The sequence below is a fragment of the Talpa europaea genome (genome assembly GCF_964194135.1).
Source record: "Talpa europaea genome assembly, chromosome: 7".
Taxonomy (NCBI): domain Eukaryota; kingdom Metazoa; phylum Chordata; class Mammalia; order Eulipotyphla; family Talpidae; genus Talpa; species Talpa europaea.
In genome coordinates this window covers 50711844-50856022 of record NC_140074.1, presented here as the reverse complement: position 1 = coordinate 50856022, position 144179 = coordinate 50711844, and the positions used below count along the sequence as shown (strand labels likewise).

The 144179-nt window shown below is 37.2% G+C and overlaps 1 protein-coding gene across 4 annotated transcripts; it reads left to right on the top strand.

Annotated features, from left to right (window-relative positions):
- Positions 1-23542: 23542 nt before the first annotated feature.
- AGTPBP1 (ATP/GTP binding carboxypeptidase 1) lies at positions 23543-118670 on the top strand (the record flags this gene model as incomplete). 4 transcript variants are annotated; one of them, XM_084237325.1, is made up of 25 exons in its annotated part: positions 23543-23574; positions 33752-33876; positions 37865-37932; positions 40802-40865; positions 41280-41426; positions 42985-43116; positions 43709-43802; positions 51667-51704; positions 54928-55136; positions 56693-56750; positions 59901-59998; positions 65214-65330; positions 66443-67149; positions 70890-70973; positions 72465-72551; positions 72636-72784; positions 79579-79666; positions 82631-82775; positions 86326-86479; positions 87566-87746; positions 88991-89120; positions 90089-90220; positions 92356-92532; positions 106535-106695; positions 118493-118670. In XM_084237325.1, 25 exons carry the CDS (start codon positions 23543-23545, stop codon positions 118668-118670), a joined length of 3555 nt encoding a protein of 1184 aa, XP_084093451.1. The 4 variants fall into 4 exon arrangements, with proteins under 4 accessions (XP_084093451.1, XP_084093450.1, XP_084093449.1 ...); XM_084237324.1 differs by having other exon boundaries at positions 56573-56750; XM_084237323.1 differs by having other exon boundaries at positions 33752-33883; positions 37821-37932; positions 56573-56750.
- Positions 118671-144179: the final 25509 nt, after the last annotated feature.

The window sequence follows — 144179 nt, the reverse complement described above, 5'->3', positions numbered from 1 at the left end:
TTCATGATGGGGGGGCTGTGGTGGGGGAAACTGGCATTTATAAAAAGTCAATTTCTTTTTTATTTCAGTAAAGACAACTGTCAAGGGCAATCTGCAAGAAGCCTGTGTGATCACTTTGCATTAGTTTTTGAACTGTCTTTATCTCTGCTTAATTTCCTTTAAACATAACAAAACAAAAATCTCAGAGCTCTCAATCCAGTTCCCTTGTCTGGTTGTAATAATTTTATGTTCCTTTTTAACTAGTATAAGCAGGACCGAACATGAGCCTCCCTCTTGGAAAAAAGTAAATGCCAGTGTTTATTAAGAATATATAATATGGCCTCCCCTGGTGGCGTGGACGGTTGGGCACCGTGCTGTGAAACTGTCCACAGCCTCTGCAGCCCCGGTTCGATCCTGGCCGGCCAGTGAGGGTCCCACATGGCACGAAGACCTCTCCTGTCGCTCCTGCTGCTCCCCTCAGCAATGTATTTCATCAGTCTGCCTGTTCTGTTCCCCACTCTGTCTCTGGTGAGCCCTCGCACCCTCCCGTGCATCTGGCCTGTACCCCGATTCTTGTTAAAAAAAAAAGTTAGGGCCTCCCCTGGTGGCGCAGTGGTTGAGCGCTGGGCAGCCCGCAGCTCTGCAGCGCTGGTTCAATCCTCCGGCAGCAGGTGAGGGTCCCACATGGCCCGACAGACCTCTCCTGCCGCACCTGCTGCTCCCTTCAGCAGTGTAGTTCAGTCAGTCTGCCTGTTCTGTTCCCCGCTCTGTCTCTGGTGAATCCTCTCACCCTTCCTCCCTCGCCCCTCCACCTCCATCTCTGCCCTGTAACCCAGTTCTGTATGCATAAATAAATCTTTTTTTTTAAAAAGAAATCACCCCCTTTTTTTTTTTAAAGAATATATAACAGCATGTTGATGGGCAGTCAAAACAGAAAGATGTACATCAGTAGTCACTTTCCCTGACACATCACTTTGACTCAAAAAAAAAATTCTACCATAACCTTCAGCGCCCAATGTAGCACCTCCATTTTCGTGATTCTATGGGGTCACATTCCAAAAAAAGAAAAAAAAATCAGCCTACTATTTCATTCGCTGCAGCACAAGGCGCCTGATTTTTTGAGATTTGGCCACGAAGTGCAATTCTGTTGTGTTCTGGGATCCAGCTGTGGTTACTGTGCATGCCTTCCAGCTTCTTCTAATGACTTTCCCAAAGGTCAGGAAAGATCTAAGCTTTAAGACAATCGCTCCGATGCCGCCAAAAGCCTAAGAGAGAGGGCGGCAGATGGCAGCGGCTTAATTCCCGGACTAGGAGGCTTCTATCAGCGAGCGTCCCCGCAGGTGGCGTGCGCAACGTGGGTATCCCCGCACCTCTCCACCTCCCCACCTGCTCCCGGCCCCGCGGGCTGGTTCGGTTCGGTTCGGTTGGGCGGCGGCTGCAGGTGAGCCGGCCCCGCGGCGCGCTCAGGTCTCCCTCCCGCCCCCGGGCGCGCGCCCCTCCCGGCCCTCCGCGCCCGAGCGTGCGCCCCGCAGCCAGGGCGCGTCCCCGCAGGCGCGCACGTGCGCCCCACCCTCCCCGCAGCCGGCGCGCTCCAGCGGCCGAGCCGGGCGTGCGGTGGGCGGGGCGCCGCGCTGACGTTGCCCGGGAGGCGGGCCGGTTCCGCCGCCGCCGCCTCCGCCTCGCCGGCCACCGGGGTTTGTATGAAAACACCGGGCGGCGGGCGGCGAAGCATCCGCCGCGCGCGCAGAGAGCAGCCTCCGGCGCCCCGCGGGTGCCAGCCCCCGCCAGCGCGCCGCCCTGAGCCGGTGAGCGCGCCGCCGCCGTCAGCGCGTCCAGGTGGGCCGAGCCCCCGGCCGCCGCCCCTCCGCTCGCTCCGGGCCGCGGGTCCTGGACCGGGGATCCGGGGGAGCGGGGACCGCGGGGCCGCGGCGATCTGCGCCCTGGGGCTCCTGCGCGCCCCACTTGACAGCTGGGGTCACGCGTGTCTTTCGGCGGGTGGGACCGAATCTGGAGGGAAGCCCCCCTGTAGGGCGGGTTTCTGGAAAACGCCCTGCCCCGCCCCCACCCACCGCCCTCGGGCACTGGGGGACCCCCGCCCTGGCACCGGTGGAGGCCCCCTGCCCGGCCCGGTCTTGGAGCAGAGGCCGCCCTGGTACCCGGCCCTTTCTCTCCGACCCTGAACGCCCGGGTTAGCGGTGCCTGCGCGTAGCCTAGCCGAGGAGGGGCGGCGGGCGGGCGGGGGGTCGTTGGTGGGGGGTGTTGAATGCGCCGGATCTCTTTCCCCACCTCCCTGCACCCAACTTCTAGGTGCGCGGTACTGCCTGGTGCGGGGTGGCGTGAACGTGGTTTGCTTCCTTGCAGTGGGTGGTTTGGCCTGAAGTGTGTTCTCTGTTTACAACTTGTCACCTTGTGGCTCTGGGTAGAGCCTGAATAAGATCGCCCTAGATGACAGCACAGTGTTTCCCTGCTGCCCGCCTTCCCCAGTTGCAGATTCTTCATTGCAGGTGGACTCCTGAGAGCCTCACACGAAGGCTTGCTTGCCTTTATGATTGTTTACCCTCCTTGTGCCTTTTAAACTGCTTTTTAGTACCAGTGCACTTTTGAATCGCCTGGATTTCTTTTCCTGGGCATATCCATTATAGAATGGAGTTTTCTTACATCTTCGTGTCATCGATGTGAGTATTGATAATTTAAAGCCTGTTTCTCGTTTTAATACACTTTGCTCAAGTGTCTGAAGGTCTAGCACAGCTGATGACCTGATACCTTGTAACACTTAGGGGAGATTTTCATTGGCTGTATTAATTCTGTGTGGGTATTTTTCTTTTTTCTTTTTAAGGTGTTCACCATTGTAGCACTGTTTGATTATAAAGAATAACAATTCTTCTATAACAAAGGACTGTAACAGTCTTCTCTGTCACTCCTTTTCACTTACCTTTTTGGTCCTTGTTGTAATCTTTGTGTCAATCCAGGCATCACTTTGTTAACCTTGAAATTCTTACAAAGTCCTTTTTTCCTGGGAAAATCAGAGTTATTTTTGTAACTGTGGAACGTTTTCAGTTCAGTAGGCCAAAAAAGTAGAAGTTTATTTTAGGCACTTTAAAATGGTGCACATATTTTAAAACGTGCCAAATGTTACAATCAAACAAAACCTTGAAAAATCTGTAAGCATTTCCTGTGCAATTACCGTGAGATAGTTACCTGTTCCTTGCTCTTTCTCATCTTTAATGCAGAGTTGTACTATGACTTGTTCAGTTTCCCTTTCCACTTTTTTTTAAGTTAAATTCTATATTGAAGTTATAGCTTCATTTTTAATGATTCCAAAACTCTGCCTTGAATTACTGCAACACTTATTTAGGACTGCAGTCTTCCTCTGAACTCCAAAGTAAAGGGGATAGACTTAGCACTCCCCTTTGTACTTAACCAATACTGTAGAACACTAAGATGTATTGACTTAAATTTGAACTTTCATAGAAGCAGATCTTATAAAGTTTTCCGGGGGACTTGAATTGAGTTATTATACTCTTCAGAATAGTCTAGTTGGACTTCTACTTAGTAATGGTTTTGTCTCCCTTAGCAGAATGAAGAGATCCAAATCATATGAAATGATGTTATTTGTATTATATTTTACATTTTTGGGTTGAAAAAAATCTCATTCACAGAAGTCCTTTCCAAAATTTACTCTCCTTGCTTGAAGTCCCCTAGTATCTGGAAGTTGAATAGTGGGTCAACAGTAATGGATGGAACCTATCAGAGGAAACTTTGCAAATGGGAGCATCCTTTTGGCATTGGGGTCTTAGTGTAACAATAGAAGTTGTTTACATTTATTTAAAACTTTACACTGAATTTTATTTTATTTTTTTAAAGATTTATTTATTTATTTATGCATACAAGAACTGGGGTTTCAGGCCAGACGTGTGGGGGGGTGAGAGGATTCACCGGAGACAGAGTGGGGAACAGAACAGGCAGATGGATGGAAATACACTGCTAGGGGAGCAGCGGGTGAGTCAGGAGAGGTCTGCTGCGCCTTGTGGGTATCTCCCTGGCTGGGGATCGAATTCATGCTGCAGTGGCTGCAGAGAGCTTCATAGGTTGCGTCTTAACCCCTTGTGCCACCAGGGAGGCCCCTACACTGAATTTTAAACTTTATGTATTATTGTTGGTTACTGTGTGTTTGTCCTGTAGTGTAGGGTTTGGGTTTTGGCTTCAAAGCCAGACTGGCTGGTTGGGTTTGAATCCTGGCTTTGCTTTAGTGAAGTTCTTTATCCTCTTGGTGCTTCAATTTTCTCAACTCCCAAAGTGGGGATAATAATGGGGCATATCCTTAAGATAATCTTGAATATTAAATGAACTAATATATGTAAAGTGCTTGACATATAGTAAATGCTCTGTAAATGTTATTACTACTACTGTTTTCCTCAGTCTTCTGAGGCATCTAGTAAACTGAAAAAGGCTTTAGGTTGATTGAGCATTATTAATGCAGATTAATTCCATTATAACCCGTTAGCTCCTTTGGGTCAAAGTGAGAGCTTAGTCTCACTATCTGCTTGGAAGCATGTAATTTAGTTTTAAATAGAACAGTAAATCAGTCCCTGAGCTGGGTTTCCTGAGATGCTGCTGGAGAGCTGCTGAACTATCCCTGTTTGTCCTTTCCGACAGAGCTTTGGATTGTCTCCCTCTGGGTGCTGGTGACTACTATTTTAATCATCTGTTTTTGAGTTTGTGTCTTTGATCGTTATGTGCTGCTATCAAAAATATTACCTATCAGACTAATAATGGGTTTAAATGTGTGTTTATCTGATCAAAATATCGCAAAATCACTTTCATCAAAACAGTCTTTGTTTTGTTTTGTTCTTCACTGATATTACATTGAGTGATACTAGCTTTCACTTGATATGTGTTCCTTTTTGGCTTTCATGTAATTTTCCTAGAAAGACTTATTTAAAGGATGATTTTTTGTTCTTTCTGGTTTGTATTAATTGGATATTAATACTCTGTCCTTTAAATCAAATGTTTTCAAGTTTTTGGTCTCAGTATTAGAATACTCTTAAAATACTATTGAGCACCCTAAAGAGCTGTTGTGTATTTATCCTATCATCAACCTATACTATATTATAAATTAAAACAGGTACAAATTTCACATTAATTTACTTAAAATGATAGTTATAAACCAATTGATGTTAATACAAAACATTAAAAAATTTTTTTGAAAATTTATTTATTTATACAAGCACTGGGTACAGTCAGAAGCACGGTAGGGTGAGAGAATTCACCAGAACCAGAGTGGGGAACAGAACAGGCAGACCGATGAAACACACTGCTGAGGGGAGCAGCAGGCGTGGCAGGAGAGGTCTACACTCCATGTGGGACCCTTGCCGGCAGCCGGGGATCGAACCGGTGCTGCAGAGGCTGCGGGCAGCCTTGTAGCCCAGCGCTCAACCGCTGTGCCACCAGGGGAGGCCCTTAATACAAAACATTTTTAATGAAAAATTACTATCAGAAACAAAGGAAGTAATGATAAGAGTAACATTATTTTACATTTTCGTAAATTTGTAATAGAAATAACTGGTTTCTGTTTCTGCAGTGTCTATTGCAGTGTCTGTTGTTTTTAATTTTATATATGTATATATATCCTGTCTCACATGGTTTATGGCTGGTAAAAGGAGGGGTATTTTAATAGCCTCTCCAGAGAGTTATGGATATTGTTTGATACTATATCAAAACTCAACAAATGGTAGTTTTTAATTCATTGCAGTATGGAATCTGAAATCATGTTTGTGGACATTTTCATAGTATTATATTAAAATCCATTGATATGAAGTGTGAATGGATCTTATATATTCTTGCCTGAATTTTTGATATCATTCCTTAGTTATTTGTAAATATTGTTTCAGTTAGGCAGATCTTCCAATGCTGACACATTTCTCTATACAATATTAAAGGATCATATTTGTTGATAATCACCACCCATTCCATCAGAAATTATTGGGAAGCCATCCAGGTCATGACATGATAGTGGATATGAACTTTTTGCAAATCTGATTTTTTGCTTGAAAGCTCAGATTTTATCTTTGGTAGCAATATGATTGCTAGTTGTTTCCTAAAAGTGACAGGCAGACTTCATACATATCTGAGAAAACTCATGCCAAAATACTTATGTCTGAATACTGTAGACATTTTTATTCAAGTAGAAATGATTTTTCATGAAAAAAGAGGCTAGTTAAAATTCTCAGTCCAGTCATACAAGCCCTTTTTCTTGAGACTGCCATCAACCATTGTAATTCAATATGCAAAGTAACCAGAAATGCTTCATGCATACCACATTGTCAGAGAATAGTGAAAGGACATGTATTAAAAGGCTGATATTCAATAAAAAATTATTGTTTTTCCTACTTCAGTGGTTTTCTTAAGTGAAACGGATTGATCTTCTTTCCTTTCCTTTTCTCCCCTTTTGTTTTTTTCCCTTTCTCCTTCCCTTTCCTTTTACCTACTGGTGCTTGATGGTGAAAAACAGAATGATTAAAAATGTACTTTGGTGCCACTACAACAATTTGTTTCAAGATGCCAGAAGTTTTTACACATCATTTGTTCACATGATTAGTGTAAGCATTAATTCAATTGAAAAGACTGGTAATATTTTAGTATTATTATGAAAATAGTTTTGACTTTGTGGATCCCTTTGAGGACTTTTGGTATAAATCTTAGAAGATTCCTATCAAACTTTGGTTAGGAAGGGAAGTGGTATTGACAATTTCTGGTCTGTTTTTTGCTTCAAACTTCTGTACCTTGATAAGGGCCTTCTTTAGAAATCTTTTAAATCACAATAAAGAATATTCACGGAAAGTTGAAAGATTTTTAAGGGTTTTAGCTAGCTTCTGATGTGAGAAGACTATAGTATTAGTAATCTAAAATTACACTATTTAAAAACAAAAATCAGATTTGGTATTACACGTCTACATAAATGTTCAAATCTAATTTTTTTTGGATGATACATATTAGACAAATAAATGTGAAAAGTTCAACTAATATCATTTATAAATTAACAAAACAAAACAAAACAAACAAATCTCACTTAGATTCCCTTCCTAACCTCTGTTCATGTCTCATGTAATTCATGCTGATGGTGAGCTGTGCTTAGGAGAGGTCCCCCGCCCTTCATAACTTTACCTCACATCTTTCCATGAAAAAGATGAAATGAAATCAAATCTCCTAATTATGAAGTGAGAAATTTGTCTGCCAGGGGTTTTTGAAACTATCTGCAACTCTAGAATTCTGGGATTGTTTTCTTTGTGTGTTGAAAATGTCTTTTACTTGTTAATTTCATCTAATCAGTATCAATTTATATTTGCATTTGAAACTTGTTTTTCTCATTTTTAATTTATTGATTCATGTTCATATATTTTGGTCATACTTGATTTCTTTTTTTTTTTTTTTTAAAGAGGCATGTATTTTATTTATTTATTTATTTGTTTGTACATGCACTGGGTACAGTCAGAAGCGCGGGAGGGTGAGAGAATTCACCAGAGCCAGAGCGGGGAGCAGAGCAGGCAGAAGGACCAAAGTACACTGCTGAGGGGAGCAGCAGCCGGCAGGAGGGGTCTGCGCGCCATGCGGGACCCTCCTCCTGTGGCCGGGGAGCAGCCGGGGATCGAACCGGCGCTGCAGAGGCCGCGGGCAGCTTCGCAAGCCAGCGCTCAACCGCTGCGCCACCGGGGAGGCCCCATACTTGATTTCTTAAAAAAATTTTTTTAGCTATAAAATACATAAAATTTATCAGTGTAACATTTTAAAATATATAGTTCAGCCTTATTAAGTACATTCATTAATGTTGTTATGCAGCTATCACCACCATCTACTGCTAGAACTTTTTTTCAAATTTGCAAAACTGTAACTTTGTATCTATTAAACAACAACTCCCTATTTCCTCCTTCCTCCAGCTCCGAGTGGGATATTTTTTATTCTTTTTTTTTTTGACCAGTTTATTTCATTTATTAGTGTGTCTTCAGGGTTCATGAATATTGTAGATTGTGTCAGAATTTCCTTTTTAAGGCTGGATAATATATGTATATATCATGTTTTGTTTTTTTCATTTGTCAGTGGACCCTTAAGTTGCTCTTTTTATTTTTTGGCAATTATAAATAATGCTGCTTGTGCAGCAAAAATATTTCTTTGATACTTGCTTTTGGTTCTTTTGGACACATACTCAGAAGTGGAATTGCTGGGTCATGTGATAATTCTATTTTTAATTTTTTTGAGGAACTGCCATACTATTTCCATAATGACAGTATCAGTTTATATTCACAACTGTGTATAAAGGTTCCACTTTCTCTATATCTCTTGTGCACATGCATGCCTCTGTGTGTGTGTGTGTGTTTGGATAGTTACTATCTTAATGGGTGTGAGGTGATATCACAATGTGGCTCTAATTTGCATTTATGCTGCTGAATGAGGATTTTAGGATTTTAGACCATAAGGCATATTGATCTGTAATAGCTTTGGCTTTGGTATCAGGCAATGCTGGTCTCATATAATGAATTAATAAGAGTTGCCCCGTTGATACTAGTACTTTAAATGCTTGGTGTAATTCACCAGTGAAGCCATCAACACTGGAACTTCTCTTTTTGGGGGGGAGGTTTCTCATTACAGATTTCAGTCTCCTTAATAATTATGGATTTATTTAGATTTCCTGTTTTTTTCCCTTGTGATTTAGTTATCTTAAGTTTTATATTTCTAGAAAATTGTTAATTTCATCTATATTATCCAGTTTGGCAGTGCACAGTTATTCATAGTATTGTATTAAAGTCTTTTTTTTTATTTCAGTGGTAATGACTCTACTTTCATTTCTGATTTTAGTAATTTGAATCTTGTCTTTTTTTTATACTTGCTAAAGATATTTCAAATTTTTTTATCTTTTTGAAGAAACAGCTTTTGGTTTCATTGTTTTTTTTCTACTCTCTATTTCATTTATCTATTTCATTATTTCCTGTTTTTGCTAACTTTGGCTTGAGTTCTTTTTTTTTAGTTCCTTACTTTGTAAAGTTTGTTATTTTGAAATCTTTCTATTTTTACAATGTAAGTATTTACAGCTATGAATTTCCCCTTAGCACTCTTTTTGCTGTGTTCCATAAATTTTGGTATGTTATGATTTTGTTTTTGTCTCATGTATTTCTTTTTTTTTTTTTTTAAGATTTATTCTTTTCTTTTTTCTTTCTTTTTTTTTTTTTTAAGATTTATTTACTTATTTATACAAGCACTGGGTACAGTCAGAAGCGCTGGAGGGTGAGAGGATTCACCAGAGACAGAGCGGGGAGCAGAGCAGGCAGAAGGACCGAAGTACACTGCTGAGGGGAGCAGCGGGCGGCAGGAGAGGTCTGCGTGTCATGTGGGACCCTCGCTGGTGGCCGGGGATCGAACTGGTGCTGCAGAGGCTGCAGGCAGCTTTGCAGCCTAGCGCTCAACCGCTGCGCCACCAGGGGAGGCCCTTTGTCTCATGTATTTCTAATTTCCTTTGTGATTTCTACTTTGACATATTGGTTGTTTAAGAGAGTGTTGTTTAATTTTCATAGATTTGTGAATTTTCCAGTTTTCCTTCTCATTGATTTTTGACTTCATCTTATGGTTGGAGAAGATATTTTGTATGATTTCCGACTTTATATCTATTGTGACTTAATTTGTGGCTAACATACGGTCTATTCTAGAGAATATTCCATGTGCATTTAAGAATAAGGTATATTCTAATATTGGGCAGAGTGCTCTGTTTATGTCTGTTCTTTCTAATCACTTACTGTGTTATTTAAGTACTCCTTTTCCTTATTTATTTTCTATGTGGTTGTTCTGTCCGTTATTTTACAAGTGGAGTGTTGGAACTTCTTTTAGAGTAGACCTGTGATTTATACTTTTATTTTGTCAAGTTTTGCCTTATGTTTTTTAGGGCCTGTTATTGGTTATGTGAATGTGTGTAATTTTTATGTCTTCTTGCTATTTTGAATATTTTATTAATACAGTGTGTCTTTTTAAAAAAAATTAAAAATTCATTTTATTTATGTATACAAGAGCTGGGGTATAGGCCAGAGGTGCAGGGGAGGGGGAAAGAGGATTCACCAGAGACAGACTGGGGAACAGAACAGGTATACTAACTGAAATATACTGCTGAGGGTTGCAGCTGGTCAAACAGGAGAGGTCTGCTGCGCCATATGGCTTAGCTCCCTGGCCAGGGATCGAACTAGTGCTGCAGTGGCTGCCCATGAATGTACTTAATAAGTACATCTTCATAGTGCTGAGACTTAACCCCTTGCGCCACCAGGGAGGCCCATTGTGTTCTTTTTTTGGTCTGTTGTAACCTTTTCTGATTTAAAGTCAATTTTGCTTGATGTTTGTATAGTAACTAGGATTCTCTTTTGGTGACTATTTGTATTGGATATCTTAATCCATCCTTTCACTTTCAGCCTGTTTGTGCCTTTGAATCTAAAGTGAGTTTCTTGTAAACAGCGTATACAAACATGCGATTAATGATGGGGTATATTCTGAGAAATGCATCATTAGGTGATTTCATCTTTGTGTGAATATCATAGAGTGTACTTAAACAAACCTAGATGGTATAGTTATTACACATTGAGGCTATGTGGATAGCCCATTGGGGCCACCATTGTGTATGTGGTCCATTTTTGACTGAAACCTTAAGCAATATATAACTTACTTAAGCAATGTGTAATTGTAGTTGAGCATGTCTTTTTTAATCCATTCTGCCAGCCTCTACCCTTTGACTAAAGAGTTTAACTATTTGCATTTAAAGTTATTACTGATAAGGAGGGCATTTTTTTTTTAAAGATTTATTTATTTATTTATTTATACAAACACTGGGTACAGTCAGAAGCGTGGGAGGGTGAGAGAATTCACCAGAGCCAGAGCGGGGAGCAGAGCAGGCAGAAGGACCGAAGCACACTGCTGAGGGGAGCAGCGGACGGCAGGAGAGGTCTGCGCGCCATGTGGGACCCTTCTCTGGTGGCCGGGGAGCAGCCGGGGAGCAGCCGGGGATCAAACTGGCGCTGCAGAGGTGCGGGCAGCTTCGCAACCCAGCGCTCAACTGCTGTGCCACTGGGGAGGCCCTAAGGAGGGCATTTTTGTTTTTTAATATGTTTTATAACTTCTAGTCTCTGTATATTTGATTTTTATTGGGATATCAGTGGGAGCTGACTTTGGGCTGTAGTTTTTTCCTTCAAAACAAAATATACTATCCTAATGGTTCATAGTTATAGATTAGAAGTAAGAAACTTGTGTATTTCAAGGTGAGAATTTCAATTTCATTTATCATCTATATAGACTTTGGAATTTTGACTTTAAGTCTAAAAATAGATAGAACTTGAGTTTGGGGAAGAGTTACTTTAAATAAATTGAAATTCAATGGGCTTCTGTTCCTCAAACAATAAAACCCTCTTACTTGTAGTATAGTTAAAACATCACATAGCAAAACAAATTAAACATTTTGTAAGTGCCAGAACACCTTTTGTGAAGTTGTATGTGGACCATCCAAAGTTAACCTTGAGGCTTACACTTAATCATGTTTCTTGATAAAATTAATGACAATAACATAGGTGAAATATATTTGCTTAATATATTTGCAAGCATATTAATAAGCTGATCATTGTAATATGAGAAAATTACTAGGTGAAAGTAAAATAGGATAGAATAGACAAGAATAGATAGTCCTCTAAGATAGAGTTGTTACAATTAAAGTTTTTATTATTTTAAAAAGATTTTATGTATTTTTGTGTAGAAGAACTAGTGTATAGGCCAGAGGTGTGGGGGGGTGGCTGAGAGGATTCACCAAAGACAGACTGGGGGAGCAGAACAGGTGTTATCTACTGAAATACACTGCTGAGGGGAGCAATGGGTGAGGCAGTAGAGGTCTGCTGTGCCATATGTGGGTTATCTCCCTGGCCAGGGATCCAAGTCAGGCCTTTGCAGTGATAGCGCTGAGACTTAACCCCTAGGCCACCAGGGAGGCCCACAATTAAAGTTTTTAATAGGCTGACCTAGGAATACAATCATCAGTTTTTGTTCTTAACTTGGGCTGTACATAATTAGTGTCAATTCCTAATTAAAGAAAATCATAAATTTACCTTGTCTGTGATGACAGTTTTCCTCCACAGAATTCTTTATTGAAAAATAAAATACTTTTATTTATTTATTTATTTTTTAAAAAAGATTTATTTATTTATTTATACAAGAACCAGGGTACCGGCCAGATGCATGGGAGGGTGAGAGGATTCACCAGAGACAGAGCGGGGAACAGAACAGGCAGACTGACTAAATACACTGCCGAGGGGAGCAGCGGGTGGGACAGGAGAGGTCTGCCACACCATGTGGGACCCTCTCCTGCCAGCCAGGATCAAACCGGCGCTGCAGAGGCTGCCTACAGCTTCACAGCGCGGCGCTCAATTGCCTGGGCCACCAGGGGAGGCCCAAAAGAAAATACTTTTAGAGAACAGAATCCACTCCAGATGCTTTAAACAGAGTGGGCTTATTTACCATAGGGTATTAAATTGTTTAAAGAATTATTGGATGCACTGAGTCCATCAGCATATTGAAACCACACAATAATTTAACAGGGAAAGATTGATATAAAGTGACTATAATGGTATTGGACCATTAAGGGTTTTACTAGTAACTAGATAACTCAAAAGAATATAGGAATAGCTGATATAAAGAGCAATTATTACCTTCAGGAGTGAGAAGAGTAGCACCCTGCCTCCCCTGCTGAGTTCAAGGCCTTGTTGGGTAGGACTAGGTCAAGGCTAGTAGCTAAGATGTAGCACTAGTGGAATTTCTGGGAGAGCTATTCATGAAGTGATGTCTCATTGGAGGTTGTACAATTGGCGAGCCTTCTGGATAAACTGTATGAGCACTAGAAATCTGCTCCTAGGGTGGGACCTGGAGAAGCCTTGTCTGCCTTAGCCAAGTAAGCACACAGGAACCAGTAACATCTTTTCCCCTGCAATGTCTTCCCAAAGCTAGTATCATGCCAGCTGGCAAAGAAATAAGTGATATAAGGGCACAAATCCATTTTCACAGGGCAGGCAACAGGGTGTATTTGTTGATGAGGGGCATCTCATTAATGTCTATATTGATTTATTAATCAATATCTGACACAGGTATTAAGTGGTTCACAGAATTATTTGAAGATCTAAATATCTAAGTTGAGCTTTAAAGAACAAATCCCCAAATCTCTGCACAGAACTGAGAAACTAAGATGAAGGGGACCTCTAATTGTAAAGGTATTTGTAGAAGTAGATCTTCGATGCTGGAACCACTCTGCTGTTTTAAAATCAAAAACTATTGTGGTCGGAGGCTGTAGTGGTCAGCAATCTCCTGCTATACTTACTAGCTATAGAACCACACTGAACCTGTTTTGGTCTGCACCAGCCTTGCCAATGAGGAACTAGTCTAACCTTTCTCAATCTCTATACTCTGGAGAATCCATGACATACTTTCAGATTTCAGGGAGCTCCTGTATAAAAAATATAACATCTACAGCTGTAATACTAGCTTGAAAAGGTTTGTTTATAATAATTGTTCTGAATTCCCGCCCCCACTGGCCTCAGGGTAAGCTGTGCTACCAGCTGTTCCCTGGCCCAGCTCCAACCCCTGCCCAGCCCCAGACTCTGGGGCACCAGATTCCAGTCCTGACCAGCCTCAGAACAAACTCCTACTACAACACCAAATCATGACAGCCCTAGCTGCCATGTTCACCATTCAGTTATTTCCCAGAACAGTGGGAGAGGAGGACCCTCACACAACAAAAGCCCCGAGGATAGCAGAACAAACAGAAAGAAACCAGGGGGAGAAAGAGAAATACAAATGACCAAGCAAATCCCTGGGAGACCAGTATACCACAGCGACAACATCTCCAGAAACAAGTCACAAAGACTTGGAAGAGCTTTTCTTCCTGTCAGATACATAACTCCTATCAGAGACAGCCGTCATTAAGAAAATCGAAGAGTTGGAACAATATAAAGAAAACTCAGAAAAACAGTTTAGAGATGTGTAAGGAAATTCAGTGCTCCAGCAGTAATATGCATAAATATAATCTTGGTGTAGACCATTTTTTTATTTCATGAAACACTCAAAATGTAGGTCAGTAGGAAATAATTTTAATCAATGAATTGTGTATTTTCCACCCAGATAACTTGCTTTGCATTAGATATTACGTATGATATATTTCACTATGATATTATAAAGTAGTTACATATTAAAAATATGTAGAGGGCCTCCCCTGGGGGCGCAGGCGGTTGAGCACCGTGCTGTGAAGCTTTCTGCAGCCTCTGCAGCGTGGGTTCGATTGTGCCCAGCCAGGGAGATACCCACATGACACAGCAGACCTCCCCTGTCTCGCCTGCTGCTCTCCTCAGCAGTGTATTTCAGTCATCTGCCTGTTCTGCTCCCAACTCTGTCTCTGGTGAATCCTCTCACCCTCCCGCACTTCTGGCCTGTACCCTGGTTCTTGTATGATGAATAAATAAATCTTTAAAAAAGTATATAGATATTAAAAATAACTCGAACACAAAAGGCAAGCTGGGGTGAAATAAACTTTTTTTCAGAAATCTTTTCTCCAGTGCCTGTGGAACATGAGAACCAAAACAACTAACAAAGATCCCCAGATCACAAGTTTCCAAAGAACTGGAAAGGGGAAATAAACAAGATGAAAATGGTGTTATGAAAAGAAAGAGATGTTAGCATTACAGTTTCAATAGCCATTCTATTGTAAATGAAATAGCCTTACTTATATATAGGAAATTCTGAATAATGCTAAACTTTAGGATATTCCTTGAACTGAAATTAGAAAATACCTTCACAATGAAAATAGCTCTTCCTCTCACTTTCTTTTGGGAGTAGGTAGACCTTTTATTCTCCCAACACTTTCTCAGTGTGGTGGGCATGGATTGAATAATCTATACTTGTGGCACAGATGGTTTCTATGGCTTTCTTCTCAAAATGGTGGCTCTGCTTTTATCATCCATGTTGGGTGGATGGAACACTTATAACCCCTGGGTTCAGCGAGGGAGCTTGTGGAAAAAGCTCAGCGGGGCAAGTCCAGGTGGACGTGTATGCATCTTGCTATGACAAGGTAGGGGGCACCTGAAGGTACAGGGGAGGTAGTCTTGGATGGGGCTCCCTAAGAAGGAGAGCCAGGAGGCAGATCTGGAGGTGGATCTGGGGGAGGGCCAAGAATCAGTCTGGTGGTGGTCCTGTAAGTAAAAGTTGGGATTAAAAAAAAAACCCTTGGAATCCTGGCATTCCAGGTGTCTTGGGAATAAAAGAGGGAAAGACCTGTAGGTGGTTCAGATGGAGTAGATAGTGGTCCAAGAGGAGGTGGGAGGTGCTTGTATCAAAGAAGGAGGAACAGACTGTGTGGGTAGCTTGTTGTGAAGAAGCAGTAGATATGCCAGCAGAAAGAGAGTCATCTTTATGCTGTTTTTGAAATTGCTTTTCTGCTTCAGAATCATCAGTATCCTCTGAAAATTCCTTTCTTATATTCCTCCTTGGGAATCTCCTGACTTATGTTTTGAAGCTTCATGATTTAAAGAGGAGTCAGCTCCTTCAAGTTTTTCTTTATCTGTCTTGACTTTCCAGGCCCATCTGCAAATCATACGTTCATGTCTGATGTTTTTTCTTCATTGGTGTCTCTCATTATCACCATGGTGCACCACTTTCTTTATCTGATCTGTCAGTGTTGCTGTCTTCAGTACAATCCTCATACTTATCTTGATCCATGTCCTCAGGATAGCCATTATCTTCATTGATGATGGAAATATCATCATGACTCTGTTGAGTAAGTTCTGGATGATATTACCTGTTTTCATCTTGCTTGCCTGCAAAGGAGGAAAATCTAGAGCAAAGCATACTTTTTGATCATCCACTTACAAGACTTGAGGAGGTGGTGGATCAGGAGGAGAGCCAAGGGTTTTCTTCCAGGAGGCTAACATGGAACACCACATTCAGGAAGAGGAAGTTTAGAAACTTCCTGAGGAGGCCAAGGTCTTCTTAAGGATAGCGGGTGGCTGAGCACCAGGAAGTGCAATGTCCTGGATTGGGATGTTGGAAGGAGTATGTGGCATATTTGGCAAAGGAATACTTTTCATTTCTACATACTGAGCATTCTTGACAGCATCAAAGTATTGATTAGATTGAACCCTTTTTTGTTAATATTCTATATCTGGTTTTCTCAATATTTTGTAAATATCTGGATTCTCTTTAATAGTTATAAAATACATTCAAAGGCTTCTTGCAGGTTTTTGTGCTTGTCTTTCAGCACCTTCTCATTTAACTGTGGGTGTTGCACTGGATTAACTCTATTTCATCCATTTCTCTGTGTCCCAGATCATCTGTTTGGGATCTTTCATTTTCAGAACTGCAGCTCACCCTATCATGTGCTGTTTTGTGTTCTTTTAATTCTCTCTTGCAGGCTTCTTTTCAGGTTTGGTCTCTGGGGTTCATCAATTTTCCACTGTTGGTGGATGAAGTAGATCTCTTTCCCAAGTTGACAATCTATATGGTTTATTTGCTCATTAAAATAAAACAAATAATGAAACAAACAAAACTCTTCTGTTGGGCTTCTAGGACTTGGAGATGTGGGGAGATGGCAATTTTCAGCATCATTTATTTATTTATTTATTTATTCATTCATTCATTCATGCATGCACACAAGAACCGGGGTACAGGCCAGATGCATGGGAGGGTGAGAGGATTCACCAGAGACAGAGCGGGGAACAGAACAGGCAGACTGACTGACATACACTGCTGAGGGGAGCAGCAGGTGAGACAAGAGAGGTCCGCAGAGCCATGTGGGATTCTCACCGGTTGGCTGGGATCAAACTGGTGCTGCAGAGGCTGTGGACAGCTTCACAGTGCTGTGCTCAGCCACCTGCGCCACCAGGGCAATTTTCAACATGTTTTAAGTGGTAGGGGCCTTCTGCTTTTCGGTCAGTCATCCAGCCACTGTCATCTGGAAACCTTACACATCTCTGCTGTCTTTCCAAAGTAGTAATAATAAATATGTAGCCTAAGACATTATTTTACCAGAAGTTAAAAAAAATGCATTTTATTTTTAAACTAACGTGATGAGACTCAAATATAGGCACAGTGGTCTGTGGTAAAGGACTATGGGTACTTTGATGGTGGGTGTGGTGTGGTGATACACATCTGAGAAGGTGTGATGGTGCACTGGTGAATGGGTAGTGGAATTTTATGGGGAACAGCACCTGAGAGGAGAAGCATACATTGTACAAAAAAGGAAGAAGGATGTATATAAATATATATAAAATAAAAAATAAAAATAAAAAACTCAAAGAATATCTAAAATTGCAAATAAAGGTTTAAATAAGTTGCTAAATAAAAAGAAAAGGAAAATATTCATTATTAATTTTCAGCTGACATAAGATGATTTCCTACTTTTTGATGTTTGTTAACAACAAAAAATTCCTTGCACTCATAAGAAGTTGAAAACCTGCAACAAAATGTTCATTATTTTTCTGTGATTTATAGGACATGACTCCTTCATAGAAAGCTAGAACTTTTTTTAGGGGTCCATCAGTAATTTCATCTGGAATGTATAATCAGATTGCAGTATACAAAATTTTTCTTTCTCAGTGAAAAAAAAGTTCACATCCTCAGAAGAATATTCAGAGAAAGGATCCCTCATTTAGTTTTATAATGTTTGAAATAAAGGGGAAATACTGTTAAATTCTGTTTTTTTTTTAAATTCTGTTTTTTTTTAAATTCTGTTTTCTTGCTCACTTGTGCAGTAGAGTTTTCTGAGATTTATTCCACTATGTCAGCAATATTTGAGGTTGCAGATGCCCTTTTTCATTCTTAAGTCCAAGCAGCAATAGCAACATTTTATGATTTCTTTTTGTTATATGTTTTTTTCCCTCAAGAACCTGTTATTTGAAGTAAAAAATTTTCTAAGGTCTTGCAGAGAGTTGTTCAGTTGTGTGATAGCAAATGCTTGTTAAGTTGACTAGTTTCAGTAGCCATTTTCACCTTCCAAGCACTTAGCAGAACCTGGCTTACTGTGTTTGTGAAAGTATTCCTGCAGTTTACCTTTCAGCTAGGACACCCTGTTAAGACCTCTTCATCTACCTGTCACTGGATTTCTTTTTCAGGAGATTTATATGCTTTTTGTCCAAGTTTTTGAAACATTTTTGAGTGAACAAGTTTTTGTTTAATAAAGGTAATCACTTTTAATATCTTCAAATAGATCTTTTTCCATTTAATATTCTAAAGCCTTGACACTTGCACTTCTCTATGAAGAAGACCCTGTGTTACAAAGTCAGGTTTCATGGAGCCATTTATTAATGGGACATTATGAGTGCAGATGCCAATATAGGTCCTCTAAGACCTTTTGTTTCCAGATCAGACCCTTGATTTTACCATTTTCAAATCTTGTAATTGTCTGGGAAATTTTTTTAAAAAAGCTTTCAAGCTCTTGTAGTTGAGGAGATACAGAGGGAACTTGGGATAGATATTTTCTACCACTGTACCATACTTACCATATTGTCATGTATTTTAAAATATTTTCTTGCTCACTTGTGCAGTAGAGTTTTCTGAGATGTTTAAAGCATTTGTTCAAAAAAATTTATTTAGTATCTTCCACATGCTGGCATTGTTCTAGATACTTAGAAGGCACTTATGTGAGCAAAATAAAGGTTTCTGCCTTAGGAGAAGGCAGAGAGCTCGGTAATAAGCAGTACACACAAATTAAATTCATTCTCTAGTTTACAAGGTGATTAAAGAGAGTCCAGTAGTGACCAGTGAGATTATATATTTAACCATGAGACTTTTTATGTGGAAATATCAAGAACCTTGTATTTCTACCACTTTTTCCTCAAAACCTTAAAATGAAGTACCCTACTGCAGTTGCTTTTGTAATCATCAGTGGTGATAAACTGCTCAGGATTTGGGATGAATTAGGTTACAGGATTGAGGTATGTGGTATGATGGGGCTTATAATGAGCATTTGTAAATTTGTAGAATTGAACTAATTGTAGAATTGATTTTCTCACATTTACATGTATAATCAGTTAGTGTAACAGTTTCAAAGTGTCCAGTTCCTTTTGAATACTCCTGTCTTAGTAGGTGGTTAAGTGCACTGGTGAAAGACACCGTAGATTCAGGCAAGGGGCAGTGGGTATGCTGGGATCTGGAAGCAGTATATAATATTATACTATATAATCCAATATAATATAATTGGATGGTTACAACTTAACTGATTTGAACACAGGAAATTTGGGGTGGTTCAGACACTGGGATTTCTGTCAGAAGAACATTTCAGGGAAAGGAAATATGTTGGGCAACTGTACTAAGGTAAGAGTGAGCCTGAGGAAGCAAGAAAGGCCATCCAGTGCATCTAGAGCACCGTGAGTGAGGAGAGTTGTAATAGGTAGAAGATGAGGTCAAAGGGAAGACTGAGGCTTTTTGCCTTAGGCCCTTCATACCATTGAAATGGGCATGGTGTTGAGCAGAGTGGTGACAAGCTCTACCTAATGTTTTTTCTTTTCTCTTTCTTTCCTTCCAGATTTTAAAAGAGGCAGTCACAGAATGTTGTGTGGAGAATAGGACCAAAGGTAGAAGGCAAACTAGTAACGACTGTGACTTCACTGTGGTAGTAGATGTAGTTTCCAGAAGTGATCAGATTCTGGAAATATTTTGAAAGTAGAATTATCAGGATTATCTGTTGGATTTGATGTGGGGTGTGAGGCAGAAAAGTTAAAGATGAAGCCAAGATGAGCAATTGGAGAGAGCTAATTATCTTTAATTACAGTTGGGAAAAACTGAGATTAGAGCACACTTGGAAGGGAAGGATGGAAGGTCAGTTCAGGGGATCAACGTTGGATATGTTAAGTTTGTGCTATTATTAGGGATCCAGATGGAGTTGTTGCATAGTCATGAGACTGGATGAGGTTACCAAGGAAGAGATTGGAGTTAGAAAAGGAAAAGAAAGAACTGAGCTCTGGATCACTCTAATAAAGGCAACTTGGAGAGTCTGTGAGGTAGGCAGGAAACTCTGTGACCAACTGAGGAAAGTATTTCCAAGAAGAGGAGGAGATCAGCTAGATAAAATTCTGCTGATAGGATAAGTAAGATGAAGACTGAAGGATTGCCAATTGGAATTAGTAACATTGGTGACTCCCCAGAAGAGTGTTATGGAATAGCGTGGGGAAAACCTGAATGGAGTATGTTTAAGAAAGAATGTAAGGAGAAAACTTTGATAGTGTATATAAACACATTGCTTTTGGGAGGGGAGGGATGGATAAGTATCTGAATTGGTGAATTGTGGACGAGAAAGAGCCCCCCACACTACTCCCGCTAAGACAGAAATAACGTGATTTTATGGTGATGAAAATGATCCAGTAAAGAGGGAATGAGTAGATTATACCTAACTTCCATGATCATTATTATAGTTACTCTCTCGAATACACTGTCAACCTCTTTGCCCCTTTCTTGCTTTGCCATGATTGGTTGGCAAAGCCACATGCTTGGTAAAATGCAACCTATCTGTTCTTGGAGATTGCTCTTTCTGTCAAGCCAGATTATAATGAACTTAAGCTTTCACAGCAGAGAGGTTTTCTTTTTACTCTGAGGCTCCCTGGTTTCAGACTTGAACAGTAAAAAGTGACTAAAAGGGACACACAGGCGTTAGCCCTAGGATAATGATGTTAAGAGCTGGTCTTTTTCCTGGGAGACTTTTTAGTTCCAGAAAGTAGAATTATTTGAGGACATCAATTACTTTTTTTTTAAATTTATTTTATTTATACAAGAGCTGGGGTACAGGCCAGAGGCACGGGAGGGTGAGAGGATTCACCAGAGATAGAGTGGGGAGCAGAACAGGCAGATGGACTGAAAGCACTACTGAGGGGAGCAGCGGGCGAGACAGAAGAGGTCCGCCACCCCATGTGGGTAAATACCTAGCTGGCCGGGAATTGAACCGGTGCTGCAGAGGTTGTGGTCAACTTCACAGTGCTGCGCTCAACACGCTGCATCACCAGGGAGGCCTAGGACATCAATTTCTTTAGGGAAGATTATATAGCAGGAGTTTTATGACTGACTCTGAACATTTTCACAGGGGTGATGTGTGGGGATATTGAGGAGGTAAGAAGTTATTTTCAGTTATCAAGTTTTAATTAATTGTTCAGTAGTTTCCTCCTCTGTTGTCTGGAATGTCCAAGTCCCTGGGTTCCGATTTTCTTCTAGTTCTTCTGGACAGAGTATTGCCCCCTCCCCTGTGTCATTTTTCTGTCTGTCACTGTGGGCTTAAACATCACTTTTTTTTTTTTTTTAAGTGTCTATGCCTGAGAAGGAAAGGACAGAAATGCCTGGGGTTAAACTATTATTTTTTTAGGAATTGGAATTTTGCATTGTTTCTTAACTATTGAAATGGAATTAACTATGACATGTCTTCAATGTTTACCTTCCAACATAAAAATCACAGTGCACTTTTCATGAGATAGACTGTTAATGTAGTTTTAGAGAAAGTAGAAGTAACTAAATTAATTTTCTGTTTGTAGAAAGGCAGCATTTTTTTTTTTTTTTTTTTTTTTGTGGGACCCTCGCCAATGGCCGGGGATCGAACTGGTGCTGCAGTGAATCCTCTCACCCTCCCGCACATCTGACCTGTACCCCGGTTCTTTTATAAATAAATAAATCTTAAAAAATAAAACCTTAAATATTGATTCACATAATTTCCATATTTATTTTATAACTATTCACCAAAAATAACCTGATATTTTATGTATCAATGCTAACTGAAGTGTGGAAGACATCACTAAAATGATGTCTGCATCATGATGTCAGCATTTGCGAGGCTGATGGTTGCAGCCTCGCAACCCAGCGCTCAACCGCTGCGCCACCAGGGGAGGCCCCAAGGCAGCATTTTTGAAGACACATAGAATCTCTTTCCCGCCCACGCCCCTTCTCCCTCCTCCTTTGCACATATAGTGATTCTTAGTGTTCTGGACTTCGGAAAAAATAATTTTTGACTTTGTAGGCACTTAAAAAGTGAGTTGATAGAAAAACTAGATAGCAATACACTGAAAATTTCTTACTGACTTTAAAGATGTCTTCTTTTATGATTGAGATAATAAGAAAAATGAAAAAATATCATGTATGTTTTGTTGAAAAGTTCTTTGTTATTGAAGTAAAATATCCAGGATGTCTATATCTTCTGACTCTGCTATTAAACTGAAGCCTGTCTTTTTGCTTGTTTGCTTTCCTTTAAATATGGCATTACTACGTATTGCATAAATATGTAATTGACTTGTTAATTGGCAGTATTTTTTGTCTTTGATTTTAGTGATGTCTTCCTCACTTCAGTTAGCATTGATACATAAAATATCAGGTTATTTTTGGTGAATAGTTATAAAATAAATATGGAAATTATGTGAATCAGTATTTATGGTTTTATTTTATTTTATTTTTTTAAAGAGGCACGTATTTTATTCATTTATTTGTTTGTTTGTTTGTTTGTTTTTGTTTATACATGCACTGGGTACAGTCAGAAGCGCAGGAGGGTGAGAGAATTCATCAGAGCCAGAGCGGGGAGCAGAGCAGGCAGAAGGACCGAAGTACACTGCTGAGGGGAGCAGCGGGCGGCAGGAGAGGTCTGCGCGCCATGTGGGACCCTCCTCGGTGGCCAGGGAGCAGCTGGGGATCGAACCGGCGCCGCAGAGGCTGCGGGCAGCTTCGCAACCCAGCGCTCAACCGCTGCGCCACTGGGGAGGCCCTATGGTTTTATTTTTTTAAGATTTATTTATTTGTAAAATAACCGGGGTACAGGTCAGATGTGCGGGAGGGTGAGAGGATTCACCAGAGACAGAGCGGGGAACAGAACATGCTGGCTGACTGAAATACACTGCTGAGGGGAGCAGTGGACGAGACGGGAGAGGTCTGTCCTGCCCTGTGGGTGTCTCGGTGGTTGGCGGGGATTGAACCCGCACTGCAGAGGCTGTGGACAGCTTCATAGCGCTGCACTCAACTGCCTGTGCCATAAGGTTTTAAAAAGCCTAACATATACTTTATAATGATGAAACCTTTATTGGTTCTAGGAAAATATTTGAAAAATTTGTTAATTAAAAAGTATTATATAGAAAAAAATACATATTTACTAGTATTAGACTGCTGTATCAATGTGGACAGTAAGCACACTAATCACAGGATGTGATGATGGGCTTGAGTAGTTTAAGGAGGAGAAATAGAACAGGGAGGATAATTTGAGCTATCGCAAAGGAAATCTTAACATTAGATCATAAACTTATTTCGTTTTTGTATTTTTGTAGCTCTAAGATTTTGACTGTCTTACTAGTTGATTTTACATATTGTACAGTTACGTGACCTGCCAGAATATACTCAAACATCCTCCTTTAGTTTCCAGTATTATCATATATTGCCTATAACAAGCTTTCCCTTTTATGGTACTTGTGACATCTGATTTATAGAAAACAGAACCATGTGTCTAATGTCATTAACATTTTTCTTTTAGATTTTCTGCAATGATGAAATGAAGTAACTCAAGATGAGCAAGTTAAAAGTGATCTCAGAGAAAAGGTATTGTAATTCTAAATACCAGTATGTATAAATTACAGAAATAATACATGAAGAGAGTATCTGAAACTCTCTATTTAAAAATTTTGCTTAAATAATAGTATTTTACATTTGTATTATTTCATTATTTATTAATGTTTAAATTTACAGTTAAGGCAGTAATCAGCAAACTATGACCTCTGGGCCACCTTTAACCCACCTCTTATTTTTGTATGGCCTGTGACTTACATTTCTAAATGCTTGGGAAAAAAAATTATGAAACATGAAAATTATGTCAAATTCATATTTCATTGTTTTCTTAAAGCACAACCATTCTCATTCATTTGTATATTATCTGGCCACTTTTGTACTGCAATGGCAAGTTGAATAGTTGGACAGAGACTTGCCTGTAATGCCTAAAATATATACTATTTTGGCTTTTTACAGAAAAAGGTTAACTGATACCGCTGGGTTGAAGCATCATTCCCATGTACCAATGAATTGTTTTTATATTGTTTTTGCCATAGACTCAGTTAAAAAACAAATGTGATTGATTTCACAATTTTCTTAGCTACATTGCTTAACCCTGTTAAGCCTCAGTTTTCTCATCTATAAAATGGGTTGAATAATAATAATGCTGTTATTATAAGATTGCAAAGATTACATAGTGCCCGATGGACTCAGTAAATTACCAGTTATTAATACTGATGATAATCAAAGTTTGTGGTTTGTGGCAGAGTTGTGTTTTATATTTTGTTTGCTATTTTGTATTTGCTTTGAATGCTTTGAATCTGTTTTATGAGATGTGTATGTGTAGTTTCTTTATACCTTTTAAACGTTTGAAATCCTGAGATGGGTAATATACATACCTCAGCAAATTATCTCTCATAAAAATAATACAATCTATTATTCTCACATTACTCACACTGAATTTATATACTTCATTTTATTTAATCCCATCTTCTGCATCCCCTCCTGTTATTTACTACAACAGAAGATGTGTCTCTGTTCTAATTAGTGATTAACAATCACCTTTATTTTGCATTTTATCTCTTTCCTTCTCAGTCTTTTTTTCCCCCCAAATTATTATTATTTTTTTAAAGATTTATTTATTTATACAAGAACTGGGGTACAGGTCAGAGGCATGGGAGGGTAAGGGAAAAGAGAGTGGGAAGCAGAACAGGCAGACCGAAGACACTGCTAAGGGGAGCAGCGGGCGAGTCAGGAGAGGTCTGCCATGCCATGTGGGTTTCTCCCTGGCCGGCTGGGAATCGAACCCATGCTGCAGAGGCTGCAGACAGCTTCACAGCACAGTGCTCAACCCACTGTACCACCCGGGAGGCCCTTTCTCAGAATCTTTTAAATTGAAACTTTAACTCCTCCATTTCTTACCATTTAAACATGATCTAGGTTTTTCAATATTTAGACTCTCGTTGGGGCCTCCCTGGTGGTGCAAGGGATTAAGAAGCAACCTGTGGGGCTGTCTGCAGCCTCTGCACCATGATGAGTTCGATCCCTAGTCGGCCGGGGAGCAGCCCACATGGCGCGGCGGACCTCTCCTGACTCGCCCGCTGCTCCCCTCAGCAGTGTATTTCAGTCCACCTGCCTGTTCTATACCCCGGTTCTTATATGCATAAATAAATAAATCTTTAAAAAAATATTTAGACTCTCCTTATTTATCTGATTGGTTTAAAAACCAAAAATTTTTGAATAGTCTATAAATGCAATCTGTATCTTATATTCGTCCAGCATATAATCATATAACAAATTGTAGAGAATGTAGTATAGGTTGATAAATTTGGCCTGTTTGTACCTGTGAAAGTATCCTGTCAGTCAAATAATGTACTGTTCAACACACCCAAATGTTGCTTGGTGCCTTATTGTAATCCTTCCTTGTCATTCCATCCTTTACTCCATGTAACCACTGAACTTTCTGTCACTATAGATTTGTTTGCTTTTCTAGAAATTTAAGTATATAGAACCATATTAGTGTCTCTTTTTGGTGGGAGGTAAGGGTGTGTTTCTGGCTTCTATTACTCAATAGTTATTTTGTGGTTCATCTCTTGTAGAGTATATCATTTATACTTTAAAAAATTAATAAAGAATGGTACAGATATATTACAATTTGTTTATCCATTCAACTTTTGGATATTTGGGTTGTTTCCAGTTTTTGCTATTACAGATAAAGCTGTTGTAAGCATTTTTACATAGTATTTGTGTGGTTCTACACTTTCTTTTCTCTTGACTAAATACCTAGGAATGGTTGAATCATACAGTAGGCTAGTTTCCTCTTAGAAAATGTTCAACAACCTGTTTTCCAAAGACATTATACTGTTGTACACTTCCTCCAATAATATACAAGAGTTCTAGCTCTTCTACATTTTTACTAACACTTGGTATAGTTATTCTTTTTAAATTCTTAAAACTCTTGTCATCATTCTTTTTAAATTATAGACATTCCAGTAGGAGGTGTGTTGATATTTTATTGCGATATAAATTGTGTTCTAGAAGTACTTTATGTGGATACAATCCTTTATAGATATTTGAGTTCATAACATTTTCTGTTTTCATACACTAAATAGTATCTTTTAAAGACCAGAAGTTTGTAATTTAAATAATATAATTTAGTTTATTTGTTCTTTTATGAATTATGCTTTTTAGAGTTAGTATCTCATAAATATTTACATAATTCATGTTTACCAGTGTTTTCTACTAGAAGTTTTATAGTTTCATGTTTATTCTGAGTTAATTTTTATTTACGGTGTTTAGGTATGGATAGAAATTATTACTAATTTTTTTTTTGCATAGGGATATTCAATTGTTCCAGCATCAATTTTGGAAATATTAGTCTCACTCTCACCCCAGCTGAATTTCTTTTGTATCTTTGTGAAAAATCAGTTCTTCATATATGTGTGAGTTTCTTTTTAGACTCTTGCTAATACTTCCCTGCCTGCATAACTGTAGCTTTATGTTTCTTGAAATTAGATAATATCAGTCCACCAAATTTTCCCCACAGTTTGGCCTATTTTAGGTTTTTTGCTTTCCATATGAATTTAGCATTTGTTTAACAATTTATATACAATTGCCTCTTGGAATTTTTGATTGGGATTGACTTGATTATAGATCATTTTGGGGAGAATTAACAGCTTAATTTTGAATCTTCTTACCTTTGAACACAGTATATCTATATCTTATTTGTAATATTCTTTAATATTTGTTTTTATTTATTTATGTGTAAAAGAACTGGGGTACAGGCCAGAGGTGTGGGGGTAAGAGGATTCACCAGAGACAGAGTGGGAAACAGAACAGGTGGATTGACTGAAGCACATTGCTGAGGAGAGCATTGGGTGAGCCAGGAGAGGTCTGCTGCGCCATGTGGGTCAGCTCCCTGGCCAGGGATCGAACTTGTGCTGCAGTGGCTGTGGATAGCTTCATAGGTTGTGTCTTAACCCCTTGCACCATCAGGGAGGCCCCTTCTTTAACATTTCTTAACATTATTTTGTTTCTTTCAGTGTATTTTCTTTCAAATTGTTAGATTTATTGCTATTTCCTACATAATTGATAACTTTTAAGAAATCCTCAACTTTTTTTTAAGATCATAAAGATAGCCTGAGGTTAAAAAAAAAAAAGACTGAGAACCTCTGACTTAGTTGATACTAATTTCTATATTAAACTCAAAATGGAGCTGAGAATTTTTTTTTTTAAAGATTTATTTATTTTTTATACAAGCTCTGGGTACAGTCAGAAGCATGGGAAGGTGAGAATTCACCAGAGCCAGAGCGGGGAGCAGAGCAGGCAGACTGATGAAATACACTGCTGAGGGGAGCAGCGGGTGGCAGGAGAGGTCTGAGTGCCATGTGGGACCCTCACCCGGTGGCCAGGGATGGAACTAGCGCTCAACCACTGCGCCACTGGGGAGGCCCTGAGAAATGAGTTTTTAAAGAGGGCTATAAGCCTATTGTTGTGAGTGAATAGATATTGGGGGGAAATTAGCAATTAACCATGAATATTTACCTAAAATTCCACAGGAATATGACCAGATAAATGATAAAAAAAAAAACAAAACAACAAAGAATATTAAATAGCATTCAGTTAATTCTTGTGAAGGAATTTAAAGAAAAATTTAATTATTGTTGATGCTAATTTAAATTCAGGTAGTTTAAAGTTTTCATAAGCTTTTACTGGTTGTTTTTAACAAATCAGTTGGTAGTTAGAGCTAGAATTTATTGTTAAAGAAAACTTTATTGTATTTTATTATTATATAAGAGATATTAAGAATAACATTGTTTTCCAAACTTGCATGTTTATTTAACTGTTTCTGTAAAGGAATGATAATAAAATTTCTGTTTTCATTGTCCTTGAATATGGTAAAGGAAAATTTTGGAGAGAAACAGCAAAGTGCTATCAAAGAAAAAGTAATAAAAATACAATTAAGGGGCCTCTCTGGTGGTGCAGTGGTTAAAATGTCAGCACTATCAAGCCACTGTGGCCTGAGTTTGATCCCAGTCAGGGAGGTGACCCACATGGTGCAGCAGACCTCTTTTGTCTTGCCCACTGCTCCTCTCAGCACTGTATTTCAGTCAGTCCTCCTGTTCTGCTTTCCACTCTGTGTCTGGCCAATCTGCTCATGTCCCTGCACCTCTGGCCTGGACCCCATTTCTTGTATGCATAAATAAATAAAAATTAAAACACTCCCAATTTATTGGTGAGTAACAAACATTTCTGAAAAATAACAATATTTACATTTTGTAACTAAAATCATATTGTTTGAAGTTAAGCCTTAATTTCTGTGAGTTCTGTTTAAGTCTAAAACTATTTTCCATGGTCTTGTTAGCTGTAATGTTTTTTCCTTATTTTATGAAGACATTGTTATTTTCTGCATTCAGCATGTTTCATGTAAAAAAAACTATAGAATTTACTTATAATGTGAATGTACATTCTGTAATGTTTGTGGCACTCACTTGGAAAATTATTTGTTGCCAATAATTTGTTACACCTGTAAACCATTAGGATTTTTTATATTATTCAAGAAAATTTATGTTTTTCAGAATTATAAAGAATCAAAAAAGGAGTAGGAGAAATATTTGAATGACAATGTCTTTAACATATATATTTGAAATTTAACTCTATTAGATGTGTTTCCCATTAATCATATTTTCAGTTCTGTAATTTTCTCTTTATAAGATAATTATAATTCTCAAGATTGCTCTTATCATTTGATTCATATAAAAATAGGGTGAGGCAGGGGAAAAACATCTTTTTTTAAAATTTTTAAAAAATTTTTATGCTTTGCAGTGTAACTAAAATTTGTTAACTGGATTGTATAGTGCTTCCCCACATTCCATTTCATCCTGTTTTTCATGTCTAAAAAATATTCAGAAGGTAGAGCTGCCCTCTGGTGTTCAACCTGTGATTCTTTCAATAATAGTGTCAATAACCTGAAATTTTTAGACCTTAGTTGGGGGTGACTTAAAGATTTTGTTTACTCATCATTCATTCTGTTGATGAGGAAAGCGATAATGGATAGGGAAATTGACTTGTTTGAATTCTCAATTTCCATTTATTTGCCTTTTTTCAAAAAATTAATCCTACCTGTCATTTGAAAGAGCATGCTTTTCAGAAAGGAATACCTTAAATGTAAGTTTTTAAAATTCTAGTATAATTCAGTTAAAAATTTTTAGAGTTAAACACTTTTTTTTTTTAAAAAGATTTATTTATTTATGCTACAAGAATTGGGCTATAGGTCAGAGGTGTGGGAAGGGGAGGTGAGAGGATTCACCAGAGACAGACAGAGTAGGGAACAGAGAGGCAGATTGACTGAAATACACGGCAGAGGGGAGCAGCGGGTGAGTCAGGAGAGGTCTGCTGCGCCATGTGGGTATCTCCCTGGCCAGAGATCGAACTCGTGCTGCAGTGGCTGTGGATATCTTCACAGGTTGCCAACGTCTTAACCCCTTGCCACCAGGGAGGTCTCTAAAAAACACTCTTAACTTTGGGTTGGAATAGAATATGTGTAATGCTCAGTGTGTTTTATATGTTTGTGAATTTTTTGAATAGATGTTTTATTACCTCCTGGAAAACATTAACTGCCTTTAAGAGAAAAATAATTGGAGAAAACTAAATAAACAATTATTAAAGTTCAGAATTTTGGTTTATGTAATGCAAATTTCTCTTAATCTGGGTTAGAGAAACTGATTTTAAAGGTAGGTTAATAAACATTATTAAAATGGCCATCCTACCAAAAGCAATATACAGATTCAATGCTATTCCAATCAAAATCTCAATGGCATTCTTCAAAGAAATAGAACAATTATTGATGAAATTCATATGGAATCACCAAAAACCCCGAATAGCCAAAGCTCTACTGAAAAAAAAAGAAGGAAATGGAGGCATCACACTCCCAGACTTCAAACTATACTACAAAGCCATAATCATAAAGAACTGTTTTTAAAGGTGTCTCTGCTCCATAGTGTACAGAGTATGGTGTCTTAGTAACATTTCTCACTGAAAAGAACCATGGCTCTTTGTAGAATGGATTGAGTACAGGTTCAGGAACACAGAATGTGCAAGATAAACTTAGAACAGTTCTCAAACTTTCTGTTCAGAACCTCTTTTAATAAAACTCCCCAAATCTATTGATATTTACCATATTAGAACGTAAAACTGTGAAATTAAAAAAAAATTCAAAATAATAAATTCATTACATAATAATGTAAAAACATTTTGTATTGAAAATAATTATTTTTAAATACATTTTAGTGAGAATGACATTGTTTTATTACATTTCTGCAAATCACTTAAATGTCTTGTATGTGTGTCCAGATGTTATGATACATGTATCTGTTATATAAATACTATACATTCATGTATATCGATATATGTGTGTGTGTGTTTGTGTTTCTCCATAAAGGATATGAAGACAATTTGGGTTCACATAAATATGTAATTGTAAAAAAGAAGGAATGAATATAAGACCCTTTCAGATATTTTTTAGCAATTGTTCTTTGATATACAATAGAGGAAAATAAAGCTGTGTGTTCAGTATTTGGAAAGAAGTAGTAAAAATATGATTAAAGTAAGAGTAATAGATGAGGAATAAACATTTCTGAATGATGATAATGTACTTTGGAAATATAGTTATGTTGCTTGAAATCCAAGTTGTAATGGATATTCTATGATAATACATTAAAATTTGTCAAATGGTAGTTTCTCAATGGTTACTTGCAATGTGGAATATGAAACTATGTTAGTGGACTTTTTGTTCTCTGTTATATTAAAATCCGTTGGTCTTTCTTGCACTTTGAATTTTTTTAACCTATATTTAACTTTGTAGCATCATATCTTGGTTTTTAGAAAATATTGATTCATTGAGTTATGAAGAACTTCTAAACATTGAGACATTTTATTATATAGTATTAAAAAGTATATTTATTGCCATCACCATTGATTTTCATCAGAAAATTCTTGAACTAGCAGGAAGCTGTCAAGATCATGATGGTAGGTCTATATTTGCCAAAATTTTATTTTTTGTATTTTGTTCAACCTCTAAATATCTTTTTAGGTAAGTACCTCCAGTGGGCCCACTTGTTAATTTGAAAATAGTATGGTGAATATACTATTTTGGTGATTTTACTCATTCTGGAATATAGTTACATATTGCTTATTCTTGCAAGTTGCTGTCTGAATTACTGGGTATATAAAATAAGGCATGCACGTTCTCAACCTTCATGGAACTGTCATAATTTCACATAGTGATAAACTCTGTGGGTACATTTAAATATTGAAAGTGGTGGAGAGTTGGTTACATATTTGGGTGCACCATAAAATAAGGAGGACCCAGGTGTAGAAACTTTTCAAGAAACTGTTCTCCACATTGAAAGTCCAGCAAATATAAAGACATCAACAATGGGGGAAACCTTGTTGTAGTCAAGGAACTGATGGAAAACCCATGTGACTGGATCCCAGTGCATGAGGGGAATGTTCTGAGAAATGAAGTCTGAGGTAGACAGGGACCTCATGGCTTAGGACCTGTTTGGTTCTAATAAGAAAATAAGAATTTCTTAAGGCCTGATAGGAAGCCATTAAAATGTTTTTAACTGGATAGCAAGTTGATTAGATTTATAGAACCACAAATTTAATCATTGATAAAATAGCATAATACTGCTTCCCAGTTTTGCTAATGTCCTAGTCTAGTTACAGAAAATGTAATTTTTGTGGAAGCCTTATTTTTTTTTTTTTTACAGCTTTCTGTGACTCTCTATAGTAACTTCAAAATAAAAATTTAAACAATCACTTTGTGGACGATGAATTATTGGGTAGCAAGAATGAAAGCAGACTACTGAGGAGGAAATCATTTCCAAGTGAAACATGATGGCTGCTTGGAATTGAGTAACAAATAATAGTAGATCTGGAGAGAAGTGGATGCGTTTGAAATTTTTTAAAGATGGAGCTTGGTAGAGGTGTTGAAAAAAGGTTCTGTATTTTTGTAATGAACAACTGATGGTTTCATGTAAATTTGGGAAGTTTAAGATTGGGAAAGGAATAAATTGAGAGGTAGAAGCAAATTTTAATTGGGCTTGTTATATTGGATAAGCTATCAGAGACTGAGGGCAGAAGTGAATACAGCAGCCAGGAAGCATATAGCTTATAATTATAGCTGTGGAATTAGATGGGATCGCTCAGGGCAGAATAGTGGAGAGAGTGAAAAGAAGAGGGCTGTGAATAGAGCTGAGAGAGACTGCAGCAACTAGACGTGTGTTGAAGGAGGAGGATCAAATAGAAGAGATGCAAAAGAAGTGGTGATAGGAAGCAAAGTAGGAGAGTATGGGATCATTGAAGCTAGAAAGGTAATGTTTGAACAAAGAGGGACCTGATTAGGATAGTGCTGTCCCCTGTGAAGTGACCACAGGAGGTTTTGGGGCTACTACAGTGTACAGAAGACAAGCTAGTGGTTTGGAAAAGTGAATGATATGTGAGGAAATGAACAAAGTGTAGACATCTCACTCAAGGAGTAGCAGAGAAACGGGTCGTAGCTAGTGAGAGCTCTTAGATCATATTTATGTGTTGGTAGGTATAATCCAGTTTAAAGGAAGATATAGAGGATGAATCAGAGAGGGTAATTGAATGAGCAAATACATTGAGAATGCAAAAAGGTCTGGGGTTAAGTGTTCAAATGGAGGCATTATTCTTTGAGTTGTAATGCACCAGCTAAAGAAACATTTAAAAACAAGTAAGAGCATATCACTTATGTTTAAAACATCCCCCATCCACTCACTCGAAAAGCCAAAGTCTTCACAGTGACCTCCAAGACTAAATGATCTACTTCCTATAGTCTTCCCACTTAAACCCCCCAACTCTGACCTTATCTCTCACTATTATTTTCCTTTAAGGCTGTTCTAGCACTTCTATAATTGAATATACCAGACCCTACCCTGGGTCTTGTTTGTGACTCCTTTTTGGATAGCTTCTTCAGCAGGTATCTACATGGTTCACTCTCTTACTTCAGGCCTTTTCTAAATGGTACCCTCTCAATGATTTTTCCTCATAACTACCAATCTGTCTAAAATTTCACCCTTCCTTCCTGTACCATTATTCCCCGAACCTGCTTTTCCCATAGCACTTCTTGCCACCTTACATGTTACATAATTTTTCTCTCATTGTTAGAATGTTCAGTCTATGGGGCAGGAATTTCTGTTTTGTTTACTGTTGGCAACACCTAGAATAGCACCAAATGTGTAAACAGATAATAAATGGGAACAAGGAAGACAGAATATGGTCAGAGAATGAGATGTTTAAAACCCTGGTGGTAGGAAGGTGAGTGCATTTTTGTTTGATTGTATGTGGTTATGAAGCATGGGAATTAATTGATAATAGACTGGGGTGGAAGGGATGTTTAGAGTTTGAGAAGGGTAGGCAAAGCCTTCTTGGAGAGTAGAAAGGTGAACTTTCAGGGTATACTGTAAGATTGCTGGACAGAGTTGAATGCGCATTTGTGATTTTGTTTTTCTGAAATAGAATGTGTTTCCTCACTTAAATCGATAGAATTTTAATAATATTAAGCTGTTAAGCAGAATAAGGAAATGTGACATATATAAATGCTTACTTCTTTTAGAAGGAGTTTTTTTTTTAATAGTAATCTATATAGTATTCAATTTACAATTGCTATAGAATGTACTCTAATTCAAAGAAACATTCTTTTTAGTCTTACCAATAATTCCCGGGTTGTGGGACTCCTGGCTCAGCTGGAGAAGATCAATACTGAAGCTACAGAATCAGAGACTGCCAGATATGTTACATCAAAAATTCTTCATTTGGCTCAAAGTCAAGGTAAGCTGTACTTTGTTTTTAGAATGCTTTGCTTTTCTTATAATCTGTCTAGGCTTTTTTTTTTTTTTTTTGGAGTACTTTTTTTAATTGGTTTTGGTGTGCTTTTTAAAATTCCTTAAAAGATTCTTCAAAATTCTTTAAAAAATTCTTTTAAGTTAGTTAAAAGATTCTAGGAATATTCAAACTTTTGATAAATGAATGATTTTCTGTAAAAATAGAACTATTGCAAATGAACCTAAGAAGTAGAAAACTGAATAACTGGTGAAGAAATTGATCTTCAAAGCATTGCTTCTAAAAATGATTACAGTTTTACTTATATATTGTTGCTGTTTTCAGATACATAATTATTCTGGGGCTACTTATTCTACAATGTTGATAAATAAGATGTCAAGTAGAATAAAACTTTGATTATTAATCTAGTCTCCATTTCAGAATGCAAGCTTAGTCAGTCACTGGCCTTAGGCAAAGTCTAGGACTTAGCTGAAACATCCCGGAAATAGAGATATGGGGTTGTCATGAGAAGCGTAAACAAGAATGTTAAAATATTTAATAAATTATATATGTAATTAGATATTATTTCTCTATTTTATGAAACTAGTGTTACTGAATTAATATAAAAGCTTTTACTGGTTAGAAGAGAAGAAAAAGTATTGACTTTGTACTTAGGAACATAAATTTGAAAAATCCCAAAGAGAACGTTAATGAATTAAGTCTAAGTATACATTAAAAAATGAATGTCGGGCCTCTCCGGTGGCGCAGCGGTTGAGCGCTGGGTTGCGAAGCTGCCTGCAGCCTCTGCAGCCGGTTCGATCCCCGGCTGCTCCCCGGCCACCGGAGGAGGGTCCCACATGGCGAGCAGACCTCTCCTGCCGCCCGCTGCTCCCCTCAGCAGTGTACTTCGGTCCTTCTGCCTGCTCTGCTCCCCGCTCTGGCTCTGGTGAATTCTCTCACCCTCCCGCGCTTCTGACTGTACCCAGTGCATGTATAAACCAACCAACCAAACAAATAATAAATAAATAAATAAATAAGACATGCCTCTAGAAAATTAAAAAAAAAAAAAGCTCAAAAAAAATATATGTATCTGCAGAACATTATTTGAACAATATATCAGTAGAACATTTGAACACGTGATTATTTCAGTATGCAGAAAGGAATTTGATAAGATTCTAAAAGCCTTTGCTTTGTTAAAAAAAAAAACCCTGTCTTGTAAGTAAGGATAGGAGTGGGTAAATTGGTGAATGGTGTATATTGTATGGTGAAGTATAGAACTGAACTGGGGTACAGGACAGAGATGTGATGGGTGAGAGGATTCACCAGATACAGAGTGGGGAACAGAACAGGCAGATCTGCTGAAGTACACTGCTAAGGGGAGCAGCAGGCATGCCAGGAGAGATCTCCTGCACCATGTGGGATCGAACTCATGCTGTAGTGGCTGTGGACAGCTTCATAGGTTGTGTCTTAACCCCTTGCGCCACCAGGGAGGCCCTAGAATTGAACTTTGAATGCTGAACTTAATGAATTATTACTCATAATGATGCGCAACTGAAACATAATGCTGGAATGCAATGTTATTCTAATAAAAAGTTATTGAAAAAGGGTAAGCCAGCAGCTATCTTAATATTTAAAGTGACACATTAAAGGCATTTCTATTAAAAATAAGACTCAGCAATTCACAATCAATATTTTAATTTAGTTTTTTCTATCATTATTCTGAAGATTCACATGTTTGAAATAAGATGTTTAGTCAGCCTATACTATATTAAGGAACTCTGTGTGCATTAATCATTATTTGTGGTCATAGACTTATAAATTTCTTGATAACTTCCTCCTCTGCAGCCCATGTGTTTAGGGGCCAGTTAACAATACCTAAAGTCCCAGGGGAGATCTCTACTAAATTGCGTTTGTTCCTAGTAAAATTTAAAATATCTTCACCTTTTTTTTTCAAAGATTTATTTTTATTTATTTATACGAGCACTGGGTACAGTCAGAAGCGTGGGAGGGTGAGAGAATTCATCAGAACCAGAGTGGGGAGCAGAGCAGGCAGAAGGACCGAAGTACACTGCTGACAGGAGCAGCGGGCTGCAGGAGAGGTCTGCGGCCATTTGGGACCCTCCTCCGGTGGCTGGGGAGCAGCTGGGGAGCAGCCAGGGAGCAGCTGGGGATCTAACGGGTGCTGCAGAGGCTGCTGGCAGCTTCGCAACCCAGCGCTCAACTGCTGCGCCTCTGGGGAGGCCCTATCTTCACCTTTTAATCGGAAGGTCACTGTACAGTATTCTAGCCTTTGAAACAATTGAGCTTATCCAATAGATGTATAAAGATGTTAAAAATTAATTAAAATTTGATGTGCCAGGTTTATTCACTATATTGTCATATGAAATATCTCCTTAAAACATACCAAAAGTGAAACAAAATCCACCAGCAAAACAAAAGAAAACAATTTCTTCCAACTTATAGATAACACTTATGTACACTGCTCCTATCACTGTAGACTCTTCTCATCACAGCCTGGACTCCCCTACTCTACTACCATTGAAAATGTCCCAACCATACCACTACCAGAGACTGCCCCGTCCCCTACCCTGCCACCCACTATTGGGAAACCAGTCCCTGAATACTGCCCCTCCTTCCCTCCCAGATTGTGAAATACAGCAACTCCTAGTAACTTGGTTTAACTAGTCCACACAGTATAAATTAATAGTGACAGACTGTCCTATCATCATTTATAGGATAATCCAATTGGCTGCTCATTTGAAGGTAACCTATAGAGGTACTCCCACCAGGCTTTAACCAATTTTTTTCAACAAAACTCTATAAACAAGGAAAGAGGGATTGACGTATTCAGAATACTCAAAGATAAAAACTGCTAGCCAAGAATTCTATATTCTGTAAGACTCTCAGATATGAGGGATAAATAATGGCCTTCCAAGACAAACAGAAGCTAAGGAGTTTGCTAACACCAGACCTCCCCTATACTACACTTGTTGAAAGGAAGTCTCCTATCTAAATTTAAGGGAATAAAGTCTACAAAAAATTGAACAAGATAATAGCACCAGACGGCTAAAGACAGAATGGCTATAGCAGGTCCTGATACTAGTAATCACCCTTAACATAAGTGGACTGAACTCACCAATTCAAGGTTGGTTAGATCAGTAAACAAAAAAATCCAACTTTTTGCTGTCTCCAGGAGACTTAAGCATCAAAGATAAATGTAGGAACAAAGTACAAGTTTAGAAAACAATCCTTCAAGCAAATGGCTCTTTAAAAAAGTAGGGCTAGCCATTCATATATCAGACAAAATAAATTTCCAGCTGAAAAAGATAACAAGAGATAGAGATGGACATTATGTAATGAAAACAGAATCAATATACCAGGTAGACATAGCACTCAGTACTATATATGCACCAAATGAAGGAACATCAAAATATAACAAAATAGTTATTAACCCAAAAGCAGACATGCAGCAACATACCTGTAATAGGAAACTTTAGCAGCTCACTTTCATGAATGGATGAATCAGCTACACAGAAAACCAAAAAGGAAACAAAAATCTTAAATCAGGAATTAGACTAAGTAACTTAAATAGACATTTATTGGGAATTTCACATTCCCAGAGTACACATTCTTCTTAAGTGTACCTGGAACATTCTCCAGATATGCCATGTGTTTGGTCACAAAACAAGTTTTAATAAATTCATGAAGATTGGAGTCCTATCAGAGATATTCTCTGATCACAGTGGTATTAAACTAGAAATCAATGACAAAAGAATGTGGGAAAAACCTCAAATGTGTTACTGAATGATGATGGGTTAATGAGGAAATTAAAGTCCCCACAGGGTAGAATAAGCAACCTTCAGATGGAGGAACATCTAGGAAACAGTTTAGAATGTTTAGTGGACCAGTGGAGACTTGATTCCACATTGCTATATAATAAATCTCTATGTAAGATTTCTTTCTCATGTTTTAAAGAAAGCTTTTTTCTGTTTTTCAGAAAAAACAAGGAGAGAAATGACAGCCAAAGGTTCTACAGGAATGGAAATTCTGCTGTCTACTTTAGAGGTAAATCACTGACTGATTTTAGTTATGTAACTAGTACTACAGTAGTAGTACTACAGAAAAAAATATTTATGAAGCTTAACATTTTTATCCTAATAAACATAAAACTTTATGTTTAACATAAACATATGTTTATAGTTAATAAATTTTATGTTTATTACCTAGTAAACATAAAACTTATTTTTATTTATTTTTTAAAGATTTATTTTATTTATTTATTTTATTTATACAAGCACTGGGTATAGTCAGAAGCGCGGGAGGGTGAGAGAATTCACCAGAGCCAGAGCGGGGAGCAGAGCAGGCAGAAAGACCGAAGTACACTGCTGAGGGGAGCAGCGGGCGGCAGGAGAGGTCTGCGCGCCATGTGGGACCCTCCTCTGGTGGCCAGGGAGCAGCGGGGATTGAACTGGCGCTGCAGAGGCTGCGGGCAGCTTCGCAACCCAGCGCTCAACCGCTGCGCCACCGGGGAGGCCCTGTTTTATGTTTTGAACTATCATTTGGAACTAGAATTTAAGAGTTTTGTACATATTAGGTAAATATCTAGTGTATTTCCCCATGATAACCACAGTTTTAATCTTAACATGCCTTTCTAATTGGTAATAGAAAATAAGGCATTAATGGAGAGCTTAAGATAAATGATTAATATTGGAATTATCATTTATTGTATTGAGTTAATTGATGTATGTTTGTGATTGTTTACTACATGTATTAGTTGAGTAACTATTATATTCATGATACTTAAATTTCTATGCTAGTGTAAAAATATTGGGTAGGATTAGCAGAATGTACTCAGAATCAGGATTTTGTATTCAGTGCAGTGCTGCCACAAGGAGTGAGTATATTGTGTATCTTAAACTTATACAGTGTGTATGTCACATTATAGCTCAGTAAAACTGGGTAAAAAACAATAGGGAGTGAGTTCATGTGTGTCGATAGGAAGTCTTAGAGTCATAAGGATGTCATTGTTTTCCTAAATAGAACTGTCAGTTTAAAGAAATCTCAGTAATAATACCAACATTTCTGTTTACAAAGTCCAAGTAGGAAAATAAGAAGCAAGCATAGAAAGGCCAGTTTTGAAAGAGAAGAGAAATGAGAAAGGATTAGCCCCATTAAATACCAAAGAAATTGTAAAACTTCTGTAACTAAAATAATTTATAAGTTGTTCATGAGTAGTAGACAGGCATCAGTGTAATACAAAGGGAAGTCCAAAAATGAATTAAAATATTTATGGGTTTTTAGTAATACTTAAAGTAGCATTTCAGATCAGTGAGCAATAGAGGGATTACCTAGTAAATGGAGCTGGGACAAATTGTTTGCCTGTAGAAAAGCATAACAGTATATATTTTCTATGACAGAATTCCAAATCAATCAAAAATTTAGACATGGAAAATGAATCAAAATACTAGAGGAATTAGGGCCTCCCCTGGTGGCGCAGCGGTTGATCTCTGGGCTGCAAAGCTGCCTGCAGCCTCTGCAGTGCCTGTTCGATCCCTGGCCCCCAGCGAGGGTCCCACATGGCTTGCAGACCTCTCCTGCCTTGCCCGCTGCTCCCCTCAGCAGTGTATTTCATCAGTCTGCCTATTCTGCTCCCCGCTCTGGCTCTGGTGAATTCTCTCACCCTCCCGTGCTTCTGACTGTACTCAGTGCTTGTATAAATAAATAAATAAATAAATAAATAAATAAATAAATAAATAAAGATTTAAAAAAAAAATGCTAGCGGAAGTAATGGTAGAAATTTTAATTTTATAGTAGGGAAAGCTTTTCTAAGGATAAAAACGAGGAGGTATAAAGGAAAAGATTGATAAATTCAACTGCGTTAACAAAGGTGTATGGAAAAAATACCACAGGCACTTTGCAACCTGAGGAAAAAGTATTTCAACTCTTATAACTTCTTTAAATCTAAAGAATTTCTTCAAGTTAATGCAGGGGGAAAAAAATCACTAACCCAATAGAAAATGTGTAAAGTTAAATAGTTCCCAGAAAAAGAAAAAAATGGCATTCAAATTGAGCATTGCTTTTAGTAAGAGAAATGTTACCAGACTTTGGGAAATAATTACTCTCTGTTTGCTGGTGGGAGTGTGCATTGCTCCATGAAGAGCTATTTACATTGAAATAGATGCCCATGTTCTTTGATCCAAAAATTTTGGCAATTTATCCCACATCTAGATATACTTAATCCTGTATATGTGTAAAAATACACACGTACACACACACATTTACTTAGTTTTTTGTTACAGTTTTTCAATAGCAAAAGATTAATATAAGTTAAATATCCTATTGGTGGGTGACTAATTACATAAACAATGGCATAGCCATATAATAGAATATGTCCTGTGGCCCTTTAAGAGGATAAATAATACTATTTATTGATATTTAAAAATATCAATGTACAAAATAGCATCTATAAGGAAATAACACTTGAATAATTCTGTTTATATACACATTTACTTGCATTTCTTCCCGTTTGCACATTATCTTTCATACACAAGAATCTGATAATGGTGTTGCCTTCTGAGAGGGGATTTATGGAGAGTATATGATGACTAGGGTGAGTTATACATACATGTGTAGTGTCATTTATATTTTGATTCATTTATTTATACTATCTGCTTGGTAGAAAGATGAAGTCAAATGACAAATTTATTCCTCTTGTATTGCTATTAATGTTGATGCTAAGAAAATAATAGCTCAAATGACTTGTAAAAATTCTTAAGAGTAAAAAGAGATTGAAGTGCTAATTGAGAATAATGGAAACCTGAATACATTTGTTCTTAGAGAAACTGGAAAGATTATTTATAAATTATACATAGTTCCCAACAAGTAGAAAACGTTTGGAAATCATAAATTTACTATGGTTTAATCTTTATTTCAGAGCACGAAAGATCTTCAAACTACACTTAATATCTTAAGTATTCTTGTTGAACTGGTTTCTGCTGGTAAGTTTTTGTTTCCTTTGGTCTAATTTCTGTTTGTAAACAGTGACCAACAATGTATCATGCTATTGTATGTTGACTTTTCTGTACCTATATGGAGGATATTATGAGCATTGGAATTTGAAAACTGAAATATCTTACTCTTTTGTTGTTACTTTTGATGTCTTCTGTACCTTCAAGCTACTCCACAAAGCCCATGTGTTTCAGAGCCTTGAATGTAGATTTTTGGCACCCAAAAATAGATTTCCTATTTATTTTTTGTGCTATTTGCTAACTTAAATAACTGAAATTAAATACGATTTTTTTTGTTTTGAAATCATCATTGTTGATATTTCTTGAATCTTGATAAGTTGTGATAATCTAATACATTAAGGGAGGATTTGCTGTTTAAACAAATTAAAAAGGATTTTCTTTTAGGTGGAGGTCGAAGAGCAAGTTTCTTAGTTGCCAAAGGTGGTTCACAGATATTGTTACAGTTACTTACAAATGCCAGCAAAGAATCTCCCTTGAATGAGGAGTTAATGGTGCAGATTCATTCTATTCTTGCAAAGATTGGACCAAAAGGTAAGGATTTTGCTTGTATGGTTATCAGATCCTGAACCATCTTTGTAACCTTGATTGATTCTATCTGCCTTGAAACCGGTAATTTTTTAAATCTAAAATACTATTGTTTTTTTTTTTTTTTTTGGTCTTTGTCATGTATGCTTTTTTACAGTCAGTTAGTGACCTGCAAGAATTTAAGATCCTAATTCATGAGGAGTTCTATTAAATATGGTGGGAAAAAGAAGAAAAATATATTAAAATACATTAAAATCGTGTGTGTGCGTGTGTGTGTATGTCTGCCTGCCTGCAAAGAACGCACATAATACAGATATTATTGAGGCTAGAAGGAAGGAATCTGGATGGGAATATTTTGAGGATTGTGGCATGAAATGTGTTTGCTTTTCACTAAAAATCCTGTTTGCACTATACAGTCTCAATGTCTCAAAAACTTATAATCTAATTAAGAAGACCAAAGAGACATTCTAAATCAAAAGACCAGTTATTACAACAAGAAGACATAAGTTATTACATAAGTTATTACAACAAGAAGACAGAATATTAAAAATATATAAATTGAGAAAACAGTATAAAATAAAGGAAGAAGCTGATTTATGTTAGGTTAACAGAGAAATGCATCCTTTGAATAGAACTGTAGTTCAGTTTATAATTGCCTGCATTTACAAAGTTTAAAACAGTTTCTAAACTCTTAGAATACTGAGTTTTGAGAGTTCTGTCATGGCCTTGTGGCTTACATATGGGTGTTGTACTTGGAAATATTTGATTAAGATGTTTATTCTAAGAAGTGAGTATGTATAGTATTTTTGTATTTATATGCATTTATTATTGCATAAGTATTTAATGCTTTTAACAAGTGTTATATTAAAGCATCCCTGAAATAAACTTTCCTTATTGATGAGTGTTGTTACCTCATTTTCTCCTCAATTTAGAAACTTTCTTTTAGACATAGATATATTTAATTGGTATTTACATTCCTTTAATGTCCCTTTTAAATTGTATTTCATTTACTTTCTCCTATACTTTTAATTTTTTGACATTTCCTTTATTGTTTCCATTTTTGTGTCATTCAGAAACACTATTCAGGATTAGATTCCTTTAGAAATTTACTTGATAGTGTCTGCTAGATTATTTTTTAACATAGGCTTCATTTTTTTATTGATTTATATTTTATAAGTCTGAAAGGAATATGATTAATATTAAGTAAATTATATTGGTAATGGACAGTTAGATTATTTACTATTCTCCTTAGTCATGTGATGGTGTTCTTGGCAAACATGTTCAACTGGACAGACTTATACATGAAGTGAATCAGTTAAGGTCTTTGTTTGAAGGCAGACTATCTTCTGTCATTCACTTTAGCACATTCTTTCAAGCAGTGTTTCAAAAGTATAAGTAGAATATTAAAAACCATGCAAGCAAATGATTTCAATTTTTGTTATTTCAGGTCAACTTTATATTTGATAGTATGAATTTATAATAAATTTAAAATTTCAATGCTTCATGACATCTTCATTCGAAAGTTATATATCAATAAATTGTGTGTGTTTTTTTTTTTAAACAGATAAAAAGTTTGGAGTGAAAGCTAGAATTAATGGAGCTCTCAATATAACCCTGAATTTGGTCAAACAGAATTTGCAGAATCATCGCTTGGTTTTGCCTTGTCTTCAGCTTTTAAGAGTTTATTCTGCCAACTGTGAGTTTTTCAGAACAGCTTTTAGTTAACTTAGTGTTGTGAAGCTGCAGAAAATTAACATTTACAAGTACCTTAACTCTATTAATCTCTAAAATTTGTGAACAAGAGAATATTTAATATGGCTGTTTGTAATTCAACACTCCTGCTGCTCCCCACTAAAAATGATATGGCTTAAGAGTGTGAGGTGACAAAATCGTAAGAATTCTCACTAATTCCCCCAATTTGTAAAGGCCTGGAGTGATAGGATGAATAGACAGTCTGTGGGGAAAAAAATGTGGTAGAATATGCTGATATTCACATCTAGAAAAACTCTTATGCCTCTGGGTTTTCACAACTGAGAGGAAAACTTAGAAGGAAGGCCTGGGTTAGCAAATTCACTTGGAGCTAATTATCTTAAATAAACAATAGGGAAGTAGCAGAACAGAAAATAGACAATATAAGTGCCTTTGAGGAAGCTGGGGGAGAAGGGAGCTTGAGATGAAGTGTCTCCCCAGCCCACCCCACACACATACATCTTTCTCTCTAAAATGCTCTACTACATTGCTTATTGAGATTTTGAAGTAATTTTTTCATCTTTTTCTCCCCTTCCTAGCTGTGAATTCAGTATCCTTAGGGAAAAATGGAGTTGTGGAACTGATGTTTAAAATCATTGGACCATTTAGTAAGAAGAATTCGGGCCTTATGAAGTGAGTAAATGTTTTGAGTGTAAATAGAGGTTTTCCTCTGTTATTCTGGCAGCCTCATCATGATCTGCATAATGAGTAGGTTCAGTTAAATTATATCTCTTGTAGTTCTTAAATAGTGTTTTTATTATGATAAAGATTTTATTTAACATAAAATTTAATCTTTAAAGATATATCAAAATTAGAAAAATTTAAATTAATTTATTATAGTGTTATGGATAGACTCTGAACATTCCTAAGTACTGTAAGAGAAAAACAGTATCATTAATTCAGAAATATTTATTGATTGCCTACTATATTCCCTATCCAAGTTTTGCAGTTTTTTAATGACTATTTTCTTCCTTCTCATAATTATCTGACCACAGTTGAATTTGTACATTTCTATTCTGTCAAAATGATGTCATTCTTTTTCTTTTCTTATTTTAAATACATATATAGCTCAAGATAAATATATGTGTATATGTATAACATATATATTGATTCATTTATAGGGTTCTTTTTTTTTTTAAAGATATATTTATTTATTTGTTTGTTTATACATACAAGCACTGGGTACAATCAGAAGCACAGGAGGGTGAGAGAATTCACCAGAGCAGGGAACAGAGCAGGCAGAGGGACTGAAGTACACTGCTGAGGGGAGCAGCGGGCGGCAGGAGAGGTCTGCGTGCCATGCAGGGGCCGGTGCGCAGTCGGGGATCGAACCGGCGCCACATAGGCTGTGGGCAGCTTTGCAACGCAGCGCTCAACCACTGCGCCACTGGGGAGGCCCTATAGGGTTCTTATCTTTAGAAAATGAAAGGAATTCCCAGTTACTTAGTTGTATTTAGTCTTTTCTTAAGCCACATTGATGGTTATTCTCTGAAACATTTCATATGGAATTTTTCAAACTCATGATATTATTATACAAATTAGTATTCTTGAATTTGTCTTATTAATTACTTATTTATATCCAGTAATTGTCAACATTTTCCATTTTGTTTCATTCCCCATCCAAACTTTCATTTGTTGTTGCTTTATTTGTTGTTTTATTCTACTTTTTTATTTTTTAAAATATTTATTTATGCATACAAGACCTGGGATACAGGCCAGAGATGTGGGGGAGAGAGGATTCACCAGAGACAGAGTGGGGAACAGAACAGGCAGACTGACTGAAATACACTGCTGAGGGGAGCAGCAGGCAAGTAAGGAGAGGTCTGCTGAGTCATGTGTGTTACTCCCTGGCTAGGGATCGAACTCGTGCTGCAGAGCTGCGGATTTGCTTCATAGTGCGGTGCTTAACCCATTGTGCCACCAGGAAGGCCCTGTTTTATTCTACTTTAAAGCAAATCCCAGATGCATATATGAATCTATGTTTCTGTAAGCAGATTCTATATATTTTATCATATACTAAATACTTCAGTATATGACTAAATAGTGACTTGAAAATAACCACAATACTATAATCATACTCAAAAAAATTAACTCCCTAATATAATCAAAATTCCAGTTTGTGTTTAACTTTCTCCAGTTGTCTCAAAATGCCCTTTTTAAATTTGATTTGTTTGAATCCAAATTCAATAAGTTAAATGTATTGTTCCTCATTGTAGTTAGGAAATTTCCAAAATGACACAGTTGTGGAATAGAATAATGAACCCTGATGTACTCATCATCAGTTTCATTCTTCCATTCTGCCATTTTAATTTTATCTTTCCTTCCCCTGGCCTTTTTTAAGGCACATAGCAACCATTATGTTAGTTCTATACATTCTTTAGTATGATCACTGGCGGATACTGAGCTTTTTTCTTTTAGTGTTATCACCGTATCATTTTTATTCCCAACAGTAATAGTTCCTTAATATTATCTAATACTTTCTGATTGTCTAAGACATGTCTTTTTTATAGTTAACTTGTTCAAATCAGGATCTAAAAAGGGGCCTATACTTTCTATTTAATTGATACGTGTCAATTCTTTTAAAGAAAATAACATGCCCCCTACTTTTTTCCTTCTGTTTTGTTCATTTGTTGAAGGACCCTGGTGATGTCTTTTAGAATATCCCATAATTCTGGAATAAGATGACTATTCTGGGGTCATCTAACATGTAGGTATATCCCTCATATTTTCTTTAGGCCAATCCAGCTAGCGGATTGTTTAGATTTTTTTTTTTTCTGGTCAGAAATATTTTATGAGTGGTGCTGGGTACTTTGTTTGCACCATTTGAAATCATTGAGTCGAGTTACTACATTTACTTTTTTATCTGCTAATTTGGCAATATTTTGTGACATAGCCTAGATCCATTATTGCTTCAGCTATTGAGCTGCAAAACAGTGAGTTGCAAAACAGTGAGTTTTCTAATCTTCTCATTCTGTGTTCATCAGCTGTTATTCTTTTAAAAAGAAGAAGTTGTCCACATCAACTGGTTACATTTTATAAACTATGGTTCAGAATATTTCCAAACTTTTCACCTTTTCTTAACAAAGGTCAAATATTTCAGTTTTCACCTTTTCTTGAAAATAGGAGCTTATTTGCACAATATTATTTTTTCAATATTATAAGGTGACAACATATTTACTTATGCAAAGATCATATGCAACCTGAAAGTATCTGATAAAATGTAGTGAGACAAAGAAAATGATAATATCACAATTAGTAAAATTGACTTAAAGAAATGGTGTGGTACAGTGTAGTGAGTGGGTTCTGGAGGCAGACAGAACTGGATTTGCATGTTAGCTCTCTCACTTACTAGTTCCACGAAGTAATTTATTTAACTCGTGTCCAGTTTCCTACACTGTAAGGTTGTCCTGAGAACTTAGTGCAATGATTTCTATACTTAGTCTATGACCTAATGAAATAATTCCTATGCAGTGTCTATGTTTTTGAAATGTAATTAGTTTAGATAAATAATGTAGTGATGTGAATGAATCCTAGTTAATAATGAAAGTATATTCTTTGCTTTCAATTTTATGTAGCATATCTCCCCATGATTTTTAAAGTACTTCATAATTTATCTTTTATCTAATTGTTATGATTTCCTGTTTAACCTTGTTACTCAGTTGTAACCACGTTGCCAAATTGAATATAAAATGGAGAAATGGAATATTTCACAAATATCCTTATAGTATACAACATGGATGTATCCAAAATCATATAAAAATCTAAACTAAGAAATATATTAATTAAATCATTCCATTATTTTCTTTAGATTTTTAAACAAGTTGTTTTTATTTTGATAGGTTGATGCTTCCCTTTAGGGTTTCCTTTTCCAGTTTTAGGTTTTGGATTTAAACATTATTAATCCACTTTATTTTTTTTTCAAAAGATTTATTTTTTATTTATACAATAGCTGGGGTACAAGCCAGAGGGTGAGAGGATTCACCAGAGACAGAGCGGGGAGCAGAACAGACCAAAAGCAGACAGACCAAAAGCACTGGTGAGGGGAGCGGTGGGCGCAATAGGAGAGGTCTGCCGTGCCATGTGGGAATCTCCCTGGCTGGCTGGGAATTGAATCCTTGCTGCAGAGGCTGCGGACAGCTTCACAGCTCTGTGCTCAACCCGCTGCGCCAGCGGGGAGGCCCTATAAATCCATTTTATACACTGTAAATATGGAAGAAACTCAGGAAACTCTTGTAACTTCCTTTGAGTTTCTCTACAGGTTTGGAGGTGATTGCAGGATTGATCCCATTCTTATAACTTCATGAGTACCTGGGCTTACGTTTTTTTCCCTTCACTGCTTCTAAATGTATAAGACATAGGCTGTGTTTTAGGACATTGCTGGTTGTATTGTGTGTGGAACATATAAGATTGGAAAAATATATGAGGATGTGTAAAACTGATACTTACACTAAGCAGTTCTAACCAACTAATATTATACAACCTATGCATCCTAATATATTAAAAAATTTTTTGTATAACATTTATAAGTTTATATTGGGTTGGAAGTGTCACAGTATTTCAGGAATTTGTTTGCATTGAAGTTTTAAAACATACCTTTTAAATATAATTTTGGTGAAAATAATAAGATAATGTTGCATCAAGCTTTATAATTTCTTTTAATCTAATGGCACTATGAAGCAAGTTGGTTGAATTTTGGAATCAGAATTACATTCATATTCCAGTTTTATCAATGTAGGGTAATAAACATTAACAAAAATTTTGTTATAGTTTTGCACTAGAAACTGTCAATATAGATGATAGATAAAAGAGGAAAAAAAGAAGGAAGGAAATAAAAGAAATACATTTTTTAGTATATTCATAGAAAGAAAATTTCAAATATTGTCCCATACTATTTCCTGTGAATATATCTAGAGACAGTGAGGAAATAAAAACGTTTCTTTAGGTAAAACATTTCAGTTTTCTTATTGAGGATATTTTGAGTTTTCAAAAGAAGTGCAGTGTGTAGTATTTTCTGTAAACATTATACTACAGAATCAATCTTTCCCTATACCCTGAGTCTTTTGGGACACATTAAATTAAGATGATGTGCTATATTAAGAAAAAGAAAGAAACTATCAAAAGCACTGTTGTTTAATTCAGAGTGTGATAAACAACTGCTTTCAGAGAGAGTTCGTGAAAGTACTTTAAGATATCTATAATTCTGAATAAAAATTTAGCTGTAAATGGGAAAATTCAGTGAGTTCATTGGAAGTGATTGCATCTGAGTAGTTGTATTTCCTAAGGTGTTGTAACAAAGTGTGCCTGGTACAAAGTAGTTGACTTGAAATAATAGAAATTTATTGCCTGGAATCTAGAAGTCCAAAATCAACTTGTCAGCAAAGCCATTGTTATCTTTGAACAGAATTCTTCCTTACTTCTTTCTAACTTTTAGTGGTTTACTCCAGTCTTTGGTATTCCTGGATTCTATCTGTAATATTTTGGTCTTTGCCCCATCATTAGATGGTGTTCTTGACTTGAGATTGTCTTTCCCCATCTTAAAAGGGCATAATCATGATGGATTAAGGACTACCTACTCCAATATGATCTCAACTACTCAGATCTGTAATTACCCTGTTTCCAAATGAGGTTACCTTCTGAGGTACTGAAACGTTTTGAGGATTCTGACATTTCTGACTTCATAATTTCCTTTTTCAACAAGAAACTTACATTATTCGTGTTTTTTTTTTTATAAAGATTTATTTATACAAGAACCGGGGGTACAGGCCAGATGTGTGGGAGGGTGAGAGGATTCAACAGAGACAGAGCCGGGAACAGATAAGGCAAACTGACTGAAACACACTGCTGAGTGGAGCAAGGGGCGAGACAGGAGAGGTCTGCTGCACCATGTGGGTTGTAGCCGGTGGGGATCGAATCGGCACTGCAGAGGCTGTGGACAGCTTCACAGCGCTGTGCTCAACTGCCTGCACCACCAGGGAGGCCCCATTATTCGTTTTTCCTATAATTTCATTTTTATGAATATACATATTATATTCTGAAATGTTTGATTTCCCTAGCTATAAAATGTGATTTTATTTTGTGAACAAGGTTATTTTAAGAATTAAACTAGAAAACACTAATAGAAGATCTGTGACAATTCCTGGCATTTATCAGGTCTTGCTGAGCAATAATTTTCTAATTCTATTTTTTTTTATAAATTGCTATTTTACTTACCAGATCCAGTTAAATCTGTGTTTAATTTGACAAATTTAAAAACCATCCTTATTGTGATCATGTTACAATTATGTACATTTTGCATAACTAAAAGTATGGAAAATTTCTCATGAATAGTCAATGCTATGAAAATTCGGTATATAATTTTGTAATTTTTTTTTTAAAGATTTGTTTATTTTATTTATACAAGCATTAGGTACAGTCAGAAGCATGGGAGGGTGAGAGAATTCACCAGAGCCAGAGCGGGGAACAGAACAGGCAGACTGACGAAATACGCTGCTGAGGGGAGCAGCAGGCGTGGCAGGAGAGGTCTGCGCCGCCATGTGGGACCCTCGCTGGTGGCTGGGGATTGAACTGGTGCTGCAGAGGCTGCGGGCAGCTTTGCAGTCCAGTGCTCAACCACTGCGCCACCAGGGGAGGCCCTATAATTTTGTAATTTTTATTTACTCTTAACTCATTGTTACTTACCAAAAGTTCACTATGTATTATGAGAAAGTTACAGGTATGAATTTATAATATTTAAAAATATCTATGCCTTTTTATTTTACAAATGTTATCATAAATAAAGGTTTACATAGTTTTATTTGTATCAATAAACCGAAATGTAGCAGTAATGAGCACTTGTTAAAAATGAGCACTTACGGTGGCGCAGGTGGTTGAGTGCCCTGCTGTGAAGCTGTCCGCAGTGCCAGTTCGATCCCTGCTGCCCAGCGAGGGTCCCACATGGCGTGGCAGACCTCTTCTGTCTCACCTGCTGCTCCCCTCAGCAGTGTATTTTATCAGTCTGCCTGTTCTGTTCCTTGCTCTGTCTCAGGTGAATCCTCTCACCCTCCCACGCTTCTGGCTGTACCCCGGTTCTTGTATAAATAAATAAATAAATAAATCTTAAAAAATATGAACCCTTATTCTCCACCTAGTTTTGGATGATTGTTTCAGGTTTTGCAGTAAACCAATATCCATCTCCAATCACTACACATCTTACATCTTCTAATCAGTTATTCACTTTAATTATACCACATCTGGTCAAACTATGTTTCCTTTACTACTAATGTATGCAGCATTTTCTTTATTGCTGTTTTTGGTTTGAATTTCTTTAGTGGTTTTTTTCACTGCTATGCACATTTTATTACTTTTCTAGATTTCAAAATTTTCTGTGGAAGAGATACATTTCTTGTCTAAATTTATACCACTGAAGAACATGCTGCTGTGGGTGTCTAGTAGGCATTCAACAAATTCTTAATGGTGAATGAGATATTTAACAGTATGCTATTTTTAATGGAGATTATTGTAGTTGTTGAAACCTTACTAAGGGGCACTGTAGTATAAAGACATATTTTTAAAGTTTTTGAAATTAACTGCCATATCTTCAGTAACTCCTTTTAAAAAACTATTTGAATGATAGATATTCCATAATGATGTTATATGTGTTCCTACAGCTAATTAATGACAACTAATTTTGCTATGTATAACTGAGTATTTATGTTTAATGAAAACATAAGTTTTGTTTTTTTGGTTATCCCTCTCTTCTCTAATGGTCAGTAAGAGTTTTCGAGATACTAGTTATGTTCATTTCTCTTTGGTGCTAATGGCTGAAAAATGTTAAGTATTCATACTTCTCTCCAAACTTTAATTCCAAAATGTTTTCCTTTTGTTGCCACTTTATATATTAAGATTATTGTCTGACAGAGCTAAAATTACTTTAAAGTCAGATAAGTGAGAATATTCAGAGAATTTTGTAGTTGTGACCTTTTGTTAAAATCTTTCTAATTCCCTTGTGAATCAGAACCTATGAATCTTTTTTTAAAATTAGTTTTATTATTAATATTTTTGCTACGATGCTGGTTTACATTGTTGTTTGTGTGTTAGAATTTTATGATCTCCCTCTCAGGTGATGTTACCACACTGCACCCTGCCACCAAATAGTGTTCCTTTGTGAATCTTCTCAAGTCAGATATAAGTACACTATTTCTATTCAACCAATTTCTGATATAAAGACTTAGTGTTAATTTTCTTCTTTAAAAATTTTTTGGGTGCTTTTCTGATGATAGTTCTGATATCTGTTATTTCTGATACTGTGATACCTGTTGATACTTCAGTCTTCCTCATATCTTATTTTAATCCAAAGAGATAGATATATTCAGAGAAACACAATATGTAATTGACTATAACAGGAATGACTTTTGGAACTGATAATAGAATAATTAATTATCTGAAATATTGTTTGAATTTACTACTGTAGATTAATTTTACTAGTTCTGTTGTTGTTTGTGTTTTCTCGTGTTGACAGGGTTGCTTTAGACACTCTTGCTGCATTGCTAAAATCAAGTAAGTTTTTAAATACTAGAAATACTAGATACTTTTTTTTTAGTGTTCTCTCTACTATGTTTAAGAAAGTATAAATTTAGTTTTAGTCTATAGTTATAAATCCAGTTTATAATATTTTAATGTCAAATTTGATTTTATCTTTTAGTATAGTTGATTGATAATGTCTTTATATTTATTGTGCTGGAATTTATTCAGTACATTTATATAAGTATTTAAATTTAAACTTCCCATTTTTTAAGTTGTTTGTATTAAAAAAGTGCTGTTAGTAGAGGAAAACAGAAGTAAATATTATATAATTACCCTTTTTATAAGTGAAGCTAACAGAGTATTGTAAATGTTTACTGTGTAGAAAATCTTAACTATTGTCTGGATAGAGCACATGTGATTTTCACTGAAAATGATTTTATTAGAAATTTTGTTTCTAATATAAACTCAAATTCATTATATTAAAGAGACGACTATTAGTGTAAATTTATAGTTTACTAAATTTGTTTAAAACGAAAGCACCATTTTTGTTATCTTCAAAATTGAAGCATTGGATTAAACATCTTCTCATGATATGGTGCCTTTAGAGAGTAGTTATTTACTCCTCCAACACACATAGTGTTTCTGTTTGAAATATATATTTTTTGTTAGAATGCCCACTTCTACCACTTAATTTCATTAACATTTTTATTTCACCATAGTAACATTTAGTCAAAAAGATCTGTGTTTATGGCTTTCAATTTTTCTGTCTATGAAAGATGAGAACAATTTACTCTTAAGTTTGAATGAGCAGAATTGTTTATTTGAATAGTAACAAATGATTAAGTGATTGAAAATCTGATAGTTGGCAAAGCAGTGATTTATTAAATATTTAAAATTACCTAGGTATGTCAAGTGTATGTAAAACATTTAAGAGTTTATTCTTGAAATGAAATATGTGGTACTCAGATTAGCCATTTAGCATTTTTTTTTCAGGTAATGTAGTGATGAATGTTAGACCAAGATCAGAATTTTTGGATTAACTTAAAAAAAAGCTATTTGTAGTCTTGCTTTAATGTGCTTTGATCTTACAGTTCAAACTGTATACAGATTAAGTTTTTAATATAGACATTAATTTTGGTTTAGAGAAGATTAAAATAGCTATTAAAACCAAGCTTATTAAAGTATACTAATTTTCAGAATCACCAATAACAAAGTCAGAAAAATTCATAAATTTCAAGTGTCTTCTAGAAATCTGTTAACCTAAATAACTGAAATCTGATATATTTAATTTTGGATAGTAATCTTCTTTTTGGCTCCTTCCATTCTCCTTCAAAGGAGGATGGTGGGCAAACATATCTGTTTCATCAGGTTATAAAGTAACTGGTAAGTAGAATGACTCTAGTATATTTAATTATATTTTCATATGACACATGGCACTAAATAGGATAAAGACTTAATAGTACAAAAAATACTTAGTGGCATTCTACATTTTTAATACTTTGTGCATTTGGAGCATTCACATTCATTAACTTTTTTTTTTAAAAAAAAAAGACTTTTTTTTGGTGTGTCGGCAATCATTTACTTTAAAAGGGTGAGTTAGATTGTTATAATAAGCCAGAAAAGGGTAAACAAAGAATATGTATATATACTGGATGCAGAAAGACAGAAACCTCAGTTGCCACTGCTGGAGTGTGGATTAGGTGCTGACTATGAAGGTAAACCTAAGTTGTCTTTTAATTAGAGAGGGAAGAAGAAGAGATACAGGCTGACTGGCAATTTGGTGCCCTGAACACATGAATAGAAACTCCTTTTCCAAACTATTGGGCTGTCAGAGAAGTCATGACGTATTTTTTCTGTTTATCAAGCAAAAGTGTGTCCTGACTTTTCTGACAACTCAATGTTTTAATTGTGCTCAGATGCTGATTGAAGATAGCTCTGTTCGCTTCTCTTAAGGGTCACTCAGCACCTGTGTTTCAGTTATGAGGTTTCTTATTTGCTCCTTATGAAAAATTGGAATATTTTTCATAAATACCATTTTTAGGCTTTTGGGAATTCCAGTATAAACATGCAAAATCTGCATGTTTATTAGAACATCCCCTCCCACCATGAATTTCTTCCAGCTGTTTAATGCAAAAAAATGATTTGTGAGAGAGCATTACTAAGTTTGTTGATCTCAGTGTCTTTACATTAACTTGTAGATATGTATTAGCACATTTGGAAATTGTACTAGTTCTTTGAGGCAACTAAAAGCAGTGAAATCTTACTGTCTTATTATTTTAATGTCCTTACCATTAGCTTTGTGGTCATTATAGGTAAACTTGAGGTTAAGGAGATATTGGTATTTCTTTGTAATAAATAGTCTTAGATGGGTTGGTGTTCCACATTATTTTGCACTCTTAACAGTAGGTCCATCCATGTAGTGCTAGCTGGCTCAGTGATTCCCTTGCTGCCATCTCAGTAAAAGGCATCCTTTTCATTAATAATGTTAAATATTAACATCTTGAAATAATAAAATAGCTCAACTTCGTGTATTTATTTGTGTGAATTCTATTGCAATAAAATTGGCTATTTACAAAAATATCTTTAATGCAGTTTTTATTATATTAAAAATTAATGACCAGAAAGCAGTATCTTCTAATCATATAATGCTCCTTACATTTAAATTATTAAAAAATTGGATAAGTATTTAAAATGTTTTAACATGGATAATTATATGATTGTGGAGGTCATTAAAACAGTTAATTTCAGTGGAAATACATAAACGATTGTAATAAGAGCTACATTCAAATGGAGTTCATGTCAGTGGATACCTACAAAGTTTCTGATAGAAGTTACAATAATGATAATGACTTTTAATAAAATCATATTCACAGCTAGTAAATTAAAGGCTTATATGTTCCATTCAGTGTAAGCAAAGTTAGTTTGTTTCATGTATACGAAACTCTTGTTAAAATAAAACAGTTAAAAAGATGTAATGTAAAAAGGTGTAAAAACATGTAAGATTTTGGTATTTATAAGCCACAAGAAATATAGAGACAGGTTTCTGAAAAGTGTTTTAATTTGCAATGTGGGACTTGTCATATTTATTTTGTTAGATAAAATATTTAAATATGTGGTTTGCCATGTATTTTTTGAGAAAAAGAATTATAAGAATATTTCAATATTGAGGTTATGTTTGATATTTAATTTGATATATCTTACCACCACTTTCTCTTATCACTTAAAAAATACTCTTTCTAATTTTCTTTTGTTAAAGAAACCAATGCCAGGAGAGCTGTAGACAGAGGATATGTCCAAGTTCTCTTAACAATTTATCTAGATTGGCATCGTCATGATAATCGGCATAGAAACATGCTCATTCGGAAAGGAATTTTACAGAGTTTAAAAAGTGTTACGAACATCAAGTTGGGAAGAAAAGCATTTATTGATGCCAATGGGATGAAAATTCTTTATAGCACTTCACAAGTGAGTTTTCTCATTATTGTGTTTATATATTAATATTTGGTTCTTTTTTTTTTTAAAAGATTTATTTATTTATTTATACAAGCACTGGGTACAGTCAGAAGCACGGGAGGGTGAGAGAATTCACCAGAGCCAGAGGGGAGAGCAGAGCAGGGAGACTGATGAAGTACACTGCTGAGGGGAGCAGTGGGCGCAGCAGGAGAGGTCTGTCGCACCATGTGGGACCCTTCCCAGTGGCCAAGGATCGAATCAGCGCTGCAGAGGCTGCAGGCAGCCTCACAGCCTGGCGCTTAACTGCTGCGCCACCAGGGAGGCCCAATATTTGGTTCTTAAGAAATCTTTAGGTACAGAAAGAACAGCATGAAAGCAATAAATATATTTTTAAAAAGGAAACCATCAATTATTTCTCACATGACCTGAATTGAAGAAAATACTGCATACCTGCAATGTGAATTGTGTTCCAAAGGTAAAAGGAAGATGGTCCTTAAGGCAGAAAGGCTTCTGTCTTTTCTGAGATGTGCAGTTGGCTGTACTTAGCTTTGCATGTTCCCTTCATAAGGTATTTACAAAATCCTGAAGTCTGCCAAAGAAGTTCTGTCATTTGTGAGTGTAAAGTGTTTTTAAAGTAGAGAAGGTACAAAAATGAAATGTGAAAATTAGAGATCCTAGTTTTCCAGCCATCTTTTGTAGCATAAACTTTATTAACAGTATCTTTAGCAGGACACTAGTGTTTGTAAAAGATGTCAGCTATGAGGAAGAAGGATGTTGAAATGTAACCCTTTTGTTTTTCGAAGGCTATCATTAGAAGGAAATCTTTTTTTGAAATTCCCAGCCAGCTATCTCGGTTGTATCCTCTTGGTCTTGTACACAGCAAGCAATCTCTACATGACAATAGTTAAAATATCTGAGAACACCTTTTATGTTTACCCTTAACTTAAAATTTTTTTGATCATCAATTATAATGCATGTGCTTTTACTATTCCTAATATAGACAGTGATGGGTATTTGCTTTCTGAAAAATGCTTGGTTGGTTTTGTTTATGTCTCTTAACATTTGATCCATTAACAAATTCTCCATTTGTCCTTCTCAGGATTGGATAGCAAATTAAACTCAAATAAATCTGAAATTTGTATTCAGGCTTTTCATTTTAAAGTTTAACAGCTGCTTTATTAGAACTGCTACTGCATGATTACTGAAAGATCTGAGACAGGCTCAGCCAAATGCACATTTCTTTTTATTACTTACACCTTTCTTACTTATTGTCTTTCTTAATTCTTTTTACCTGAATAAAGATACTTCTGAATAGTCATAGTTATAATTATATTAAAATACTGCCTTTTGGTGGTATATGTAATGTATTTCTATCTGAAGTAATATAAAATTGGCTTAATTACTCACCAAAGGCACATAATTAATAGTTTTTTTTCTTTAAAAAACAGGAATGTTTGGCTGTCAGGACCCTTGATCCTCTTGTCAACACCTCCAGTCTGATAATGAGGAAGTGTTTCCCTAAAAATCGCCTGCCGCTTCCAACAATTAAAAGTTCTTTCCATTTCCAGTTGCCAGTTATTCCTGTGAATGGACCTGTGGCCCAGCTTTACAGTTTACCCCCTGAAGGTACAACCATATACTTAATGCTGACTTTTAGTAGTTTTGGAATCGTGCAAGTCTGTTGACTTTTTTCTTAGCTTGTGTCCAGCTACCCAGCAAAAGAAGGCCTTAATGAAACCATTACATTTTCAAGATTATGTTTTAGTTAAGGAATACTTTTTTAAATATAAGAAAATGAGGTCTAGTAAATAGGGAAGTAGTGTGGGGTATGTTACATATTTGTAAAAGTGAATTGTGAAAATATATAAGAACTCATGAGAAATTGATATTTGATAGTTATGTATAAATTTTCAAAGTATAAGAATATCAACTTTAAATGTTTAGGTAATGAGGTTTGGGCTTATATTTGTAGCTTTTTAATAAATCTCATTTTTCTTAAATTAAAAAAACCTAATCACCAAAAATGTTATGATTTTTGCTTAACAAAATTTATATGACATAATTGATAGAAGAAATTAACAGAAATTGACTGTTAGTGCTTTCCTATATAATATCTAAGTATGTATTAAAGAAAGTAATTGTTTAAATTTCTTAATGTGTAAAACCAGAAATTTCTGATAAGATCTGGCAAAAGTAGACCAGGATTACAATTTAATCTTAAAATGAATTAATAGAATTTCTAAATAGAAGTTTATGTAGAGTTTCTAAAGTGTTGTTACTGTTTATTTTCTTTTGTAAAATAAGTAAAAGTTCTTTATATTTAAAAAATATGTATTTGAAATAAAATATTTAAAAGAATTTTAAAGAAATTATAATTAGTTTTATTATCCTTGATATGGATTAAGCAATAACATATATCACACATAGTACATTATTTTTGAAATATTTAATTACTAACATACAAGTTTAATCTGCACAAAATATGAACAGATTATTAAGAAATTTCCTTTCACAGGTTTGAAAGTCTAAGACTGAGTCTGGGGTAGAGTAAGGTACATAAGTGAAAACAGTGACCTAACTTGTTCTTACTAATCCTTTTGAAATTACTAACAGCTGCTGAAATTTATGTTGTTTTGTGAATCGATGGCAAATAAATAAAATTTTATTGAAAAGAGAATATTCTCAAAAAAGAAAAAGAAAAGTTACCAACAGATGTTAAAAATAAGGGAGCACCAATACCAAAAATGAAATCTAGGGAAAAGGAACATCCTCATGGAACAAACATAGAACATGTAACAAATATAATAGTAAAGATGTGAATAAATTGAAGTGTTCAAGGAAAAATTATCAACCAGGAATATTTTACCCAAAGTCATCTTTGGGTGTGGTATAGTAACAATACCTGGAGGGGGAGATCCTGTACCTCTAAAACAGAAATAATGATGTTAACCACTATTAACTCAGTAAGTGCCTACATACATGCATATATACACACACGTACATACATATACACATACATACATGCATACATAAATATCAGTAAAAAAGGAGAAATAGAAATAAAGCTGAAGGAATTTATCACCACTGCCTGCCTTAGAAGAAATGCTAAAGGAAGTTTTTAGGCTGAAGCAAAAAAATGCTAATCAGTAACATTAAAACATATGAAAGTATAAAATTTATTAATAAGGGTAAATATGTAGTCATATTCAAAATACACTAATGCTGGAATGTTAGTATGTAAATCGCTTTGAACCCTAGCATATAAATTGAGACTAATGTGTTAAAAATAATTATAGCTACAGTATTGTTAATGGACACACAGTATAAACTGATATAAATCAACTACATAAATTGTGGAGGAGGCATGTAAGTGGATAGACCATTTATATGCAATTGAAGTTAACATCTTAAAAATAGTTTATTCAGCCATAAAAAAGGAGGAAATCCTACCACTTGTAACAACATAGATGAATCTGGTGGTCATTATGCTATGTAAATAGGCCAGAGAGAGAATGAAAAATACTGGATAGTATTACTTATATGTGAAATCTTTAGAAATGAAAACAAACAAACAAACTGATGCTATAGAAATAGAGACTATAATATTGGGTACCAGGGACTTAAAGAGGATCAATAAATGGGGTGATGAGGTCACCCTATTAGAAGAAATATGAATTCTGAGAATCAAATATGTAACATGGTGACTATAGCTAATTATATGGTATATTATATAATTGAAATTTCTTGAGATTCTCACCACATAGATATGAAGTGTTAACAATGTTAACTATGTGAGGTGATAGATATGTTTATTATATTCATCTTGGTCATCATTTTATAATGTATATTATATCAGATCATCCTTTTCTTAGCTCTGTCTTGGGGACTCAACTCAATGACAAGTTGAAAAAATAAAAGAAAAAAAAAAGAAAGAAAGTATAAAACAAATGGAACTACATCAAACTAAAAAGCGTCTGCACAGTTAAAGAAACCATCATTAAAATGAGAGAATATATGTGCAAAGTATCCATCTGACAAAGGGTTAAAATGCAAAGTGTGTAAGCAATTCATACCAAATAATGAGCAATTTTATTAAAAAGTGGTCAGAGAGTCTGGTCTAAATAGACATTTCACCAAAGAAAATATCCAAATGTCGAGTCGTCATAAAAAGATGTTCACTATTATCACTTATCACTGGGGAAATGCAAATCAAAATCTCATAACATTTTGAAGTATATGTCATTATTAATATACATGTTTCATATTATAATTTCTTGTTTACAGTTTTCTGTTCTTTACCCTCATGAGCTTTATCTTTATGGGGAGTATATATTTACACATGTTTAAAAGAAAATTCCCAGCACCCAACACAATACCTGACATATGGTTGTCATTGAAACAAGTAAATAAGAGGTGACTTATAAAGAGATAAAATGAGTTGTTGAAATTAATAATAAATAGGAAACAAGATGTTTCATTAAAATTGTTGGAACAGAGGACTGTTAATTTTTTTAAAACTGAAAACAGTATAAAGCCCATTTATTTTATGATGCTTTTACAAATTTTAAAGCACTTTTATCTTAAAGGTTTTTCAACACCTGGAACAGCCTTAGACACATTTTTAATAAAAAATTTCATTTACTTTTCCTTTGGCGATTGAAATACTTATACATATACTATCTCTATATAATATTTTATACATAAAATACTACCTTTGGAGGTGCGTGTTGTAGAATGCTTACTACTGACCTACTTATAGCTCATTTTGTATCACAGTGGATGACGTAGTAGATGAAAGTGATGACAATGATGATACTGATTTGGAAGCTGAAAATGAAACTGAAAATGAAGATGACTTAGATCAAAATTTTAAGGTTAGTATAAGTTTCTGTTGTTCAGCTTTAGAAATTATAAACACAATTGTAAAATAAAAATTGAATAAGTAGATGTAGATAATGATGGATTAATTTGTACACTGTTATTACCAGGATGACTATGGACACTAAGCTTTTGAAAGGGAATATAATTTTGCTTTATTTCCATTGGTCTGAAAAGTATCTTAAAGTGACTTATTTTTGTGCTCTCTGACCAGGAAGATTTTATCTGACCTTTCTTGCTTAGATTTTGAAGTGTAAGGAAACCTTAGCTTGAAGGACAATGGCTTTAGACTCTCAATGGCAGCATATTCCTCTCTCAATAACTGTTTGGGAATACAAAAATGGGTGGAAAATAATCTATAACTAATGAGTTTTCGTTAAGAATTAATGTTTGCATAATGAGATTTCATTTAGTTCATTTAGTTTCATTTAGTGGAAAAAGTATTGGGTTGAGAAAAGATTGTCATGTGAGATGTTAGGTAGAGGCAGATGAGGTTTCAGAATTTTTGGAACCTCTGGAAATCTAGATAGACTCTATTTTGCTTTATTCACTGGTTTTAGTATCTGTAGGAAAATCTGCTTATTTCCATGTTTAGTGTTTAGTTTAGTGCTTTTTTTTGTGGGGGACTTAGTTGACTCTTGTCAGTGTGAATCTTTTTGTCTTGAGATACTACATCAAAATTAGTATATACTGAGTATTTGATTGCCTTAGGAGTTAGAATAAAATTTCTAAATAACAGATATAAAGTCAATTTCAGAGATTTCTAAATAACAAGTATAAAATCAATTTCATTATTACCAAATGTGTCCATGGAGGGCAGGCGCTGGCAAATTTATCAAGTTAGTAATTTGGACAGCATGATGATTTGTGTACTGATCCCAAGAAGCAATAAGGAAGAAAAATAGTGTAAACTCTGATGGTCTAAGCAAATCCTTAACTGGTAGGATCCAAGTTAGGAGATTTAAATTCTGTATGTAAAGTATTCTTTTATAACAGGAGATATGCTAAAATCAACTTTTTGAAGTCATTGGGAAGTGAGAGTTTGAGTGTAGTAAAATTTCCCAGATGAATACTACATCTATAATTTAAAATACCATATTTTGGTAGAAACCTTTCTTTTTTTTTTTTTGCCTTAACTGTTTTTATTTATATATATATATACATATTAAATTTTTTACATCATTGTTCATTTTTAAACAATATTTGCTTCCTTCTACCCCCCTCAGGTGTAGTCCCCATAGAGTTTCCTTCTCCAGTGCACCCGTGCACCATCACCTCAGTCCCCTGTGCTCCTCCCTCCTTCCTTCCCTCTGATCCCTCTCCTTCCTCCTCCCCTGCAGGATGTCTCTGATTTATAATTGTCCGTTTTTGCTTTGTTGTGGTTTGTATTGTTATTATTTTTTTTACACTGATGTCTTATTTGGTTCCCCTATATTCCTGCTATAAGTGAAACCATCTGATATTTTTCTTTCTCCTTCTGGTTTATTTCACTGAGCATAATTCCTTCTAACTCCATCCACATTGCTGCAAATGGCCTGAGTTTATCTTTTTTGATTGCTGAATAATATTCCATTATGTATATATACCACATCTTCTTGATCCAGTCATCTATTTTTGGGTATTTGGGTTGTTTCCAGGTTTTACCCATTGTAAATAGTGCTGCAGTAAACATAGGGGTACAGGTGTTCTTTTGAATCAGTGTTTTTGTGTCCTTTGGGTAGATCCCTAGGAGTGGAATTGCCGGGGAAACCTTTCTTTTCTTTGTGGTATATTTCCATGTCTATTAAAAGGATTAGACAAAGACAAACTGTAAAACTGACCCTTAAAAGCAGACCGTAGATCTGAGATACTCAGAGGAGGAGGAGGAGAGGAAGGGAGAGGAAGAGAATGGAGAAGGGCTGGGGGAGGAGGTGGGCACTTCAGTGGTGGGAAAATCATGGTGACCACACCTGAGGGGAGAGAGCCTATATTGTGAAAAAGTAAGGATGTTTAAACATAAAAAACAAACAAAAAAAGCTAAGTGTGTTTAGTACAATTTATTTTTTCATGACTCAGGAGCCTCTTTTAAAATATATGTTGTGATTAGTACAGATGTAAAGAGAGAAATTGGTGGGGAAGTAGAAATCAATAGGAATTATAACAGTGATTCTAGTTATGTTGCTTGAAGATTGTCACTGTAATTTTTTTTTTATCATTTGTGAGTTTCATGTATCATATATTGCTGTCCTTTACCTTTAATGTAAGTATATATTTCCTAAGAATTGTGATACTCTCTTACAAAACCACAGTACAGTTTTTAACGATTTGCAGTGATACATTTTAATCTAATCTATCATTCATAATTCATTTTGTCAGCTGATTTAATACTGTCCTTCATAAGATTTATTTCCCTCTCTAGTATAGGCTCTAGCATTAGGTATTGCTTTTAATTATCTTGTATCTTATGTCTTCATTAATATATTACATTTCACAGATTTCTTTTTTATGACCTTGACATTTTTGAAAAATATGGTTGTTGGCAGTTTTATTCATTGTAGCATCAATGATTGCCCCTGACTTTAACACACAGAATAATAAGAAAAAAGCATAGATTGTTTTAGTGAATTCTTAATCTCATGGTAATCCATGCTCTTTACATATATTAACCCTTAAATCCTCATAGCAGTCCTGTAAGATATTATTACCTCTATTAGCCACATGGCTAATAGAATACGAGGCACAGAAAGGTTATCAGTGTAGCTTATAAGAGGTGGGGCCAGGATTCAGAATAAAGCAATCTGTGTGAATGTTCACTCTTTTTTACCACTGTACTAAAGGGCTTCAAGACAGTTGGACTATATTATCTTTTTTTCCCCCTTCACCATTGTCTGCCACTTCCTCTTGTTTGCTATTAAAGGTACACAAGTTTTGTCTGTATCTAAGTTTCAATTCATTCTTTTTTCCCTCCTTAACCTTAGAAAAAGTACAAGGATTGGAAGAAGGTTTTTTTCCCCCTAAGTGGGTAGCTCTGCACCTTTGTTTTTCCCCAAACCAAAATAGTTTTCTGCTATGGAGATCTCAAAGTATAGTTTTCTTTCCTTACTATGCCAGTTTTACAGGTAAATTCTTCATTTTTAAAGTAGAAAGCCTCTGTTAGGCTCTATTTTCACAAAATGTTATTGAATATTGACCAATTAAATTTAGAGAAATTATTATCTTTATGATTTTTTAAACTTTGGAAGCATTGTCTATGTTATTAGATACTAATCAAGAAAAATATTATATACTACTGTTCATCAGTGCATGACTTAAAGATATATGCAGGGATGTATTCATGTAATAATAATACAATAATAGCATGATATTCTTTAAGTGAAATCACTTTTTATTATGCACGGTAGTGGGGAACACCTTTTATATTGTTTATATAAATAACAGCTATATTTCTGAATATAAAGTGAGAAGTACATAGTCTTTCAAATATGAAAATGTATAAATATAGTCAGGTAAGTGTATGCATGTAAAACATTGTAATGATTTGAAGCATAGTAGAAGAAATTCTTTTTAAGGCAGGAAAAATGTAGTTTGGTAGAAAGGTGAATGAATATAAAAAATGAATACCAATTAAATGAATACCAATTAAAATTTAAAGATGGTTTATTATCTCTTTAGGCATCAGTGAAGTGAATGAATTTGTATTGTGTGCACAGCCAATGTTTTTGAGGGTCCTAGGAAATAGCTTGGATAGTCAGAAAACTGAAACTCATTCTCTCATTATGGTATACATTACTCTTTGAACAGTGATACAGACCAAATTGATCCTGCTTATATATCCTGTTTCTCTGAGGTCCTGCTTCTCCTTTAAACTTACCCTCTCTTTACCAAAGGGGCCTGGAAATCATTTCTGACAGTTACCTTACTCATTTTTTTTTTAAAGATTTATTTCTATTTATTTATTTAACTTTATTTATTTATTTATTTATACAAGCACTGGGTACAATCAGAAGCGCGGGAGGGTGAGAGAATTCACCAGAGCCAGGGCAGGGAGCAGAGCAGGCAGAAGGACCGAAGTACACTGCTGAGGGGAGCAGCGGGCGGCAGGAGAGGTCTGCGCGCCACGTGGGACCCTCTTCCTGTGGCCGGGGAGCAGCCGGGGATCGAACCGGTGCTGCAGAGGCTGCGGGCAGCTTCGCAACCCAGCACTCAACCGCTGTGCCACCGGGGAGGCCCTCCTTACTTTTTTTTTTCCCTCTGACAGTGAATTGTGACATTGAGCTTTTTTAAGGGAACTTTACTGACTGGAATACTAGTGGTAATCACTAGTTTACTGAAGCAGTGCATCATGTTGACTAGCAATATATGCTCTGCAATCACTAGTTTTACATCCTGGCTCTTCTCTCTGTGTGATTTTGAACAACTACTTAACCTCTCTGTACCTCAGTTTCCTCTTCAGTTAAATGGAGGTAATGATATTATCTACTTCATAGTGGTCTTATGCACATTAAATTAGGTAATATGTGTAAAATGTTTAGCATAGTGCTTCATATTGTTCATGTAATCATATACTTACTTTTTTTTTTTAAAGATTTATTAATTTATTTATTCATTTATTTATTTATGTAAGCACTGGGTACAGTCAGAAGCACGGGAGGGTGAGAGAATTCACCAGAGCCAGAGCGGGGAGCAGAACAGGCAGAAGGACCGAAGTACACTGCTGAGGGGAGCAGTGGGCGGCAGGAGAGGTCTGCACGCCATGTGGGACCCTCTTCCGGTGTCCGGGGAGCAGCCGGGGATTGAACTGGCGCTGCAGAGGCTGCGAGCAGCTTTGCAACCCAGCGCTCAACCGCTGCGCCACCGGGAAGGCCCCTCATATACTTACTTTTTAAAACGTTGTTTTCTTAAATTTTATTGATCTTTAATATGAGAAAAATGATGACAATTAGGGAAGTTAGAGGAAACATACTTAGTCTTCTAAACTTTCTATCTTGACTGTAAATTAGAGTGTTATGTTAGAATAACCGTTGGGAAAACCAGAACACAACAAAACAAGCAAAACAGGAAAAACTCAACAACCCCAAAATATAAGCAACTTTTATGGTAAAGTTAGTAAAGCCTTTATTCAGTGATTGTTTTCTAATTGTATATAATTGATCATTTTGAAAACTTTTAATCTAAAATGTATCTGTAATTTTAACTTTTCTTTACTGGTGACCTGTGTCTTTATTATTTCAGAATGATGATATTGAAACGGACATTAATAAACTAAAACCCCAACAAGAACCAGGACGAACGATAGAAGAACTTAAAATGTATGAACATCTTTTCCCTGAGCTTGTTGATGATTTTCAGGTATAAATATAGAAAATTCAGCATTTTAAATTATTTTAAGTAATAGTTCCTTTTTCCTTTCTCTAAGCATTTATTCGTTGTTTTCATTTCTAAAAAATGACATTTTGTTGTTTTTAATGAGTTATTGACAACTCAACATTCTGAACTGCAAATTACTTCCTCTATAAAATGAGTGGGAATAGCTCATTTAATTCTTGGATAAAAAATTAAATTTTTTCATGCCTGTGGTTCATAACTTTGTATATTCATTTGCCTTTTCTCAAATTTTATTAATATATCAGTTGTTTATGTAACTGTATAATTTGGGGAATACACTTTTACATATGTACACCTGCTTCACTCTCCCTCCACCAAAACCCCATGGCAGTGTCCCATCCTTGTAGGTTTTCAGTTTGCTGTAATTCCATTTGTTTATTTTTGCTTTTGTTTCCCTTGCTTTTGGATTCATCTTGTTCATTCTAGTCTAGTCATCCCAGGCTCCTGCTGTTCTTGGAACACTCTCAGCATTTTTCCACTTTGTGTACTGGCAGTCTTCTGTCTTTGTGTATGTCTCATCTTCTCAGTGAGGCTTCCATAATCAATGGCCTTTAAAACTACAACCCACCGCCCCTTCCCCTCGCACTCCTAATCTGTGTTACCCTTCAACCCCACCCTTTTTTTTTTTTTTTTTTGCTATAACACTTTATCTCTCCTCTTTTTCCCTAAGAAGAATGTAGGCTGTAAAAGGAGAGAGTTTTTTCTTCTTAAGTGCCAGAAGTAGTACTTAGCACAAAACAGACACTCTGAAATATTTGTTGAATTAATGAATAATGATTTAATTGAGTATTCACCAGTAGGATTTGGGGTGATTTTAATGTGTTTCTACATTTCTAAAATTTCCCATTTTTTGGTGATATATGGGCATTTATAATATAAAAGTAAAATAACTGTAATGAATTTTGTTGGTTATTTTGTCTTTTATTAGTAAAATTAAGATATACCAAGTTTTACCCATCTTTAAACTTTTTTGAGTGTTTGCTTTCTAAAACAGCATATAAAATTAATGTGATCTTAGTTTTCTTAACACATTTTAGTATTTAAAGATAAAATATTAAACATTTTTTCCCCCAAAGGACTGTGATTTAATCTCCAAAGAACCAAAGCCTTTTGTATTTGAGGGAAAAGTACGTGGTCCCATTATTGTTCCTACTGCAGGAGAGGAAGCATCTGGCAATTCAGGCAATTTAAGAAAAGGAGTGAAGGCGAATGTGTCTCCTAAAGGAGATGAAGATAATACAAAACCTTCCTTTATGGATCTGACAAAAGAAGATGTTAAAAATAATGACAGAACATTACAACATTTAGGTGATCAAAATAGAACTGTTTCATCGGTCTATGGCTTAAACAATGATATTGTAAAGGCTTTGGACCGAATTACATTGCAGAATATTCCTTCTCAAACAGTTCTAAGTTGTACTGCAGGAAAGAAGAAGGACTATAATCTCCCTCTCAGTGTCCTTACATGCACTAAAGCATGTCCACACATGGCTGCCTGCGGAAATGCTTTGTTTGAGGGAAGAACAGTTCAGCTAGGGAAACTTTGCTGCACTGCAGTTGAAACTGAAGAAGATGAAGATACTGAGTCTACATCATCTGTAGAACAAGCATCAGTTGAAGTAACTGATGGGCCAACACTCCACGACTCTGACCTCTATATTGAAATTGTAAAAAACACAAAGTCAGTTCCAGAATATTCAGAAGTTGCTTATCCTGATTATTTTGGTCACGTTCCCCCTCCATTCAAAGAACCTATTTTAGAAAGACCTTATGGTGTACAAAGGTGAGTTTTAGATTTCTTCCCTCTTCTAAGCAAGACTATTATATATGAGGCATATTTTAAAAATTACTTCGGGTATTTTGAAAGAAAATTATTCTGAATTGTAGTTATTACATTTTTTGTCTTGCTTTGAAATTTTGCATTATTTTGAAATTGTCTTTGTGGGTTTACTTTATTTTCTAAACTCATAACTTATTCAAATGAAGCTAATATAATAAACCCGACCATCTGACAATATAAACTTTTTATTTAGATTGAATCTCAAACATAAATGTAGGTTCAATACTGGTTAGTAATATTTAATTAGTAATATTTAATTTAGTAATTATCATTTGAAATTGAAATAGGTAGGTGATTTAAAAATAGGCTATAAATGGAGTAATGTGGACAATATTATTTTGTTGTGAAATTGGAAGTATACAATATAACAATAGTAACTAAAGTTATTAAACTCTGCTAAGTAATATTGAATACTGTATAGTAGTATTAACTATTGCTAACCTATGAATAGTTGGCATGTAGATATACCTGTTTTTGGCATAGTTGTACTATTTTTAATGATCATGGATAAGGTTTTATGGTGATGATTTACTACAACCTAAAAACATGTGCATGCTCTTGTTATAAGGATACTATATAATAATAAATGAAGCCATGCTATATTTGATTAAGGAAACAATATTATTTTATTTCATGTTTTCATCTTTAATAGCTCATATATATTTCATCATTTTTCACTTGTAAATGTAGTATGTGTTTAATGCTACCAATTGACTTCTTGATCCACAAGTAAGGAATTCGCACATAACAGAATCACAAGAGGGGACTTACTTTACTAAGAAAGGTGTGTGGAGTGGGCTTGTGCCTTGATATCTATTGCTTGTATGAGGAATTGTACCTCTAGAGGCAGCTGGCATCTTGGAGTGCTAGGATAACCTTTGGGAAATACTCAGAGAAAATACTCTTCAAGGATGGATTGCCATCTTTCAGCATGTGGTATATATGCTAAATTGGCAACTTATGCAAATTTCTGTATTCCTGATAGAAAGAATATATGGGTCTGGGGACCAGAAGGTGGAGCAGAGCTCATCTTAATATAGCTCAAAGGGTCCCACTGAAGGACTTTGTGCTTTCTGACCTTGCACCTCTGGGCTTTGCAGGGTTAGAGTGTTTTCTTGAAATCGATCCCTACCATTTTCAATTTGGGAAATTCCACACAGAAATCTTAAGTTTCTGGTGTTTCTTGAAAAATTGGTATGACAGCCTCAATCTCTATTTACTTCTTGTTACCAGTTTATTTTTTATTTTATTTTATTTTTTATTTACACAAGAGCTAGGGTACAATCATTGGCGTGGGAGTTGAGAGGATTCACCAGAGACAGAGTGGGGAACAGAACATGCAGACAGACAGAAAGCACTGCTGAGGGAAGCAGCGGGCGAGACAGAAGTCTGCCGCGCCATGTGGGACTCGCCCTGGCCGGCCGGGAATCGAACCCTTGTTGCAGAGGCTGTGGACAGCTTCACAGTGCTACGCTCAACATGCTGCGCCACTGGGGAGGCCCACCAGTTTATTTTTAGATACAGTCTGTGTTCCTCAGTTTTTCACAGTCCTATCCACTAGTGTCATATCTTTTCTATAGCCCTGAAGTGGGTATCTCCTTTTTTTAATCCTGTTTTTATATTTCAGAACTTTGCTGTAGAATTGAGTTATATTATCTGCCTTTTAATACCATTTTTCTTTAAAATGAACTTTTTTAAGTGTTATTTTTTTGCACATTTCTAGTATAGATAAGCCTTATTTAATAAATCTGACAAATGGACAAATCTGCTTTCTCAGAAAATCAGTAAACTTATAGAGTTCTAACCTTCATTAGGAATTTTAGCTGAAACAAACTTGAAATTTAAATCAGTTCATATAATAAGCTCACTTTTTAATAATAATCAATATTATGAGAAGTAGCTATGTGATAACACGACCCTGACACCTTCCCAATAAGGTCTTTGTGGTCAGTCTACTTGAAGTTCTAGGTACCTGGCTTTGTGATCCAAATCTGTTTTTGTTTTTTTTTTTAAGATTTATTTATTTGTTTGTTTATTTATACAAGCACTGGGTACAGTCAGAAGCACGGGAGGGTGAGAGAATTCACCAGAGACAGAGCAGGGAGCAGAGCAGGCAGAAGGACCAAAGTACGCTGCTGAGGGGAGCAGCGGGCAGCAGGAGAGGTCTGTGCACCATGTGGGACCCTCCTCCGGTGGCCAGAGAGCAGCCGGGGATCAAACCAGCGCCACAGAGGCTGCGGGTAGGTTCGCAACCCAGCGCTCAACCGCTGCGCCACTGGGGAGGCCCCAAATCTCTTTTTTTTTTTTTGGCTACAGTTTGGTGCCACTGTTAGTGATTGTTGTCATCTTGTGTTTAAATATTGACAAGGGAGGTTCTGGAATCTGGGCTGACTCAGTGTTGCAGGACACTGGCAGGGATTTTTAGGAATTTTCTAAAGAGTTGGTTTCCATTTTGTTGGACTATTTCTTTTTTTTTTTTTTTTTATTTGTTTATTTGTTTGTTTGTTTTGTTTACACATGCACTGGGTACAGCCAGAAGCACAGGAGGGTGAGAGAATTCACCAGAGCCAGAGCGGGGAGCAGAGCAGGCAGAAGGACCGAAGTACACTGCTGAGGGGGGCAGCGGGCGGCAGGAGAGGTCTGCGCGCCATGTGGGACCCTCCTCTGGTGGCCGGGGAGCAGCCGGGGATCGAACTGGCGCCGCAGAGGCCGCGGGCAGGTTCGCAACCCAGCGCTCAACCACTGCGCCACCGGGGAGGCCCTTGTTGGACTATTTCCAAGGGGAGCTCAGGCCTAAAGAATCCTGGAGGACCACTCTTTGCTCCCTGAAACAAGTGTTTCCCTCTTCAATTTCCTTTACAGTCACAGAAGAGAGAGGATTCTGCAGAATGTGCAAACCAGTTACCAACTGCATTTTAGCTAAATTCCTGTTAAGATGGGTTTTTAAAGTCTTATTTAATCTCTAGCTTTTTAGATCTTCAGTGCTTCTAATTATGCTATTATGTGTACAGAATTATCTACCTAAGGACTAGAGAGTGGATCTACACCATTTTTATGTAGAAAGGCATAGTAGACATTTAGGATTTTTTTAAAACTCTTGTAGTCATAGGCTTTATGGTTATTATTAGAACTCAGACTGATAAATACTGATTTTTACATTTCTTGTGGGCGCAACAGGAGAGGTCTGCTGTGCCAAGTGGGCATCTCCCTGGCTGGGCGGGAACTGAACCTGTGCTGCGGAGGCTGCGGACAGCTTCACAGCGCTGTGCTCAACCCGCTGCGCCACTGGGAAGCTCTGTATAGTGTTTCCTTTTTTTAAATAATTTTTTAAAAAAGATTTATTTATTTATTTATTTATTTATATAAGCACTGGGTACAGTCAGAAGCGCGGGAGGGTGAGAGAATTCACCAGAGCCAGAGCAGGGAACAGAACAGGCAGAATGACGAAGTACACTGCTGAGGGGAGCAGCGGGCGCAGCAGGAGAGGTCTGCGCGCCATGTGGGACCCTCGCTGGCGGCCAGGGATCGAACTGGTGCTGCAGAGGCTGTGGGCAGCTTCGCAGCCCAGCGCGCAACTGCTGCGCCATAAGGGAGGCCCCGTATAGTTTTTTCATCCAGACTTATTTTGGAGAAAGTTGTACATTGGCATACAGTAATGACTGGTGAAACTTTTCTGATTTCAGGACAAAAATTGCCCAGGATATTGAGAGGCTAATACATCAGAGTGATATCATAGATCGTGTGGTTTATGACTTAGATAACCCAAAGTAAGTCTCATTTTCCCCCTTTACTTGTTTCATTTTTACTGTAAAATTTTAGTGTTATTTTTAAAAGATAAAAATAATATAGTTCACTTCTACCTGTTTATCCTCACCCTGTTTTCATTTTTTTTGGCAGATATGGTAGGTAATCTAATAGTAAGTGATTAAGTAAAAATTATTACTTGAATTGAACATATCACAAATTTTGTTTCTAAAGTTACCTTCTAATGTGTTTAAGGTAAAGGTTACATACTGATGTTGTGTTTAAAAAGAACTGAAATTGCTTCCACTTGAAAAAGTAGACGTTTAATATGAAACGCTATAATTTTGTCCTGTAATATTGAGCCTTAATTTTCCTTAGGACAGTCCCCAATATCCAATTCTTTACCATCCATTATAGAATTTTCCATAGTCCCCCCCACTCCCTCTTCTCTCTTATTGCTTACAATTTGCTTTATTCCTTTAAGTTACTTGCCTGGCCTCTGGAACCACTTGTGACCCTTGGTGTGGTAGTACCATTTACAATTTAGGATTTAAGTACAAGCAAATAAATGGAAATGTTGGATATGACTTTCATTTAATCATTTGCCTCCTCAAATGAGAAATTCAGTAGTCCTCAATACCCCCCATCCAGCATTCTAGTGTTTTTGGGAAATTTCACATTTTCCTGATCTTATTTGGAGGAAGTAAAATACTTAAAAAGATTTCTATAGAGATGTAAAGTTACAAGTTATATCAAACTTAATGACTGAACTTGAAATAATATTCTTTAATGTTTACATTTCTGTGTCAGATAGATCAGGTAGGTGTGATAAAAATGTGAATTCAAGAACCCTGAGTGTGACATACCAGTGCTAAATGTAACTGAGATGACTTTGGACAAAGTCATTGATCTTCGTGGAGTCTTAGCATTAGATTGTAAGCTCCAGAAGAGCTAGAATTTTATAGCTAGTCAGGGAAACAGATAACTAAAACAGTTTCAGCACCTAGTAGGTGCTCAGTAAAGATTTACTTAGATTTACTAAATTTATGTAAAAGTAAGGATAATGCCTTTTTATAATGCTAATAAAATAGTAGATAACATAACTTCTCAGTTTAAAATAGCATTTTCACTTGAAAACTGCATAGTTTATCAAAAATTATTACTTCTCTACAGGTCACATGCATTTTAAAATATAAGTGTTTCTTTTTCTGTATATTATTATTATTTTAGAAATGATATTCATAAAGCAAAAAATTTGCTTTTATTATTAACATTTACTATAAATGTAGGAACACATGTAGGTGTCTACTTGTAGTTATAATTTTTTGTCTATAAATATTAGACAAATTTTTAAAATTTGCTTGTGTTGATTCTATTCTTTGGTTTAATAAGAATCAGGTACAGTAGTAGTGTATTTTTAATCTGTAGTGTAGTTTTATTTGTGCTTTTTTCCTTTTGTTCACCTATTTCAATGCAATGTATTTTATTATACCTACTTTAAATAATTTATTTAGTTACATCATTCCTGAAGAAGGAGATATTTTGAAGTTTAACTCCAAATTTGAATCTGGGAATCTGCGCAAAGTAATTCAAATTAGAAAGTAAGTCATTTGAAATTTTTCTCATTCTGTATATCCACAGATACGTTCCTAACTTTCATCAGAATTCTTTGTTTCTATTTTCAGAAATGAGTATGATCTTATTTTGAACTCGGATATAAATAGTAATCATTATCATCAGTGGTTTTACTTTGAAGTCAGTGGAATGCGGCCAGGTGTTGCTTACAGGTTTAACATCATTAACTGTGAAAAATCCAACAGTCAATTTAATTATGGTAAGACATTTTTTTTTTTCCCAATTGAAAGGACATAAAGGAACTTTACTTGTAGAAAACTTTTTCTTAGTAAAAAATTAACTTCTTTATGTTTTTCTAGTGGTCAGAATTTAGATATTAATTATGCAAGATTTGAAACAAACTAAATTTTGCTTTGTTGGTGGAAAGAGTTACCCAGTATAGGCAAGCCCTTTAAAAAATGTAATGACTGTGGTTGATTTCATTCAAATTGAATACAATTAAAGATTATGCATGCTGCTTAAAATCACACTGTTAGTATCAGTTCACCCAGAAGTGAATTACATAAAATATTCATTTGAAACTTTTTGTTCTGAGTAGATTAGGCATAAAATTAAAATATTATGAAATTGCAGAAACAGCCCATGTACTTACTCTTCAAGTTTCCTTCAATGGTTACATCTTACATAGCTGTAGTACAGGTTTTCATGCTGGTACCATAGGGAGTAGTTATATGCATTTTTAAAAAATAGATTTTTATATCTGTCACCACACTCAGGATACAGGCCACATCTGTCCTCACAAAACCTTGCGGTACTTGTTTATAGCTGATAATTCAATATGATGTTAGCTGTGATTTTCTGTAAATTTCTTAATCTAGTTGAGAAACTTTCCTTCAGTAATTAGTTGACTGAGAATTTTTGTTCATGAATGGATAATGAATTTTGTCATATGCTTTTAATGTATCAATTGGTCTGATCTAGTGATTTTTCTTCTTCAAATAGCTTATCTGAAAGGTAATATAAATTATTTAAACTTAGTATTATTAATTTAGAATTGAAACATCAATTTTCAAGTATTTAAACTGGTAATAGTAATTTTTGTGTAAAAGTTTTTTTTTCTGATAATCAAGGCAACTCACTTACATTGGGGGTTGAGGAGAAACATACATGACAAGTTAAAAACCTCAGATCTCAGTCGTTTGTTGTCAATATATTGACTAAAGACACAGTGGTTACATTATTTTACCCAATAGTGATACAAATATTCTTGACGAAACCTTACATTCTTTACTTCTGTGATTTTTAGGGTTTAATTACTAGTTATTGAATGCCAAATTTCTTAAAACATGTGTTTTTTGACTTAAACTTTCATATAACTTTAAAAATTTCCTCAATTGAAGCCCATTAAAAATAATACAAAAACAATAGTGTTGTGATTCGCCTACCTAACATGTAAGTATAATAATAACACAAAATTGTAATTTTATTTGTATTTTGAGTATCCCTTAGAATAAAAAGATAAAGGCATGGTTACCCCTGAAATGGTTGTTAATTCAGTTTCCCAATTGTAGTGCTACATGTAGATGGCATTTTTACTAACTTTGTTTTATGAAATAGTATTTTTACTGTTTTAAACTTTATTAAATATTTAAAATTTTAAATTAAAAGCATATATTTTTAGAGCAATGCTTCTCTACTATTTAAAAATCCTGTACCTCCCTGTGATAAATAAAATCTCTTCCTTGAGTGCCATTTGCAATTTAAAATGAATAAAATTCTGTAACTAGAACTGAAAGCATTGAGACAGATGGTGACTGTATTTTAAAAATGTCCCTCCATCTTCTACATTGATCTTTGGGTATTCTTGTATGCTTATCATATTTTCCAAATCCCTTTGTAGAGAATTTGAAAAACAGATTGGTGTTAAGAAGGAAATTAAATGCAGTTGATATAATAATAAGTAATAAACATAGAAAATCCTAGAGGCTCGATGGAAAAACTAATTAAAACAATAAACCAGTTCAGCAAAGTGTCAGGATACAAAATCAACACACAAAAATCAGTTGCCTGCCTATATGCACATATGACAGTGAGTTAGAAGAAGAATAAATCAAGAAACCCAACCCATTTACGTTCTCACTTAAAAAAAAATTAAATACCTGGAAATAAACCTAACTAAGGTGGTGAAGGACCTATGCAAAGAACACTATAAAACATTGTTAAAAGAAATAGAAGACACAAAGAAATGGAAAGATATTCCCTGCTCATGGATCAGAAAAATCAAAATGGTCATCCTTCCCAAAGCAATATACAGATTCAATGCAATCCCAATAAAAATGTAAAAGGAATGGAACAAATATTATTGAAATTCATATCAAATCACAAAAGATACCAAATAGCCAAAGCTCTCCTGACTAAAGAGGGAAAATGGTGGTATTACTCTTCCAGACTTGGAACTATGTTATGAAATCATAGTAATTAAAACAGCATGGTACTGAAACAAAAACAGACAGATAGGCCAATGAGATACAATTGAGTGCCCAGAAATTAACCTATACATATATGGACAGCTAATCTGTGATAAAGGAGGAAAGAACATACACTGGAACAAAGAAAGCCTCTTCAATAAATGGTATTGGGAAAATTGGAATGCCATATGAAAAAGAATGAAATCAGACAACTATGTCACACCATACAAAAAAATCAACTCAAAATGGATAAAAGACTTGAATGTTAGCTCTGTCCATAGGTTGATCTGTCCACTGGTGAGAGTGGGGTATTGAAGTCTTTGATGATTATTGTGTTGCTGCTATTATCTGGTTTCAGATATGATAGTGGTTGCTGCATGTATTTTGCTGCCCCTTCATTTGGTGCATATATTGATAAGTGTTATGTCTTCCCAATATATTGATCCCTTAATCTTTATATAGTGTCATCTCAGTCTCTTGGTATCTGGAAGTCTATTTTATCTTATATAAATATGGCTGTTCCTGCCTTTTTCTGGGCACCATTTGTTTGTATAGTTAGTTTTCAAACTTTTACCTTGTTTATCTTTGGAATTCAGGTGAGTCTCCTGGAGACAAATTAAAACCAAGACTCAGGCTAGATGAGATCCTTCTGGATTCTGACAAGTCTGTTTTGAGTTTACTTTTTTTTTTTTATATAATTGTTAGTATTTAATTAGGCAGTACATGTATGTTGCACATGGACTCAGTCTCGGAGAAGGCCATATACATTTTTTTCTATGAAATGCTTTTTTTCTATGAAAATCTATCATTAGATTTGTTAATACAAAATAAAGAAAATCTGAGTTTGTAATAAAATCACGAGTTAGGAAAAGGAAGGGGCTGGTATTTTAGTAAATAGATTTCAAAATTTTAAGAAATTGTAACTGGCTATGTAGTGAATATTATTTTCAGCAGGTTCATTTTGAATTTGCTTCAGGATTGATATTGATGATGAAAGAAAATATTTTTAGCGGAAACTTTTCAGCTGGAAGGATATGTTTAGTTGCCATACATGGCTAAAATCAGAAAAATACATTAGGAAAGTAGCTTATTTTTGTAATTTTTATAAAATTGGGACGTGCTAGCTGGGGGAATATTGAATTTGAACAACACTTAACAGGTCTTGTTCTTTGGCAGTGCCCCCCACAGAGGCAGAGCTTTTTTTTTCTCAAGTTGCTATTTTCTTGGTTTTTTTAAAGGTGATTTTATTAAATTCTTACTTTTATTACAAATGAGTGATGTTATTTGTGAATTTGTATTTCATGATTTATGTCACTATCTAATAGTGCTGTATCTTTTGTCCTTCATCACTCTCACCCCTGTTACTTGAAAGGGGTTTGCTCAAATTACCACCAGATGGCAGTCTTGCATTTTAGTAGCTTGGCACTTTGGTTGCAAACTCCCTCACTAGTGCTACCTTTGCTACTCCCCTTTTGTCCCCATGTCTCCCAGACAAAGAGAATTCTTAGCTGCCTTTCACATAAATTGAGCATGTGTGGAACCAGGCAAAGTACAATTTTGGACTCAGCATCTTCATGACTCAGCTTGATAAGTGGTCCTTATAATTTTTATTAAATATGGGAAGATCAGAGTCTTGGACTGAAGGATAACGGCAATCACTTGAATCTCTTCATATACCCTTACCATGAAAAAAATAAATATAGCAAGTAGGATATATGCCCCAGGTATTCAGAAGACAGAATACAATAAACTTTAAATTACCTAAAAATAGAAAAATGACAAAAACATACTGGGCAAATCGAAACAATAAAGTGGGATTGAAATTCTGAAACCAAATAAATTTAAAGCTAAAATATTAAATGAGTCGAAGAAGGAACTTTATAAAATCACAGTTCACAGTGAAAATATACCAAATATTTCTGCTTCAGATAAGATATATACAAGAGATACAAGAAGGCAGAAATACACTATTAATAGTAGACTAACATACCACTCTCAGTAAGAGGCAGTACAACCGAACTGTTAAGGTAGAACTGGCCCTTGTTTGAGGGACTCCTTATATCCCTCCTCTCTGAGGTTTGAGATGAGACTCAGCTGTCCCTGTGCTGTCATTACTTCTGGCAAAGTAGGTACCCTCCCAGGAAGTGGGAAGGGAGAGTGCAGGTTCAGAATGCCTGATCTGCTATTGCCTGTGCTGGGGTTCCAATGGATATTCCAGCTGCTCCATAAGGTGTTCCCCTCCCTCAAGGGTTTGTGCCTCTACAAAACCTCTGCTTCCTCTTCCACAAGTCCTTGGCTGCACCAATAGCCCTGCTACCATTGCTGGCTTCCCCAGACCACAACCCCTAGGTTCCTGTCTCCACCCACCTCTGTCCATTGTAGTGTGAAACACTTTAGTGTTCAATTTGTTGAAGTATTTAATCTCTGCTGTTCTAAAGGATAACCAGTTCCACTGCTATCCATAGGACCATCTGTCAGGTCTGTGTCCCTTGGTTACTGCTCTAAGAGCTACAACCAGTGGGACCCAGGCTCTATTGTTGACTCCCTTGTTGGGATCTGGGCTCCCACAGCTGGTGGCTGGATGCCGCATGTGACAGGGTTCTCTCGGTTGGAGGCCAGGCTTCTGCAGCTGGTAGCTAGAGGTTGGGAGAAATCTGGCTCTAGTTCATGAAGTTGGTGACTGGTGGCTAGTTTCTTGCAGCTGGCAACTGGGGGCCAGGAGCAGCCTGGATCTTGTTTACAAAGCTGGCAGCTAAAGGCTGGGCTCCTGTGCCTGATACTCGAGGCCAGGGACAGCGGGGGTAGCTCATGCCACTGGTGGCTGGAGGCCAGGAGCTGCCTGATTAGCTCACACACTGGCTGAAGGCAGGTTTCTCTGGCTGGTGACTGGAGGCTGGAGCAGCAGACTCCCTCAACTGGCAGGTGGAGGCTGGGAGCAGCCCAGCTCTTGCTGACATTGTTGGAAGCTGGCTTCCCGCAGCTGGTAATCAGAGTTGTTTTGTCTTACCACTATATTCAGAATAGTTTTTGAGGTTGTTTATTTCTCCAAATAAAGTAATGTAAAATAGCTAATACAAATAAAAAAATAAAATATTTTAAATTATAAATAATATGGTTATATACCTGGACAAGCCAAGAGACAGTAAAGATGAATAAAAATATCTAATAAGTTTAACAAGATGGTTCTGGAGCAAGAAAATTAAGAAAATGATTGTATGTTTACAATAGCATTTAAAGAAAATTAAACTACATCTCAATAAAAATTGTCAATCTTTCTAAAATTAACATGAATTTCAGTTGGAAACCAAGTATTTTATTTTGTGAATTGGATAAGATTTTTAAAAATTCATGTGAATGGCCTCCATGGTGGCGCAAGGGGTTAAGCACTGCACTATGAAGCAATCCGCAGCCTCTGCAGCACGAGTTCGATCCCCGGCCGGCCAGGGAGAAACCACATGGTGCAGCAGACCTCTCCTGACTCGCCCACTGCTCTCCTCAGCAGTGTATTTCAGTCAGTCTGCCTGTTCTGTTCACCACTCTGTCTCTGGTTATCCTCTCACCACCCCCACATCTCTGGCCTGTACCCCAGCTCTTGTATGCATAAATAAATAAATCTGTAAAAAAATTTCATTTGAAACATGAAATTTGCAGCAACATGGATGGCGCTGGAAGGGATCATGCTCAGCGAAATAAGCCAGAAAGAAAAAGAAAAATACCGGATGGTCTCACTCATAACAGGAATCTAGAAAACCTAAATATGGACCAGGAAAAAGAATAACTATAAGAAAGAAAAAAATCAAAATCAACAAACAACTATGAACCAGAGCTACTCTTTGGGGGGGGGAAGGAGGGATTGGGGTCAAAATCGGGGTTGCACTTGTATGGGGAATATAAAAAGAAAAAAAGAAAAAAAGTAAAAAAAAAAAATTTCATGTGAAAGCATATTACCAAAATTGTCCAATAAAATATACAGTCATTGCACCTTATCTTAGGGGATATATTCCAAAACCCTAATGAATACCTGAAACTGGATAGTAGAAATCCTATATATAGTGTTTCTTCCTATAAGTAAATACCTATTATAATTTTAATTTACAAAGTAGTTACAGTAAGATATTAACTTTTTTTTTTTTTTTTTTTGTGGGACCCTTGCCAGTGGCCTGGGAATGAACCCACGCTGAAGAGGCTGCGGGCAACCTTGCAGCCCAGCAATCAGCCGCTGTGCCACTAGGGGAGGCCTCTGATATTAACTTTTTAAATATGTTTTTTGACTCATTTGTTATAAGGGATATAGATTACCTGTTATTTTTGATTCATCTAATATGGAGACGGTAATAGAAAAAAGTTTACTGACTTTTCACTCAGAGGTTGTAATTCCATTTTAGTTAAACTGAAAATGAAAGAATATCATTGATTGACTTTGGAAATTAAAAAAAATTAATATTTTTAATATGCATACTAAAAGACTTTAATATAGTTTCTTTTAACTTTCCTAAATATTTGGTGCATTCTACAGTGGCAAGATTAACTCAATGCAAAACTTCTGAGAAGAATTCTCTCTCTTTTTTGTCTTTCTCTGTCAAAGGTATGCAACCACTCATGTATTCAGTTCAGGAAGCTTTAAATGCCAGACCATGGTGGATTCGTATGGGGACTGACATTTGTTACTATAAGTAAGTATTCAAAGAATAATACTAATGCCACTATTCTAATAATAAGAATAGGACGTCAGTTTACAGATGGGGATGTTAACTTCATTTTTTTTCTATCTAAAGATAAAAGATAGTTATTGCTGTCTTTGAATTGTGATGATATGAGTTAGTACTACTTCTAACAGAGAGACCTTTCAAATTTGAGATTCATTTAGGGAGTATATTAGTAGAAATAAAACATATTTTGGAGATAGACAAACTTAGGTCCAGATCTTGTCTCTACCAATTAGGTAACTAGGTTTTCTCAATTTTTCCAATTTTAAAATTCTGGCAAATTCATTGAATAAAAATGAAATTAAAAATTCTAGGAGAGAATTTGCAGTGCCTTTTTATTATTCCTATGATATCAAGTTAATTCTTTTTTTTTTCTCTTCTCTCCACAAATATTTACTTCATTTTATTTTCCAACATATTTTACCTGGAGATATTTTACCTGCAGTGACTTTGTAATAACTTGTACAGTGATCTGCGTAACAAGTTAGAAATAAATGCTAGGAATCATTTATTGCCTCAGTAGGCTTATTGGATTATTCTTTAATTCTTAAATAATGTAGGATTATAATATACTTTGCTTCCTATTTTTGCTGTGTCTGCATGTTTCCAGGTAACTTTCACTATTTAGTGCATTTGACCTTCCTGTTCTCTTACTAATCTTAATCTTGAAATTTCTATTCAGTGGATTTTGACTTTTTATTTTGTGCTTAAGTAGCACTAATGCCCCTTCATTATATCAGTGATAAGAAGAGAACTTCAAAAGTTAAACTGATTTTAATGGTTTTTAAACTTGGCTTGGGACAAATGTAGGTCTTAAATGCTATTACTTTTTGGGAAAGAAAATGTTTCTTGGAAATCCTCTTAGTAGGGTTTCCCTCCTACTTTTCTTAGCAAAATAAATAGTATATAAATGAAGAACAGAAATAAGTAACTCATCTGCATCTGAATAAATTTCATATTTCTTTCAATGGTAGGCTAATATATAAACGTTCATCGTTTATCTTTTTCTCATCAGGTTGGAGAGAAGCAATGATGATCTGGGCAATGTTTGGTTAGGTTTTCTCAGACTTACTTAGACTGTTAAAGGGTAAAATGATGTTTTTCAAAATATTTGTTTCATGCTTTTCTCCTTTCGCACAGTAGAAATCATCACATTGCAAAGTGAATGATCGTAGCATGACAGGTGGTGAGTCTAAGGATTGTAAGAGGTGATGACAAGGATTTTTGTTTTTGAGGTTTTATTTTTTCTTTTGTCTGCTTCCACATCTAGAACTGGAGTTCAAGTCTGTGTAGCAGACATTTATTATCCATTTTCTACCTAACAACCACTGTTCTAGTTGCTTTTCAAAGTCTGAGGTCCAAATAATGAGGCTTAAAATCTACTATTTTTGCAGTGTGTTTTAGCTTCTATCAGTCAACTCCTCTGATGCTGGTTTATTTCATCTGTAAAATGAGAATAAATCTGTTTTCTATCAGCATATGAGAGGCTACAAACTGCTATATAGCTATAATATGGTGGTAAAATTACCTCACCAATTAGATGTTAAGCTTTTTGGGGAAAAGGAGTTGGAAGGGACTAGTTTTGGAACTTATATTTTCCTTTACCCTTAGCTATCTTATCATGAGTATATATTTCAAGATATAATGGTTAATATATACTTATTTGAAATCACTTTGTATGTTATGTGCATGAATATATAAATCTATAGGCCCCTGGGTCTTCATTTTGTGACTTACAACATTACAAAGTAATTTGAAATTTTAAAAATTAAATTTATGGACAGAGCATCTTTAGGTCATCATGTCAGCCATATTTAAAGTTTGGAATGTAATGTATAGTTTTTAAAACTTTTTATGTTTGAAATATCCAAACATTTACAAAAACAGGCAATAGGTTAATGAGACCCCAGGTATTCACCAAAGTAAATTGTTACCAACACGTACTAGTTTTGTTTTAGCTATAGTTTTACTTTCATGCTTATTTTTTAAAAGCATTTCCAAATAACATTTATATTTCCAGATAACATATCCATAAACATATTTTGTCTTTTGGAGATAGATATTTAAGACAGTTTAACCACAGTGTTTTCATTGCATTTAAGAACATTTCCTTATATGATAAAAAATCCCATCAGTTCAAACTTCCCCACTTGTCTTGTAAATGTGGTTTTATATATATCTCCTTTGTTTCAACCAGACCCATCAAGGACTCCACATTGCATTTGACTTTTGTTGATATGTCCCTACAGTCTTTATTTATAGGCTTCCCTTTTCTACTCTTTTTTAAAACTTCTCCTTTAATTGTTGAGGAAACTGATCATTTGTCATGCAGGATTTTACACATTTTGAATTTGGTGATTGCCCCCCTGTGGTGCTAATGTATTTTTCCATATTACTGAATCCTATAAAATAATAGTGAGGTATGGCAGCTTGATTAAGTTCAGGCTTGATTTTTGGCAAGAATACATCACATCTGGTGCAGTGAACTATTGTGTCATGCCAAGAAACACATCATCTCTGATTCTTTTTGTCATAAGACTGATCAGTGAATTCAGATATAGTTGTTTGATCACCGAATGTAAAGGCATCCATTAGCCTTTCATTTAATGGTGTACCAACCACTGTAATCCTTGCCTAGACCTACTAATGTATGTGACGATAAAGTAATGGGTTTCTAAAAGTTTTATTGATATGTGGAGTATTAGTTCCATTTCAATTAGTAATCCAGAAATGAAAAGTTAATGTTGGCTGATGGTAAATAATTGCTTCATTAGTACCAAATCTATTTTTTTATGGAGTATTTAAGTTAAACATTTTATAGACCTTTGCTTTTTAAAATTTTTCCTATTGAAGTGCTGTTTACTAAAAGTGGTGAGGAAAATCAAAACTTTTGTTTGGATGAAATGCACATTTTATGCTTTTCTGTTGCAGAAATCACTTTTCAAGAAGTTCAGCTGCTGCAGGTGGGCAAAAGGGGAAATCCTATTATACAATTACGTTCACTGTCAATTTTCCACATAAAGATGATGTTTGCTACTTTGCTTATCACTATCCATATACATACTCAACTTTACAGGTAAAAACTCATCAAAATGTATTATGATCTTTATTGTATTATATGCATATGGGTGAAGAAAAATTACTGAAGAAAAATTTCTTTAAATATCTTAATAAAATAAAAAATATTCAGTATTGAAGATTTTAAAAAATAATACATTATAATACATTATAAAACATTAAAAGGAGTCATAGGGGAGTATAGTCTTTATATTTACATAAGAGAAATTAATGCTGAGGAAATTTTATGTGATTTTTACTTTTCTTCTTTATGTCAGAATACACAGTTGTCTAAGATTCCATGATTTATAAATTTTAATTAGGTGAGATTTCTTCTTGTAACACAAAGCATTGAATTTCATAGAAAATGTTATGGGAGAAAAATGTGGATGTAGTTTAAGTTGTTTTTTTTTTTTTTTTGGTAAGGAATTAATTTCTTTTAGTGCTTTTATATGGACTCCTAGATCCAGATTGCTTATAATATGTGGTTTTTTAAAAAATTTATTTATTTATGCATACTGGGGTACAGGCCAGAGGTGGCGGGGGGTGAGAGAATTCACACAGACAGAGGGGAACAGAACAGGTGGATGGACTGAAATACATGGCTGAGGGGAGCTGCAGGCAAGTCAGGAGAGGTCTGCTGTGCCATGTGGTTAGCTCCCCGCCAGGGATTGAACTCGTCTGAGTGGCTGTGGATAGCTTCATAGGTTGCGTCTTAACCCCTTGCACCACCAGGGAGGCCCCAATGTATGGGTTCTTCTGAGATTCAGGTAATTACTGTGGCAGATTTCATCTCAGAATAGAATGTTCTGATGATCAAAGATCATGAAGGTATGATCAGTTTAGCCAGAAAGGAGTGGATTGGAAACAAGCATCCACATTAATAGAGAGGGGAACATGAAAGAAAAATGTAATTTATAGAACGGAAGAGGTATCCAGACTAATAGCACCAAATGAGGCACTTTATTTTAATAAAGGTCACAATGTACAATAAAGGTGCAATCAGGTATTTTTCTGTGCTGAATAACATGGCATTAGAATTTACATGATTGCACATTATTCTTTACCAATGTTAACTTTTTAATATATCTTGAATTTCCCTGCTTTCTTCCAATCCCACTATTACAGGGCAAACCCTGATATAAAATGGGGTTCCCTGACTGTGGGTCCTCACCCATGTGCTTAAAGGGGACTTATTAATGCTAAACTGCAGACATACACAAAGGTTGATAAAAGGTTTATTTACAAGGGAAGGGGAAATGGGAAATGAATAACTCAGGGAGAAAAAGAGGAAAATAGGTTTGTAAATGCGTCCTACCCGTTCCGCTGACCTGAAATCCCAATGATCCCCAGATCAGGCAAAAAACTTAGCATGCCTTGTGGCCAAGCCACGACCACCCCCCCAACCCCTCACCCCCACCCCCCAACCCCTCACCCCCACCCCCCGCCTGCCACATTGCCAGTTAAATACCCAAACCAAGAGCCTAGTTGCTTAACTCGGCCCTCAGGTCCTTGCAACCTTCCCTTTGGTGATCATGGGGTTTGTAGTTCCCAGTGTGGTGGGGGTGGAGTCCACAAAGCCTGTATGGACATCCTTTCCCCCTAACACCACAACCACTACCAAATCTACCAATGGCATCACCATTGTTTCTCACCTGGACTTCTGTCAACCTATTTCTAACTGGTGTAGTCCAATTCACTTTTATTCCTCTTTCTTCTTCAGCAGTCTTTTCCACAGGAGGATTCTTTGGTGGCAAATCTAACCTATAAATAACTTGCCTAAAACTCTGTAGTAATTTTTCTTGCCATTTATGTGAAGTCTGAAATTCTTACCATGGTTCATTCATCTACTATTTTTCACAATGTCTACCACTTCTGCATACTGTTTGAACTATTATTTACTTAAATTTATCTTTAATTAGACTTGAAATAAAATTTATTCTTGGGTGGCGCAGCAGGTTGAGCACAGTGCTGTGAAGCTGTCTGCAGCCTCTACAGTGTGGGTTCAATTCCCAGCCGGCCTGGGAGATTCCCACATGATGTGGCAGACCTCTCCTGTCGCACCCGCTGTTCCCCTCAGCAGTGCTTTTGGTCCATCTGCTTGTTCTGCCCTCCACTGTGTCTCTGGTGAATCCTCTCACCCACCTGCACCTCTGGCCTGTGCCCCAGCTATTGTATAAATAAAAAAAAAAAATCTTTAAAAAAATTGTTCTTTACTGTTTATCCTTATCTTAATATCCACGGAATTATAGCTTTAATGTGGTAGATGTTTCTCTAATTCACAGTAAAATACCTATTAAATTTTTAAAAAGGTTATTCATGTGTCATTTATTTATCTCAATCACTAATGGCACATATGCTATGTTTTGGGAACAACTAGTCTACCAGGCTCTCAGCTCTGGATCAAGTTCTCTATGTCTCACCCTCTTCTTTCTGGTCTAGCTATAATGAATTTTTTTCAGTTGTTGGAGATTTCCTTCATTGAATTCATGTCTTCTTGTGTGCCTGCACCATTCTTCTCTGTCCTCATCACTGAACCTTTGGATCTCAATTTAAATATTTTATGGATAAGATGTCTTCCTACTCCCCAGCTAGGCTCCCTTCCCCTTATTATCACCTCTCAGAGTACTCTGTGTTTTCCCTAGGCTAGTATCCATTTAGTCCTTTTTATATCCCCCAAACCTGGTACAGTTTTTTAGCAACACAGTGGTTACTGTTTGACCACACAGTAAATAGTGATTTTGTGAATGAATATAAGCAAATGTTTGGGAACCAATGAAGTTTATCTTAAGATGAGGGATTGAAAGGCTTATTTCTGGTATAATCATATATTAAAAATCATTAAAACTTGTATTTTTAAAAGTCACATTTAACATTTAATGATTTGGGATAGTATTTATAGTTATGAATATGTGTGTGTGTAAACAATTAATTGATGAAAGCAAGTTATAGAGTCGTAGATGTAACTATAATTTTGTTCATATATGTTGACATTTGTTAGTATTAATCTAGGTGATACAGTTATGGGTGTTTTAATTTTTTTCTTTGTATCTTCTGTGTTTTCCAGACATTGTACAATAAATTTGTATTAATCTTAAAATCAGGAAAAGTTGTTTTAAAAATCTGTGCTGCCTGATTTTCATTCTGCATGTTTTAGAACATTGTTGCAGGTCAGCAGTTACTCACAGTTCTAAATTCAGCAGTCTTTGAAAACCAAAAGCTTTTTCATACTCCATTTAGCAGCAAATCCTGACCTGAATTGATGTGAGCTTTTTTAGCATATTGATTGCACTTAGAGTGATCTTCATGTGTTTTGTTGCAGATAATAATGTGCTTATTAGAGGTTGCTACTGCTGACCCTACTGGCACTGTCACACAATTAATGGTTTTTTTTTCAAGTTTCCCAAATACCGACATTTGAACTAAATCTGGTTTTGAGGGTTTTGGAAAAGAGATTAGGAATCTGATTTATTTCTAGTTAGGTGGAGATGTGGATGCTTTTATTTCTATTTGTCATAGGGAGTTTTACATGATTTATTTGCATACTTTGCTTTTAAATTTTTATCAAGATGCATCTTCAAAAATTGGAATCCGCACACAATCCTCAGCAAATCTATTTTCGAAAAGATGTGTTATGTGAAACCCTGTCTGGAAACAGCTGTCCCTTGGTGACTATTACAGCAATGCCAGAATCTAATTATTATGAACATATCTGTCAATTCAGTAAGTCTGTCTTCTGCACTCAAAATTACCATTTTTCTTATTTTTCTTTGCTTCATATATATTTTGTAAAGGAAATACTACTAAGAATAGGCATCAGAAGTCTTTGGTTCTAGTTTTGCCTAGCCCTGATCCTACTTCTCTCCTTAGTTTCCTCATTTTGATAATGAGAGGACTGAATGAGATGACCTCTAAGGTCATTTTTGTTACTGATAATCTGGAGTTCTTATCCTTAGAAATCATACCCAAATATAACATAGCAAATTATTTTAAGAGTTCATGTAGTAATATCAATGAAAATTTTTATAGCTAATTTTATTTATAAGCAAAATGTCCAGAAACCTATCAATTTTGTGATGCTAGCACTGAATACCTACTTGTTTTCCCTGCCGTTTATATTTTAAAAGTTGCCTCAAATGTACAGCTGTGGTAGTTAAAACAAAAACAAAAACCCAAAATCTGTTGTGCTCACTTTGGCAGCACATATACTAATAAACAAAACTGTTCTAATTTTTCCTGTGAAGTATTTTCAGGAAAGAGCAAGAGCTTGCTGTGCTTCAACACATGAGCAGATGAACTGAATGGTTATTTTGTAGACTTTCATATCTAAATGTATAGTGAAAAATAGCTTCCTTTTAAATTTCTTCGCAGAGACACTCTAACACTACACACCCCATCCCGTTTTTGTCATAGTGGTTATAAGCATAAGATTGCTTTTTTCCTTTTTTATCTCCATGATGTTATGTGAAGTAATTTTATATTTAAGTCTTCCCTAACTACTTGTTCTCTATAAAACTAAGGTATTATAGAATCAAACAATATGTTAGAAATTGAGAAAGAAGTGATTCAACTACTATTTATTGTGTTATGCTTATAATAATATAAATTCCTTCAGAGTATGATTTATATGGATTTTGTATTTATTTCCTCTGTAAGATCTAGTGTACCTAGTAGGTACACTGAATTTCACTATGGATTTTGATCACAATTCACAGTTGAATAGAAATATTTCTTAAGTGCCCTAAATCAAACATCATACAAACTTTTAGTAGCTGTTCATTTTAATTTGAGATTTTATGTGTACTTTAGGAAATCGCCCTTACGTTTTCTTATCTGCTCGGGTACATCCTGGAGAAACAAATGCAAGTTGGGTAATGAAAGGAACATTGGAGTATCTCATGAGTAATAACCCTACTGCTCAGAGCTTACGAGAATCCTATATTTTTAAAATTGTCCCTATGCTAAATCCAGATGGTGTCATCAATGGAAAGTAAGTTAAGCAATAGTTACAGAAATATTGTAGATTATTGTGGTGGTCCTGTATAAACATGTTGAAATAACAGTGTCTAGGGTAATTCAGAAAACAAATCTAGTGATTTTTCTAGAACAAAGAAGTTTTTGGTGGGGAATTTAAGACAAATTAAAAAATGTATTTTGTATACTAGTAGTAATATGATTGGGGAAATTCTGTGTTTATTATTTGAATTTATGTCTTGTTTTAGAAAAATCACGTTAGGATAACAAAAAGATTTTTAACACATACCTTTCATAGTCCTTTCATTTTTTTTTTTGTAAATGCTGTTAGGTAGATTTAGAATCTTCTGGGATCTCTTTCCACTGATTTGGAATGTTAGCGCCATCTGCTAATCTCTTCTCGATCTGAGGAGGTATGGTTTCTGACAACAGGAGTTCTATAGACTAGAAATAACAGGAAGGTGACTACTTCTAAGTGGAGGTAGCAATACAGTTTATTTATTCTGCAATTAGACAAGGTCTCTATAGTATTTCTGAAAGATGGAATCCAATTGAGCTGTCATGAGCAACTCCAAATTTGAACATATCATATTTTATTTACTCACGGAAGTAATGTGAATATTTCTCATATTTTAGTAAATTACTGGATTTTTAAAGAAACAGGATAATTTCTTTTTAGTAGTAATATGTTTATTGAACTAAAATGAGATTGATTTTTATGTCATTTTAATTCAGAAACATTGATCAGTTAGAATTCTGTTTCTGTTTCTCTTATCACACTCTTATTTTTAATACTGATGCATATGAATAAATGAAAATGCATTTGAATATATTTTTCAAGAACATATCCTTTTCATATTTTTAGTTTTCTTAGTAGGGCCCAGATAACATTTTTACATAATAACTATAATATAATAAAAATGCAGGCAGTATAAACAAATGACAAAAATTATATAGTCAGAATGAAAAATATGATGATGAAGAAACTTTATAAAGTATGGAGGAAAAAATCCAGAATTAAGAATTAATTTTTTCTATAGCTTGAAAATTTTCATCTATAAATCCAAAAGCTTAACACAATTATATACATGTAACACAAGATCTTGCACATGGCAAATGCTTAAGGTGTGTTTAATGAATATAATATGTTGGGTTGAGTCTAACATGTAGACATATTTGAAATATTTAATGGAATAGAATAAAAAGTCATAAATATGGTTTATTGTACCAATCTCTATTTTTGTGTCTATATATGTGTAGTCACCGCTGTTCTTTAAGTGGAGAGGATTTGAATAGACAGTGGCAAAGTCCAAATCCAGATTTGCATCCTACAATTTACCATGCTAAAGGGCTGCTACAGTATTTGGCTGCTGTAAAGCGATTACCTTTGGTAAGTGGAATATTTGTTTGTACTTTGATTATCTAAAAAGTTAATTAATGATTTACTAGTTTATATATTTTCTGGTTCTAAAAGCTCAATATTAATGCTTTCGAAAGCAATTTCTTTAAAACGTCTTTTTCTTTTATCAATCACCTATGTATTAATTATGATGTCTGATTACTGCAGTATACCCATACTTTTATTTCATCAGGTTTAATTTTTATGATTCTCATAATCCCTTTGTTTTTTTTTTTTGTTTATGAATATTGGTGATCCCTGGTTTTAAGTTGCACGTATTTAATTTTACTGTTTGAAGACTGAGATAATGCTATTCTTCCAAATTCTCAAACTAGTAGTAGCTTATTTCTGAGCTCCTCTGAGTACATGTGGGAAAAGTAGTATATGGTTTTGATCGGAGAGCACCATATGCACATGTGTTGTTTATGTTTTCAGCAGCTTTTGTTTAGAATATTCCTATTATAGTAGTATTTAAATTAATCTTTCTTTAGTAAGGAAAGAAAACTTTGCAGAGGGGCAAAATTGGCATGAGTCTGCCTTTTATTTTTCATTTTAAAAATTATACTCTTGAAAGTTAAATTGATACCTTGCCCTTTTCCAGAGTGATTTTCAGGAAAGCATTTTCTGTTCTTTTAAATTAGGGTAAATGTTTAAACAACCCTTGGGGCAGTGATGACTGCAGCTGTAGATTTGAACTATAACATTACTTTTCAATTGGTGAATAGTAAATACAAAAGAAAGAGTGGAACTTGTGGCTTTATGCAGGACTGCAAAGGATTTAGAAATTCTAGAATTAATTATAGATCCTTTCTATAGATAGATATTGTTAGTTTTAAGAGTTCTAGTTGTTAAATGGTGGCTCAGTTAATAAAAGGGTCAAGGCTTGAGAGTAACCAGATTTATGTGACAACATATGCATTCAAAGGTTTTAAATTTTTTAAAAATATTATTTTGTCAAGGTTTATTGTGATTATCATGGCCACTCCCGAAAGAAGAATGTATTTATGTATGGCTGCAGCATCAAAGAGACAGTATGGCATACCAGTGATAACGCATCTTCATGTGATGTTGTGGAAGATGTGGGATACAGGGTAATTATTTCAAACTTGCATAAAACTATAGTAAATAATTAAACATATAAGCTACTCAGATTTAGCAAATATTGTCATTTTGCCTTTTTTTGTTTCACATTTTTCATTTAAGATATGTCTTCTAAAAGTTTCGCTTTTCACATTTAGATTTTCAATCCATAATTTATTTTGGTATTGAGATGTGGGTATCTAATTTTATTTCATTTTCCTCCATGGGTAACAAGTTGTCTCAGCACCATTTATTAAACAGTATATCCTTCCCCTGACAGTTTTGTAAAGCCATCTGTTACATACCATGTTTCCATGTTGGTTGTTTTCTATTGTTGTAGTCATTCTTCTGTTTCTCTGAACAAGACATTGTTTTAATTATTGTAGATTTAGAAGAATTGATATTTTGGTAGCACAGATTTTCCATTTTTATTCTTTTAAAAATTGTTTTTGCTCTTTTTTGCTTATTGTTATGAATTGTAGGATCAGTTTGTGGATAAACTATTGCAATTTAGTTTGGAGTTGCATTGAATTTAAATTAAGGTAGAATTATGACTGTTATAATATGTAGCATTACTGTCTATGAACATTGCTAATCTGTCTCTTCAGTTGGTCTGAAATTTATAAATTTTATTAGATTTATTTCCTTATATTTACTGAGTTTGTTGTGTTTGAGACTATTCCCTCACCTCACCCCCCCCACCCTTGCCCCCACCAACATGTCTGCCTAATAGATCATTAATGGTGCATGGGAAAACTGTAGCCTTTTTTCAGGAGAAATTTGTGCAAGTTTTCAGGTCCATCTACAAAGGATTACATGTCAGAGTGCAGCAGTTTTTTCAATGGAAATCTGAACTGGAAGCAAAAACTTAGTGGAGCAATGCCTTTGCAATTCTTAGGTAGATTTCCAATTTATAAACTCTGTATTCCACTCTGTCAATAAATGTGAAGGTTTAAGAAAGGTGTTCTCAGCCATGAGCGTTTGAAAAAAATTTACCTTACAAATAACCTTATCCTGGAAGTTATATCTTCACCAAAGACAAAAGGAGTATTCTGAAAAAGAGGAAGGTGTCATATATCTTTGTTCTCAGATTTCTTCATTTCACTAATTCTCTCATCCCAAGTTTCTTTATATGCTCAAGAGTGAGAGAGATGATTTTTACCCCCATAGTTCCCAGAATTTCCCACATTTTTATGGCTGTGTGTGTTCCTGTTGCGCTATAACACATTGCTACAAACTTAGATTTGGACTTGTGGAGCATCCCCATACTTAGTAGATATGAAATCATTATTTGTTGAATGAATGGATTATTATATATACAGACAAAATTTAACAATTATATCTTATTATGTTTGTATTGTACTTATCACGGTTAGTGTACTTCCATATGAATTTGTTGTGTGAGCCTCACTGTGCTGTGATAAAGGTAGGGATTATCACTGACACTTTACAAATGAGTCTAAGACAGGCTTACTCTCTTCAGGGTCAGGGTAAGCCTTCAGTGTCAGGCAGGCTCAAAGTCCAACAGTAATGCGCCTGTGTGCTTTTTATCCCACCACAGTCTCTTCTTCTATATTTATGCCTTAATAAGCACCTCAGGTTATTTTCCAAAGAAGAGGTTCAGTCATGTAACACCCCCCCTTGGCAGAGCTTCAATGTACTTTTTGGTGTTGCCGCTCTTCTTCCCCTTCCCTAAGTAATTAAAGTGGTTAGAGTTATTAAAAGCAATGGAAAACACTCAATTTTCTCTCCATCAATCATGAATGAATCACTTATACCATATGTATTGTGAGACGTGCTCCTAGGCACATTCATTTGTAAATGTTCATACATATGTATAAAAAGTTTTGTTTTTCTGTTTACACCATATGCAGCTTGTCTTTCCACATGTTTCTTGGTCATCTTTCCAGGTCCTCATCTCTAGATCTGTCTTTGTAGCACTTACACAAGATTTTCTTTGTGCATTTTTGCTCTTATTGTACGATGTAATAACATTCATTTATTCAGTAGTACCTTGTTGATGCTCATTTAATTAAATTGCCAGATTATTCTTCATACAAATTGTACAAATTGATATTCTCCAACACAACTAATGGTTTAAGTACATAATCCCTTCTTGATATATTATTTTGTCATTCTTTTGCAGACTTTGCCTAAGATACTGAGCAATATTGCCCCCGCATTTTGCATGAGCAGCTGTAGCTTTGTAGTGGAGAAGTCTAAAGAATCCACAGCACGTGTTGTAGTTTGGAGGGAAATAGGAGTACAAAGAAGCTATACCATGGAGAGTACTTTATGTGGCTGCGATCAGGGAAAATATAAGGTAAAACATCTCAGGGCTTTCAACCATAAAAATATTTGAAAACTTTTCCTCTCTATATACCACAATCTTCTATTATATTGAGTTAATGTGATTTGCAATAATGGTATTGAGTCTCATGCAATTTAAGAACAGCTTTTTTTTTCTTAATGTCTCTAAAGCAAAGATCCTAATGAAATCTTGGTTGAATGTATTTATATTCATAATTTTTAAGGAAGAACCTTGTAGTATACTTTTATATGTTGAGGAGTAATTTATAATGAATTGTGTAAGTAGTACATTATAAACAAAACTTTTATTATTTTAATTTATTGAATAGAAGTATATCTATGCTTTTAATGATATATGCATTACATTTGTTTATAAAGTTTTTTTTAAGAGAACCATTGGCTTTTTAAAATGTTTCATGAATCCTATAGCATCTACTCTAGATGCTGCAAAAGATTATACAAAATGGAGGGTATTTATAGACAGAAAGAGGGTAGGATATGGTTATAAGCAAAAGAAAAGATTATTTTAGGCAAACCCACCTTCCTTTGGGGAGTGAGAGGGTTCTTATCATGCAGAATTTCCTTGAAGGAAATTAAAGGAAAGGTATAGGAACACCTTTACCAAAATAATCTCTATTTCCAAATGACAAAAGTCTTAAGGATGACCAGGATCTGATGAGAGTTCGTTAAATGCAATTGATGAGAATATTATTGTTCTGTGACATTTTAAGATAAAGTCAGGTTTTGTAACATTATACTAGGACATCTACGACTTTTAGAATTTCATATAATTCCTAGAACACTTACATTGATCCCTGTACAAATACAACCTAAAGAAGACTTAGCTGTTCCTCATGTAATTTAACATATTGAATAAGCCTAATTACTTTAATATCTCTCTTCCTAAAGAGAAAATAAATCTTATAGGAAGTTCCAGGGGTTTGGAAATTCTCAGTTTTTTTTTTTTCAAAGATTTATTTATTTATACAAGAACCGGGGTATAGGCCAGATGTACAGAAGGGGGAGAGGACTCACCAGAGACAGAGTGGGAAACAGAACAGGCAGACTGACTGAGGGGAGCAGCAGGCAAGACAGGAGAGGTCTGCCACACCATGTGGGTAGCTCCCTGGCCAGCCAGGATCGAACCTGCACTGTAGAGGCTGCAGACAGCTTCACAGCACTGTGCTCTACCTCCTGTGCCACCAGGGAGGCCCTGGAAATTCTCAATTTTAAGGTCAAAAAGACTTCATTTAGAATTTGGACTTGGAAAGTTTGTCAAAAATATCAAAAGATTTTGGATACTGGACCCAAAGGATTCACAGATTTATTATTAAACAATGATTAATCATCCATGTAAACAAAGAATAATGAAAGATTTCAAAGACAAATCTAGATGCTTACTTGGACACAGACAAGCTTAACTTTTAAAATGACATGAAGCACATGAAATTATTTTGATAATGTAATAACATCCTTGCTTTAAAGGTAAGAAAAAAACCTTTCCTATCTTATCCAGAGCGGATAACAGATTGCCCATTTAACAGATGAAAGAAAATTGAGACCATTAGTTTTATATAAATATACTGTTGCTATTAAATTTTATTCTTAAAAACCTATAGCAAATTTTTAAAATCTTTTCCAACTTTATGACACGTAAGATTTCTTTGCTGAGATTCTGCTTCTGCAAACCTCTTATAACTTCTCTTTTGTACTCACATTTTGTTCTCTAATTTAAATAACTAACCTCACTTTACAAAAAAATTTTTCTTTCTCTTATTATTTCTAGTAGCTTTAATTACATACATTAATCAGAATTCTTAACCTTTACAGACCTCAATTCCTACTGGAAACTGAGAAGCAAATGATGGCATATTGTCTGATATGCCAGCATTCATTAGATTGGCAAATGTCACAAATATCTTGAGTTTCTTTGTAATAAGAAGCCAAAAGTAAATACACTTATGTTAAGTAATAAATGTTTTAGTATTTTATTTTAATTGAAAATGATTTAAGTGATTTAGATGTCCAGTGAATTTCCATTATTTAACTTGCCTTAGAAAATTCTGTATGGGTGTAAATTACAAAACAAACAGAAAAAAAAAAAAAAAACCTTTGAAAACTAATTTCAAGACCATAAATTCAATTATCACCAAAGCATTTGCCTGAAAGTTTTTTTTCCATTTATATGTATTTAAATCTTAAACTACTTGTCTAGCTGGAAAATTATGCAATAGTAAAGATAACATGAGCTCATTTGATTAAAAAACTCAGGTAACATTAAATGGCTTTGTCTTATCAGTTCTGAAACTGCCTATTTTGTTAAACCAACAGCCTTAACTTTTATTTACCAATAAATATTCTAACTTATAAAAAGTACATTCAGCTCAGTTTTATGAAAAATTGATTTTTTTTAGGAAAATTTAATTTCTATTAAGTGTTTACATCTTGGGCCAATTGAATTAAAAATTAAAGCTCTCTTAAAACTAACAGTTGGGGAGGACATTTAAGAATTTTTATTAGCTCATTTTTCAGATAATTCCCTTTTTCTTCTGATGAAAAAAATTTCTCTATTTGGAATTTCAAAAATTGGCCTAGTTTCTAAGGAAGGTGGGGCAGAAAATTTACATCACTAAAGCACTGAAAAAGTCTGTGGATTCATTCATGAAGGATGTTGAAATATTTTTCTTTACCTCTTATCTGGAACAGTGAGTATTTCTACATGCATTTCTGACCAGCCATGTATTGAAACTCCCCACCTGAGAGTTATTTTCATAGAGCAGCTTCAAAGAGCTGCTCCTGCCAGTTCTTCTGGACTTTGGCAAGGTTTTCTAAGAATTTTAATTTTATTTTTCCCTTGGCTGTTTAAAGGGATTACTGATAGCAGTTTACTAGAGAATTCTTGAGTCCTGGGAGGGGCCCATTTGGAAGTCTTTTTTTTTTTTTTTTAAAGATTTATTTATTTATGCATATATGAGCTGGGGTACAGGCCAGAGGTATGGGGGTTGAGAGAATTCACCAAAGACAGAGGGGGGAACAGAACAGGCAGATGGACCGAAGTACACTGCTGACAGGAGCAGCGGGCGAGACAGGAGAGGTCTGCTGCACCATGTGGGTTGCTCCCTCCCTGGCCAGCCAGGGATCCAACTCGTGCTGCAGAGGCTGTGAATTGCTTCATAGTGTGATACTTAACCCCTTGCACTACCAGGGAGGCCTGAAAGTCTTCATTTTTACAATCATATAGTCTCTTCGAAATGGAAAATGTAAATACTCAGGAAAAAAGTACAGGGAACTTTGTAGGAGTCCTGTCAGTTCGATCCTGTTTTAGGTAATTCTTATGTCTTTAATTTTTCATTAGCTTTTTGCTGTGAATCTTTCAGTAATATGGGAACTCTTACTTTCAAAGTGCACTTCTTAGATAAAGCTTTTCCTAATGGAGTGTTCCCCATAATGGTCACTCTAATTTTATGTTATTTTCATCCAGATCTTGCCATTTTTCTAGATAACTGCTATTTCCTGGATTACAGTTCTTCAACATAGGAGTACTCAACTCCTTAGAGATACAGGATCCCATTAATGTTAGCTAACCTTGATTTTTATTAAAGCCAGACTAATTCCTAAACTTAATTCCTAAACTCCACCTCAACTCTTTGGTTTCCAAGATTTTCTTAGCAGTTACTTTTATCTTATGTGCATGTACCCCAACAATATCTGAAAAATGGAACTGTGAAACCCAGAAGTAACCAAGTAAGAAATGGGGATAGACTGAATCAAAGACTCCTGAAAATGGGGTTTGTAGACTGATTCCAAGCAAAGTGAGAACTGCCACGGCCACCAACAATTCCTAACATGGAATCTGGGGAAGGACTCCAAATAGCAGAGAACTATAATTCTCTACAGTTCCCACACAGAAGCCAGAGTAAAGCTGCTGACTAAATCAGACCTAATCCAATCTGGAATACTTACCTTTACCATAAATGTAGCCCAGACTACCTCTAGCTTTGTCTGATTTCTATTGGCTAACCCTAGATTTCAGCCCAGTCCACCTTGAACTTAGTTTAACCCAGTTAGCTAGCCCTGTGTTAGTGGGCAAACTAAGGGGTGGGAGTTCTTAAACCTTGCATGTTCTAAATAGGTTCTGTATCTACCACATAAAGACAAAACATAGTGCATCAGACCTTCAATAAAAAAGAATTTTAATAGAATTAGTATGCATAGAAGAGAAGAAAGGATAATAATTTTCAAATGAAGCACCCAAAGTTACTCATCCCTTCATGGGTAAATGCCAGCTAATGGTTGGCCCAAAGTGGGGCTACTAAGGCCCAAAAGCTTAGCACATGTTCAAGACACTTTCTGGTGTGGAGCTATAGGAAAGAGGCAGAAGGCCCCAGACAAGTCTGGAAGAAAAGGAAGCACAATCAAAGTACAAGTCAAGATAAAGGCTGCCATTGTCAGTTTCTCCTTGGGTCTCACCTATGTCTTTTCCAAGTGTTTCCTTCCATGTCCCCCGTGTCCCTAGTGCAAATCCAAGGCCAAGAAGCAATCATGGCTTCTTCACAGTATCCCTCTGCTCCCTGTCCCTCCTCCAAGTTTTTCTCCCAAGTCTCTCTACAAGTCTCCTTGCCACTCAGCTCCACCCTTCCTTAGGTGGGGCAAGGAACTTGGAACCTCCCTTTTTATGGAAAATACACTCTTAAACTTGGACTTCTCAGTTTAGTTTGGACCTTGTTGGGCTCAAGCCAACCCGGTTGGTATCTCCAACAATTCCTAATGTGGATTAAACCAGCAGACTCTAGTAAATAGTACTGTGACCCAGAAACAGGAAAGGTACCAGACCTAAACCAAGGGCAAAGGCCATATCCACTGTAAGCCCAGGGCAAAAAAGCCTGTTAGATCAGGAGCTAGAGGCAAAGAGCTGAACTCAAATTGTGAGGAACTTACATGCTGTCCTCAGTTTGAGGGCACCATCCCTATGTTTCTCATGTAACTGAATGCCCTGGAAATTTGCTTTGGATTCTGTCTCTCTACCAAACTGTTTAAAAACAAAACTCACAAATTTAGAGCTGTAATTAGCTTTATTCAATGATTCATGAATTGGCAGCATCCCACTTAGATATTGCCAAAGTTTTAATATTTAGATTTATGTGTGTGTGTGTATGAGAGAGAGAGAGAGAGAGAGAGAGAGAGAGAGACTTTTAAATGCAGTCTCTTCACTAAATTATTTTTCTTTACTAAGACAGTTTTATTTGATACCATAGGTTTCTATTGGAAACAACCTCAGTTTAAACTTTACTTTTGAACACAACAAAGCAAGAATAGACAATTATAAACCAGAGACATCCTGCAGGGGAGGAGGCGGGAGAGGGATCAGAGGGAGGGAGGGCGGAGCACAGGGGACTGTGGCGATGGTGCACGGATGCCTTGGGGAAGGAAATTCTATGGGGACTCAACCTGAGGGGGTATTGGGAAGCAAACACTGTTTAAAAAAAAGAAAAAAAATTACTGACTTCCTTTGCAAAAAAAAAAAGTTAAAAAAAGTAAACTTTACTTTTGAAATTAGAGTCTTGTAAAATGTTAAGTGAGCTTTAATTTTAAAGTTTTAGTAATTAATGGTCAATGAACTATGCCTACATAAATTACAGCAAACCTGCCTACCCACAGAAAGATTTTCAGGTGTCATGCTAATTATTCCATGTGCTCTGTTGGAAAAAGAGGAAACTTAATCTAATAGTGATTTTCATATACCTCACATAAAGATAAGATGGTTTTAACATTGAAAAGAGATAAACTTCTAATTGGTTTGTATTAAAAATATAAAGGTATTACAATTGCTCTACAAAAGTGGAGAGCCTAAATATTGATATTTTCAGACTGTAACACGTGGAGGCAAATTCTATAGATTCTGCAATTGACATTCAAACTTTGTGGCCTAATAGAGTAGAACTTAATGAAATTCCAGTATTGCCATTGATTTGACTCTTTTTTTTTTAATATTTATTTATTTATATACAAGAATTGGGGTATAGGCCAGAGATGCGGGGGTGCGAGGATTCACCAGAGACAGAGTGGGAAACAGAACAGGCAGACGGACCGAAGTACACTGCTGAGGGGAGCAGTGGGCGAGACAGGAGAGATCTGTCCCGCCATGTGGGTTTCTCTCTGGCAGGCCGGGAATCGAACTCGTGCTGCAATGGCTGCGGATTGCTTCATAGGTTGCGTCTTAATCCCTGCGCCACCAGGGAGGCCCTGATTTGACTCTTACCTGAATTTTAGATTGCCCATAATATGGTATTCATCCAAAGTATAATATCTTTTGAATTCTCCGCAAATCTTGTTAAAACAGTAACTTCAAAGATAAACATATGCAGTTTGCAGCAACATGGATGGAGCTGGAAGGGATCATGCTCAGCGAAATAAACCAGAAAGAAAAAGAATAATACCAGATGGTCTCACTCATAGCAGGAATCTAGAAAACCCGAATAAGGGACCAGGAAAAAAGAATAACTATAAGAAAGAAAAAAATCAAAATCAACAAACAACTATGAACCAGAGACACATGGGGGGGGGCGGGAAAAGGAGGGATTGGGGTCAAAATCAGGGGGTTGCAATTGTATGGGGAATATAAAAATAAAAACAACAACAACAAAAACAGTAACTTCTAGTCTGTCTACCAAGGACATGATGATGGTGAGAAATACAATGTAGCATGACACCACTGCAGCACCCAATCTGTAGTCATTGCTTCAGTGGATAACTTTTCCAAAGTTTGTGGGATGGGAAAAAGCTTGAGAATCATTTTTACATGAGACCATAGGTGACTCCTGGGGGAAAAAATCTTGGGCTATGTGATATGTGGAAACAGGATGTTAATTATTTTTTAATGAGATGCTTTATGCAATCCTGTTGTAGAAGGCATCTTAAAGCATCAGTGTCTGTGAAACTAGCCCCTGGGGCTGGGGTGAGGAGTGGATAGGGGAGTTGAGATTGGCTTCGCCCCTGAGGTCTCCTGTATGGCATCTAACAGTAGTGCATTCTTACTGTATTTGGATTCTACTGGTAGACTTTCATTGGATTTTTTGGGTTCCTTTTGTGTTTTAATAAATTTGATCAATGAAAAATACACATTTTACAAAATAAGTAAAATATATTTTGAAGCACATTAGACCAGTTTTATAAAAAATTCTTACCAAAAAGCTTTTTAAAATAAGATGGATAACAAATACTTATTTCTCTTTTACATGGTTTCGTTAATTGTTACATTGATTGAGAGCTTTTATAGTGAGAAGTGTCTTCCTGAACGAAGTGTTTTTTTTAATGTCTAAAGACAATTCTTTGATCGTAGAATGTACATGCTTTAGTTTTTTTGATCTATAAACTTTTGTTTTTAGAGCAGTTTTGAATTCATAGCAAAATGAATGGAAAGTGCAGTGATCCCAAATACTTCCATCGGCTACTCACTCTCCTGAACACAACATATAATTTTCAGAATTGTGTTAACTAATAAGTTGTGTGTGTCTAATAATATTTTGAGAAATAGTTTTCTTCACCCTCAAGAAATTTCTTATGTTACTGTATTTTTTTTTTATTTTTTTTTTTTGCCTCTATAAATTTTATTGTTATATTCCTCATACAATTGCAGCCCCCCCATTCTGACCCCAATCCCTCCCCTCCCGCCCCCGCCCCCCTAAAAGTGTCTCTGGTTCATAGTTTTCTGTTGATTTTGATTTTCACTTTCTTATAGTTATTCATTTTCCTGGTCCCTTATTTAAGTTTTCTAGATTCCTGCTATGAGTGAGACCATCCGGTATTTTTCTTTTTCTTTTTGGCTTATTTCGCTGAGCATGATCCCTTCCAGCGCCATCCATGTTGCTGCAAATTGCATGTGTTTATCTTTTTTGAATGCTGAGTAATATTCCATGGTATATATGTACCACATCTTCTTGATCCAGTCATCTATTTTTGGGCATTTGGGTTGTTTCCAAAGCTTAGCTATTGTAAACAGTGCTGCTATAAACATAGGGGTGCAGGTGCTCTTTGGAATTGATGTTTCTGTGTCCTTTGGGTAAATACCTAGGAGTGGAATTGCTGGATCATATGGAAGCTCTATGTTTAGTAGGTCCAGAAATCTCCACACAGCTCTCCACAGTGGTTGGACCAGTTTGCACTCCCACCAACAGTGCAGAAGAGTTCCTTTTTCTCCACACCCTCGCCAGCATTTGTTGTTGCTAGTTTTTTTAATATGTGCCATTCTCACTGGTGTAAGATGGTATCTCATGGTAGTTTTGATTTGCATTTCCCTGATGGCAAGTGATGTTGAACATTTTTTCATATGCCTGTTGGCCATTTGCATTTCCTCTTCAGAGAAGTTTCTTTTTAGCTCTTCTGCCCATTTTTTGACTGGATTATTTTCTTTGTTGTTGTTGAGTCTCATCAGCTCTTTGCAGATTTTTGTGATCAGTCCTTTATCATTAGTGTTGGGTGCAAAAATGTTCTCCCAGTTGGTGGGGTTTCTCTTTGTTTTTGTTATTGTCTCTTTTGCTGTGCAAAAGCTCTTTAATTTGATGTAGTCCCAGCTGTTTATCTTTGCCTTCACTATCACTGCTTTGGGTGATGTGTCTGTAAAGATGTCTTTGATGTGCAAATCCCGTAGTGTTTCGCCTATATTTCCTTCTATATATTTTATGGTTTCAGGTCTTATGTCTAGTTCTTTAATCCATTTTGAGTTGATTTTTGTGTATGGTGTGAGGTAGTGGTCAAGCTTCATTCTTTTGCATGTAGCGACCCAGTTTTCCCAGCACCATTTATTGAACAAACTTTCTTTGCTCCAATGCATAGTCTTTGCTCCTTTGTCAAAGATTAGTTGACCATAAATCTGTGGGTTTATTTCTGGATTTTCTATTTGATTCCATTGGTCTGTATGTCTGTTCTTGTTCCAATACCATGCAGTTTTGATGATTATGGCTTTGTAGTATAGTTTGAAGTCTGGGAGTGTGATGCCTCCATTCCCTTCTTTTTTTTTTCAGGAGAGCTTTGGCTATTCGGGGTTTTTTTGTGATTCCATATGAATTTCATCAATAATTGTTCTATTTCTTTGAAGAATGACATTGAAATTTTGATTGGAATAGCATTGAATCTGTATATTGCTTTTGGAAGGATGGCCATTTTAATAATGTTTATTCTTCCAATCCATGAGCAGGGGATGTCTCTCCATTTCTTTGTGTCTTCTTCTATTTCTTTTAACAGTGTTTTATAGTTTTCTTTGTATAGGTCCTTTACCTCTTTTGTTAGATTTATTCCCAAATATTTGATTTTTTTTTGTTTCAATAACAAAAGGGATGGTTTTTTTGATTTCTTCTTCTTCAGATTTATTGTTTGTGTATAGGAAGGCTACTGACTTTTGCATGTTGATTTTGTATCCTGCCACTTTACTGAACTGATTGATGAGTTGAATTAGCTTTTCTGTGGAGTTTTTGGGGTTCTCTATGTATAATATCATATCGTCTGCAAATAGTGATAGTTTGACTTCTTCTTTTCCTATTTGGATTCCTTGGATGTCTTTCTCTTGTCTTATTGCCCTGGCTAGGACTTCCAGTATTATATTGAAAAGCAGTGGTGAGAGTGGACATCCTTGTCTTGTTCCAGATCTTAATGGAATTGCTTTCAGCTTTTCACCATTGAGAATGATACTGGCTGTTGGCTTGTCATAGATGGCCTTTATGATGTTGAGGTATGTTCCTTGTATCCCAAGAATTTCAAGGGCTTTTATCATGAATGGGTGTTGCACTTTGTCGAAAGCTTTCTCAGCATCTATTGATATTATCATATGGTTTTTATATTTCTTTTTGTTGATGTGTTGGATAACGTTGATTGATTTTCGGATGTTAAACCATCCTTGTGCCCCTGGAATGAATCCTACTTGGTCGTGGTGAATTATCTTATGGATACATTGTTGGATTCTGATGGCTAAAATTTTATTGAGGATTTTTGCATCAGTGTTCATTAGGGAGATTGGCCTGTAGTTTTCCTTTTTTGTGTTGTCCTTGTTCGGTTTTGGTATTAGTGTAATGTTGGCTTCATAGAACGTGTTTGGTATTGTCCCTTCCTTCTCAATTTTTTGGAAGAGTTTGTGAAGGATAGGCACTAATTCGTCTCTGAATGTTTGGTAGAATTCATTTGTAAATCCATCAGGTCCTGGGCTTTTGTTTTTGGGGAGGTTTTTGATTACCATTTCAATTTCGCTAATTGTAATTGGTCTGTTTAGGTGTTCTATTTCTTCTTCATCTAGCTTTGGGTGATTGTAGAGTTGTAGGAATTTGTCCATCTCCTCTAGATTATTGAACTTGTTTCCATATAACTGTTCATAGTAGTTACTGATTATTCTTTTGATTTCCGCTGTGTCCGTTGTGATTTCTCCTCTTTCATTGATGATCCTGTTTATTTGTGCTTTCTCCCTTTTTTCCTTTGTGAGCCTGGCTAGGGGTTTGTCTATTTTATTGATTTTTTCAAAGAACCAGCTCTTGGTTTCATTGATCTTTTGGATTGTTTTTTTAGTTTCAATTTCATTTATTTCTGCTTTGGTTTTTATTATTTCTTTTCTTCTACTGGTTTTGGGTTTTTTTTGTTGTTCTTTTTCTAGATCTTTGAGCTTCGAGATTAGGTTGTTTCTTTGAGTTCTTTCTTGTTTCTTGATGTGAGCTTCTATTGCTATATATTTTCCTCTTATTACTGCTTTTGCTGCATCCCATACATTTAGGATATTGGTGTCCTCCTTGTCGTTCAATTCAAAAAATTTTTTAATTTCTTCTTTGATCTCCTCATTAGTCCAGTGGTCTTCCAGTAGTGTGGTTTTTAATCTCCATGAGGTAGGAAAGTTCCTTGCCTTCTTTTTATGGTTTATTTCTAGTTTGATGCCTTCATGGTCAGAAAAGATGGTTGATATGATTTCAATCTTGGTGTATCTGTTGATGTTTGTCTTGTGCCCCAGTATGTGATCGATCCTGGAGAATGATCCGTGTGCGCTTGAGAAAAATGTGTACTCCGTTTTTTTGGGGTTTAGTGTTCTATAGATGTCTGTTAAGCCCAATTGCTCTAGGTCCTTATTTAGAGCTTTGGTTTCTTTACTTATTTTTTGTCTTGTTGATCTATCCATTGTTGATAGTGGTGTGTTGAAGTCTCCCACTACGTATGTGTTTTCTCTGATGTCTGTTTTCAGAGAGGACAACAGTTGTCTGATATATTTTGGTGCTCCTTCGTTTGGTGAGTATATGTTAATGAGTGTTATTTCTTCTTGAAGTATTGTCCCCTTGATCATAATGTAGTGACCATTGGGGTCTCTTTTTATCTTTTTGAGTTTGAAATCTGTTTTATCTGATATAAGTATAGCTGTTCCTGCTTTCTTTTTTGGTCCATTTGCTTGTAGGATTGTTTTCCATCCTTTAACTTTGAGCCTATTTTTATCTTTTGTAGCTAAATGTGTTTGCTGGAGACAGCAAAAGGTTGGGTTTTGTTTCTTAATCCAGGCTGCAACTCTGTGTCTTTTTATTGAAGAGTTTAGTCCATTTACATTTAGAGTTAATATTGATATGTTAACATCTGTATTTGCCATTGTGTTTGTCTTTCCTTTGATTTTATTTATTTATTCTTTTAATAACTTTTTTTTTTTTTTTTGGCCTTCTTTCATTGTTATTCGTCCCTCTGAGGTTCTGGCTTTAGGACTCCTTGTAGTATTTTTTGGAGTGGGGGTTTAGTTGCAATGAAATTCCGGAGTTTCTGTTTGTCTGGGAAGGTCCATATTCTTTCTTCAAAGAGGAAGGAGAGCTTTGCGGGATAGAGTATTCTTGGTTGGCATCTGTTTTCTTGGAGTCTGTTGACTATGTCCCTCCACTCTCTCCTTGCCCGTAGTGTTTCTTCGGAGAAGTCTGATGTCAGCCTGATTGGCTTTCCTTTGAATGTTATCTGTTTCTTCCCTCTTGCCAGCTTCATTATTTTTTCCTTGTCCTGGATTCTTGGGAGCTTTACTATTATGTGTCTTGCTGTATTTTTTCTTTCGTCATGGAAGTTTGGTGTTCTTCTTGCTTCTTGTATATCAATTTTCAGCTCCTTCTTCACATTTGGGAAGTTCTCTTCAATTATCTCTTTGAATATTTTCTCTGTTCCTACTTCTCTCTCCTCTCCTTCTGGTATTCCTATAACTCTTATATTTCCTTTCCTCATGGAGTCAGATAGTTCCCGAAGTCTTTCTTCATTCTTTTTCCTTCGTACTTCTCTTTCCTTTTCTGTTTTGGTTCTTTTTATTTCTGTGTCTTCAAGAGCACTTATTCATTCTTCCATTTCATCAATTCTGCTTTCATTGCTTTTCCCAGAATTCTTTAGCTCTTCCACTCATTCTTTGATCTCCTGCATTTCTTTTAGTTCCCTCTTTAGGGACTCAATTTCATTCTTCTGATCGTTGATTATTTTTCCCTTATCATTGTTTTCCTTTATGACTTCTGTCAGTTTTTTAATCACGGCAATTTTAAATTCTCTTTCTGGAAGGCTCAGAAGTTCTTCCAAGTTACTGTCGTTGCTATCTGGGGGCTGGTTTTCTTTTTGTGGTGTGCTTTTTCTCTGGAGAGTTGCTAGGTTGCGTGTGGTTCTTCTCCTCCCTACTGTCTGTTTTCTAATTTGCCGTATGCGTTGGGACACTGTGTTGTTGGGACTGGCCGGCATCTTGGGTGGGCTTCTCTGCTCCCCTCTGGTTCCTCCAGGAGTCATCGGCAGCCCGGGCTGTGTGCGCGTCTCCCGGGGTCTTTGTTCTTCTCTAATGGCGCCCAGTGCCGTTCGCTCACCGCCGCGGCAAATCCTGCAGGGTTCTCCACAGCTCCCGTTCACGGGGTGTGGTGGCTGAAATAGTTCCTTTCCACTCACAGTCCCACTTGCTGCGTCCGTTTTTCTTGTTGGCCGTTTTGGTTTGTTGTTTCCCTCCTCTCTGCCGGTCGGAGAGTGCTGCCTCTGTGGGCGGGGGAGGGGAGCAGGGTTCTGTGCTTCCCTCCCTTCTGGTCCTCTTTTATGGCCACTTTCTTCTTCGGGTAGTTTGCTGGAGTCACCCGTTTATCTTCCGTGTCCCAGTTCTCACTGGGACCTGCCGCTTTTCCTCCCTATTAACTTTTTTTAATGGGAGATCTTACTCGCAGCGTCTCCTTGCCGCCATGTTGCTCCGCCCCCCTTGTTACTGTATTTTAAACTGTGATTATTCTTTATTTTTATTTGCCATGAATTAATTCAGAAACCTTTCTAAAGTTTTTATATCAAGAAGACAAATGATGTTCTGATAAAATCAGGTCACATTTCATAGAATAGATGGGAAATGGATAAACTAATCAATTAATCCTTTTATTATAAAGGCATGTGCTTTGTGTAGGATAACAGTTTTTACAGTTTATGTGTTTAGTTATCCGGTGTTTTCAGTTTGGCCATTGAAAAACTGTTTTCACAGTGCCTTCTCTAACTGAAGTCTGCTGTCATCCACATCTGAAACTTGGTGGTGGAAGGATTTCTTTTATTTTAGAGATTCATTTTTATCTGAAAATTACATAGGCAGTATCTTAATTTACAGTCCATTGTTCAAGTATACAAATTCAAACCTTGATAGTTAGCAGTATAATATTTCAACATTGGCATCCAGTGTTGTAGATTATAAGAAATACAAGCAGGAGCTTGTGAAAATATAACTTTACATGTGAACTCCAAGAGTAATATAACCTCAAAGTTTTTTTTCTCTCCAGTGTATTGCTGAAAATAAGTTGCACATATTGTGAATGAGAATAGACACTGTAGAAATGTTTTTAAGACAGTTTTCCTTTGTGACTAGAATAACCTTAATACTGTTAAGGCATTGTGCTTATTGTGTCCTAGTTCCATACAAAGTAACAACCTTTTAATTTTATTGATGCTGTTATAAATTCCATTTAATTTTAATTATATATAGCCAGAGGATAGCAAGTGTCCTACTTTTGTGTATAATGTTGCTTTATTTCTAGGGTTTACAGATTGGTACTAGAGAATTGGAAGAGATGGGGGCAAAATTTTGTGTTGGTCTCTTGCGTTTGAAAAGACTGACATCCCCACTAGAATATAATCTGCCTTCTAGCCTGCTTGACTTTGAAAATGATTTGATTGAATCGAGCTGCAAAGTAACTAGGTAAGATATTTCCTTTATTACTACATTATTACTACATTCTTTTATTACTACATTTCTTCTGTTACTACATTGTAGTATTCAATACTTTGGAGCAGAGGAACATCACCGAGACTTTAGCAGGAAAGAGTATTTTTAGAATCAATTTATCTGTTTACACATGTTTGTTCCATATTGTGATAATATTCTTCCTTTTTTGATGTTGGTATTTGGATGTGATTTTGATGAAATAGTCTTATACTTTGAATGCTGTTTTTAGTGATTTTTTAATGACTTACTTTTGATCCAAAAATAAGCAATGTGGGCAACAATACTTATATCAGAAAATACCTAGATTGAGAGGGTTTGGAGTCAGGTTTCTTACTGCAGAAAAAATTTTATTGGTGTCTACACATTGGGTGCTGTCCAGTACCCTTTTGATCACATATACTAGAAACAGATAATTCAGAATTCCTTTGGGAATTTAGCTGCCTAATATTCTTCTAAATATCTTTTGCTCTTAAAATTCAGTATAAATAAAAGCTGATCAGTAACAGGCTCACAGATAATTCAGTGTCATGGTCCTTAATCATAATACCACAGCTTAGCATTTTGTAGTTTGATATATATGAATAAGAATACCTCCATTTTTTTAGAACCTTAATCATTTTTGTTGTTAATGTCGTCGAATTTGTTAATTTATTGCATGCTCTACTATATATGTCAATTTAGCAGTTTTTTTGGGTTTTGGGGGGTTATATTTTATTTCTTTTTTGTAGGGAGTTTACGTTTTCATTTCATATTTCATTCAGAGATCAGAACAGAATAGGTCAGATAGAATGTTTTAAATGTAGTAAAACATTAATTGGAACTTATGTTCTTTATAAGGTGATAATTTAGACAGTGGTCACCTGAATTCATTATCCTTTAAAGTACTTGCTAAGCAGTAATGGAAATAAATATAAAGATTGCCAGTTGCTTTCACTGATATTTAGAAGTGTCCTGTTAATTCATCCATTTCCCCGCCCATCTCCTCCCCACATCTTATTGAGGTAGAATTTACAAATGAGATTTTAAGACATTTAAAACACACTTTGTGATAATTTGATATATATTTATGTGTATATATCTACATTGTGAAGGTTTTTTCCTATTAACATAATCCATCTAATCCTCACATCCTTATTTTTTTTTGTGTGTATCTGTATCTGAGTGTTTTTCTGCTCTTAGCAACTTTGAATTATATAATCCAGTGTTATTAACTGTAGTCACCATATAATACATTCCTTCCTCAGACCATCTTTACCTTATGTCTGATACTTTGTACTCTGGCACTCACCTTTCTACTCTCTGTTTCTATAAGTTTGAACTTATTTTATTTTTTTATTAAGATTTCACATGTAAGTGACATTATGTAATATTGCTGTTGTTTGGCTTATATTACTTGGATAATGTCCTCCAGGTTCACCAATGTTGTGGCATATATAAGGATTTCCTTTCTAAAGCCAAATAATATTACACTGTATACAGTCCTGCATCACTTAATGACATTTCTGTCAACAATAGACCACATATACGGCAGTGGTTACACCATATGCCTAGTGTGTAGCAGGCTATGTCCTCCAGCGGCAGTGGTTACACCATATGCCTAGTGTGTAGCAGGCTATGTCCTCCAGGTTTGCAATATTTTTCCCATTCCATAGGGTATCTTTTCATTGTGTTGATGGTTTCCTTTGCTGTGCCTTCTCAAGGCTCCATTCCAAGGTTTTATTAGTTATACTAGCGCTATTTAAGTCTTACATTAGCATTTCCCACTTCCCATCTTCAGTGATATTGTGCAAGTCATTGAGTTCTTGAAGGTTCTATGATGCTCTGTCTTCTGACTTAGTAATTGCAACTTATAAAATCTTTAGCTTTAGGCAGAAGTTTCGTCCTTAGTTTTCCAACCTTTCTAAAGTGTAGTTGCTAGATCTCATGAGTCTGATTTTAGCTCACTGCTTGTTGCCTTCACTTGGAGTTCAGGAGAACTTCGGCTGATTTTTATGTTCCTGTTTTTCTTGTCTTCCAAGGAGATGTTTGTCTTGTTTCTCTATGCATGTGTGTCTTTCCTAATTTTCATTTTTTTTTTTTATCTGTCATAGTTCTGTCTTTATGGCAGGGGTAATAAGGACCTCAAAGCATGTACTTTTCTAAAACAGGGAACGCCCACAATAAGATTAAAAGTAATAATAGATTTTTACAAAAACCTTTAAACCAATTGTTCTGCTTTTCATTCTACCCTGAAATCCATTCTTTATAGATAGACAATAACTTCAATTCCTGGAGTGGAAATTGGATTTTGCAATGGAGATGAGCATTCACCCTTCCCCCCACTGCTTCTTCTATGATAGCCACTTAGCAAAGTAAAGAAAATTGGAACTCAGTGCCCTCAGTTTCATCTATATGCTGCCACCTTCCAATATTGTGTTGTTATCTCTTCTTTACTATTAGCTCCACTCCAGTTTTCTTTTTCCTACAGATTTATCCTTAAAAAAAAAAAAAAGGTTATTCTTTTTCTGTCATCATGGGGGCTTTTGAGATCACTATGCTTACCAAAAGTTCTAGAACTTCCTTTTTAGTGAAGCCTGTAGTTGAAAATGAATTATGTTTTATATTCCCACAGCATTCATTGGAAATTACCACACATAAATCATTTTAATTGTACCCAGTTGTATTTGTTATATAATAAAAATTCCATCTGATACAACACTAAGTCTGCATTATGTCTTTTCTTAGAGGGTGTTTCCTTTAGGTCAAAGCTAGGACTTTTATAAAAGTTTACAGCTATATAGTATTTTTGTCCTTAGCAAAAAGTGCTTTTATTATATCTGTCGCCTGAACTATTAAACAGTCTTCTCAGTAACCCTCATTTAAAGGGTTTGAGAATGAGACAGATAACACATTTAGTAATTCTTCCCATCAGGATATTGCAGTGGTGGTTAAATTTCAGGATATTGGGCATATGGAAGAAGTATTTGAAGTTTGAGTATGTTGAAAACATCACAAGAAAGTGAGGTTGAAAAATACCAAACTCTGAACAGTGTTTTGCCATAATAAACAAACGAACAAACCATCCAACCAACCCACCCATGTTTAAATGAAGCCTGATTATTATCTTATACTCAAACGCTATTTGAACTTTTTTTTCATTGAAATGAAATGCACACATCACAAAATTAGGCTTTTTAAGATGAATAATTTAATGGTGTTTAGTACACTCACAATACTGTACAACCATCCTGTCTAGTTCCAAAACTTTTTTTACTCATTCCTGAAGAGGGCCCTAATATAAACTACGTAGTTATTCCCAGCCTCTGGCAACCACTAATCTGCTTTCTGCCCTTATGGATCTATCGAGTCTGCATATTTTAAATAAATGCAGTCATAGAATCTGTGACCTTTTGTGCCTGACTTCTTTCACTTAGCTTGTTTTCGAGGTTCATCTGTGTTGTAAAATGTATATCAGTATTCAGTTTCTTTTGGTGCATATAGCATGGACATTAGGAAATTTGATGATAAATTCTTCTTAATGCAACTAATAAAATAAATTAGGACTGAAGCTGGAGAAAGCTTTATGTTTATTGTTAGTTATCTTTGGTGTTAATATTTTTAGAAAATCTAGTTTGATGTGGTAAAGAAAGAGTGCATTTCTAATAAGGTTTAGAAAATGAGTACAGGTCAGTAGATCAGTTGACTCATACTATTTCTTGGTTAATGACTCTACGCTTGTTCCTAGCACTGTAGGAAAGACTTACTAGAAGTTGTTGGCAAAGTAGTACAAAGATAATGATTGCGATAGACCATTAACACTAGAAGGAAATAGAAGCTATTATTCTACTTTTCTATGTAAAGCTAGTGCTCATAAATATTTAGGAACTTTTTCTTCTGAGAGAATTAAATTAATATTGTTACAGAAAAAATTATTCATGACATTTGTTAAAGACTGAGGAGGCAGGTTTTATTCAGGAGGACCACTACACTGGGGTTTTGCAATAAAGGAGAGAGATTGGGCTCAAATCCAAATATAATGAGGAAAAACAGGGAATTGTAGTCAAGATGAATAGTGCAGCATTGGTGGATGGAGAGTTGCTTGGAGGAAATATGAGGGGTAAGGAAGATTCTGGCTAAACCAGCCTGACAGAATTTTGTTGAAAGCAGGTCAGGGTGATCAGGGATTTTTTATAAACTGACTCAGCAGGATTCTCACTAAAACTAAGAAGGATTTAGCAGGCAGAGCCACTGGATTAAAGAAGATCCCCAGGTCAGGACATAGTCAGAAAGAGAATCAGAAGAGCTCTACAAGTTTGGTCAAGGAGTCTCTGTCAATATGGATCATTTGTGACCAAATGTGAACAATGATATCTAATTCCTAGCCATGTAGTAAAGCTTCTTGGTATTAACGTGCTTTTTTTTTTTTTTTCGATGTATGGTTTACTATTTAATAAGGTTAATTTTTTAAAAAAGATCTTCCTTTTTAGTGGCTGTGATGCACACACTTGAAACTGGTTTGCATTTTTAAGAGTCATTTATTGCTGCTGTGTAGAAAATTCTTACTGTTATAATTGCTATTGGGATATTTTATAGGCATATAAATCATGCCAGGTAATGGAAGATTATATCACAACTTCTTGTCTACTGAAAATTATAGTTGCTTTTAACTAAAAGTGACCCATTTGTGTTTGTGCTTAGCAGATGAAATGCTTATACAGAGGAGATTGAAATCATCTAGGAAAATAAGTTTGATGCTGATATGAGTGAGCTCTTCAACTTCCAGGCCAGATTTGATTATAATGAAAGCCTTGAGACATCATGAGAGAAGGATATGGTCCTTATCATTGAGTCCAGATATGTATTGAGTTAGAGTTAGCTGTACAAGGAATTGGATGACCGTATATATTTATAGATATTTATGTGTTGTATTTTTGATAGCCTCTTGGAAATGTAAAATTATTTCTCTCACATAAATGTCTATGTGAGACTTCAAAATAAGAATATAGTATATCAGAATAAGGAAGAATACATTATTTCTTCAAAGAAGATTCAGTGGGTCTTCTGGCAGGCCGTAGAGTAGGGCAGATCTCCCTAATTTAGTGTGGGATGGAGCTGACTTGAGTTGGGTTTGCAAGATCCTTGCTCAGCCCCTACCCCCTTTCTAAGTGGTAGGCCTCCATTCAGAGGTCATATTTAAGTTGTGGGGCTTCTCTTCTTTGTGTACCATAAGACTGCCAAAAATCCTGTTGCTTATATTCTGTTTTATTTGTTTTGCTGCTTTCTGCTTTGCTTTTTAACCTCTTACACTGTAGTTTCAGAATTTGTCAGATGTCTCTAGGGGAAAACTGTTGGGGTCACATCTCTGCAACTCCCTTCTTTCAGGAAACTTGGCAGCTCTGAACTCCAATTTTTGCCTCCAGTCCTTTGAAATTGCTGAAAGCTCTGATGACTTCTCTGCCTCTTAGCAGCTGCCCTTGCTTGGCCTTGGTTTCCTCTGGATTTTGCCCCATGCACCTTTTCTCTTGGTTGATTTTACTGTGTATCCTTTCACTGTAATAAGTCATACCTGTGAATACAACTGTATGTTGAATCCTGAAATTCTTCCTAGCCAGTCACTATAGTGGGTGGTCATGGGACCCCCGACACACATGCCCATTATGAATTGCTGTTAAGTTTAATTATCTCAGAGATTCTTTTCTTCTACTGAGAAGGATGGTATTTTAATTCCCTCATGTATGTATGTAACCAAGACACAGATGAATTTACTCAATGTCTTAGTTTTCAACAGAACCAGGTATCAGGGTCAGGTCTAACAAAATCTTCCCTGTTTCTTCATTATATATTGTATTCTCCAAATGAATAAGCAGAATTATTAAAATGCACTGTTTTCATTTTTGACAGTTTTATTTGGGAATTTAGCCATTTAACTCTCATTATAAATAAGGAAGGTTTTTATTAAGTTAAATTAAGTTGCAGTTATTAGTTAATTCCAGTCACTTTTTCCTAAAGACATCTACTTAACTTTTTTCAAAACTATCAGTGAACTAACAACTTTGTTTCTTTTTTTAAATAGATACATTTTTGTATAGGTATTCCATATATGAGTTCTGTGCGTGCGTGTGTGTGTGTGTGTGTGTGTGTGTTGTGCAAGCACTGTGGTTGCTTAAAGAATAACAAAACTTTTTTGTATTTTCTATAAATAATTTTGTTTACTTTGTGATATTTAGTAGATGCTTTATCTCTTACAAGATAGGAATCAAATTAAGTAAAGTATCCTCTTATATCTGCTCAGATAAAGATTTTCTTTCACCTTAGAGCTTACAAAAGACACAATCAGCAAGTCACAAATTGCTGATAATCTGGAAATATTTTTCTTTTTGTGCATCAGTTCCAGAAACTCTTGCCCATTATAGCTCTATTTTGCTGTCTTAAAACATGTAAATTAGTGTCCAAATTGTAGAAGAGTGGAAGGTTAGAGGTAAGGCAGCATATTTGGTTCCACTGTTTGGGGCAGCCCATTGTCTGAGCTCTTCAGTAAATGAGAAAGATTGATTTACTGTTTTCTTTAATAAGGGAAGTTTTATTAATATCTAATAACATTTTATGTTTGTATAGCTTAATAGTTTGTAAATAGCATTCATATTTACTACCTGATTTGATCCAACTTTGTGATGTAGTGGGGTTGATATTGTTATCTCTGCTTTACATTTGGGAAAACTGGAACTCAGAGAGAGTGACTTGCTTAAGACCACACAACCCAGAACCACAAACCCAGAATTTCTGACTCTATACAGTGTTTTCCTTCTTTCATGGTTACATAGGGAACAGAGCTGGAGATTTACATTCTGGTATCTCAGATGTCAAATCATCTCTTTTGGCAATAGGTGGTATACATTTTTTGAGAGAGAGAGATGGGGAATTTTTTAGGCTTAGTTTTATGTAAGGGCCTAATAGTTCAACGTGTGCATAGCCAGAAAAATTTCTGAGTCTGAATGATAAAGATTTTTCTGTTCTTATTAGAAATCAGTTAGAATCATAAACCTTTCCTGCATCATAGCGACACCATACAGGAGAGGATTTCCATGCATGCATATTATGAGAAGACACTTTGGGCAAAGATTTTGACATTTTTCTTGAAGTGACAGGCAGAGGATTTGCTTTTGGACTAAAATGCTCTTTAAGATGAAATGTTTCTTGGGCCTCCCCGGTGGTGCAGCAGTTGAGCGCTGGGTTGCGAGGCTGCCCGCAGCCTCTGCAGCGCCGGTTTGATCCTGGCTGCCGGGTGAGGGTCCCACATGGCGCGCAGACCTCTCCTGCTGTCCACTGCTCCCCTCAGCAGTGTATTTCGTCATTCTGCTCTGCTCTCCCCTCTGGCTCTGGTGAATTCTCTCACCCTCCCGCGCTTCTGACTGTACCCAGTGCTTGTATAAATAAATAAATCTTAAAAAAAAAAAAAAGATGAAATGTTTCTTGTTGAACTGCTTTTTACTTAGTCACCTTTATCCTAAGAATTAAAATCTAAACTAGAAAGGCATTAAGGCAGATGTGTTTAGGATAGCCATTGGAGAATGAAGCAAAGGTAGGGCAAAAGAGTAAACTTACTTGAATGAAATGAGGGGAACAAGGAATTATTGGTGGAAAAACAAAGTAATGGTGATGCTAAATAATTTAACAATTAGGCTTTTTTTGTAATAGAAATAATATTTGAATTCCTATATATTGATGTATAAGGATTAATTATAGCTGCATGGCAGCTATATGCTATTTGCATATAGCATGGCAAATTACCTTAAAGTCTTTTACTTCAGTGAAGTTTATTGTGAGATTATATGAATGTACTTTCTAAGATGTAAAATGTTAAAAACATATGTTGGAATTATTATTATAAGTAAAACTGATTGCCTTCATTGGGTAGTGCCTTAAGATATTAACTGAAGTAATCAATGGGATGGGGATATTAAAAAAAAAATTGATGCTCTTGTCAACCTCGTGGCTTCTCATAGAGTCAGCAAACTTATTGAAGGCTTGTAATGTGTCAGGTACTTGGGAACTGACAGGAGGTACTAAAGATGAGTGAGTCTAATGGTTTCAACTATACACGAGAAGAGATCAGATAGAATGTTTGTGCAAAGTAGTGAGAGAACATAGGGAAAGGGCACTTATCCCAATATGGACTTTAAAGAGGAATGTTTGAAGGTGAGCCTGAACTGTGGTTTGAAAGAAATGTGAGTCATTAGGAGAAAAAAGATGGATACATCCTCTAAATAGAGGAAACAATGTTGGTGAGGACTTGTGAAGTGTGAGCAAAGAAGTGGTCCAGAGGTGACTGGCAGGACTCACTTGCTGAGAATTTTGACTTCATGACACCCTGAGTGAATTGTTGAGAATGCCATAGGAAGACCTGACTTCGGAGGCAGAACGACAAGTTCAGCTGAGCTCATGCTACATTTCAGGTACATGTCAGCTAGCTGTGTGCATATAGCAAATCCATTGACATGCAGGAGAAGTTCATGGGAGAAGTTGGGGCTAGAAGTTTTGAATTTCGAAATGATGAGAATACAAATTAAAAGCCATCGTTCAAAGAGAGCATGTAAACAAGAGCTGTTGGCCAAGAGAGCATTTTCATAAACACCTATTTTTTTTTAAAGATTTATTTATTTATATAGGAACTGGGTACAGGCCAGATGCATGGGAGGGTGAGAGGATTCACCAGAGACAGAGTGGGGAACAGAACAGGCAGACTGATGAAATGCACTGCTGAGGGGAGCAACGGGCGAGACAGGAGAGGTCTGCTGCGCCATGTGGGACCCTTGCCAGATGGCCGGGATCGAGCTGGCGCTGCAGAGACTGCAGACAGCTTCACAGCGCAGCGCTCAACTGCCTGTGCCACCAGGGGAGGCCCAAACACCTATTTTTTGAGACACTCAAGATCTATACTCAGGAAGGACAGAGAAAAATGAAGCCAACCAGAAAAATGGAGTCTCAGAATTGCCACCACAGTTTAGTGCAGCAGAGAGAGGTAGAAAAAAAGGATGGGAGAATGGAAAGTAGAATAGCAGAAGGCTTCTTTCTGTGGAGTGATGGGGTTAAGAATTTTCCTTCTTTCCTTTTGTCTATCTCAGTATTCCCCTAAATGTGGATCCACTGACATCTCCCCTTGTTTCCTTCTCTGCCCACCTCCCACTTCACCCTCCATAGCCTCCTCAATCCTCACTTCCTCATCCTTTGTGCACTCTGAGCTAGCACTGGTGGCCCCTGTAGTGTAGATCTTGATTAAGTTGGGACTAGAAACATGATTTTCTTAGATCTTCAGAATTAAGAGACATTGTGGATTACAGGAATGAAATAAGGGTATGAAAATGGTTCATTCCTGGTTTTCAGTATGGATAATGCCAGGACAGGAGTGGAGTTCTTATCACAGTCATCACAGGAATGAACCAAGATCAGAAACTGACAGGATCAAGTCATTTGCTGTATCCAGGAAAAACTTTTGGATTCAGAATCCTGGACATTCCTCATTATAGGTTCCCCCCACCGACCTTTCATTTCCAGAATTCGACTTCCTGGTTGTGGTCTATCTTAAAGTACGTATGAGCATCTGATACCAGCATTGCTCAGTCTCCCTGCTGTCTATAAGCTTTTTTGGCTTGATCCTAGACATCTTTGTTGCTCCTCAATCATACTTCCCTCTTTTTGTTTTCCTTTTGTTTTACAGCTTAAAACTCTAGGTTTTTTCCTTTAAACCTTTCCTTGGTTCAAATTAATTAATTTCTAGTAATCAGCTTTCCATGTAGATCTAGATTCTTGCTCTGAGTCCAGTGTAGTGATTGAACTCCCTGCAACCAATTTGACTTATGCCAGTCTGTTTTTATTGGTTTACATAGATGTTGTGCTCTTACTACTTATTAGAGGAGGCTAACCCTGTGATGCTGCTGGGTATCTACCCAACACTGGCCACTGTGTTTCCTCACTATAGAGCCAATCTCCACAGTCCAGATTGGTTTCCAGGCCCCTGGACAGTGCATGACTTTTGAGCAAGCTCTGTCCTCCTTTGCATTTTATGATTTATTCTTCTTCTTATGACAGTCTCTAGGAGGAAATACATAGCAAGAGAAGACTTGTCTTTTCCTTTTTTCTCTCGTTACTTTTTTCTTCAGTCTGCCATTGCTTCTGCTAGTCTTCTATCTATCCTATGAATCACTGGGACCAACCCTGAGAATTTGAAACATCAAGGTCAATAAGGAGGTCTGAATTATTATTTTTAAAAAAGAGAGTAAGTCATTTTTATAAAAGCAAATAATCTTTTCTTTTAATCTTTTTACAAAAGACCCAACAGATTCAATGATAAATATTTTTGTTGCATGGTGGAATGCTGTGAAAGTTTTCTTATGAGTGTTAGAAATGTTGTGAAGTCTCACACATTCCTCCAAGCTGCTCAGCTTGATCTCTCAAGACTAGTCTATCATAGTACAAGCTCTGAACTTTTAGTTGGAATTTTGCTATATAAGATCCAGGTAGGTTGCACTATATTTTTTATTCTTTTAGTGAGCAAAATTAAAACAGTTCTAGAAAAAAAGATACTCTTACCAGATGAGTTTTACTTTCTCAGAACATTAGAACCATGGAATTCACTAACTTGCCTTTCCCACCTTCCAGATATTTCAACTGAATTAATGTTTAGCAGCAGGAGTTCTTTTATTTTAGGTGTCTAATGACATTCCCTTGTTGGGTCATTTTAATAGATTGTTGATTCCTACCCATTGTCTGATTTTATAGTTTTTAATTACATTAGCTATGGGAAAAACCCTTTTAGAAGCAGTTAGGTTATAAACAAATATGTATCTATATGTAGTAAGGTAGTTCTGGTAAAAAAAAATGTATATAGTGAAATGTTTTCATAGTGTTTCTGTGACATGGTGTGTGTGTGGTTGTGTGTGTGTAAAATCTTCCAAATGGGGAAAACTCAGAATATTGTATTGTTTTCTGAAGAGGAAAGGGTCTGTGCAGACCCCAGTGGAAAGGTTCTCTTCATCTCAAACAGCCTACCTAATCAAATATTTAGAAGCACTTAGTGCTTTTAGGCAAATATCTTATTCTCTGTCCCAAGGGAAAGCAGTTAATCTGGTGTGGAGTGTTCACTTGTTTTTCATTTTTATTTGACTGATAGAAACTGAGGATGGGTATAGGAGCTGTTCCTATGGCAAATAATCATTTTATAGACTTAGAATAAGTGATTTCAGTGCATTACTGGAGGAACCAAGTGAACAGTCAGTTTCTTCTAAAGCCTGTTGAAGTTATGTTACTTGATTTATATTGATTAAAATAGGACTTTAAAAATGAATCTTTTTTAAAAATACATTTTTAATGAGGGTACATTGATTAATAATTTTATGTAAGTTTCAGGTATACCATAATGCAATTCAACATCTGTATATACTACATCATGATCACTACCAAAGTCTAGTTTATATCCATCAAAAAATAAATCTTAATAGCCTGCAAATTAATCCTTGAAAGAAGTTATTGAATAAGCAAGTTCATTGTTTTTTTGTGATTGTATGATGTATACTGACACTCTTATAATTAAAAATTAGCATTTTATTTTACTTCTTACACATGCAAGGAGGTTTCAACTATTAAACATCTCTTGTTCATTTGGATAACATTTTTAAAGTTAAAACAGGCTATGTTATATTATGCTTGCATCCAACTAAATTCAGGATGGCAAAATCTTTTATTAGAACCTTAAAATCTAATTGTGTTTTGTATGTTCTGTATGCTTTGGCTACAGCCCTACCACTTATGTTCTGGATGAAGATGAACCTCGATTCCTTGACGAAGTTGATTACAGTGCAGAAAGTAATGATGAGTTAGATATTGAATTGCCTGAAAATGCAGGAGACTATGAACCTTCTGCTCAAGAAGAAGTACTTTCTGATTCTGAATTTTCAAGAACATATTTACCTTGAGCCCTCTGCCATCTCTTGTTAACTACAAAGAAGAAATGAAATATCTTGGTTTTTATTACACAGGAAGATTGAAAGAAATGAGTTTATAGAGAACTGACTCAGAAAAACAAAAAGTAACTTGGGCCTGTTTGGTTTCAAGTCAATAAATATATTATTAATTCATGATAAAATTGGCACTTGTTTTATTTTAGATATTCAGTGCACTTTATATGGCATTGAATTATCAAATATTGGATATACTTAAAAAAAAAAAAACCCTGAGTATCATTGCATGAATTTTTATCTCCTTAGGGTTATACCCTACATCAAATGGATAATCTTGAAGTGTGTGAGACTATAAAACCTAAATTCTAGATTTGTTGAAAATTCTGAGTTGTTAAAAAGTAATATATATGTACATGGATTTCTATAGATGTGTCTGTGTAGGGGTGGGTAGATATTGAATATAAGACTGTTCCTCAGAATCATGTCAATTGTTGAGTTGTGGCTGAAATAATACAGAGTTTGCCTTGAAACCATTACATTCTATATTTACCAAATTAAACAAATAAAAGCTATATATTAAATATTGCATTTATTTCGTTATCCTTTTTAACCAGCTCAGATTATTTGGTTTAGAGAATCTTTGTGAGAACATAATAAAAATCCATTATCTTGAACACATTGATAACATTTTGGGAAAAAATATAGCGCTTGATTGACCAGTATTAAGTTTTTTTATGGTGTAGGTTTACCTCAGCCTACCATTAAAGATCTATTTGAATAGCTCTTTTTCTAGACGTGTTTCTCATGGAGTACCGATCTTGTATCACTGCAGTGAGTGTAAGAAGTTTTACAAATGCACTGAGGGATGTATTCTAATGTTAAATATGTATTTGTATATTATGTTTATTTAGCATTTCCTGAACAGTGCTATGTTATTAGACTTACTGAATGAAATCATGTAGAACATGCTGATGCCGTATCCAAGTCCTAAGATGACTGCAGTAAATTGAAGCATGTTCTTGTAGTGACATCTTCCTGAGTTTAAGCTTTCCTGCTACAGGATGGGCTTTGTCTTCAAGTAGTACAGAATGAATCTAATGAGCTTGGTTACGTGCTTTAACAACTTAGTTTCTGTTTGACAAAACAAATCCAAAAAGAGTCCTCATAAACAGATTCTTACCAGGACTCAGGTACTTAGATTTTGGCACATTTCTTTTTCATGTGTTCCTGATTAGAATATTCTGTGTTTTTTTTAAACCTGTAATAATTGAAAGGAAATGATAAAATAAATGAAAAGAAATGTATTTAAGTTTTTTGCATTTTCCAAATCAATAATTTTTGTTGTATTATTTGAAGCATTTCATCTATTGTAGCTGCTTTTTGGTGTCAGAAGAACTACATACCTGAGATAGCCTAATACTTATTAAATTTAGGAAATAAAGATTAAATAGATTGTAAAATTGAGCTAGTCCTAAGTGTGTAGTGACCTAATTTACAAAAGATTGGGATACATTAGCAGTATATTTAATAATTTATAATTATAAAATTATATATTTTTACACATAAATAATTCCATATTTAGTTTTTTTCCCGGAGAGTAGATTATGGAGGCAGCATGTCCTTATATGAATTTTTCTTGGTTCTCATAAAATTAGAAGTTAAAGTGACTATAATTATCATGCATCATTATGAAGAGTAACTATTGTTACTACAGTGTGCAGAATAACTCAAAATTTCAACCTACTATATTAACATTATAAAAAGTCCTTACTGTGTACTGTTACATTATTTTATATTGATAAAATACATCTTTCAGCATATATTTCAAATCTGAATATGCCTTTCATTAAATAATTAATCTCAAAGTTAAAGGGAATGTTTTTATAGTTATGAAGTGAATTTCTCCTCTCTTAATAAAGAGCTTTGGAAAAATAAAAATGATTGAAAATCGTAACTTCCTTAGTTAGGGATAAAATTAAATTTCACCCACTAATTCAATAACCTCCACTGGTTATTAGTGGTCACCCACTAATGAAATGAAATTGCCCTAAATTTTACCTCTGTGACTTTTCAGGATTTTCAAAGAATGATTGAGATGCCATCAGTGTCATAATCCTGAAAATAAATGTGTAGCTGATAAAATGGCCTAATGATGGAGTTTAGATTACTTTTGTTTGGAACTATACATTTCTTAAAAGTAGCTTTGGTTTAATTTAGCCATTCTCAAACTACCATGTGCATCAGAATCACCTAGGGACTGTGTCTCAAAAACACAGATTGGTGATTATGTGTATCTGGGTAGTGATACTACAGGAACCAGACTAAGAATTATTGGTATGATGCAGTGTGTTCTTTCAGCATTAGTTTCCTAAGAATCATAAAACCTATGAAATGGAAATTAATACCAGGAATGATTTTGACCAAGTGAATTTGTAGCATCAAGAAAATAGACACACAGGGGTCCAGTAAGGGAGCATGACAGAATGTAAAAACCTGTGGTCACCACTTGGCTTTCCTCTGTGCAGTCATAGTGTTGTTTCAATGCAGGGTTGTTCGTCCTGCATTAGGAGTCTTTCTTAATTTCTGTCACTTTGCCAGCTTTTGTGTGGTATTTAGAAACATGGACATTTGTCTCACACTTATCCTGAAATTCCACTTTGGGTATCGCACTAACAGCAATGAATACAATACTTACAAATTTCAAACGTCCAAATGAGGATGAACATAGTATTATAAGTACCAAAATGGATAAGACAATACATGTACTAATGGAGTTGTTTTTGTGGATGATCCAGAAATAAATGACAATAATTCAAAACTGTACATGCATCTTCAGAAATCATTTTGTTTTCCTATATGTACTTTAATAATATAAAATATTAATTGAGAATTTTTGAATTTTTCTCTTATTTTGATGAGAGTTTAATAGTTATATGTAAACCAGTTTCTCTCTTAAGAATAACCTGTTGAAACAATATTTCAATTGAAGGGCTAGTCTATTTTATACGATAGAATGTTAGTATTAAGTAAATGTTCCTTGGGTTAAAGCGTATTTATATTCCTACATAGAAAAAAGGATGCTTAGAAGAAAAATGCATAGCTATTTTTATCTCATTTTCCTTATGAGAATTAGTGTTTTGAAGTTTTAGTCCTTGAAATGTCACATTTAATTTGTTTTCCACTAATGATGCTTACAAAGCACTTTTACTCACCTATTCTGGGCTGCCCTTGAGTGCTCTTCTCGTTCTAGACTGAACAGTGACTTAGACCTCCTTCTTCTCATTCCCCCAGCTCTATCTCATGAGATTTCTTTACACTCCAGGCCCTTTTACCTCCTGGTATGTTCTATCAAATCCTATTTTGTCTTGAGAGGTTGGCTAGTTGCTGAAGGCATTGAGTAAACTTATTTTGAATTTCAGGTCACCAAATATGCAGTGCCTAAATCCAGAGGGCCCTTTTATGGTGGGATTTCAGACATCTGATGCCAGTTCAAGTGATGTTTTGGAGTCTGGGAGGTGGATGACACCATGGAGTTCTAAAATGATCTCCATGTATATGCATTTGCTCACAGACACATGCACAAATCCCTGTAAAATGGAAATGGATTTGTGATAACCTTGTATTTGTAGGCCCAGACAACTTTGAAGGGCTGAAGAGATTTAATGTAAATCTTTTTTTAAATTTATTTTTATTTTTATACAAGAACCGGGGTACAGGCCAGAGGCACAGGAGGGTGAGAGGATTCACCAGAGACAGAGCAGGGAACAGAATAGGCAGACTGATGAAATACACTGCTGAGGGGAGCAGTGGGCGTGACAGGAGAGGTCTGCTTCGCCATGTGGGATTCTCACCGGCCGGCCGGGATTGAACCCGTGCTGCAGAGGCTGCAGACAGCTTCACAGTGCAGTGCTCAACTGCCTGCGCCACCAGGGAGGCCCTAGTTATAAATATTTATAAAGGGTTATGTGTATAAATACTAAATGTGGGATTTTCCCTCAAAAGACACCACTGATAAAGGCTGAGTGAATCTGAGATGAGCAATAGCAAAAATCAGGTCATGGGAATTCTGAAGCATGGTTGTCCTAACATTTTTAATACTTTTAAACCACAATGATCTGTGGCAATGATGTTTATTTAAAATAGGAAAGATTAGCATTTAATAAATGAAAGTAAAGACTATACCTTTGAAAATATATTGGCTTTTCTATAACATTTCCTCTAGCTGAAGTTGTGTCTAAGTAGTTAAATTTAAGACTGGAATCTATTTTCATGTTCAGTGCTAAGTGCTAATGTCAAGTTGTATACTCTGTTTACATGTTATGACTTTATAATCTACTTTTTCATTCTTTATATTGCCTATATGATGTTAATTTTCATCCTGTTAATTTTCAGAAATCTTTGACATTTCATCTGTCTTTGTTTCAGAACGTGGGCACCTGAAACAGTAAGTGAATAAACCAGATACTTTCATATAAAAGGATAAATCTCAAAATCTGAAAATATTTCTTTTAAAGGATTATAATTAGTATTTAATGGAGAGAGAGAAATGTCCAATGCATAACTACCTTTGCCAACCTTTATTTTCCCTTCCTGAAGAATTACACAAGATGAAAAATTCTCAAAAACTAAACCACTGTTACCACATATACTAAAATCCACATCACTTACAGGATGGAATGAACGTGGGTATGGTTGTCCCAAATATCCATGTTCCCCTTTGCTTTGACAACCAGTATTCAGGATCTGTGTTCTGATCATCCAGGACCAACTTCTGAAGTGGCGCAGCCTTTAATGTTTTTCTTTATCACTGACTTGATAAGTTATCTATTATACATTTTTTAAGATTTATTTTTTATTTATGCAATAGCTGGGGCACAGTCCAGAGGGGCGGGAGGGTGAGAGGATTCACCAGAGACAAAGTGGGGAGCAGAAGAGGCAGACAGACGGAAAGCACCGCTGAGGGGAGTAGCGGGTGCTACAGGAGAGGTCTGCCATGCCATGTGGGAATCTCCCTGGCCGGCTGGGAATGGAACCCAAACTGCAGAGGCTGCGGACAGTTTCACACCACTGCGTTCAACCTGCAGCACCACCGGGGAGGCCCCCATTATAATTCTTGATGTAGGTCATTTTGCTCTTAGAAATTCAGGTGCTTTGGTTGCTTCTCTCCTTAGTTTTGATTTATTATTTCTGTGACTAGATCGCTATTCCTTTCTCTTTCTCTCCACCCTCTGGGATGCTTATTATTCTTACGTTGGAGCCTTATGGTTTGTTTACTGAATTCTAAAGCATAAGTCCCCCAAACGAGGAGAGTTCTCGGGTCCTTCATGGTGTTACTTCTAGTTAGTTGATGTGGGACATTTTACTGTATCTCAACAGCTAAGCTCATCAAGCTTACAAAACATTTTAGAACACTCTAGAACTTGTCAATCTGTTCAATGAGATTTAGCTTTGATGATAATTTAGGCTAGCATTTACAGTATACCTGTTATGTCTAGATACTGAACTGTGTGCTTTATATAGATGCCAATTTAATGTTCACAACAACCCTATTTTTACCCCATTTTACTGGTTATTATCATTATTGCCCCATTTTACTGATGCAGAAACTAACTTGCTAAAGATCATAAAGCTAATAAACATTAGAAAATGAGTTTGTACTAATTCAAATCATGTAGTGAATTTACTAAGAACTATAATTAGTGGTATTACAAAACTGTCATCCCAGACTCCACAGTATCTGACTAGGGAGCATATTTCATAGCCAATATGGTTCAAGAATGGGTTTGGGGCTGTATCATTTTGCTTGTCAACCCCCTAGGAAAAGGTACAGTGAGATACTTTTAAGTGTAAGCTAGGATCCTCACTAACTTGGAAATTAGCAGAATCGCCTCCTGTTCCGCCACATTTAATTTCCCAAGAGTAGCTCAGTTTATGGTGCTATCCCCATCAGATGCCTCCTGTGGGTAAAAATGATGGAATTCAGTTAGAAGTTCAGCAACTCCATGCTTTAGTGTCCCAGTTATACCCATCATAAACCTTTTGTTGTTGTTAAGACAAAAGAGAGAAAATAGAAGCAGAACTGTCCTGTTGTCTCAATGGGAATAAAGAGAGTGCGCCTGATTAATTAGGAAAACATTCACGGACTGAGGCAAAAAATAATAGATAAGTGCTACTTGTTTATTAATCTAGAAGATCAATATAATGAAAAATCATTGATTAATAAAATAAGGTCGTGAATGTTCTTACTTGGGGGAGAGTCATACTTTATGTCTGTCCTGTTACTCATTATTCAACTTCCTGGTATGCACAGAGCTGGCAGTGCAAGGGGGCTGTGTATGGAGACAGCCATGGACTCTATGATACCTGCAACCCTCTCCCTGCACGCTCCCCCCCCCCATACCATTTGTGAATGGAACCTGGGGTATAGGGGGTCTTATAGATGTGGGAGAGTTCACTCATCTCACGGAAGAGAATCAATGGGTAGAAATAGCCCGGGATTGATAGGCAGCAATGACTCCAGGTGTAGGAGCTCCATGCCAGAAGAACTGAAGCTTTGCCAACAAAGTTGACAACTTTGTCCATTTGTACGAAAACAATGAAACTCATTTTTACAGGCTTAGGGAAGTGAAAAGTTGTTTTAAAAATGTACCATTTTAGATCCATATAGGAACACAAAGGGCAAAAACAAAACAGAGAAACTTTGACTTCCTTTGTTCAGAGTGTTAATATTTAAATGGTCCCCATCCCATGTCAGAGCTACCTACTGAGGCATTTATAAAGGACAGGTGGAACACCAACAACTCTGTGTTCCCTATAAGTTTTTGGAATGATCATTTAAAGCTTTAACCTCCCTGCTTAACAGAACCATCCATATGCTATCCACAGTTGTTCTTTTTAACACCCAACTTCAAAGTTCTGGAATCTCAATAACTGTGGATACTTTCAAATTATGTGACTGTTCAAAGGGACAAATGCCCTTTCATAATTTTCTTTTTCTAATTAGGAACTAGTTTGCATTGGAGCATTTAATGTCCACTTAATTCAACAAATACTACTGTCACAGCTTGGGTGGTCATGGAGACCCAATTTGTAGGGTGCATGCACAAAATAGCTCAGTTTGTGGTACAATTCTGTAATTCTATAGTTAAATTCATTTGACTCACTCATTCTACTTAGTATTTCAGTTTTTCTGTCATTCCATAGAATCTTTAGTGCTGAAAAGACTCAGACATCATGTTCCACTCAGTTTTTTAGCTGAAGAAATTCAGTCCAAGAGAGATTACATGACTTGCTCAAAGGTCCCCCAGCTTTCTCACTCTGCTCCTTGAATCCCCTTACCAGGTCCTTTCTAATGTGTATACTCTATTGGTGCAGACTTTTAGGCTGAGCAGAACTGAGTCTAATTTCAGACTTGTTTCATATTCTGTTGACCAGCCCGTTGCCCATCTTGCTGTTTATAACTTTTTCATAGCTTTGGGAAGCACCTTAAAATATAATTGCAAACACTACCCAGCCAAATGTGTACTCCCCTTGCCTAGTAATGAGGCTTTTAAGTGGTGGCACTGGAGGGCAGCAAGAAGATACATAGCTCACGCAAAATGAGAAATCTGAGCAAATGGGATTTGGTAATGGACTTTTCCATGACACTAGTTGTCTAATCAGCGGTCTGAGGTTATGCTGGTACATTTTGTATTTTGAAAGGCACAAAATGTCAGGTTATAGCCCAAATACTGGTTAAGATTTTGATTATTTTGCAGAATTGTAGCAAAATACCTCAGGACTGATTTTTTACTTTTCCCAAGCTTATGTTTGCTGGTTTCCTTTGTTTGGAAGTTGTACTTCCTTTTGCTATAGATGGGGCTCATGTTCGTATGCATTTCCCTTGCCCACTATTCTGGGTGTTTGCCTAGTGGTGGACACAGTAGCTGGGGCTTTGCTCGGCATGGTTCTGTGTGAGTGGCGGGTGGTGGTCTGGGCTGGAGGGCAATGGTGCTGGTGCGTAGGACCCCTGGCAGCTCTGCCCTGGATGTGGGACATCCGGGTGAGTGGTGGTTGGGAGGCCCTGGGCTGTGGGCATGAAAACTGTAAGACATCGTTAAAACAAATAGAAGAAGAGCAATTTTATTAAAAATTGTCCCTTCCCTGCTACTCTTCTGATTTGAGTGGCAACATCTCTACCAGGGTAGGAAAAGCAATGAACTTACTATCAGAGTCAAAGGCATGGACCTGGGCCATGGCGTACACAATGGGAAGACCTCTCATACCACTTCTATCTGCCTGAAGCTTTGTTTCCTCGTGGTGAAATGGGAATAATAACACACCACTTACAGAGTTGTTAGAACCACTTAATTGCTGACCAATGGTTTGAATGAGCTGGGCTGCCTTGTGCCCTGCAGCCCTGCCCACGCTGATTTCAAGCCTTAGAGAACCAGCTATGCCAGGCTGTGCTGACTGCTGATGAGAGAAACTGTGAGACAATACATTTTTGCTAATTTAATCTGCTGCATTTATAGTCATTTTAATCTGCTGAATTTGTAGCTATTTGAAATCTGGAGGGGAATATGGAGAAAAAGAAGAGAAGGGAAAAAACAAATGCCAGCTGCCCATGCTCTGAATTCTGCATGTTTCTAAAGAGACTGCATCACTCCTCCTTTATCAAGCAACATCAACCACCTTGCATGTTGTTTGAGCTCAACGTTTTTAAGTTTGGCTTCCATTTCAAGGTAATGCTTTTTTAAGTATACGGACTGTTCATTTTAATCTCTTGCATTATGAGAATAGGAGAGTGTGGAAAATATAATTTTCCTCATTTAAGAAGTCAAATTATTGAGAATGGGTTGAAATTTAAGATTTTCTGTGATGAATACTCAGTGTGGAATAACAGTTTGTATTAAATGGTGGGAGGAAAGAGTCATTGGCCCACCTGCCACAGCCAGGGTGGGGGTGGCACCTATCTCAGGACCGTGTGGTATATGCTGGCAGCATGAGCCAAAGAAACCAGAGGCTGTAAGGGACTGTGAGCCACGGAGGACCCTGAAGGGCCCTCGGGAGGACTTAGACACATGACTCCTGGAGCACCTACCCCCAGGGGGTACTGACAGCATGTTGAGCCAGGAAAGCTGCAAAGACCAACAGGAAGTTTATGGGTGGGCCAACTATTGTCCTTAACTCTGAGCCTGAGAGGCAGAGGTAACCAACAGGAGGAGGACTACGCTGGGAGCTACTGAGCTAAAGAAACACTTCCCATTTTCTTCTTCCTGTTTCTTGGGAACATATAATGGGGTTGTGTGTGCTGTACTGAAGACCAGGAGGTGACTCAGAGCTCAGCCACAACCTCCTCCCTCCATGCATTTGGGGTCTCTATCACTTGAGAGAGGAGAGAAGATGAAGGTTAAATGAAGTTTGAGATTAAATCTATGGTATGAACTCATTCATTGAAGGAAGGAAACAGGAGATTTGACACAGTATGACTAAAAATAATCATTGGAGAAAAAACTGGTTCATGCTTATATCTTCCCAGAGTAGAGAACTGCCCAGAACGTTGGTGTCGGTGTCATCCAGTAGAAGGGTTGCACAGACCCCAGATGTTCTTTCACCTGTGGGTGAACAAATGCGTGGGAGCCAGTGGATTCAGACTCAATATAAAATAGGCTGAGCAGGGAGGAGTGAGTTCCCCATCTCTACAAGGATGCAGGCAGGGGTAGCTGGAGCACATAGATACTACTTAAAGTCACTCCAAACCTGGGGTTTGTCTTGGGGGTGGGGGTGGTTGGCTGGGGTGACTCAGGAGGAGAGAGCAGGTAATGCTGGTTGCAGTGTGGATGGCCTTGTAGCTGGCATGAGTCTGAAGATATGTATCAAATGGGGCCGAACTTCCCAGACTGGAGTCTCCAGTTGTCTTTGCGTGGATGCAAGCAAGCATGCTGATGGGCACAACTTCCTCCTCGCCCGAGGCATTTTGATGCTCAAAAACAGCTGGATGCATTGGGTCTGACCCAGGGCTCCAAGGGAAGGTGCAGCAGTGGCAGTTACCTAGAGGGTGATGCCCTCAACCTATGACCTTCAAGCCATCCTGCCCCCATTCTGGTGGGAGGGCCAGAATGGGAGAAGCTGCTCCTCCCATTTGGTCATCTCTGCTGTGGATACAGTGTGGGTAGAGATGTCTGTGTGTCCAGTGTGGAGCCCTCCCAGGGGTAGCCAGCAGAATACTATAGAAATTAGTCATGGGACTTAATGTCCCAGTTACTGTTGATTTAAATTTGGGGGAAAAGAGAGACAAAAAAACCAGAGGAGATCATTAAGTAGCCCTAGGGTTCAGCAGCACATAAAGAAAGATGGGGGTTCAAGTCCACAACTTCTGTGGGTCTCTCTGGCCTTCAGACCTGTTTTCCTGAGGTGTCACTTCTTTCATATCTTCCTTCACTCTTGACTAAAGAAACACTTATTCCCAATTCTGAACCTCCTCCTGGCTTGACCCAGCATTTACTGTGATTACTCTAACAGAGCAGAGCTCTGTTACTCCTCTGCCAAGGGTGCAACTGAAAGAGGCCCACAGCAGATTTTGCAGTGAGCTTGGGGTTTTTAGATAGGATCCTCCGTTGAACTTAAGTCTCAGTTAAACAACAGCGTACTATTCAATTTTTTTAGATTTGTTTTTATTTATTTATGCGTACAAAAACGAGGGTGTAGGCCAGAGATGCGGGAGGTGAGAGGATTCACCAGAGACAGAGTGGGGAGCAGAACAGGCAGATCTACTGAAACACACTGCTGAGGTCAGCAGTGGGTGAGACAGACAGGTCTGCCTGCACCATATGTGGGCTACCTCCCTGGCTGGGGATAAAACCTAGGCTGCCGTGGTGATAGTGCTGAGACTTAACCCCCAGTGCTAAGACTTAACCCCTATGCCACCAGGGAGGCCCCCCAGCGTACTATTCTTGAAGTACCCCTATCACCAGGGGTTTCTTCAGCTCTGGGAATCAGCAGGCCTTCCTCCCCAACCTCTACCAAAAAATCCAACCCCACAAAAAACTAACAACCTCGCCCCCATCCCTCCAAAACCAAAACCCACCACCACCAACCATCCCCAGGGAATGGATTGCTTTCCCCTGCTGTTACACTCTAGCATGTTGTTGGAATGAGTGTCTTTTGGGGTTCGATGTGCCTTTGACCGGGTAAGGAGGAGCCTTTGCTCAGCTCCCTGGCAGGCCTCCATGTTCTCTTGAGGGAAGCCTGTTACAGACTTGGTTGAAGGCTCCTCCAGTTCTGTGTCAGAGCGCCTGCTTTAGGATGCCATGCTGCCAGATGGTCCTGATATTGAGCCAGATTTGCCTGTCAGATGCCATCTTTTCTGGAGGCCTTGCTCCCATCCTGCCAGCTGACCTGGGTCAGAATGTTCAGTCCAACCCAGAGGCCTTAATATTGTCAACCTCAAAGACTTGGGTCAGTTCTCAATCCTTATGCTCCCAGTAGGTGTTTTGGTTCCAAGCAAATGTTCCCATCCTTTTCAGCTGCTTGGTCTACATGCACAGTGGTTCTAGAAGGGGAGGCTCTTGCTCGGCGCCAGGTCAGAGGAGGCATGCCACCTGACCTTATCTAGACAAAAAAATCAGTTAGAAATTTGAAGACATCAGCTTCTTTAAATTCCTCCTGATCAGCCTCTGATCTAGCTGAATGGGAAACAGAAAATGGAGCTTCAAGCTGAGTTTTGAGTTTTGCTGAGTTTTGAGATTGCTGAGTTTGGGTCAATTCCATCACAGGGTGGTTTGAAAGACCATGAACAGCTGGCTGTCCCGCGTAGGAGCAGCCGGTGTGTACGTGTCTCTGGTGTCTGTCTGTTTAGTGTAAGTTCAACAGGTCCAGGAATCTTCTTCATCATCCATCCGGCCACTGGAGCAGCCCGGCAGTGTGTCGCGTGTCACAGAGCATTTCTTCAAAGTGGTAAACACACGTACAATCCATATTGTGTTTTCGGAAGACAATGGTTCAAAGGGTTTGCCGAACTATTTTTAACTTTGAAATCTGGAAGGAAAATGAGGTCACGCATGCCGGGAAAAGTGTCCAGATCTTCCAACAGACCACAGCTGAAGAATCCTGGTTTTTATTTGTTCGTCTCAGAGTTGGGATCATTCAAAAAAGGTGAGTTTTAGACCCTTCATTCCAAAAAGCTTTGCGGTTTGATCTATGCCAGGAGTGAATTCACTCCTGCAGTTTATCAAACAGACATGTGCACCCTGAGTCCAGAAGCCTGGAGGGGAGTGCGTGAGCCTGTGTCAGGGAAGAGCAGCTCAGGAGTGTGGCAGTGAACAGCACGTTTCAGAGGACCGAGGCCAGCCATGTTGAGTGAGGAGAAAGCCAAAAAAAAAAAAAAGTTACCACTCTAGGTTTTCCTTCCTGTGTGGTGTGATCTTGGACAAATTATTGAGCCTCTTTGATTTTCATTCATCTCATATGTAACAGTTGCCCGCTGCTCCCCTCAGCAGTGTATTTCAGTCAGTCCACCTGTTCTGTGCCCCACTCAGTCTCTGGTGAACCCTCTCACCCCCCACACCTCTGGCCTGTACCCCAGTTTTTGTATGCATAAATGAATAAATCTTTTTTTAAAAAGAAGTTTGTTGAGGGCACTGATAAGCTAATCAATGGGAAGAGCTGTTGCGGTGCCTGGCATACACGAGGTTAAACAGGCATTCATTTTCATCTCTCCTTTTACTTTGATTTTTCCATGACCAAGTTTTATTTGCACCCCTCTCCCCACTGTTTATTAGGAAACACATGTTACAAAGTTCCCCACAATCTGCTCTAGTTTGACTCCTCTAAGTGAGAAAGAGCACCCACAAGAAATAAAGCCAGAGGAATGTGTGGTAGAGAAGAGGGAGAACTTAGTTTGAATTTGTTCTGCTCCCTATGGAAGTGGGGCTCACTTCTGTTTTTTATTTGCAGATGAGTGACATGCTGACATAGTCCACAGACTAACTCAGGCTAGAGGGTGGTCATCTTGGCAGCCCAGGCCTGCTTGGTGTTTAGGTGCAAGACAATGGGCTTCCTGGGGGGCTCTGGCTGTCTGTAGGTCCCTTGTGAGAACTGTATTCTCCAGTATCTTATTTTGCTTTTCCCCCTTGCTTGGGTTTCTTTGTTTATAACAGGGAAACTGGAGACAGTTGATAGCACTTTAGAGGAAACATGATATTTTCCTAGGAAACTCCCAGGCAGAAGGAAGGGAAGCAGGCCCTGAGTTGGAGCAATGGGCCGTGTTGCAGGCCACAGTGCAGGAAGGCAAGCCTGCCATTCCTCTCAGAGGGAGTAGACTGGGTCAGCTTGGGGTAGGGTGGATGGTCACTTCCATACTATTATGCAAAGTCTGAACTGACTCACCTTCCTGCCTTTTTCTGCTCATTGCTTAAATAGCCACTGCAGCCCAGTGACTTCTTTCTGTGGAAGAAAGAGTCTCAGAAATGATCCAGCTGGTAATCATGGTGCTGTGGGTCAGAAGGTCAGAGCTTTTGTGAGAAAGGTGGTCTCTTCTTTCCATCAAGTCACCAGGGCAGAGGAGAATGCCACCTGATCTTTACTGAGTGACTTTTGAACAAGATGTGCTAGATTCATCTAGATAGAAAATCACTTAGAAATTTGAAGGAATTAGCGTCTTTCCACCCATCATTCAACTTATGTTCTAGGGGTCCAGGAGACAAGCACAAATGAGTGAGAACCGAGCAGATGGGGACAAACTTTGGAAAACCTGGGCAAAGGGAGCTCAGAAAATGGGCATCTTGCTTGGACTTGAATGGTTAGGCCAGTCTTTCTGGAAGACATTAAATATCTAAGCCAAGACCATCGGATAAACTTCTGACTCTGAAATTGGAGCAGATAAGTATGAGTCATGGGAACAGAGGGGCTTAGGGTATTGGAGAAGGTTCAGGCACTCAGGACAGGTAAAGGAAATGTGGGAAGAGTGAATAAGAAGACTGGAGAGGTCAGTGGGGGCTAGGCCATGTGGGATCCTTGCTCACACAGGCCGTGCTTAATGGATGAAGATGCACCACATGCTGCTGGAGCTTCAAATACCTCTTCTAACACTTCCACCCCAGAGCACCCAGCCCCACTTTCAGCAATACCAACAGCTGTATTGCTTTACTGAAGGGCTTTTTTGTCTTCTGCAGACTTTGCTGCTCATATCCACCAGGATGCACGTGCCAAAAAATTAATGTTTCAAAGCCAGACCCAAGCAATGACTCTCAGGAATTGGGGGATAAATACCCCAGCTCCTTCACAGACATGGGTGGGATAAGTGGAGTGTCTGTCTGACAGGCTTTCAAGTTAAACTTCATTTATACATTCAAATGTGCCCAGAACTCAAAGTTCCACTTCCTGGAAATTTCTTTTTTTAAATCACTAGGGGCCTTTGTACCTTCCAAAACTTGATCTCATAGATGATTCTACTCGTAAGATGACAGTTTGGTTACTAAATATTAGACATAATAACAGTGCCTTAAAGAAAGATAAAACTTATTTCTCCATTACCAGTGTGAGCAGTGCAGTAGTGACAGGGCACTGTGATTTCAGGAGTCCGAATTCCCTAGGCATTACTCAGGAGGGGCTAGGGTATGCTGAAGTGACAAACAATACCCAAATCTCAGTGGCGTAAAACATCAGAGTGCTGCCTGTCCCCTGAGGGTCAACAACAGGACACTGTCCATGTCTAGGACTCAGGTTGATGGAAGAGCCACTGTCAGGAATATTTCTGGTTATCATGGAGAAGGTCTCATATCACCAATTAAATGCCCATCCTGGAAGTGACACATCCAACTCAATGGCCATAATAAATCTATCCTTGGGTGTCTAAGGAGAGAGATAATAACTACATTTGTACAAGATGCACTAATGTCTACCATGCCTTGCCCTTCACCGCAGGCTGCCACTCTTGGGTCTACAATGGCAGCTTTAGCTCCTGCCAGCACATTTGCATTCCAGCCAGCAGAAAGATGAGAAGAGTGGTGGTGGGCATGTCCCTTCCCTCTAAGTCATGATTCAAACATTGTACACATCACTCAATGAATATCCCATTGTTTCAAATGTGGTCACAGAGCCAATCTCGCTACACATTCAGCTGGGAATTATAGTTTTTATCCATATGGCCAGATAAAATGTGCAGAAAAATTGAAGACTGGATTCTGGCACATCTGTAAAGGTCTCTTCCACATAAATCACTAGGAGATCACTTTGGCAAAAATTCCTATTGCTTGTTGAACTGTCTGGGGAAAATGAAGTAAAGGAGGCTTTCAGAATAGTCAGCTCACTAAGACAACCTTGCCCATTAAGTTTCTGGCCTTAGGTTATATATGCCCCTAGCTGGAGATCTTCTTTATGGTCTATTTTGTTGCAGATTAGAAACTATGGAAGCTCAGTGAATACCTGTACAAGATACTTTGAGAATTTTCCCAGCATCTAGTTTTGAGTTGATGGCCACAAGAGGTTATTGCTGCATTTCTATGTTACAAGTGACTTTTCTACCTCTATGGATAGCCATATCTTTCTGCCATCCTTAAAATAGGTAGGAATCTTGTGAAATATCAGAAAGTCTATATTCAATGAATAGTTCCTAGAACAAGGGTTAGAATTTTTTTTTAAATATTTATATTACATCCATTTTCATTTTTGTATAGTGTTTGATTTCTTCTCTCAGGTGTAGTCCCTATAGAATTTCCACTACCAAGTAACCTGTGAACCATCACCATAGTCCCTCGTGCTCTTCTTGCCCTCTTTTATTTTTTTTATTTTTATTTTTATTTTTTTAAAAGATTTATTTATTTATTCATACAAGAGCTAGGGTATAGGCCAGAGGTGTGGGTGGTGAGAGGACTCACCAAAGACAGAGTGGGGAACAGAACAAGCATATTGACCCAAATACACTGCTGAGGGGAGCAGCGGGTGAGACAGGAGAGGTCTGCTGCGCCATGTGGGTTGCTCTCTGGCTGGCCAGGAATCAAACTAGTGCTGCAGAGGCTGCGGATTGCTTCATAGTGTGGTGCTTAACCCCTTGCATCACCAGGGAGGCCCTCGCCCCTCTTAATCCCTCTCGTTCCTTCTCCCCTGCTGAATGTCTCTGATTTATAGTTTCTTGCTAGTTCTTCTTTTTTCCTGATTCCAAAGGTTAGCATTTCTATCTAAAGGAATTTTTTTTTCCCTAATTAGGATAATGTTTATGTTTATTGGCAAAAAGCTACCTTTATCAACAATGTTGGAGATTGCTGGGCTAGAGTCGGGATAAGTGGGGATTAGGTGTCTGTTCAAGGTCTGCTATTAACAGCCTGTGGGCCTCTGTGTCCTCATTAGTTAAAGTATGGTAGATGAAAGATGGCCACAAATTCTCTGTTGTTCTTCCCATTGAGGAGTAGCCTCAAATTCTACTCCTCCTCAATCTGGGCTGACCTTCGAAACAGCAAGGTTCTCAAGCAGTGAGCAAGGCAGCGTGTCTGGAACTTGTCAGAGCATAGTAAGGAAACTTCAAGATTCTGTGTAGGCCTTATGGAATGCTTGCTTTTGGGACACTCCTCTCGTCATTTCCTGGGATGCCATACTGGGTCAAAGCCCAGACCTCGTGGAGAAGCCATCTGTGGGCACCCCTGTCCCCACACCTGCTTTGGGAGGGGCATCTGCTTGACGAGGCCAGTTGCCCCTTCAGGTGATACAGCCCAGCTGACACTGACAGCAGTTCTGGGAGACGCCCCTCAAGGCCCTCAGGCTGAGCCCAGGAAACCCACTGACTGTGAAAGCTAAGTCACTCTCTCTTTTTTTTTTTTAAAGATTTATTTTATTTATTTATACATACAAGCACTGGGTACAGTCAGAAGCGTGGGAGGGTGAGAAAATTCACCAGAGCCAGAGCAGGGAGCAGGGAGCAGAGCAGGGAGCAGAGCAGGCAGAAGGATCGAAGTACACTGCTGAGGGGAGCAGCGGGCGGCAGGAGAGGTCTGCGCGCCATGTGGGACCCTCCTCTGGTGGCCGGGGAGCAGCCAGGGATCGAACCGGCACAGCAGAGGCTGCAGGCAGCTTCACAACCCAACGCTCAACCGCTGCGCCACCGGGTAGGCCCAGCTAAGTCACTCTCTTAAGCCAAATCCTAGATGGTTTGTTCTGTAGCAACAGTTGATTGGAACCATCAACATAAAGCACAGGATTTATGTGCTTTATGGATGCTTTCAAGCTTTATTAAGTGCTATTAATGCAATGATGAACTGATCCTAAAAGGAAGGTTAAGGGCCTTGGATCTATCACGATTAGCTGCAGTGGGACCAAAGCAGATGAAAAAGTGAGATGTCACATGGTCACCCCTCAGCACAGAGAGAATGATGGACATGTGGGTGCTTCCCAAGTCCAAAAGGAAAAGAGCCGCAGTCATAGGACAGGGACATCTGTTTAATGTCAGTAGGAAGTTGGGAAGAAGCGAGTATTATCAGAAACTGAGAGAAGGGATGGCAGGGAGGGGGATGCCTTCTCCCAACCTGATGCTGCAGGTCATCTGTGGCCAACTAGATTTAACCTTCAGGAATTCCAGCAACTCCAGAACCTTCCAGCATGCCCATGCGTGGATTTTGGATGATTCTCTTTAATCCTTTTGTTGTAAGGGATTGAGGGGACCCACACACTGGCACTTGCGTTTCTCCCAAGTTCCCTGAGTGTGTCTGCTTAGTTGTGCTAAGGAGGGGTGGAAAGTCACACGTGAGTCATTGGCGCATCTGTTCAGCTCCAAGAGCAGCGGAGTTGACTGGAGTCATGACTGGAAGCAGAGGGCATTGGCTAGTGGAATAAACAACACATGCCTTTTGTTCTTCACAAGTGGTGGGGACGTGACCAGATACGTGTCCTCCCACTGGCACGTCCACACATGTCCCCACCTGCTTCTGGGGCAGCAGCTGCTCCCCATCACTGTCCAGCCAGGCCTTACCCGGGATCCTAGGCCCTAGGCTGTGCGCATGGCCCTGGATTGCAGGCAGGTTTTATCCATCAGGATTTGGTTGTTATCATACACAGTGTTTATTTTTCTTCATAAAAAGATGCAAGCTGGGAGCCTCCAAATGCTGGACGCTCAGAATATTCCAATTGTGTGTGGCGAGACAGACTGGATGGCACGATTTCAATCAAAGTATGAAATATACTTTGGCATACCTGGAGAAAGGGGTGTGCAGGAGCTCTTTTTTCCAGAAAGCCGAGAGCTGCACACACATTAACTCACCTGATCCTGGAAGAGGTCCTGGTTGGGGAGTCCCACCAGCCATGGGTGCCCAGGAAAATGTCAGGAACTGTCCCTGCTCTCCCTGGCGAGAGGCAGTGGGTGTGCAGCACATACTGTGTGCCCCATTCATTTACTCTGGCTTATAAGACATTTGTTCTTTTGGGTCTCAAATGGAAATGGCTTCTCCCCAATTGTAGAAGTAAACAGTCATTTTAAATGTTTCAGGAAAACAAAGACTAAAAGACCAAAAAAAAAAAAAAAAAAAAAAAAGCAGCAGCTCTTGTTTCTCCCTGTGTCTCTCTGCCTGTCTCTGTCTAACTTGCCTTATCGACTGTGGCCGGTTCCCCTGGGCAGGCCATAGAGATCAGTCTGCTCCAGTGTGGAGCTGGGCATTGTTTCCCCGTGTGGCTGTACCAGCGCCCATTGAGGGAGACTTGGTTGTTTTTTTCTCTTTTACAGACTGCTCACTGAACATCGTTATCCATGCATCTTAGTTCCTTTGTCTTCTAATTTGCTTAGGGTAAACACATCATGTTGGACTGCTGGGAAAACGCTTTCCACGAATGTTTCTGAAGTGCTGTCTCCTGAGCTTGTGCAAAGGGCACCCCACCCTCACCCCAGAACACACTTTGTCATTTCCTGGGGTCATTTTATCTTAGGTTTTTGAATGATTAGTCTATCTTACTTGGAAAACCTTTATGATTAAAGATGTTATTTTTTTCTTTTGATGTTTGTGTGTGTGAGTGTGTGTGTGTGTGTGTGTGTATTCTGGGGTCTCTGAGATTTCAAGGAGGCCTTTGTTTCCTGTGAGCAGGATCCTACAGGGAGCAGAAGAGTTGGGGCAGGGATGGGTGGGAGCAGCATTCTTTTTTTTTTAAGATTTATTTTATTTTTTTATTTATGTATACAAGAACTGGGGTGTAGGCCAGAGGTGCGGTGGGTGAGAGGATTCACCGGAGACAGAGTGGGGAACAGAACAGGCAGATCTACTGAAATACAGTGCTGCGGGGAGCAGCGGGTGAGACAGAAGAAGTCCACTGCTCCATGTGGGTAGCTCCCTGGCTGAAGATTGAACTCTTGCCACATTGGCTGGCCATAGCTTGATGGAGCTGAGATGTTAACCCCTGTGCCACCAGGGAGGCTCTGGAGCAGTATTTCTTTAAGGTGGCAAGGCCACCTCAGTGGGAGAGGGTGGTGCCAATGCCACAGCCCAACAGAGAAAATGAATTGTGAACTAACAAAGTTGTGGACTATTTGGTGTTGGGGGCTGGAGAGAGAGTATGGCGGTAGCCCAAGTCCACCCAGGCCCCTAACAAGCCTTCACATTTGTACAGGGTAGTTGTGGTTGGACACACTGACTGTCCCTTTCTGCCCCATTCAATATTGCCCCATTTCTGATGCCTGGAGGTCAGGGGGTGGAGAAGGGGGATGAAACAGAAGTTTAGTCTGAATCTCCCCGAGCTTCTCATTGCCAGGAGAGTCCATTTCATTTAGAGCTTGGAACCACCATGGTTTTCAACAGCAACACTTAATGAACTGGGGCCTGAGAAATAGCCAATAAACTTCCTGGCCTGCTTAACGGAATATCGTTTCTCTTGCTCTGACTGCAATATGTGTTTTATTTCTCCACTTTTTATTAGCTTCCAGCTAAAGGCCAAGTTACAAGAACCCCCACGGCCTTCTTTCTGGGAGCAGTGGAAATCTCAACCTCATGTTCGCCCCCTGAGCATCTCAAATGTTCTCTGATGCTTTTCAAATGGTAGAACACCACCATCTAAAACAAGACTTCAGTAATGGTATGGTTTGCTGGCTTCCATCTTATAAATAAAATCTTTCCCTTTGATTTATATCAATGTGGATTATATAAGCTGGCAGGTGTTTTGTAACGAGACTGGTGATGGCAATGTAAAAAATGTACCCCCCCACACGAACACACTGTCACATCAGACTGAGGTTAAAGTGGGTGATGTAGGACAGGGGTATTTCTAGAAACTGTCTGAGAGCTGGATTTCTGTTGTTTCTGGAGTGTGGTTTCTTTTAGAAACATTTTAGCATTAGTAATTCATTCATTGGTGGCAGAAGTTTAATCTTAGCCACTGAAGAGAGAGATGCAGAGAGAGGTGGTTGGGCCTCAGGGGTGAGGGAACATGGGTGTCAGGTTCAGGTTAGCCCTTTCTGAAAATTCTGAATATGCTGAGGCTCAGTTTCCTCAAATCATCTTTAATCTCTGACTTTGAACATCGTGTTCCAGATCTGAGACTGTCAGCGCAGGTAAGCCCTTCAGAACTGGAATATTGCAGTTTTTATTGCATTTACTAGGATGGTGAACACAGATGTCACACCTTCCCCCACCCTCTCTTAGAGACAGCTGCTAGATGCTTAAGCATAATGAGAAGCCAAATATTGTGAATACATGGTAGATATAAAATACATCTGCTGTAGACAGATTATGAGAGAAAACTTTTGTTATTTCTCACGTTTTCCTGAGAATTATTTCACAGACAAATCTAATTCTCTTATATTTGAAATAGCAAAAAATTAAAGGATAGAAAATTAAAATGCTTCTCTTTAGTGATCTCTAGACCACCTGAAACTCCTAGCTTGAGAGCCATCCATCCACTGCTCATCCATCTACCCATTTGCTCATTCTTTTTATTTCTTTTTTTAAAAAAATTTATTTATTTGTGCATATAAAAGCTGGGGTACAGGCCAGAGGTGTGTGTGTGGGGGTAAGAGGATTCACCAGAGACAGAGTGGGGAACAGAACAGGCAGATTGACCGAAGTACACTGCTGAGGGGAGCAGCGGCAAGTCAGGAGAGGTCTGCTGCACCATGTGGGTAACTCCCTGGCTTGCTGGAAATTGAACTCGTGTTGTAGTGGCTGTGGATTGCTTCACTGGTTGCATCTTAACCCTTGCACCACAAGGGAGGCCCCTCTTTTTACTTCTTTTAAGCACTGACTACATCAGCTATGCCTCTAGTTTCTGTGAAGTTGATGCTTTAACATCTGCCTTGTACAAATAAGTCAGACATACCTGGTTCTGGACAACCTGATACTGTGCCTGAGTCAGCTTGCCCTGACCTCCTGTCCCCTCGTTGCATCCCACCAATTAGGGAGGAGTGTACATCTCCAACTCTTTCCCTGACTGGATTCTCACACTTTGGGTCACTACCCACCTACCTTATCCTCCAAGGGCCAGGTGCCAGACTAGTAGGAATGGCTCCTACTCCCAGAACCCACTGAAATTGCTCAAAGTAGCCAATCCTGCCCTTGCCTATGCTGCCCGCCCATTTCTCCCTGTGAAAACCACACCAGAGGGTCATGTCTACAATTGCCCCTCATTCTTTTTATTACTGGACTGACCCAGGGGAACCCTGTGTCTCCCACTGGGGCATGGAGTGCCCTGTCCTCTTAAGAACTGTGAGCTACAGCTACCCAGTCAATGGCAGCCATCTCCTGGTCTGTTGGTTCTACCAAACCTGAATAATATTAAAACCTACTAAAGTGCCCATACTGTGCAGGCTTTGTGAAGAGGAACAAAACAGTTTCTGTTCTAAGGAAGCTTACAGTTTGGATGGAGACAAAGAGAAGCAGGGGGCACAGATAGGGTGGGAAGTGCTCATGGTGAGGTGAGCAACAAGGGTAGGGAGCTGGAGAGGAAGGCTCGGTCTGACAGGTGAGAAGGTGGAAAAGACATACAGAAGCCTGGGGCTAGAGGGGAGAGGGTGGGGGCAAGCGGTTTGGGGTGGCTGGAATGCAGGGTGGGTGACAGCATGGTTCAGGGTGAAGGTCTTGGATGTCATGCCAGGGATTTGGGACACTCACCTCTGAGTGATAGGGCCCAGCAAAGGCTTCCATGCAGGCAACCTGATGAGGTGTGCAATGAGACTGGCCTAGCCAGCTAAGGTGGGCTGCTCATGTTGCACTCCGGGCACTCGGAGAGTGATTAAAGTGCAGAAGTGCTGAAGGATGCAAGCGTCATTTCGGAGACCTGGAAAGCAGACCTTGGTGAAGGACTGAGCTTGGGGACTCTGGAGCTTCTGTGGAGAAGCCACAGGTAGGTGCTGTGATGCTGTGAAGTGACATGGGTGCAAACTGGGTGAGTGGAAGAGAAAGGCAGGGGAGAGAAGGGTATGTTTTCGTGTTGTAGGGACTTCAGGGGACCAAGACTGGAGTGGCCTGTGGGCTTAGCATCTTTTTTTTTAATGTTTTTTTTTAATTTTTATATTCCCCATACAATTGCAACCCCCTTATTTTGACCCCAACTTTGCATCTTTTCTAACTGAACTGTGGGCATGGGGGTGGGGGAGGCATGAGGCTGCTTGGACAGCCTGCCCAGGACAGAAATGTGGGGAGTGATATACTACATAGCAGTGTTCATGCCAGGCCCTCCTGGGGCACCCCTTACCTCCTGGGTTTCCTCTTCTCTGCCTGCCTCCCTGCCTTTCCCCTGTGACTGAACATCGCAGGCCATGTGCGTGCACATGTGTGTGAGAACTCCTTGTGCACACCTGGGCCCCGGGGCACAGGGGCAGTGCAAGGCATGGGGGAATGTGACGCAGGTGCTGCCCTCATGGAGCTGCCATCAGCCCTACAGTCGGCAGCCCCCACCCACCTGCAATGGAACAAAGCAGATGGAGGAAGGGACGCAGCAGCTGTGAATGAGCCCAAGGGAGCAGCTTTGCAGGACATGGCACTGAGGATGTCTGAGGGGGAGTGTAGAGGCCAACAGGCTGAGAAAGAGGGGGGTGTACACTCTGGTTGCAAATATGGCAAGCAGAAATGTCACTCACCCCCAGCAGAAAAATGAAAGTCACCCCAAAGGGTGAGGGTTGGGAGTGAGGACAGATTTAAAACAGTGCCGTTGGCTTTGTCTCCAGCCTTGGAGTGGAGAGCCTCACCAGCGTCTGAACAGCCACGAGCTGTTTCTAATTATCACATCAAGACTTTGATCTGCTTTAATTATTTGTTTCCCCCTGCAAACACAAATTTGACTCACTGGGGCTGTGTTTAGCCAGCTGCTCGACTTGGAGGTGCTTGGGCAGTGGGCCAGGAATGCTTCTCAAATGAAATACAAACACCCTGCTTTTCTCTTCAGCTCCACACACATGGAGCCCTTACTACGTGTTAGGTGATGGGTAGTGCAGAAAGAATGAGGGGACCCTGACCTGGGATCGCCTCAGATGCTTCTGTCTGTCTGCTCCTCATTCCCTGAGAGGAGAGTCTGAGGAACAAAGAAGAAATTTAAGTCCTGATCAATTAGAACCTCATCTACAGAAATACGAACACCTTGCCGATGGGTTAATGCTGGACGTTTGTTATACAAAATGTTTTCTGGGGAGGTCTTGGGGGACTTGGGGTGTCTGCTCTGCATTTGAAGTTTCTATATCTTTCATGTAAATCCTGCAGCCGTAATCAGATAAGCATGCGGTGTGGTTTACCTTCCCACCTTGCTGATGCAGTCGTACACAAAGGATTTTAATATACAGGGTTATGAATTCTGTAATTAAAAAATACTTTATTGAGGCATAGTTGCCACATAATTCATCCATTTCAAGTGTAGATTCAGTGATCTTTTTAAAAGCAAATTTGCCAAGTTGTGTAGCCATCACCATAAATCACTTTTATAACATTTCTATCACCCTATGAAGATCACCCTTGAACACTTACCTTTAATTCCATCCTTCCCTCCTCACACTTCAGGCAACCACTGAGCAGTCTCTGCAGATCTGTCTTTTCTGGACATTTCGTAGAAATGGTGGTGTACAATATGCAGTGCCTTGTGTCTGACTTCTTTCACTTAGCAAAATGTTTTCGAGGTCCATCCATGATGGGGCTAACATTGGTCTGAGGTAAGAAAGGAAGCGTAGATGTAGGGTTGTCCCGCAAAGTTTCTATTGCAATATAATTTAAATATAAATTTAATTTACAAATATATTTCATATTCTTTACTGCCTTGAGCATGGAATAAAAAGGGCAAGAAATTTCTATGTAGATAAATAAGAGTAAATTGAGGCAAACAGGAAAAAGAGGAGAAAGCAGGTACCTTTCTAAGGGCTGCTCTGAGGGGAGAAACAGCCCCTGTCCTCTGTCTCCCTAAGTCCAGAGCCTCTTTAGCCTGTGTGCTGGGCACTGAAGTGAGGCCCTCACACATGTCCTTTAACTTTAGGAGGTTGGTATTGTTATTGCATTTTCAGAAAAGAAAAACAAGGCTTAGTAGATTTAAATAATTTACTTGAGGTTACAAGGCTGACAGGTGACAGATTTGTTCTTGGAAGTCAGTATTTTGAAAGCCTATGGATTAGCTTCCTGCAGGCTTCCTTCCTTAAGGAAAAGGCTACATGTTGGTGCCCCAGGAAAGAAACCATCTGATCATCCCCTGGCCTCCGGCTGGGTGACACCTGTGCCCTGCGGGTGGGCGAGACTAGAGGTGTCCCTGTGAAGAGCACCAACGAGAAAGAGCTACCAGTTCCACTGAGGGGCTCTGAAACTGCAGGGCCAGCTTGATGTAAGGGGAGAAAAGACCCAGAGAATCAGGACCTGAAGGGTATACCTCAATCTTATGCCAGGAACCCAGCTTTTTTTTTTTTTAATAATAAATTTTATTTTTTGGGCAGAAGAGCTAAAAAGAAACTTCTCTGAAGAGGAAATGCAAATGGCCAACAGGCATATGAAAAAATGTTCAACATCACTTGTCATCAGGGAAATGCAAATCAAAACTACCATGAGATACCATCTCACACCAGTGAGAATGGCACATATTAAAAAAACTAGCAACAACAAATGTTGGCGAGGGTGTGGAGAAAAAGGAACTCTTCTGCACTGTTGGTGGGAGTGCAAACTGGTCCAACCACTATGGAGAGCTGTGTGGAGATTTCTGGACCTACTAAACATAGAGCTTCCATATGATCCAGCAATTCCACTCCTAGGTATTTACCCAAAGGACACAGAAACATCAATTCCAAAGAGCACCTGCACCCCTATGTTTATAGCAGCACTGTTTACAATAGCTAAGCTTTGGAAACAGCCCAAATGCCCAAAAATAGATGACTGGATCAAGAAGATGTGGAACATATATACCATGGAATATTACTCAACATTCAAAAAAGATAAACACATGCAATTTGCAGCAACATGGATGGCGCTGGAAGGGATCATGCTCAGCGAAATAAGCCAGAAAGAAAAAGAAAAATACCAGATGGTCTCACTCATAGCAGGAATCTGGAAAACTTAAATAAGGGACCAGGAAAATGAATAACTATAAGAAAGTGAAAATCAAAATCAACAAATAAATAAA